The following is a 122,345-nucleotide window of genomic DNA, read 5'->3' as shown; positions in this document are numbered from 1 at the left end:
ATGCAGTCACTGAATTTGTTGTAGCGATTTCTGGCCATTTGGAATGCAGGTCATGTGCTACAACAAGGAAATGCTGGTGCTGTGGAGCTGCTTCAACTGGACCGAAGATATCCAACTGAAATTGTTGCCATGATCTTTGTGGCAATGGAATGGGCTTCATTGGCGCTGGTCGGATGTTTGTGGCCTTTTTGCTCAGACTGCATGCTTCGCAATGTGAGACAAGCTCCTCGATGTGAGTGTCAATTCCAGGCCACCATGCTGAATCGCGACATCTCTGCTTTATGCGGATAATGCAGGGTGTCCAACGTGTGCCGATGAGAGAATGCACTGTTGAATCAACTTGGGAATGATCGCTCTATCACTACAAGCTAGGCAGCCATCATTCCAAATGAAAAATTCATTGCGAAGTCTGTGGAATGTTTCAGCTCTTCGGAATTTGCTTAGGCCACTCAGTCTGGAGGAAGTGGCACACATGCTGGAGCGTAGCATCACTCTGTGATTTGGATTTGAGTTTGTCGCAGGAGACAAGGTTTCTGATGGACTTAGTGATGATTGACGTGACATATGTGTCGTCAGCTGTGAATAAGTCAGCACCAGAGTCCGAAGCAGGTGTCGAACGGCTGAGCATGTCAGCTACGTGGCTGCGACTGCCAGCGAAGTACTGTACATCAAAGTTATACTGATGCAGGCGATCTGACCATCGGTTGATTCGTAGTGATCTGTGCCCAGATCCAGTTGTATTGAGTAGCGTAGTTAGTGCTTGGTGATCCGTACGGAGGGTACATTTCCTGCCAGAGAGTTAGATGTGCCAGCGTTCAGACACGTAGATGCAAGTGAGTGCTTCGCATTCCCCTGTAGAGTATTTACGTTCTGCAGATGAGAGCGTGCGCGAGGCGAAGGCTACTGGGCGTTCTAGGCCATCAATCCATTGCGAGAGCACAGCACCCATGGTGGTGCCTGATGCATCCGTGGTGACGTACGTAGTGGCATTCGGATCAAAGTGCACGAGGATAGGAGGGATGCGATTTTCTCCTTAAGCGTGATGAATGCCTGAGCCTGGGAATCTGTCCATTCCCAAGGGACGTCCTTGCGCATCAACTTGCAAAATGGTTCGGCAATGTGCGCGTAGCACGGGACAAACTTCAGATAGAAGTTACAAGTGCCAAGGAATGATGAAAGTTCTTTGACGTTGGTAGCCTCCTGTATTCGCTGGATCGTGTCAATGTGGCTTGGCACCTTGTGCTGTGACTCTAGCCCAGAAAATTTATTTCTCCAGCAACGAATGTATACTTACCGGCATTAAATGTAATGTTATGTGTAGCAAGTCTAGCCATAACTGCGTGAAGTCGCTGGTCATGTTCTTCCATGGTCGACGATATCGTCAAACAGATTGAGGGCTCACTCTATGCCTGCTAGCATAGTAGTGACAATCTTCTGAAATGCACGGTGCAGAAGGTAGTCCGTAGAGCATGCGTCGATACTGATACAGATCATGCGTCGGCGGCAGTCGGGAGCAGCGTCGAGGAGGTGCGTGGAGAGGCCTATAAAAGGCACAGCACGGAGTCCGGGGCCCAGTGTCGGCGGCAGTCGGGAGCAGCGTCGAGGAGGTGCATGGAGAGGCCTATAAAAGGCACAGCAGGGAGTCCAGGGCCCAGTGTCGGCGGCAGTCGGGAGCAGCGTCGAGGAGGTGCGTGGAGAGGCCTATAAAAGGCACAGCAGGGAGTCCGGGGCCCAGCGTCGGCGGCAGTCGGGAGCAGCGTTGAGGAGGTGCGTGGAGCGGCCTATAAAAGGCACAGCAGGGAGTCCGGGGCCCAGCGTCGGTGGCAGTCGGGAGCAGCGTCGAGGAGGTGCGTGGAGCGGCCTATAAAAGGCACAGCAGGGAGTCCGGGGCCCAGAGTCGAGGAGGTGCGTGGAGAGGCCTATAAAAGGCATGACTTGTGCAGCTACAGGGAGAAGGCAAAAAAGAAGTAGAAAGAAATCAAAAGGTGACATCACAGCCAAGGGGGTAAGTGATTGGCTGGATTGGTGAATAGTTTTTCTTTTTTCTCTTCTATATCAGTGAGTAACTTTTAACATTGTTGTTGCCAATTTAAGTGTATCTAAGGGTTAAGTCATGGCAGGAGAGCTCGGTCGGGTGTTATGCTCCTCCTGTACCATGTGGGAACTCAGGGACGACACCAGTGTCCCTGACGACTATATCTGCAGGAAGTGTATCCACCTCAAGCTCCTGACGGTCCGCGTTGCGGAGTTGGAGCTGAGGGTGGATTCACTCTGGAGCATCCACGATGCTGAGAATGACGTGAGTATCACGTGTAGCGAGTTGGTCATACCGCAGGGAAAGGGTCCACAGCCAGATAGGAAATGGAAGACCAACAGGAAGAGCAGTGCAAGGAAGGTAGTGCAGGAGTCCCATGTGGTCATCCCCCTGCAAAACAGATACACTGCTTTGGGTACTGTTGAGGGGGATGACTCATCAGTGGAGGGCAGCAGCAGCCAAGTTCATGGCACCATGGCTGGCTCTGCTGCACAGGAGGGCAGGAAAAAGAGTGGGAGAGCAATAGTGATTGGGGATTCAATGGTGAGGGGAATAGATAGGCGTTTCTGCGGCCGCAACCGAGACTCCAGGATGGTATGTTGCCTCCCTGGTGCAAGGGTCAAGGATGTCTTGGAGCGGGTGCAGGACATTCTGAAAAGGGAGGGTGAACAGCCAGTTGTCGTGGTGCACATTGGTACCAACGACATAGGTAAAAAAAGGGATGAGGTCCTACGAAACGAATTTAAGGAGCTAGGAGCTAAATTAAAAAGTAGGACCTCAAAAGTAGTAATCTCGGGATTGCTACCAGTGCCACGTGATAGTCAGAGTAGGAATCGCAGGATAGCGCAGATGAATACGTGGCTTGAGCAGTGGTGCAGCAGGGAGGGATTCAAATTCCTGGGGCATTGGAACCGGTTCTGGGAGAGGTGGGACCAGTACAAACCGGACGGTCTGCAACTGGGCAGGACCGGAACCAATGTCCTAGGGGGAGTGTTTGCTAGTGCTGTTGGGGAGGATTTAAACTAATATGGCAGGGGGATGGGAACCAATGCAGGGAGACAGAGGGAAACAAAAAGGAGGCAAAAGCAAAAGACAGAAAGGAGATGAGGAAAAGTGGAGGGCAGAGAAACCCAAGGCAAAGAACAAAAAGGGCCACTGTACAGCAAAATTCTAAAAGGACAAAGGGTGTTAAAAAAACAAGCCTGAAGGCTTTGTGTCTTAATGCAAGGAGTATCCGCAATAAGGTGGATGAATTAACTGTGCAAATAGATGTTAACAAATATGATGTGATTGGGATTACGGAGACGTGGCTCCAGGATGATCAGGGCTGGGAACTCAACATCCAGGGGTATTCAACATTCAGGAAAGATAGAATAAAAGGAAAAGGAGGTGGGGTAGCATTGCTGGTTAAGGAGCAAATTAAGGCAATAGTTCGGAAGGACATTAGCTTGGATAATGTGGAATCTATATGGGTAGAGCTGCAGAATACCAAAGGGCAAAAAACGTTAGTGGGAGTTGTGTACAGACCTCCAAACAGTAGTAGTGATGTTGGGGAGGGCATCAAACATGAAATTAGGGGTGCGTGCAATAAAGGTGCGGCAGTTATAATGGGTGACTTTAATATGCACATAGATTGGGTTAACCAAACTGGAAGCAATACGGAGGAGGATTTCCTGGAGTGCATAAGGGATGGTTTTTTAGACCAATATGTCGAGGAACCAACTAGGGGGGAGGCCATCTTAGACTGGGTGTTGTGTAATGAGAGAGTATTAATTAGCAATCTCGTTGTGCGAGGCCCCTTGGGGAAGAGTGACCATAATATGGTTGAATTCTGCATTAGGATGGAGAATGAAACAGTTAATTCAGAGACCATGGTCCAGAACTTAAAGAAGGGTAACTTTGAAGGTATGAGGCGTGAATTGGCTAGGATAGATTGGCGAATGATACTGAAGGGGTTGACTGTGGATGGGCAATGGTAGACATTTAGAGACCGCATGGATGAACTACAACAATTGTACATTCCTGTCTGGCGTAAAAATAAAAAAGGGAAGGTGGCTCAACCGTGGCTATCAAAGGAAATCAGGGATAGCATTAAAGCCAAGGAAGTTTTTGAGGATGTTTCCAGTAGAGTGGACAAGGGAGAACCAGTTGATGTGGTATATTTGGACTTTCAGAAGGCTTTCGACAAGGTCCCACACAAGAGATTAATGTGCAAAGTTAAAGCACATGGGATTGGGGGTAGTGTGCTGACATGGATTGAGAACTGGTTGTCAGACAGGAAGCAAAGAGTAGGAGTAAATGGGGACTTTTCAGAATGGCAGGCAGTGACTAGTGGGGTACCGCAAGGTTCTGTGCTGGGGCCCCAGCTGTTTACACTGTACATTAATGATTTAGACGAGGGGATTAAATGTAGTATCTCCAAATTTGCGGATGACACTAAGTTGGGTGGCAGTGTGAGCTGCGAGGAGGATGCTATGAGGCTGCAGAGCGACTTGGATAGGTTAGGTGAGTGGGCAAATGCATGGCAGATGAAGTATAATGTGGATAAATGTGAGGTTATCCACTTTTGTCCTTCCTCAGGTTAGGAGACCAAAACTGTACACAATACTCCAGGTGTGGCCTCACCAAGGCCCTGTACAATTGTAGCAACACCTCCCTGCCCTTGTACTCAAATCCCCTCGCTATGAAGGCCAACATGCCATTTGCTTTCTTAACCGCCTGCTGTACCTGCATGCCAACCTTCAATGACTGATGTACCATGACACCCAGGTCTCTTTGCACCTGCCCTTTTCCTAATCTGTCACCATTCAGATAATAGTCTGTCTCTCTGTTTTTACCACCAAAGTGGATAACCTCACATTTATCCACATTATACTTCATCTGCCATGCATTTGCCCACTCACCTAACCTATCCAAGTCGCTCTGCAGCCTCATAGCATCCTCCTTGCAGCTCACACTGCCACCCAACTTAGTGTCATCCGCAAATTTGGAGATACTACATTTAATCCCCTCGTCTAAATCATTAATGTACAGTGTAAACAGCTGGGGCCCCAGCACAGAACCTTGCGGTACCCCACTAGTCACTGCCTGCCATTCTGAAAAGCCCAACCAACTCAACCTTTCTTTATAAATCAACGCCCTCATCCTCGGAATCAACATCGTGAACCTTCTCTGAACTGCCTCCAAAGCAAGTATATCCTTTCATAAATATAGAAACCAAAACTGCACGCAGTGCTCCAGGTGTGGTCTTCCAATACCTTGTATAGCTGTAGCAAGACTTCCCTGCTTTTATACTCCATCCTCTTTGCAATAAAGGCCAAGATACTATTGACCTTTCGGATCACTTGCTATACCTGCATACCACGTATTTATTGACTGCAGACTGCAAAACTGAAATATGTTTTCCTGCACTTTGCAGAATTGTTAGTAGAAAAGAATATGTCTGTCCACTGTGGCCAACAATAAAGAAACAAATTTAATAAGAGTAGGAGTTGTTTATACAAGACAACAGTTCTGCAGATTACACATAGTCGTGACGAGTTTGGGTAGGCAGTTGTTGCTTTGAAGGTTGCTGTTAGTCATCTGCTTGTTGTTTTGTTTCCACTCTGCTGTGCCCCTTTTCAAATGCCATGAATAATAAGGGTTTACTTAGTATCACTCCCAGAGTGAGGCAAGTCTAGGAAAAGCAAACCTGCATATGGTGAGTAATGAGTTGAAGATGAAACAGCAATCCGCTGTGAAATTTAACCTGTTAATGAGAACATAAAAACATAGAAAATAGTTGCAGGAGTAGGCTATTCGGCCCTTCGAGCCTGCACCACCATTCAATAAGATCATGGCTGATCATTCACCTCAGTACCCCTTTCCTGCTTTCTCTCCATACCCCTTGATCCCTTTAGCCGTAAGGGCCATATCTAACTCCCCCTTGAATATATTCAATGAACTGGCATCAACAACTCACTGCGGTAGGGAATTCCACAGGTTCACAACTCTCTGAGTGAAGACGTTTCTCCTCATCTCAGTCCTAAATGGCTTACCCCTTATCCTTAGACTATGTTCCCTGGTTCTGGACTTCCCCAACATCGGAAACATTCTTCCTGCATCTAACCTGTCCAGTCCCATCAGAATTTTATGTTTCTATGAGATCCCCTCTCACCCTTCTAAACTACAGTGAATACAGGCCCAGACGATCCAGTCTCTCCTCATATGTTAGTCCTGCCATCCCGGGAATCAGTCTGGTGAACCTTCGCTGCACTCCCTCAATAGCAAGAATGTCCTTCCTCAGATTAGGAGACCAAAACTGAACACAATATTCCAGGTGAGGCCTCACTAAGGCCCTGTACAACTGCAGTAAGACCTCCCTGCTCCTATACTCAAAATCCCCTTGCCATGAAGGCCAACATACCATTTGCCTTCTTCACTGCCTGCTGAACCTGCATGCCAACTTTCAATGACTGATTTACAATGACACCCAGGTCTCGCTGCACCTCCCCTTTTCCTAATCTGCCGCCATTCAGAAATATTCTGCCTTTGTGTTTTCTGCCACCAAAGTGGATAATCTCACATTTATCCACATTATACTGCATCTGCCATGCGTTTGCCCACTCACCTAATCTGTCTAAGTCACCCTGCAGTCTTTTAGCATCCTCCTCACAGCTCACACTGCCACCCAGCTTAGTGTCATCTGTAAACTTGGAGATATTACTCTCAATTCCCTCATGCAAATCATTAATGTATATTGTAAATAGCTGGGGTCCCAGCACTGAGCCCTGCGGTACCCCACTAGTCACTGCCTGCCATTCTGAAAAGGACCCGTTTACCCCAACTCTCTGCTTCCTGTCTGCCAACCAGTTCTCTACCCAGTCAGTACATTACCCCCAATACCATGTGCTTTAATTTTGCACACCAATCTCTTGTGTGGGACCTTGTCAAAAGCCTTTTGAAAGTCCAAATACACCACATCCACTCGTTCTCCCTTGTCCACTCTACTAGTTACATCCTCAAAAAATTCTAGAAGATTTGTCAAGCAGGATTTCCCTTTCATAAATCCATGCTGACTTGGGCCGATCCTGTCACTGCGTTCTAAATGTGCTGCTATTTCATCTTTAATAATTAATTCCAACATTTTCCCCACTATTGATGTCCGGCTAACCGGTCTATAATTACGCATTTTCTCTCTCCTTTCTTAAAAAGTGGTGTTACATTAGCTACCCTCCAGTCCTTAGGAACTGATCCAGAGTCGATAGACTGTTGGAAAATGATCAACAATGCATCCACTATTTCTAGGGCTGCTTCCTTAAGTACTCTGGGATGCAGACTATCAGGCCCCGAGGATTTATCGGCCTTCAACCCCATCAATTCCCTAACACCATTTCCCACCTAATAAGGATTTCCTTCAGTTCTTCCTTCTCACTAGATCCTCCGTCCCCTAGTATTTCCGGAAGGTTATTTGTGTCTTCCTTCGTGAAGACAGAACCAAAGTACTTGTTTAACTGGTCCGCCATTTCTTTGTTCCCCATTATAAATTCACCTGAATCTAACAGCAAGGGACCTACATTTGTTTTCACTAATCTTTTTCTTTTCACATATCTATAGAAGCTTTTGCAGTCAGTTTTTATGTTCCCAGCAAGCTTCCTCTCATATTCTATTTTCCCCTTCCTTATTAAACCCTTTATCCTCCTCTGCTGTATTACAAAATTCTCCCAGTCCTCAGGTTTGTTGCTTTTTCTGGCCAATTTATATGCCTCTTCCTTGGATTTAACACTATCCTTAATTTCCCTTGTTAGCCACAGTTGAGCCATCTTCCCCATTTTATTTTTACTCCCGAAAGGGATATACAATTGTTGAAGTTCATCCATGTGATCTTTAAATGTTTGCCATTGCCTATCCACTATCAACCCTTTAAGTATCACTCGCTAGTCTATTCTAGCCAATTCACGTCTCATACCATCGAAGTTACCTTTCCTTAAGTTCAGGACCCTAGTCAACTTCCAATGGAAATCTCAAGTTCAGCTCTTGTGTGTTTTTGGTTTCTGTTTATATTCATTATGCAAGATGTTTATTTTGACTGAAAGCAGTCAGTTTTTAAAGAGGTCGGGTTAGGATGGGTTTAATAATTTCAATAGATGTACAGTAATGTCAGTCTTGGCTCAGTGTTAGCACTCTCACCTGTGAGTCAGAAGGCTGGGATTCAGTGCCCACAGCAGAGACTTAAGCACATAGTCAATGCACACTTCAGTGCAATAGTTAAGGCTGACACTTCAGTGCAGAAATGCTGCACTGTCGAAGGTGTGGTCTTTTTGGATGAGATGTTCTGAAGCACTATCTGCCCTCTCTGCTGGACAGTAAAGATCACCTGGCACTTTTTGAAGAAGATAGTTCCCACAGCGTCCTGGCTAATATTTATCCCTCTACCAACAACACTAAAAAAAAAGTGGCCGGGTCATTTATCTCGTCTGTTTGTGAGAACCTAGATGTACAAAATTGGCTGCCACATTTGCCCACATTGCAACAGCAACTATACTTCAAAAGTACTTCAATGGCTGCAAAGTTTTTTGTAATGTTCTGAGGTTGTGGCCGGCACCATATAATTGAAAATTGTTTCTTTCTAATTGATAAACTGATACAGGCAAAAGTGCACTTAAGATCCGGAGAGACTCTCGAATCCACAACTTTCTGGCTTGGAGGACAAGAGCACTTCCACTGAACCAAGCAAATAATTGGATTTTTTTAAGACTGCTTTGACTCCCTCCATATGAAATTCAAGTGGTGAGAGACAATCTGGTTTAAGAGGTTTCCTGCTTCACTCTGCAGTCAGGTTGTGACTGGATTCTGGAATGATGGTGTCACTTTTCAGTTGTTGAATAAGGAATTGCTTTTTAGTAATGCTGAAGTTGCAGTGTAAATGTATCCATAGTGATGATATTACTGGGTAAAGTAAATCAGACCCCATTGCACTCCCCTCCTCATTCTCGCCACACAGGGACAAGTTTGGATATTAAATGCTAAAATACTATTCATTGGGGCTACCCTGATGCCTCAGCAAGTTGTTCACTTGAATAGCTAAGTAATACAGAGCAGAAAGGCCCCAGGTTTGATGCCTGGCCTACTGGCTGAGTTTCTTAATTGGCGGCATTGGTAGAGGGGCTGAAACTGGCCTTGGCATCTGTGGGTTAGACAAGGAAACATTTTACCAGGAATTCCTCTCCTAATTGCTATTCCGTGACCTCTGCTGATAGTGTATGTGGATAGCGAGAGAGGGCAGGATTTGGCTCACTTGAGATCCTCATTGTATGTTGGCAATGGCTCAGTTGGTGACACCCTCTGCCTCTGTGTCAGAAGGTTGGGAGGGGGGTTTAAGTCCCACTCCAGAGACTTGAGCATAAAGTCTAGGCTAACACTCCAGTGCAGTGCCTGAGGGAGCGCTGTACTGTCGGAGGTGTTGTCTTTCAAATGAGACGTTAAACCGAGGCCCCTTCTGTCCTCTCAGGTGGATGTAAAAGATCCAATGGCACTATTTTGAAGAGCAGGGGAGTTACCCCAGTGTCCTGGCCAATATTTATCCCTCAATCAACACTAAAACACATTATCTGGTCGTGATCACATTGCTGATGGTGGGAGCTTGCTGTGCACAAATTAGCTGCCACATTTCCTATATTACAACAGTGACTACTCTTCCAAAAGTACTTCACTGCCTGTAAAAAAAGCACTTTGGGACGCCAGGTGGTCATGAAAGGTGCTATATAAAGGCAAGTCTTCAACGCGGACGTTCACTGCGAAGTCTCACATGACAATTGGGTGAGGTACTGGAGGTTGAATGGCACATGTGAATCTGTACTGCAGCAAGTAATTGATGCATTCACAGGAACAGAGGAGGGAATTTGGCAGATAACTCAGTCAAAGGCAAAAATAAAGTTTATATTAATTTGTAACTTACACGATGAAATTGCTCAGTTTGCAGTATATTTTTTTAAAAAGTGAAGTTACAATACTGCACTAAAATACAAAACGGTGCAAAAAGGTAAGGATTTAAGTTGTGAAATTGAGATTGAAATTCGGGGGAAGGGGGTGAAGCAGGCACTTCTGTGCACCATCCAATATCCGAACAGCACTTTGAGGGCATTTTGGGGGTGATCCGGGGCTCCCCTTCTGGAATTCCGGCAGAAATGCCCCGCTAGGCCCCATGGGAAGTACATTTGCTCACGGTAAGTATATGTGCTGCTTTAGGCCGAGTAACAGTTCCAAGGGTGAACTGTAAATGGCAATCGATCAATTACCCCTGCCGAAGATAGCAGCCATTGCAAGTAGCACATTTAAAAAAAAAATTATGTTGACCCTTTTCTTCAGCCCGATCTGGTTCCTCCTATGGAAGGTATGGTTCCAGGATCTGCTGCCTCCAGGGATTAGCCTTCGTTTTGCGCCACAGAATCTGTATGTAAGTGTTGGCGTGCATGTGGATGTGTTTAGCTAAATAGTGCAGGGCCAAATGCTTTGTATTTCAAATGATTTGACATATTTTCTTTCCATCTCTATAATTTACATAAAATGTTGGAACCAATTTCTCCAAACTTTGGGATTAAACATGTAACTGTATAGGCCCAGAAATTCAGGAGGACCCATTGATGGATGCTCGGGGGTGGGGTGGGGGGGAGGGGTCGGTGACAGTAAATACTCTGCAGCAGAATAGTGAGGTTCGAAGCTCCCGAAATATTAGACCTTAGAGCTGGTGTGGCACAGCAGCATTCCAGCAAAGACCAGAGGAATTCTGAGAAAAAAAATCAGTCACTTTTTGTGGTATATATCAATGACTTGGGGCTAGGACCTCCACTTTTGTGGTTGTCGCCCAAAAATGGGCGCTATTTCCGGTGTGGGCAGTAAAAAAGGGTTCTCAGATCACCGGCTTCTCGCCCATTCTCAAGCCACCTAGTCTCCGCTTTTGAAAAGCGATATAAAATGGGTTACATTTTTTTGACCTTCTGCTGTAAAGTGTAGCCATCCTTAGCAACGACATGGCAATGTTTGATTCCTGCGATTCTGGAGGTCAAGGGTCACCATGACATGCGCAGAAGAGGAGACAGAGAGGGAGCTCAGAGGGACTGCAGGCATGTGTGGGTGTGGTATGGCTGCTTTGGGAGGAAGGAGGGAGATTTTAGAGCTTCACAGCAAATAGGCAAACAAAAAGTAGGTGTTACCAGTCACATATTTGACCGAATTTGGCCTATAATGGAGGGAGAGGAGGAGGCATCACAGCGCGCTGGAGAGAGCAGTGAACTGGGAGAGGAGCTCATTGGAGGACGCAAAAGAGCCAGGAGGTTCTCAGATGAGGTAAATGCCTCCCTCCTGCAGGAGGTCGAGTTACGCTTGAGTGATTTGACACAGCCCACCCCAAAGGCATACCAGAATATATGGACCGAGATAGCAGAGGTGGTCTCGTCGCTGACCAACAAGATGCATGAGGGCAACCAATGCCGCAAACGATGAAACGACCTTATGGGATCCGCAAGAGTATTACATTGATTTACATGTACGTATGCATTTATATTTGATTTGTAAGTCATGAGTAACTATCAGCAGATGTGAGGTTTTACCAGGAATGTTTTACTCAAAGCCTGCGGTCACGGTGTACGTCTTTAGGTAAAGAATGATAATTATCATAATAACCAACAGCTGTAATCATGACTATGTGTTGTATCAGCCTCTGATAGTACCTAGCAACGATATCATGCAATGATCTCATGCCATGTCGTCCTGTCACCTTTTACAGAAGAAGCTATCGACGATGAGGTCGGTGCAGAGGCGAACGGATGTGGGGGCCACCAGTCCCCAGCGACATCACTGACATGGAGGAGTGTGTGCTCACACTCGTGGCGAAGCACCCCTGGATAGTCACGGACACATCTGCAGACATTGAAGTGATGCCACGTGAATAAAGCTTACACCATTGCGTCATGTACAGTCTATAGATGCCACACCCACTTATATCCAAACAATCATATATGATAGATGATTTCTAAAATTGGCATAGAAATAATGCTGGCATAATAAAAATCATTGCAATGCACAATGTGTTGATAGTCATGAAATGTGATGTCTGTGATGATTTTGAGAGCAGTGGTGCTTTTGTGGTGTATATGCTGTGTGTAGAGCTGGACTCACTGTCACCCTAGCACCCCCTTCTCTAATAACCTCATTTGTGTCTTGCAGCTCAGCCAGCAGCGCGGCCCCAGGCAAGACCACAGAGGCCAGAAGGTGGGGGCGTGGGGCAGGAGTTGGCGGACGATCCCACTACATCTGGTGCTGAGGAGCTCCGATTCTCGCCCTTCAATCTGCTGGGTCTGTTCTCCACAGATGAGAGCGCGGACTTCGAAGAACCTGCATCACCACGCTCCAGAAGCCATTCCACCCTAAGGCCATCTAGTGGTCCTCCGATCATTCCCGCCTCTACTCTGCAGGTACCAGCCCCAAGCACTTCGCCACAGGGCACCCCATTTGTCCCCAGGACAGCGCCGACCCTGCGGAGGATTCGTGGATGCGGCAGATCTGTTCCACGAGCACGACATGAGAGCGGAGAGATGGTACAGTTGTCCAGGAGGACTGTATACATTGGTGACCAGCTCATCAAAGCATTGGGGGGCATATCCCGACACCTGGCCACCATGACCGAGTACATTCCGCGCATGGCGGAGGTCCTGGATGTGATAGACAGGAACACTGCTGCCGCAGGTCTCCCAGTGGTCCCCGAGCGTGGCACTCCACCCCCAGGTTCCGCACCACCATTGCGAACGACCGATGAGAGCAAGGACCAAGATCCTGCTTCTGCATCAGAGAATGTTGCCCCCTTGGCACCCCCCGCTCCCGTACACGTGCAACCACCGCATCTGGCTTCATCCCCCCCGCCCCCATGAGGCACCGCTAGAGGTGCTCCTCGGCCAGACGCCGTGGAGTGAGGAGGAGAAGGGGGAAGGAAAGTGAGGTGCATATCTGCAGGTGATGACTGTGTTATATCTCCATCTGGGTGTATGCAATTTGTTGCAATATTTGAGGGCTGGTGACCACGCTCCTGCTTTGCCTTTGTATTCTATGTTGCTGGACATGTTGAACATGTGATTTATGTCAATGGTGGAAAAAGTGGGGTGGGCAGGGATTGGGTGTTATTGGCTGTGATACTTATGATTTCAGACCAATGTTGGTATAAAATTTGTGTTATTGAACATAACCTTATTGCGCATTGTCTCAGATAGCTGGATTGTTATACACTGGTGATTCCTTACCATGAAAGGGTTAAATACAACTTAACATTAATCAACGTAAACCTTAACTGGCACCAAGATGATGGGCACCATTGATGTCTGAGCTGCACACACACACAGCAGTGTGTCAGCGTTGTCACTCACATCTGCGCTCTTTCAAGCAAATCTTTCAGGTATCAGCTCCTGACGTAAGAGTGGGATTTAACAAATGCCAGCCACACCGCTGGCGTTCGTCCCGGTTAGTTTCACTTTTTGCAGGCGTTTTTTTGAGCGAGCACTGTTCTGGGCGATATGTGTGCGAGGTGGTGAAATTGACGATGGACGATCTCCATGGCTGCTAGTTTGGGTAAATATGCTCTTTACAACAAAAAACAGCGGGTGGGCGTTCATACTGAATCTCGGTGTTAATTCCGTGTGGAAAGTAACGCTGGGCGATATTATGGGCATTGATTTCGCCCATTCTGCTGATTTCCCCCCTAAAAAAGTGGGCGGGTGGTAAGCCCATGGGGAAAATAACGCTCGCCGATAAGTTTCCTAAAAATGCTCGCCAGTTTCATTTTGTGCCAAAATGGGTGATATCTGGACATCATTTCAGCGGTAAAGTTGGCGTTAAGTGGGCGTTAAGCATCAAAAAAAGTGGAGGTTCTAGTCCTTGGACTTAAATGTTGGGGATATGATTAAGAAGTTTGCAGATGACACTAAAATAGGCGGTGTGATTGATAATGAAGAAGAAAGCTGTGGACTGCAGGAAATATCAATGTACTGGTCAGGTGGGCAGAACAGTGGCAAATGGAATTCAATCTGAAGTGTGAGGTAATGCATGTGTGGAGGTCTAACAATGCAAGGAAATACACATTAAATGGCATGAAACTGAAAAGTATAGAGGAACAAAGGGACCTTGGAGTGCAGCTCCACAGATCCCTGAAGGTAGCAGGCCAGGTAGATAAGGTGGTTTCAGAAGGCATATGGGATACTTGCCTTTATTAGTCAAGGCATGGAATTACAAGAGCAAGGAAGTTTTGCTTGAACTGTATAAAACACTGGTTAGGCCGCAGCTGGAGTACTATGTGCAGTTCTAGTCACCACATTACTGGAAAGGATGCAGAGGAGATTTGCAAGAATGTTGCCTGGACTGGAGAATTTTGGTTATGAGGAAAGATTGGAGATGTTGGGTCTGTTTTTTTTGGAACAGAGGAGGCTGAGGGGAGACCAGAATGAGGTATATAAAATTATGAGGGGCCTGGATAGAGTGGTAGGAAGGACCTGTTTCCCTTGGCAGAGGGGTCAACAACCAGGGGGCATAGATTTAAAGTAATTGAGGGGAGGTTTAGAGGAGATATGAAGGGAAATTTCTTCACCCAGAAGATGATGGGGGTCTGGAACTCATTGCCTGAAAGGGTGGTAGAGGCAGGAGCCATCAGCACATTTAAAACATACTTGGATGTACACTTAAAGTGCCGTAACCTACAGGGCTATGGACCAAGAGCTGGAAAGTGGGATTAGGTTGGATAGCTCTTGGTCGGCCGGCGTGGACACGATGGGCCAAAATGGCCTCCTTCCACGCTGTAAATTTCTATGATTCTGTGACATGCTAGCATGGCAGCAACCCTCTGGTGAATGGGGTCAGGCATCCTGACTATGCATGGCCGTGGATTGGGATCCTGGAGTCATGGGGAGAGATTGGGGGTTGGGAGAGGAGACCGACAGTCCGCAACTGGGGACCCAAGGCCTGGGATGAATGGTGGGGGGGGGGGCGGGGGAGGAAAGAGAAAGATGGAGATTATCAGGCAGGAGAGGAGATCGTGGGACCGTGATTAGGACCCAGGGTCAGACGGGAGGATCGGGGGTCGGGAGCAGTGATGATTGAGGACAGGAGCAGCGATTGGTTCCTTTAATGTGGAGTCGGGAGGTGGCCCCTCGTGGGCTGAATGGTCTCTGTGCAGATAAATTCTATGATTTCTAAAGTGCTGTGGCATAGGCAAATCAATTGGATTATACATTTTTTGACAAAAACCTGACTTGTCACATTTTCGAATAGGCAGAAACTGAATTAAGGCCAGTCAACTTGTATAGTTTCAGACAGTGTTTAATTCAGGATTTTAACTCTGTTGCCATTGGTACAAAGTGAAACAATAAAAGTATTTGTACATTACACAAACTTTTAAATCCGTAACACTGTATATTTAGCAGCTGTAAAGAGTCTGAAATATTGAACCGTAACACTATATTTAGCACCTTGTAAAGAATCTGAAATATTGATTATATCAGGCAAGTACTAAGTAAACCACAGACTTGATCATTAGAGTAAACTGGAGGCGGGCCATCATTTAAATGAGTAAAATGAGTGAAAAAGACATGAAAATAATTGCACAACTGAGGTGACCACATAGGCCATGAATAACAAAGTCTAAGTGCAATGCCTTACAATGAAAATAAAATATCAACCATTCCAATTTGCAATGTTTTATACTGCGTGTTACTTAATTTTAAAAAAATCATTAAATTCATTTCTATTTAGTGATAAAAGATGGAAGCCAAGAACAGAATAGGTGACATCACAATGATTATGCAGATAAAATGAAATGGTATATTTATGTAGGAATATAATATAGTCATCATCATAGGCAGTCCCTCAAAACGAGGATGACTTGTTTCCACGCCAAAAAAGGATGAGTTCACAGGTGTTTCAATGAAGGACCTAATATTCCAGGTCCTGAATTACATCCTGAAGGGTGGAAGATTTCCTAATACATTGCTTAGGATGAGTCAGAGGATATGATATGCTGGTTCGTTTAGTTGTGATCTACATTTTTTTATCAAATGCTTTATGGAGCAGGGGACATCAGATGGTGGGTAAAATATATGAGATTAAGGTAGTGTTGCAGGGAGGAGGGCAGTCTTGTGGTTTTTAGGTACTGGTGGGTTTCTGGGCTTTAGCAGGAAGAAGCTATTGTGGGGTTTGGGAGCACCAAGGGAGGGGTCCTGGGGTGTTTCTATACACGGGTGAAAGTTCTCTGGTTTAATAGTGATGTGGAACGGCTCCTGGAGTTTAAGGTTGGGAACAGTAGGGGATTGGGTTTGTGAGGTCTGGTAGCACTGGGGAGCAGTCCCTGGTATGTGGCAACACCTTAGGAGGTCCTAGGGTCTGACAGCAAGGGGGAAAATCTACCTGCCCCTGCTTTCTACTCCCATTCCTGTTGACATGTATTACTCATTGGTACCAGCAGTTCATCAGGCAGTGCGCAGCTGGCACTGATGAATGCTTCAGGAGGACAATGGGGAGGTTCGGGGCAGGTGGCTAGATGAGACAGCATGGAAGGAAAACTTGGGTTGTGCAGTATTTTAAGGGCACAGTGGTGGAAGATGATGGAAGCTGTGCGCATTCATTCTGGCTGTATCTCAAACTTGGTCCACATTTCACCCTGTGCCCTTACCCAACATCTGATTTTTATTGTGGGGCCTGGTTTAAAAAAAAGTTTAAAATCTAAAGGCTGTGAAAGTTTCAATCCCAAAGTTGAGCAACCAACATCACCATCTGCCTTGGAACAAAGGGAGAGTAATTGGGATGGATGGCATTTCTAACAAAGATATACATACATGTTCCCAAAAAGAGTGAGCCTCAGCAAAAGAGTTAACAAGAGATTACACTAAATTAATTATTTGCAGGCAATTATAAGTGTTTTTTTATAAAATATATATAATGTCCAGAACTATATATGACCAGAAAGAAAGCAAATTTCATTTGATGAATTCTGAGTTGGGTTGGTTGGGAAATCGTTAGCAGTGTGACTGGTTCTTTCCGATGCTTTTGAGATAAAAGCCGTTCGGAAATAAATAAAATTTAAATTTAAAAAAAATACTCAATAACCACATAAAATTGTTTCAACATTTTTCAATTGATTACTGGTAAGCGGGCCTCTAGTTCTCAGGACAGAAGTAACATAGAAACATAGAAAATAGGTGCAGGAGCAGGCTATTCGGCCCTTCGAGCCTGCACCACCATTCAATATGATCATGGCTGATCATGCAACTTCAGTACCCCACTCCCACCTTCTCTCCATACCCCCTGATCCCCTTAGCTGTAAGGGCCACATCTAACTCCCTCTTGAGGAGCGAGCTCGGGTTTTTTTACTTTGGAAAAGCATAGACTTCGAGTAGTTATGATTGCAGTCTTTAAGGTTATAAAAGGATTAGATTCTGTCCACGTGGATGGGCTATTTGAGCTTTTTAGTTAGGGATATCCAGTGGATCCGAGTACAAGTTGCGAAAGTGTACAACCAGGTTAGATGCCGGGGGTCACTTCTTTTCGCAGATAGATGTTGATCCCTGGAATAAGTTGCTTGTATTTGCAGTAACTGGAAGGGAGGTGGATGAGTTCCTACGAGTGTAACCATCTCTGCATATAGAAGGTAAGTGAGTCATTGGAGCTTAGTGTCAGCAGTCATTGCGATCTCTGGAGCTTGCTTAATTCTATGTAGGACTGCAGAGGGATCTGCCAGAGTTACTTTCTTAAATTGACCGAAGGCTTTCTGTTTTTTGCCTTTCCCAGGATATTGCGTGCGAGGGCGGGGGGTGGAAGGGGGGGCATTGTGTGGAGGGTGCGGTAGGGAAGTGTAGGATAATGGTGTCTAAGTTACAGCGACTTGAGGTGTCTACTGTACATGGTACATTATGCTGGGACACAACTCTTTCTAACTCTCAGAGACACAGCCTGCAGGACAAAGTTGGGAATGTGTCACATGGGGAAAACAACCAATCACAGGTAAGTACAAGTAGCAGGTTGGTTTAAAAAAAAACATTCACAAAGTGTTTTTATGACAACAACAAAACGTGACACCGAGGGAATGACTGATGAGCATGACACACTTAATGTGGCCTAAAAGCAAGACAAATATCATAACACACAGAAAGTAAGCATGACATAAAGAAAGTGTGTGCTAGATGCAAGAATTAATATGTTATACATATATCAGATTTATGATAAATATCCAAGACATGCAGTATAATTTCTGTTTGTTTGCATTTACAAGAGTTAGGTAAAAAGCATATTCATGTTTTCCAATGCAAACTTTAATCTTAAATTGTAATAAGAGTGCAGCTTTTACAGTGCACTTGCCTGATATTGCATTGGAGGTTTAAATGCTGCACACATCAGCCTTTTGAAAATCATTACAAATGAGCAAATAAAAAAACTCAAAACAAGTTGGTCTTGTCACTACTTGCATAATCTATACTTTTCTTTTCCTTGATTTAGAAACCAAAAGAGGTATATTTTCTTCCATTTGCTAATGTTAGTGAAAAGGTTGGCATGAATGTAAAGGGGACATTAACAAAGGAAAATATACCCCAATGTTGGCAATTTTTATAAACTCACAGTTCATTAAGTGACCCATACAGTAGAAAATTCTTGCTGACTTGCCTCTATATTCTGCATAATTTGATAAACATGAGAACATTCATGAATAATTAGAGCATTACAGTATTAACAGTCGGGTTTATAGCTTATACGTTGTATGCTACATAACAGTCAGTGTACTTCAAGGTAATTCATTGTGAAGTGTTCGGAAATGTTTCTGGGAGAGGTGATAAAGCGCTATATAATTGGAAATCTTTTTCTTTCTTGCTATATTAAATTATTTGAATTAATCAATCAGTTACTTTACATTTGATATTAATTAAGCAAGAACAGCCAAGCCAATGTCCCACTGTAACCGAGGACAAGCAGATTGACCAAAGGACGAGACTAAAGAACAATCAGTTCAGTCGCGTCACCTGCCTTAGTTAAACGGGTTATGTGACAGCACATTTATTTTTGCTATTGAACATGCTTTTAAAACATGCTCACATTTCTAGTTAAGAATTTAGTATTTCGCATTTATAACAAATACTACGCTGTTTAGAAGTCTCTACCCCTCTTTCCCCTCCATATACATGTGGAACTCAGTATGAAATTACAATCCATTATGAAAGCAATAAGTATTCCCAAAGTAGTTCAGCTATTCATCAGTCAAGAACAGATTTCAGTATTCACATGAGGTGTTATTGTATAATTGAGGTCCAGCACAGTTGTTTTTTGTTAACGGATATTAAGTATACAACAGCCATTTTTATACTTTATTTAAATACTGTGCATGAAACATTTCAGACATTCTGACATTTAAAAAAACATTCTAATGTGTAGTGCTTTGAAAGTGTTGAAAATATTGTTGCATTGCAAACCATGCAAGTTGTAATAATGACATTAAAAATAGGATGTTTATGGTTCTGTAGGAGGCATTATAGATCTTAAATAAAAATAAATACTGGGAATGTACAGTAGGTCAATCAGTATTTGAAAGAGAAAAGTAGATGAATTTACTGGGTGTATGACACCCACAATTTTATCTGTCTTTCTTTTCAGATGCTGATTTGACTAAGCATTGCCAGTATTTTCTGTTTTTAGTGACAGTGCATAATTATAGATTAACACATGTATAAAAATGCTCCATAATATAAAATCTAAGTATTCATTTTGTGAAATTTATGTATTTCACTATCAAGAATAAAAATGTTACATAGCACCTTTCTTTGTTATAACTACTTGTCATATCTACTCTCCTAGCGCACCAGTTGTCTCTTCATTTGCATTACATATGGCAGTGCTGATGATTGTAATAAAAGACATCCACAATACAGAACATTTTATTAGCTTATGAATTCTCAGTTTTAAATATCTTTGTAATTTAGTATTGCCAAAATAAGTGTTTTCAATGTGGGTAAATTGTTTGGCCCAGAATTTGCTGGGGTGGGGGATCTCGTGGTGAGCACTGTGAGTTGAATGGTTTTCCTTGCCCTTCAGCTCCAGTTATTTTTGAGCCGCAAATTGCTGGAAGTGCGAGTTGATAATGGCGTGTCGAGGTCAATGGGGCATCTGGGATCTTGGTGAATGGTGGGACCAACAGTATATCTCCTTAACCAATGCAGTTTAAGGATTTGAATGGTTAGCAAAGCTCTTAAGTGGCAGCTAGATCATCAGCTCATTAAAACAAGGTCTATCACCGAATTACATGCAAGAAAATGTATACTTCTAAGAATTGTTGCCTATGGAACATGATGCATATGAGCAAGACATCCTCCTGCCCAGGGTTCTGATTGTTTTTTTTTAATTTATATGAAATTTGGGAACTGAAGACAGCAGCTGTCTGCATGCGAAAGCTAGATATTTTATAGCAATTCAAGGTATTGTGTTACTTGTGGAATCTGCATGATGATTGTTAGCTACAATCAGTGGACCCACATACCTTGGGTTGTGGGGAGGGAAGGTAACTCTAAATACTGGAAAGCTGAAATGAAATGAATTTAGCACTGACTTTGTTCCCAGCTCAAGTCCACAACAAACCAATTTAATCAGTTAAACAAATCAGTTTAACTTGCAACTTGGTTGTGTGCTTTATGTGGCATGTTCAACACAATGATCATTTAATTGCTAACTAGTTTCACAGTGGAAGGCCATTGGAAACATAAATAACCCCATTAACGGGTTCCTTACGCCATTAAATAGCAGTCATAACTTTCTGCGGCGAGTTTAATTTGTTTTCACAGCGCAGATGCAGCAATTTCTTGATGCTCACGGGGAGGTTAAGGGCAAATCGCCCAGTAATTTGTGGTGATGTTTATCTCATGGCATATCTCTTTCTTGCCCCAAAGTGTTGGATTTATTTTTACACACTAATAATGGCATGCAACTTTAACTTGCCATTATGTTGCCAGCAAATTCTGGGCCTTTATCTGATGAACCGTTAACAATAAGGCTTACATGACTCAGTGAGTAATGATCCAGATTACCTGTAGGTTTACAATAGTTGATACTGTTGTAGAATTACGGAAAGTATGCTCGTATTCACATTGTGTTCTTAAAAATGATCTTGCTGTACCTTCACATTGGCAACGTTAGCCCAGATGTTTATGGTGGTGCTTTTTGTAGCCAACTGCATTATTAGAACTAGTTCCTGCAAAATGCAAATAGACATGTTACAAATTGGATATATTCAAGAGGGAGTTAAATATGGCCCTTGCAGCTAAAGGGATATGGAGAGAAAGCAGGAACGGGGTACTGAAGAAATGATCAGTCATGATCTTATTGAATGGTGGTGCAGGCTCGAAGGGCCGGATGGCCTACTCCTGCACCTATTTTCTTTGTTTCTATGTAATTGATTTTTAAATCATGTATTTGTCTAAATTAATTGGTGTTCACTACAGTGAAACTGATTTGCCTCATTCACATTCAGGCCTGGAGGTTGAGGAAAGATAACAGAGCATCAATAATGATACTCCTTCATTCCAGAGTGTAGTTGGTCACTTAAATAATGTTTCATAAACCTTAAATCTTAAAATGTTGGCAAAAGAGTGAAAAGATTCCCTTTTGAGAAAAAACACCTTTCGTGAGGATACCTTAATGTGTTTATAATTGATTATAGCCTAGTGCTAGTTTTAAGATTTTAAAATCACTAACACTCAATGTATAGCACTGATCTCACTACATGAAGTGGAAAGTATGGTGCTACACAAACTCCGTGATTAAATGGTGCATTGTTCGAGGAAAAGGGTAGTCCAGAAAATGTCAACCAGGAAACATGAATGTAATAAGAATCCACATACTGAACCCAGTGTCACTTTTCCATATATGTCATTGAAAATCAGTGCAGTCATTGTCCTGTTTTTGAGTGAGGTAAAACAGCAGATCACGGATTTAGTCTCGACCAATGAAATGGTATGTTTTGGCTTAGACCAATAACCCACCGAGTCTGGGTTTGGTATGGCTCAAAATTGGTAGAACCACGTCCTAGTCCTCAGTGAAACTTCTATACCGGAACAGACCGATCTGACAGCACCTTTACAACAGCAAGATAATGCGGATGCTGGAAATCTGAAATAACAGAAAATGCTGGAAACACTCAGGTGGTCAGGCAGCAACTGTGGAGAGAGAAACAGAGTCAACGTTTCAGTTCTGACGAAAGGTCATCGACCTGAAACGTTAACTCTGTCTCTCTCTCTCTCCACAGTTGCTGCCTGACCTCCTGAGTATTCCCAGCATTTTCTGTCTTTATTTCTGGCAGCACCTTGTTGTGCTTAGTGTTAAAGTGGAGCCACACCTTACAGCCTTTAATTTACACAACCAGGGTAACAAGCCACTCGAGTGCATTAGGCTTCCATCCAAAGAGATGCAGCACAACATTTTTAGCTCAGCAACTCTTGTTCCACGGTACCCGAGGCCTGGCCAAGGTGGCCATCCACAGATCCAGGTTAGACACGGACAGGGGATTTGTTCGCACTGGCCGCCTGACTCTCTTCCGCGGCTATGTCCGTGCCCGGGTGCCCCTGGAGAAAGAGCGCACGGGTCCGCCGGTATACTTGATGCCTCCCGCAACTGGTGGACTCCGGCAGGACTGGAGTGCATAGTTGACAGTTTAAATAACATAATGATATAATTTGATAAGTTTCCTTTCCTCTTGTAGGATTTGGATGTTTATTCTTTGTGCCCCTTTTGTTAGATTTTTGTTATATGGGTCGATGGCGATGGGGTGCTCTCCTATTTGTCCTTTAAGAGTAGATAGTACCTGATGACAAATATCTGCTCGCACTTCTCCCAACATGTGCACAACCATGCTAACAACCCCATTGTGCCACATACTCCCTCCCCTTGGGAGAATTGTGCAACAAAACCTAACTTGACTTTACAAAACATGTGCGTGTACTTTTGAGAACAAAAACCAAGTTGGAAAAGAAAATAGTAAGTCTGAGTTTACCGAGTTCATTAGCTCTTCAGTTTTCAGTACTAGCTGTCACCTCTTCACTAACCATTTTCAGGCATTACCAGGGAGAGCGGGCGGGGCAGATATAAATCAGCCAGGAACGATTTTTCAGACTTGCTGCCAGTCACCAATGCTTCCAGGATAGTCCTCCAGCACATGCTACGTTAATAAAGGAAATATGTTGTCTTCCTGGTGTCTAGCATTGTGTACCATGGGGGTAGGCAGCGATTAAATCTTAGAGGATTGTTTCAACTAAGGGAACAGCAATTGATTGTCTTAGTCATAGCTGTAAATTTGAATATACTAATCTGTCTTTAAAATTTTATTGTTGGGCACCATAGCAATTTCCCTCCCTCCCCCACTTGAGATGGACACTACAGTGGTGCCATAAGTAGCCCAGGCATCTTCCCTCTATATTTAAAACATCCGGACAGTAAATGGGCATGGGTCAACAGTGCAGGCAAGGAATGGGTGGATGTCTCACCGCACTAAAGCTCTACCACCATTGAAGAAGAAGAGGAAAGTCCAAGCCAGAAAATGCTCAGTCTTTTGAAATTCTAATAAAATGCAATTTCTTGCATTTGAGGAAAAATAAATCGTCCATAGCAAGTAATCAATGGACACTCGATTCACTTCATTTTGTAAAGTTCTTACCAAAATAATCCTTATAGTCCTTGTAAATTTTCGGTCTTAAGCTGCGCCCATCTGCAAACAGACATTTAGAGCAATTAGGAATAACTTTGAGGAGATACTGAAATAACCTGTAAAGCACTCAAGGTATTTTATGTCAAAATAGCTAACTGCTTTCGGAATTCTATTGGCCCACTTTGCTTCAAAAGATAAGAAAGTAATAGAGCACTTGGCTAGGATCATATGCCTTTTTATGCTAATTCAGGTAATAAGTGATAACTGGGTTGGAACATTGTGCTTACCTGTATGCCGACATTGTTTGGTTGGTTATCCAAAATCCCCAGAGCTGGGACCCCATTACATTGAACCTTCTAAATAAATTCAAGTTATTTTACTGAATTGTTTGATTAATTAGGGCAAACCAGAGGTGATTCTTCTCAATGAATAGGCCTTGAAACATTATAAAGGATTTCTTTTCAGTGAAAATAGGCTATAAATGTAATAATTTGAGGATTATGATAGTCATCAATTATGCATGAAGATCTATTCCTTAAAATAAATAAAAGAAATACTTGCATATATGTAGTGCTTTTCACGACATCAGGACGTCCCAAAGCACTTTACAGGCAATGACGTACTTTTGAAGTGCAGTCACTGTTGTAATGTAGGGAACACTGTAGCCAATTTGCACACAATAAGCTCCCACAAACAGGAATGAATTAATGACCAAATAATCTGTTGTTGGGAGAGGAGTAAATATTGGCCAGGACATCGGGGAGAACTCCCCTGCTCTTCTTTAAAAATGCCTTGGCAGCTTTTAAGTCCATCTGAGAGAGCAGCCAGGGCCCAGGTTTAACGTCATATCCGAAAGGATTACACGAGTGTCAGAACCCATAACTTTCTGACGCAGAGGGGAGAGTACTACTACTGAGCCATGGTTGACAAAATCCATAACAATTTTAATCACCTACTGTGGCTACAGGCTATCCCATCTGGTTGAGTTTTCCTATAATGAAGGAAGACAATAGCTTTGATTTTCTGATTAGATAGGTACTTGACCAGATATCAGGTACAATAGGAAGACCAGCTACCCTACCTTTAGTGTGCCCGGCCCACATGCATTTCTGAGGTCAGCCTCATTAACATTCTATAGGCAAGCTCCCAAAGTTGAATTTGTCCATGATTGACATCTCGCCATTAATGGCCAGGAAGTTTGGTGCTTCTGCAGCATTGAAAGGCTTAAGGAAGCAGGCATGGTGATTTGCAGCTTTGAAAGGGAATTCAGAAGAATAATCTTTACCCAAAGAGTGGTGAGAATGTGGAACTCACTACCAGAGGGAGTGATTGAAGTGAATAGTATAGATGCATTTAAGGGGAGGTTAGACAAGCATAAGAGGGAAAAGGGAATAGAAGGTTATGCTGATCAATGTAGATGAGGAAAGAAGGGAAGAGGCTCAAGTGGAACATAAACGCCGGCCTAGACTGGTTGGGCCGAATGGCCTGTGTCTGTGCCATGCCATATATCCTATGGAATAACAATATATGGAGTGGAAGAGGTCACAGAATAGCCTGTTTCTCAGATGAAGCCTTTGAAATTCTGCTGGTGAAAGTTTTGCAGAGAAAGGGGTTCCCTATCCTGCATTGAACATTACAGGGGGCTCCCCCCAAAAAGAAAAGCCAAAGGAGAATAGGAGGAACTGGCAACTAATGATAATTCCACCTCTACAATACAGCACACATGGAAATATTGCCGGAAGAAATGCAATGATCTTATCAGGTCAGCCAAAGTAGGAGAACCTATTATTTTCCATTAGTAACACAATGTACTATGCAAGTTATGGACAACTACCATCAGTTCAAGGTTTGTGGAAAACCCCCGCTTCCAGTTCTTATCCAATCATTTGCAACAAAGCTTATACTGAACCTATTTACCATTCTACTTCTACTGAAAATTATGCCAAGGCTATGTATAAGGGGACCAATGCAATCTGTCTTCCTTTTCTCTTCCCCTAACTGTTCCAGTGAAAACTTAGCCAGGCCCAACTGCATCCAGACACATCAGCACACCCCTATCCCTCTCAAGAATCAACCCAGATACATCATCCTGGAGTATTTAGAGACTTAGCTCAGGTGCCTGCTCACTCTATTCGCATATCCAGACATTGGGAATTCTGATAGGATTTGGGTCCAGTGGGCAGAAGTTCCTCTTCATTGTGGATACAGTGGCACAGTGAGATTGAGGATTTTCAGAGTCTCTCTCTGCAAATGTAACATTATTTTGTGGAAGCAAATGGAGTAGACTAAGGAGCTCCGATGGAATTTAGTGGAGAGATGGAAAACGGGCACACATAGGAGTAGGGGACTGAGAAATTATGGGAGACATGAGGAATATGAGAGGCACAGTGAGGGGAAAAAAAATTGAGCCTCTGCAATTTTGCATTATTTTTCTTACTCCCAGCTACTTCTCGGTTAGTTACTGTGCTACTTAAGGATCAATATACATCACGGGGTAATTTAGATCTTCACAACTTGGGCAGTTAACTGGCAGGGTGAATTGCCCACTTGTTAGAAATCATCCAGTTTATGAAGTTCAAACAAAACTAATACTGACTCGTGTAAAGGGTCATTGTTCAGTTTTGACACTATTCTGAGCCATTCCTGCCAAATAAACTTCAATCATCTCAGATTTAGGTTTGAGTTAATCTGTACCCCATCATCACAGGCAGTCCCTTGGGATAGAGGCAGACTTGCTTCCACTCTAAACATGAGTTCCGAGGTGGCTGAGCAGTCCAATATGAGAACCACAGTCTGTGTCACAGGTGGGACAGATAGTCGTTGAGGGAAGAGGTGGGTGGAACTGGTTTGCCGCACGCTCTTTCCGCTGCCTGCGCTTGGTTTTAGCATGCTCTCAGCGACAAGACTTGAGGTGCTCAGTGCCCTCCCGGATGCACTTCCTCCACTTAGGGCGGTCTTGGGCCAGGGACTCCCAGGTGGGTATGTTGCACTTTATCAGGGAGTTTTTGGAGGGTGTCCTTGTAACGTTTCCGCTGCCCTCCTTTGGCTAGTTTGCCGTGAAGGAGTTCCGAGTACAGCGCAAGTCTGTACCATTCAACTATTAACATTACACACACTTGTTCCCTAATTTATATGTAGTCACCACGGTATTAACAGTACGATGTGTGAAATATCAACTGACCACTGTTTCCTCGTTGCTTTATGCACTGCCCTCTATTTGGAATTCCTTCCGCTGGATTCCCGGGATTTATGATGTGACATTCGTAGCCAGTGGGACAATGCAGGGGTTCATCGCCATCCTCTGTAGTACTACAGGCTTCAGCTGCAAGAAAGACAATTAGCTAAACAAAACTGGCATGATCCAATCTTCTGATTATATTACAGCATCCATGACTAAAAGAATGAGAATTTGTGCAATTTAAATATAGATAGAGCACTTTCAATACAAACTTCAAATTGTTGTTAACTAGATTTTTTTTAAAAATCAGTAAATATACAAAATGGCTAAATGATTCTTGTCAGCTTGGCTCAGTTAGTAGCATTCTTTTCTTCTTGGAAGATTGTAGGCTCAAGTTCCACTTCTGGACTTGAGCACAAAATCTAGGCTAATACTTCTGTTAAATTGTGACCTTCCTGTATATTCATGTGGGTATAATAGATCCTGTAACACTTTTGAAAAAGAGCAGGGATTTCTCTTAGTTCCATGGCCAACATTCATCCTACAACTAATACATCATTAATCTCACTGCTGTTCATGGGACCCTATTGTGTATAAGTTGGCTGCCATATTTGCCCACAAAACTGCACTTCAAAAAAGTAGTTATCTAAAACGTAGGGGTGCCTTGAGGATGTGAATATATAAATGCAAGTTCTTATTTGAGTGACTTTTCATGTGCTTATTAATTGCTATGTACACCATTTCCAGTTTGAGGTTTAAAAAAAAAGTTAGATAGCGCTATGTCATTGTGTACTAAAACATCATGTTACACAGTAATAAAAACATAATGTATACTATCGGGGTTATTTTCTAACTTTGTGCTGTTGGTGAGGAGCCTCACGTGCTAATGGTACACATTGAGAAATCAGCTCTTAAATTGCTGCTGGGCCAGTGGGTGGAGCATTTTCTCTCAAATCTGAGGGCTTGCAGATATGGTTCACTCTGTTGTGCTTCCTAACACCCAGGTCAGGAGCTGAGAAGGTACAGGGGTAACAGCAGGTTTATTACCCCTGTGGTCGCAGAAGGTATTATAATGTACATGTGCGTGTGCGATGAAGTACGAGATTATGTTTGTGCAAGATGAAAATGTGAGCATATACAGTGTGCTAACATACATTATTGATTCACATGTTAATGTTTAAATCTGTAAATTAATGATAAAGGAATAACCTTTAAATCTTATTACTAAATACAGGTGACCGAGACCAAGACCATTCTGGATTTTGCGTTTTGCCGGATTTTGAAACGTCTTTCTGACATCATGAATCTGGAAATACCCGAGCCCAGGTTCAGGTATTTCCAGATTTCGGAACGTCAGAAAGGGGGTGGGGATGTTCGTCGATGAGCTGTTCGGGTCACCAGGTGGGGCCTTGCCGCCGAGGACCTGATCGGGCAGGGCCCGCCGCTGAGGAAGTGTTCGGGCGGGGCTCCGCCGCCGTGGAGGAGTTCCTTGTCTGGCCCGAGGTAGGTGGGGTCGGGCAGCCGAGGTAAAGGGGAGGGAGGGGGACTGGGGCGAGGTTGGGCCCCGCAAATTCAGGGCGAGCGAAGTCGGGCCAGGGAGAAGTCGGTTCGTCGAGGCGGGGGGAGTCTGCATATCGGAACATTTTCCAGTTTCCAGATGACCCCGCCACGGATCGGCCCGGTGTCCGGATTCTGGAACATTTTGGATTCCGGAAGTCAAACCTGTATCTCATTTTAAATAAAAACTGATGTTCGACCAAACTGGGTTTATATAATTTTCAAATTATCGGCTGTACAGGGGGCTTTAAAAATCAGATGTATTATTCACATCCAACATTCTGAAAATTAGAATGTTTCAAAATAAAAGAAATATCATGAAATCTCAAGCATTTTCTAATTTAAATTCAAATGACCAAAATTATTCAAATGTTGAATTACTGCATGAAAGTAAATAACCAAAATTACTGTTGGACCTATTTACACAGATTAGTGAACCGTTAACGGTGGCGATATGCTTAAGTAGCTTTTATTATTAACTTACTTTGTAACTTCTCATTCCTGTTATTAATAGATGATGCAAATAAAAGGGAACCACAAAAATGATCAACTCCACAAGCATTTTAAAAGGATTGATTGGCTTTGTAAGTTTCAGTTCAAATGCAGTAATATTCCCGAGTTAAAGGGCTGGTGTCATATTCTTTATATGTAGGCATTATTAAGTGAATGGCAACATGTAAAACAGCTGGCATTATAGATTTTTATTTTATTTTAAAAAATATAGAAAATACCCTGCGCATTGGACAGTTTGTGCTACAGCCCATGTGTTACTGGTCGTAGCAACAGAAACAGGTGACATTGGTCAATACATCATTCCTGGCAGTTCCAGGAACTTGGTCAATCCAAAAAAAACTTTCGAATGCGGGAACAAGAATCTTTTAAAAGACAGTTTGTTCCGTTTTTATGGAGGTACAACAACAAAATGCTTTACATAAACTTCTCTTAACCTTGGTTTCCTGCACTATGGCTCTTTACAGTTCTTGTCATCCCAATCACATTCATAACAAGAAAGAAAGACTTGCATTTAGACAGCGCTTTTCACCAACACCAAATGTCCCAAAGCGCTTTACAGCCAATGAAGTATTTTTGAAGTGTGTAATGTAGGAAATGCGGCAGCCAATTTGCGCATAGCAAGTCCCACAAACAGCAATGCGGTATAATCTGTTTTTAGTTATGTTGATTGAGGGATAATGATTGGCCAGGACACTGGGGAGAACTCCCCTGCTCTTCAAAATCATGCCATGGGAACTTTTACGTCTACCAGAGAGCAGATGGAGCCTCAGTTTAAAGTCTCATCTGAAAGGCGGCACCTCCGACAGTACAGCACTCCCTCAGTACTGCACTGGAGTGTCAGCTAGATTTTTGTGCTCAAGTCCCTGGAGTGGGACTTGAATCCACAACCTTCTGACTCAGAGGCGAGGGTGCGAGCAACTGAGCCACAGCTCATGCCCTATTGGTTCAGTGGCATTGGCCAGAGATGCCCTTTCTTGGAAGGATGCCCTAAGAGTCTAAAAAGAATAGCACAGTGCCTTCCCTGTAGCAAACAATTTTCCTGTTCAAAAAAGTAATGTCAAAGGGGCAACCGGTGCTTCATTGTAAAGAGTGTGCCGACTCACTGAATCACAGAATGGTAAGATTTGGGTTTGTGTGTCTCTTTCAGCTGGTCACCAGATTTTGAGTACAAGTGAGTGTTAAATGTGAGTTCTCGGGTGACTGTACAGTCCAATGTGGGAATTACAGTCTCTAACAGGTGGGACAGACAGTGGTTGAAGGAAAGGGTGGGTGCGGGAGTCGGGTTTGCCGCACGCTCCTTCAGCTGCCTGCGCTTGGTTTCTGCATGCTCTCAGCGACGAGACTCGAGGTGCCTCCTGGATGCTCTTCCTCCACTTTGGGCGGTCTCGGGCCAGGGATTCTCAGGTGCTGGTGGGGATGTTACATCTCATCAAGGAGGCTTTGACGGTGTCCTTGAAGCGTTTCCTCTGTCCACCTGGGGCTCGCTTGCCGTGTAGGAGTTCCGAGTAGAGCATTTGCTTCGGGTAGCATAGGCAGAGGCCTGGGACCAGCTCCCAACCTACACTCTGTTCCAGAGAAGCGTTGGTGGTTCATGGTCAGCGATGGAAGACAAAAGGTGGAAAAACAGTTGGTATGGGGAATAAAAATCAAAACAAAGCTGGCAGGCTATTATTGTTTTATTCATTGTCGGGATGTGGGCATCGCTGGTAAGGCCAGCATTTATTGCCCGTCCCTACATACAACTGAGTGGCTTACTAGGCCACTTCAGAGGGCCGTTAAGTGTCAACCATGTTGGTGTAGGACTTGAGTCATATATAGGCGAGCTTCCTTCCCTAAAGGAAATTGTGTTTGTCCTTCGACAAGAGCAGGATTTGAAAAGATCATAAAGTTTTAAAGCAAATTGCACCATAAATTCCTATTTATTTTTCTTCAGGTGGTTAATCAGCAGAATGATTTTATCTCACATTTGCTTGAAAAAAATTGTCAAAATCCCAAATGCTTTTCTATCTAAAATGAAGTTCATTCAGGCATTTGTGTCATCAGCAAGCATACTGTATGTGCCATCCACAGCGCAGCCAGCGTCGGAGCAGGGAATGATAGACCGTAACTTCAGAATTTCCATGTTGGGCTGCGCTAAATCCTGAAGTTGCGGTCAGTTTCAAAGGCAAAATGAGGGCAAATACTACTAGTTTGCAGTCATCGGGACCGCAAATTCTCGGTCAATATATGCACCTCTGGACCCAATGTTCTGCATAAAAGAAACGGAGGCCCAACTTTGCTGTAGAAAGAAAACAGGGACACAGATCCTCTTTGCCCTAAAGTATTGCGGAGGTTGGTGACAAGGCCAAGAGCAAAAAATTTAATTAGAGTACAATTTGTTTATCGTACAGTACTCGTTCCCTTTAGGGATTTTTCATGTTAATACAAGTCCTTTCTGTTGAATCAGACAAGAACACAATGTTTAAGTCCATTATATGCTTTAGGGGATATTTGGATCAGTGTAAAAGGTGGGTGTGGCTGAACTATGCAAAAAACCTACAGTATGCCATTTAGCTTAACTTTTACATTTTTAAAAAGTCCCGTGATCGTATTCTTGAGTGTTTACCGATGCTCCAAATAAAAAGGGATTTTTACTGGTTTTCTCTCAATTTACCCAGGCTTTTTGGCATCAAGTTTGTTTCCCCGATTTTTGTTGCTAATAATAGAATTTGACTAAAACAATGAAAATCCAGCAGTAAAACTAGGTTTTGAGTATTCAGCTATCTTGAGGAAAGAGCCATCAAAATCCTGATCAGCCATGATTTCATTGAATGGCAGAACTGGCTCGAAGGGTTACATGGACTACTCCTGTTCCTACGTCCCACTCCAGAGACTTGAGCACAAAGATCTAGGCTGACACTCCAGTGCTGTACTGAGGGAGTGTTACACTGTCGGAGGTACCGTCTTTCAGATGAGACAATAAACCAAGGTCCCGTCTGCGCTCTCAGGTGGACGTAAAAGATCCCATGGCACTATTTTGAAGAAGAGCAGGGGAGTTATCCCCGGTGTCCTGGCCAATATTTATCCCTCAACCAACATCACAAAAACAGATTTTCTGGCCATGATCACATTGCTGTTTGCTGTGCACAAATTGGCTGCCACGTTTCCCACATTACAACAGTGACTACACTTCAAAAGTACTTCATTGGCTGTAAAGAACTTTGGGACGTCCGGTGGTCATGAAAGGCACTGTATTGCAAGTCTTTCGCCTTTCTTTCTATTCCTATAAAAATAAAATAATGAATTAATTGGCACATGTATAGTCGCTCACTTACAATGATTCAAGCTAAGAATGTTAAAGAAACAACACCTTGAAGTACTTCTTCTGGTCCATCTAGTAGCCATCCATTGCCCCCAAGCCATCTGGGCTTTGGCTGCACCAACCAATCTAGAACTGAAAATGAACATTAATTGAACAAGCCAGCAAAATGACAAGCACATATTGCACAGCTTTTTGTTGTGGTTGAAGGATAAAAGCTTTAAATCCCAATATGCCTGAAATGCAATCAATGCCACAAAGTATTCTTCCCTATAGCAATAGTGTAATTATGTAAATTCTATAGAACAGTATATTTTTTGTGTAATATAATTGAAGGTGTGCATGCATGTGCACACACATGCGTGTGTGAGAGTCCAACGTACTCCCTGCATCTATTTTCAGTGTGTGGAGCAAATTTCAGTAACTTGTTGTAATTGTTTGGTTTTCTAGTAAAAACATTAAAGTGTTCTCATGTCATCCCAAATCTGGTGGTGTTTTTCCCCTTCAGAGGCTGAAGATGGCTACTGTGATCTGCATCAATAATAAATGTACTTCCTGTGAAAGATGTAAACAAAATTCCCAGATAGAAAACACTTAAGATTACATGGAAATCAAGTTTATTGGTTGAAGCAACCATCTTTGAAATAGAGAAGGCCGCAAAATACTTAGTTATTCTTATTTTCACCTTTTTCCTCCTCACATTCGCATACTTAAGTCTCTTCACATACCTGAAGAAATCCCAGATGATGTACTCCAGAACAAGTACTTTATAGAAACTACATTCTACTTGTTTAATGTCTGGAGGCAAAAACCTTTATTTATGTATCATGGGTTCTATTCTGTATTTGTGATTCAAGAATAATGAGCACATTGTTGATTTGCATTTAGTTATTCATGATTTCCACATGGTGAATTCCAAATCTTGGCTGAGTATTGAGGGAAATAAGGCAAGCATAAGTTTCCCTATTAAAATGAAGGAAATATGAACAGTCAAATCAAGCTTTCACCAGATTGCCAGACCTATCAACAACTTGCTATATAGAGTGGTAGAAACAGAAGCTTGGGAGCATGGTCCCTGCTCAACTGCTCAGCCAAGAAATTTGACAAGGCAAGATATGAAAATGAAAACGAGTTCTAGCCCTCAGCAATTCTCAATGGATTTAAGAGGCTTTGAATTCCATTGTGCTTTATTCATACTTGTTACATTATGTCATACCATGTTACATTAATACAGCAAAGGTGGTTCACAAAATCTTGCAAGGATGAAGTGTACCTGGTGGTGGTTGTACAGATTCCAAGCAAGCATAAATACAACCATTGTAACAGCAGCGTTTGTGTCTTTCACATTCAGAGTCCGACCTGCAGCTGGGCACTTCACAAGCCCTGTCTGGCAATGCCTGTGGAGGAGGCGGGCATCGATCGTTCTTCTGGTATTGTGATGAATGTGAAACCAGCTGGTACTCATAGTCCTGCGTAAAAATATGTTTTTTTTTTAAAAACATTAAAAATGTTAGTCAATGTAGCAGCAAAACAACCTATTAACTGATTCAAAAGTATTTCTGTCTAAATCATTGCACTAGTTGGAAATTTCTCTGCCATTTTGTTTACAGTCAGAACTAGTATCTACACAGAGTTGCCTCTTCTTGCAACTCTGAGCCTTGCAAATGTAGTAGTATCAAAATAAATGAATCCCTCTGATTCTACTCAATGTAGCTTTTCCTGCCGCAAATGTGGATACATTAAGCTAAATTTGCAGTGGGTTAAAACTAGCTGCCAACCTCCCTGTTTTTCGTGCTCCCCACACCCCCCCATTTACAACCAGCTTTTCTCCCTTGTAAGAATTTTACCAGCAATTATTTGGCCCCGATTTCTATTACAGCCAAATCAAATGTAAACTTACACACCTCGGGTGCAAACTCAACGGCCTGCAAACCACGTGGAACGTGATGAGCAAGAGAGCCATGCAGAATTGATCCTGTTGCATCATCAGGACCTGACTGGCATGCTGGAGATGTCAGTTGCACCCCAAGAGGCAGTAGTTGCGAAGAAGATGAATATTAATCTGCGGGTACCCCGACACGGGACCTACCATGAGTCTGGGGGAAGAGCGGGGAGGAAGTCGAAAAGAGGGAGGGTTTGGGGTGCGAGCTATGATCGGCAGCGAGCCGCAGTTTTAATGCAGAGTCGGGAGGAGCACTCTTGTTGCTGCTTCTGGCTCCACATTCAGGTAAGTGAAAACGTTATGGTGGCAGCCTCCAGCAGTCCCTTTAATGATCACTGGTTTGGCTGCTGTGAATCGGAGAAAACTGACCACAACATCCACGGCGCAAGCTGCGGTCACTCGCCAACCAAATTTGGAAAGGGGCCTGAAAAGGAACGCTAGGTATCCCATTTGCATAAACAATGGGCCTAATGCTGTTTTCAGACAGGCACCCTAACTAATATGGCGTGTGGCGTATACCCAGCGTGGAAGGAGCGCACACACGCTGCACGCCATGTTGGACCTTTCTGCCCCCATTTTTGCCTGAAAAACAGTTGCTGCCTGACAACATAACAAAAACAGATTATCTGGTCATTATCACATTGCTGTTTGTGGGAGCTTGCTGTGCGCAAATTGGCTGTAGCGTTTTCCATATTACAACAGTGACTACACTCCAAAAGTACTTCATTGGCTGTAAAGCTATTTGAGATGTCTGGCGGTCGTGAAAGGCGATATATAAATGTAGATCTTGCTTTTTTGCTTTTGATCCAATTTCATGGCCACATTTTCATGTTTTGATTCACACTCCAAGTGCATGCACGCAGCATTCGGATGTGCCTTTTCAGGTTCAAGTCTCCTGGCGTGACAGGAGCAGAAGTGGCAGAAGAGGCAGCTCACGCTACTGTTGGCAATATAGCTTTGAGAAAGGCAGACCAGCTTGCTGGATCATGGACTGTAGACAAGACAGCAGGGGGAGCCATGCTTCTTGCCACTGCAATCTACTGTCAAGTGAAATGCCTTTACATTGCAAACAAGGCAGACAGTCGCTTGGAGCATTTAAACACAAATTAATCTCTAACTAGGAGTATAAAGAAGGGGTGAAAGCACATTGTTGGATGTTACAAATGGACCTTTACTGTGTGTACTATAGTATGGGTCAGAGGGGTTCAATCTTGTGACTTTGTGGTTTGAGTGTGGTACTCTCTGATCACAGTTAACTTTATATTTTGTGTTGAATATTTTCCTGCCATTACACTAGTGCAAATGCACTTGTGGGGGAAATGACAAAATTGAGGTCTGAAGGGCCAACTTCCAAAATTTATATCTATATATAATGTATATTTATTTACTTCCTTTTGCCTTGCACCATCCTTTTAGTAATTTAATCACTTCTGCCCTCCACCCTATTACAGAACTTTCCCTTTTGGTCTTTCCTTGTCCCTTTTTCCCTTGCTTAAAAGCTGTTCATCTCAAATATCTACCAGTTCTGACAAAGGGTCATTTGACCTGAAACGTTAACTCTGTTTCTCCCTCCACAGATGCTGCCTGACTTGGAGAGTTTTCTATCAATTCATGTTTTTATTCAGATTTCCGGCATCTGCATATTTTACTTTTGCTTTATTGTAAAATTTAAAACATGATCCTATTAACTTGCATATCTCAAGTTGCTAATAGAGCTTGGTAGTCTGATTTAAGATTTATCAACCATTCAGGCAGCAGATTTTAAACAGTCCTTCGCAAACCTCTAAACTCACAAAATTCAAACAGGTTAAACCAACAAATAAGAAATACAAGCCCAAACAGGGATGAATTGCTTGGTCCTGTGTGTTAGAAACCACAGATATGTGTGTTTTGGGAATACTTCATGCTGCCACTAAGTGGAAAAAAATGGAAAAGCATTCATAAGAACATAAGAAATAGGAGCAGGAGCAGGCCATTCAGCCCATCGAGCCTGCTCCATCATTCTATTGATACCCATCTTGAATATACACAACGACTGAGCATCCACAGCCCTCTGGGGTAGAGAATTCCAAAGATGCATAACCCTTTGAGTGAAGAAATTTCTCCTCATCTCAGTCCTAAATAGTCAACCCCTTATTCGGAGACTGTTCTTTTGAATTTCTATCCCATTCATTTGTGCACTATTAAGAAATATTTTGCGCGCATTTTAATGGGAAAATGGTAAACTTAAAAAATATATTATTGCTCGTCTTTGAACCCAAAGAACAGTTTGAGCTAGTCTGGGCTAGAAATAGTTAAAAGGACGGTTCCTCTTTCCATGTAATGCGCAATGGTTTGAAGTGGAGTTTATTTGTGCCGCAAAAAAGCACTTTTAGTGCAGTAGCTTTCTTATTCCTGCAGGTGGCACCAGTTAATAAGTGAAATGGCAGCCAAACTGCACTCATCTTTAGGCAACAGCCAACACTGCTATTATAATCACAGGGATTCCTGTTATTTCACAAATTAAACTTCTCTGACTTTGGACATAAAAAGAAAAGCTACTGCACCAACTGGGTGCTGCTCTCTCACTTTGAGCTGTATACACCGTCAAAACGTCAGTCGAAGGAAGTGATTGTCCACAGGGTTCTCCCCGTTGGAATTTTGGTGGAAGAACCACAGAAACCCCGGATAAACGGTGTAATTGCCGATTGTGCTGTTTTTCCTGGAGGTTTCCGCAGCTCACTGAAGTTACAGCGGAGAAGTGGGTAGAACCTTCGTGGAAATCCATCCCGAAGTGTTTCGATGTTGCATTTCTTTTTTAAAGCAAGATACCATAGCAATTTTTGTTTACCCTCCTGGTGCATTTGCGCTAGTGGAATGGCAGGAAAATAATCAACACATACAAGGAGCTAACTGTGATCAGCTAACAACAGAAAAAATATTGAGGCAGAATGATGCACAAATGCAAGATTTTAGTGATAACAGACGATAGGAACATAGGAATTGCTAAGTGAGGAAAAGACCAAGGTCCATCTGGTTCGCCATCAACCATCCTGGTCGTCACATGATACAACGATAATGGAGATGTTGACTAAGGCGATCAATTTGTCTAGAACAGACTCAAACATGAGGTGAGGAAAATCCCAGTGGTGGAGAGCTTTGGGAATCATAGGCTCAAAGTCACCTTTTCCCTCCTAAGCAGGCTACACTTACCAAATGTCATTATGGAGGATAGTGATAGTCTTCAAGAGGACATAGACAGGCTGGTGAGATGGGTGAACATGTGGCAGATGAAATTTAATGCAGAAAGCTGCGAAGTGATACATTTTGGTAGGACGAATGAGGAGAGGCAGTATAAACTAAAGGGTACAATTCTAGAGGGGGTGCATGAACCGAGAGACCTGGGGGATATGTGCACAAATTGTTGAAGGTGGCAGGGCGGATTGAGAAAGCAGTTAAAAAACCATACAGGATCCTGGGCTTCATAAATAGAAGCATAGAATACAAAAGCAAGGAAGTTATGATGAACCTGGTTCGGTCTGAACTGAAGAATTGTGTCCAATTCTGGGCACCACACTTTAGGAAGGATGTGAAGGCCTGAAGGAAAAGAAAGTTGCAGGGCTGCGAGAAAAGGGCGGGGGAGTGGGAGTAGCTGAAGTGTTTTTGCAGAGAGCTGGCCGATTGGCCTCCTCCTGTGTTGTAACCATTCTATGATTCTGTTTACAATCCTCCTTGTATGTGAAGGCATCTGAATTGCCTTGATATATTTTATAGCCTTTCTTAATATCTTGGGCCCCAATATTGGTGGCGCTGCCGCTGACTCCCGGCCGCTGAGCTGCCAGATTGGTGCGGGCGGGAGTCGCTGCTTGGAGGCTGTTCTAACACCGACGGTAAACATAGAAACATAGAAAGCGAGGGAATGGAAGACCAGCAGGAAGAGTAGTGCAAGGAAGGTAGTGCAGGGGTCCCCTGTGGTCATCCCCCTGCAAAACAGATACACCGCTTTGAGTACTGTTGAGGGGGATGACTCATCAGGGGAGGGCAGCAGCAGCCAAGTTCATGGCACCATGGCTGGCTCTGTTGCACAGGAGGGCAGGAAAAAGAGTGGAAGAGCGATAGTGATAGGGGATTCAATTGTAAGGGGAATAGATAGGCGTTTCTGCGGCCGCAACCGAGACTCCAGGATGGTATGTTGCCTCCCTGGTGCAAGGGTCAAGGATGTCTCGGAGCGGGTGGAGGACATTCTAAAAAGGGAGGGAGAACAGCCAGTTGTCGTGGTGCACGTTGGTACCAATGACATAGGTAAAAAAAGGGATGAGTTCCTACGAAATGAATTTAAGGAGCTAGGAGCTAAATTAAAAAGTAGGACCTCAAAAGTAGTAATCTCGGGATTGCTACCAGTGCCACGTGCTAGTCAGAGTAGGAATCGCAGGATAGCTCAGATGAATACGTGGCTTGAGCAATGGTGCAGCAGGGAGGGATTCAAATTCCTGGGGCATTGGAACCGGTTCTGGGGGAGGTGGGACCAGTACAATCCGGACGGTCTGCACCTGGGCAGAATCGGAACCAATGTCCTCGGGGGAGTGTTTGCTAGTGCTGTTGGGGAGGAGTTAAACTAATATGGCAGGGGGATGGGAACCAATGCAGGGAGATAGAGGGAAACAAAAAGGAGGCAAAAACAAAAGACAGAAAGGAGATGAGGAAAAGTGGAGGGCAGAGAAACCCAAGGCAAAGAACAAAAAGGGCCATTGTACAGCAAAATTCTAAAAGGACAGAGGGTGTTAAAAAAACAAGCCTAAAGGCTTTGTGTCTTAATGCAAGGAGTATCCGCAATAAGGTGGATGAATTAACTGTGCAAATAGATGTTAACAAATATGATGTGATTGGGATTACGGAGACGTGGCTCCAGGATGAGCAGGGCTGGGAACTCAACATCCAGGGGTATTCAACATTCAGGAAGGATAGAATAAAAGGAAAAGGAGGTGGGGTAGCATTGCTGGTTAAGGAGGAGATTAAGGCAATAGTTAGGAAGGACATTAGCTTGGATGATGTGGAATCTATATGGGTAGAGCTGCAGAACACCAAAGGGCAAAAAACGTTAGTGGGAGTTGTGTACAGACCTCCAAACAGTAGTAGTGATGTTGGGGAGGGCATCAAACAGGAAATTAGGGGTGCGTGCAATAAAGGTGCAGCAGTTATAATGGGTGACTTTAATATGCACATAGATTGGGCTAACCAAACTGGAAGCAATACGGTGGAGGAGGATTTTCTGGAGTGCATAAGGGATGGTTTTTTAGACCAATATGTCGAGGAACCAACTAGGGGGGAGGCCATCTTAGACTGGGTGTTATGTAATGAGAAAGGATTAATTAGCAATCTCGTTGTGCGAGGCCCCTTGGGGAAGAGTGACCATAATATGGTGGAATTCTGCATTAGGATGGAGAATGAAACAGTTAATTCAGAGACCATGGTCCAGAACTTAAAGAAGGCTAACTTTGAAGGTATGAGGCGTGAATTGGCTGAGATGGATTGGCGAATGATACTTAAGGGGTTGACTGTGGATGGGCAATGGCAGACATTTAGAGACCGCATGGATGAACTACAACAATTGTACATTCCTGTCTGGCATAGAAATAAAAAAGGGAAGGTGGCTCAACCGTGGCTATCAAGGGAAATCAGGGATAGTATTAAAGCCAAGGAAGTGGCATACAAATTGGCCAGAAATAGCAGCGAACCTGGGGACTGGGAGAAATTTAGAACTCAGCAGAGGAGGACAAAGGGTTTGATTAGGGCAGGGAAAATGGAGTATGAGAAGAAGCTTGCAGGGAACATTAAGACGGATTGCAAAAGTTTCTATAGATATGTAAAGAGAAAAAGGTTAGTAAAGACAAACGTAGGTCCCCTGCAGTCAGAATCAGGGGAAGTCATAACGGGGAACAAAGAAATGGCGGACCAATTGAACAAGTACTTTGGTTCGGTATTCACGAAGGAGGACACGAACAACCTTCCGGTTATAAAAGGGTCGGGGGGTCTAGTAAGGAGGAGGAACTGAGGGAAATCCTTATTAGCCGGGAAATTGTGTTGGGGAAATTGATGGGATTGAAAGCCGATAAATCCCCAGGGCCTGATGGACTGCATCCCAGAGTACTTAAGGAGGTGGCCTTGGAAATAGTGGATGCGTTGACAGTCATTTTCCAACATTCCATTGACTCTGGATCAGTTCCTATGGAGTGGAGGGTAGCCAATGTAACCCCACTTTTTAAAAAAGGAGGGAGAGAGAAAACAGGGAATTATAGACCGGTCAGCCTGACATCGGTAGTGGGTAAAATGATGGAATCAATTATTAAGGATGTCATAGCAGTGCATTTGGAAAGAGGTGACATGATAGGTCCAAGTCAGCATGGATTTGTGAAAGGGAAATCATGCTTGACAAATCTTCTGGAATTTTTTGAGGATGTTTCCAGTAGAGTGGATAAGGGAGAACCAGTTGATGTGGTATATTTGGACTTTCAGAAGGCGTTCGACAAGGTCCCACACAAGAGATTGATGTGCAAAGTTAGAGCACATGGGATTGGGGGTAGTGTACTGACATGGATTGAGAACTGGTTGTCAGACAGGAAGCAAAGAGTAGGAGTAAATGGGTACTTTTCAGAATGGCAGGCAGTGACTAGTGGGGTACCGCAAGGTTCTGTGCTGGGGCCCCAGCTGTTTACACTGTACATTAATGATTTAGATGAGGGGATTAAATGTAGTATCTCCAAATTTGCGGATGACACTAAGTTGGGTGGCAGTGTGAGCTGCGAGGAGGATGCTGTGAGGCTGCAGAGCGACTTGGATAGGTTAGGTGAGTGGGCAAATGCATGGCAGATGAAGTATAATGTGGATAAATGTGAGGTTATCCACTTTGGTGGTAAAAACAGAGAGACAGACTATTATCTGAATGGTGACAGATTAGGAAAAGGGGAGGTGCAAAGAGACCTGGGTGTCATGGTACATCAGTCATTGAAGGTTGGCATGCAGGTGCAGCAGGCGGTTAAGAAAGCAAATGGCATGTTGGCCTTCATAGCAAGGGGATTTGAGTACAGGGGCAGGGAGGTGTTGCTACAGTTGTACAGGGCATTGGTGAGGCCACACCTGGAGTATTGTGTACAGTTTTGGTCTCCTAACCTGAGGAAGGACATTCTTGCTATTGAGGGAGTGCAGCGAAGGTTCACCAGACTGATTCCCGGGATGGCGGGACTGACCTATCAAGAAAGACTGGATCAACTGGGCTTGTATTCACTGGAGTTCAGAAGAACGAGAGGGGACCTCATAGAAACATATAAAATTCTGACGGGGTTAGACAGGTTAGATGCAGGAAGAATGTTCCCAATGTTGGGGAAGTCCAGAACCAGGGGTCACAGTCTAAGGATAAGGGGTAAGCCATTTAGGACCGAGATGCGGAGGAACTTCTTCACCCAGAGAGTGGTGAACCTGTGGAATTCTCTACCACAGAAAGTTGTTGAGGCCAATTCACTAAATATATTCAAAAAGGAGTTAGATGAGGTCCTTACTGCTAGGGGGATCAAGGGGTATGGCGAGAAAGCAGGAATGGGGTACTGAAGTTGAATGTTCAGCCATGAACTCATTGAATGGCGGTGCAGGCTAGAAGGGCCGAATGGCCTACTCCTGCACCTATTTTCTATGTTTCTATGTTTCTATGGAGGTATTCAGAAACTAAATTATAAAAAAATATCTATTGGCCAATGAAGCTGAAGGCTCAGTGATTAAATAAGATGCCTGCTCCAGAGCTCCAGAATCAGTAAAGTTTCATTAAATGTGTGTTCTGCTGAAGTTTGCTTATCTCAGCCCAGACTGTAGTACTACGATAGGTATTTGCATTGTTGGCCTAGTAAGAGGGGAAAAAGTATCAGCTAAAGTTCCTGCTCCTGAATGCGATCCAGTAATCAATGTTGCAAATGTGAATCTGGGTGTCAGGCAAGGACACGGTAGGTTTGACTATGATGGTCCCACAATCATTTAGCCCGCCAACGCTTATGGAACGGGTTCAGGCATAAAGAACAGCCACTTAAATAAAGTAAAAGCAAAATACTGTGGATGCTGGAAATAGAAAATGCTGGAAATATTCAGCAGGTCAGGCAGCATCTGTGGAGCAACAGAGTTAACGTTTCAGGTTGATGACCCTCCGCCAGGACTGGGAAAAGTTAGAGATGGAACAAGTCTTTAAGCAAGTTTTGGGGAGGAGGGGAGGAATGAACAACAGGGAAGGTTTGTGATAGGGTGAAGGCAGAGTGATTTAAATGAGAAAGGATGATGGTGCAAGGCGAAAGCGCATGGTATTGAGGGTAATGTACTGATGTGGATAGAGAACTCATTGGCAGACAGGACGCAGAGAGTCGGGATAAACGGGTCCTTTTCAGAATGGCAGGCAGTGACTAGTGGGGTGCCGCAGGGCTCAGTGCTGGGACCCCAGCTATTTACAATATACATTAATGATTTAGATGAAGGAATTGAGTGTAATATCTACAAGTTTGCAGATGATACTAAACTGGGTGGCGGTGTGAGCTGTGAGGAGGACGCTAAGAAGCTGCAGGGTGACTTGGACAGGTTAGGTGAGTGGGTAAATGCATGGCAGATGCAGTACAATGTGGATAAATGTGAGGTTATCCACTTTGGGGGCAAAAACACAAAGGCAGAATATTATCATAATGGCGGCAGATTAGGAAAAGGGGAGGTGCAACGAGACCTGGGTGTCATGGTACATCAGTCATTGAAAGTTGGTATGCAGGTACAGCAGGCAGTGAAGGCGGCAAATGGTATGTTGGCCTTCATAGCTATGGGATTTGAGTATAGGAGCAGGGAGGTCTTACTGCAGTTGTACAGGGCCTTGTTGAGACCTCACCTGGAATATTGTGTACAGTTTTGGTCTCCTAATCTGAGGAAGGCCGTTCTTGCTATTGAGGGAGTGCAGCGAAGGTTCACCAGACTGATTCCCGGGATGGCTGGACTGACATATGAGGAGAGACTGGATCGACTGGGCCTTTATACACTGGAGTTTAGAAGGATGAGAGGGGAGATCTCATGGAAACATATAAAATTCTGACGGGACTGGACAGGTTAGATGCAGGAAGAATGTTCCCGATGTTGGGAAGTCCAGAACAGTCTAAGGGGACACAGTCTAAGGATAAGGGGTAGGCCATTTAGGACTGCGATGAGGAGAAACTTCTTCACTCAGGGAGTTGTTAACCTGTGGAATTCCCTGCCACAGAGAGTTGTTGATGCCAGTTCATTGGATATATTCAAGAGGGAGTTAGATATGGCCCTCACGGCTAAAGGGATCATGGGGTATGGAGAGAAAGCAGGAAAGGGGTACTGAGGTGAATGATCAGCCATGATCTTATTGAATGGTGGTGCAGGCTCGAAGGGCCAAATGGCCTACTCCTGCACCTATTTTCTATGTTTCTATGTAATGGGACAAGTAAAGAAACAAAAAGAGGAGTCTAGATAGGGTGTAAATTGAAATGGCAGAATCATTAACAGCTATCTTGTACCATCATCCGTTGTCATTTATATCACACTGCCTTCCACCCTATCATAGACCTTCCCTTTTGTTCTTTCCTTCCCCCGCCCCCTTTCCCTGCCTCTACACTTGGTTAAAAACCTCTTACATCTCTAACTTTTTCCAGTTCTGACAAAGGGTCATCGACCTGAAACGTTAACTCTGTTTCTCTCTCTCTACAGATGTTGCCTGACCTGCTGAGTATTTTCAGCGTTTTCTGTTTTGATTTCATTTAAATAAGGTCTGCAAAAGTAGTGTTGCTAAATGTTCGCTATTCTCAAATTATGGGTTCTAAGAATTTTCGTACAACAGACATTCAGGAGTAGGGATTTGTTTGGGAGGGAGGGGCTGATGTGCTAATATGGTCTCAGTCATTACATAGATTTATTGAGAGATCACGGGTGGTACACACAGTGTATATGACAAGGCTATTCAGCAGCTTGTTACACCAAAAGTACCCGATTCCACATGATGAATTAAAATTTTATATAAACTACATATAACTGGTACAAACAACTTATTTGGACTGCTACACTTTACAGGTCATAAGACTTTGGCCAACTTTAAAACCACAGTAGCCCCCTTGAAATTTTCAGGCTGGAGAGGTATCACTTGGGCAATAAGGCCAATCTTACAGATGCAGATTTCCAGCGAGGTGTCGGATATATTTATCTTTAATCACTGTTCCATGAAATGAATGAGCTCAGATCAAAAAGTCTTTGGTTTATTGGATTTAATATAGCCAGATTCTAATTTGTAAATGGAATTGAATTTGAATTGAGGATGATGTGCAGAATATTTCATGCTTGATTCATTAGGGAAAACTTTCCCAGATGTCGCATTGCGCATTGATGCTTAAGTGTCTCAGTGGCAGTGGAACCAATCAGAGTTCTGACTTGGGAACGCTGATGTACACTCACCACTTGACCTCCAGAGATATATATTTTTTTAATTAGGAACATTTCAAAGGTGTTTTTGAGACATTTAAAGAGATGATTGGCTGACACCCACTCAGTGAGAGGCTCTCATAACTCAAGCGTATCACATGAGAAATACAAAATGGACCCTGACTGTCCTTAATGGAATTTGTCCATTCAGTGTTCAGCCAATCAGAATATTTTATAGTTTCACACATTATGTTTGGGCATTTGATATTTTCTTCATTGCAAAAATGTTAATTATTTTGACTAGTTCTATCATCACAACCATTTCAAGGGGCATAATATAACGGTGAAGTAATTTCTATTGTGTTTCTGTTATATTTCATGGAGGCTGACTACATTGCTAGCATTTCATGTGGATTGACTTGGACTTATGCATATTTAGTGATTTATGTTACATGGTATTGAGGTTTGTGAAGGAATTATTCCATGTATTCTGAAATTAGGGTTTTCTGGTTTCTATTTTAGCTGTGGTTTTGTGTGTTTCAGTTTTCAGCAACTGTAGGATAACCCATAACTATTATGCTGTTTGAGGATTCAGTGTAACAAGAACAGTGGGCCCATGTTTCCACAACAAAAAAAAAACGGGCGCCCCTCCGAGCTGGGCGCCCGTTTTCGCGCCTAAAAAAATCCTCGGTATTCTCCACCTCCCTGCAGGTCCTCTGGCCCTCGGCGCAGCCAGCACGAGCTGTGGGGAGGGGGGGGGGGGGCGGAGCCAGGTCCCGGCGCTGAAAACAGTGCCGGGACCTCTGCACATGCGCGCTACAGTCGGCACGCAAGTGCAGTAGCTCCAGGCGCCGAACTGTGTGGGAGGGGCCCGAAGCCCCTAGCTGAATGGCCTCACTGGGGCTGCGTGAATAAGGCTCCTCCCACGGCCAGCTCCTGCTCCCCGCCCCCGACAAGACCCGACACCCGCTCCCCCCCCCGCCAACCAGACCCGACCCGACACCCTCTTCCCCCCGCCCCCACCGACCAGACACCCGCTCCCCGCCACCCCCCGCCGACCAGACCCGACCCGACACCCACTCCGCCCCCCCGCCCCGGGACCCGCGTCCCCCCCCGCCCCGATCCCCTCTCCCTCTCCCTGCGACACGAACGGCTTTCTCCCCCCCCCCCCCCCCTCCCGCTCAGCGGCACCAACGGCTGCAGAATTCTCCCTGGCTGAAGCACTTTCACACAGGTAGGAAGATGGTTTATTCTTGGCTTATAAATGTTTATTCAGGTTGGATTTATTTGTATAATATTTGTAGAAGTATAAATAAGGATTTCTTGTCGAATTTAATGAGTTCCCTTCCCACCCCCTCGTTCTGGACGCCTAATTTGTAACCTGCGCCTGATTTTTTTAATGTGTAGAACAGGTTTTTTCAGTTCTACAAAAATCTTCACTGGCTCCATTCTACTTTAGTTTGGAGTACATTTTCACTGTGGAAACTTTCAAATCAGGAGTCAGTGGCCGGACACGCCTCCTTTTGAAGAAAAAATTCTGTTCTAAACTAGAACTGTTCTACCTGACTAGAACTGCAGAAAAAAAAATGTGGAGAATTGCGATTTCTAAAATAGTCCGTTCTCCACCAGTTGCTCCTAAAAATCAGGCGCGAATCATGTGGAAACTTGGGCCCATTGAATCAACATCAACATCGTTTCCCTCTATGTCTGCATGGATTTGAAGAGAGTTCTTAGAGACATCTAAAAAGACTAGCATTTATATAGTGCATTTTCACAACTTCAGTCACTGTTGTAATGTAGGAAACACAGCAGCCATTTGTGTACAGCAAACTCCCACAAACAGCTATGTGATAATGACCTGATAATCTGTTTTTAGTGCTGTTGATTGAGGGATAAATATTGGCCAGGACACCAGGGACAACTCCCCTGTTTTTCTTCGAAATAGTGTCACATTAGAGAGCAAATAGGGCCTCGGTTTAAATCGAAAGAAGGCACTTCTGACAGTGCAGCACTCCCTCTGACAGTATTGCACTGGCATGTCAGCCTAGCTTTTTGTGCTCATAGGTCTGCATGGAGAGTTCTTAGAGACATCTGAGCTATAAATACTAGACTTACAGCACACAAATTTGTTGCTTAAACATTGACCATTTACCGCTGCATGTTCAAACAAAGACAAGATACTTCTCCATTTAATTTCTTTCCTCATTCTTTCTGCAGATTGAGAAGTCAAATTCCGATCAAATAAAAGATGAACATGACAAATAAACACAAACAGTGCAAAGACCCAACTGAGCTGATAACAGTTCCAGCCTCACAGCTTTAGGAATAAAGTCCACATGAGGAACAATATTTGCAACATCTAGATTATTAAAACCTTTAAATAAGATTTTTTTTCTTGGTATCTAATTGACCTGTTTTACCTCCTAAAGATATGGTTGGCCCTTGGGAATCATGTGAGCAATATCTCCATTCATCTTATGACGAGTTAGAATCATGCACTGTTAAGAGTATAACAAGCCATTTAGTCCATCTCCACATGAGCCACATAGGCACACTGGTTTTCCTGGGTCAACCCAGGCCAGAATGGAGTCCAGTCCAATCTGGGACAAGATAATGCTGCACTAGGTCTTTCCCACAGCTGTAGGCCTGCTGTAGGAGTATAATGTTGGAAAGTGTGAGGTTATGCACTGGCAGAAAAAAATCAAAGAGCAAGTTATTATCTAAATGTAGAAAAATTGCAAAGTGCTGCAGTACAGCGGGACCTGGGGGTACTTGTGCATGAAACACAAAAGGTTAGTATGCAGGTACAGCAAGTGATCAGGAAGGCCAATGGAATCTTGGCCTTTATTGCAAAGGGGTTGGAGTATAAAAGCAGAGAAGTCTTGCTGCAGTTATACAGGGTATTGGTGAGGCCACACCTGGAATACCGTGTGCAGTTTTGGTTTCCATATTTACGAAAGGATATACTTACTTTGGAGGCAGTTCAAAGAAGGTTCACCATGTTGTTTCCGGAGATGAGGGGGTTGACTTATGAGGAAAGGTTGAATAGGTTGGGCCTCAACTCATTGGAATTCAGAAGAATGAGAGGTGATCTTATCGAAATGCATAAGAGTATGAGGGGGCTTGACAAGGTGGATGCAGAGAGGATGTTTCCACTGATAGGGGAGCCTAGAACTAGAGGGCATAATCTTAGAATAAGAGGCCACCCATTTAAAACTGAGATGAGGAGGAATTTCTTCTCAGAGTTATAAATTTGTGGAATTCGCTGTCTCAGAGAGTTGTGGAAGCTGGAACATTGAATAAATTTAAGACAGAGATCGACAGTTTCTTAACCGATAAGGAATTAAGGGGTTATGGGGAGCGGGCAGGGAAGTGGAGCCGAGTCCATGATCGGATCAACCATGATTGTATTAAATGGTCCAGCAGGCTCGAGGGGCCGTATGGCCTACTCCTGTTCCTATTTCTTATGTTCTTATGTTCCCGGCCCCGGGTGTTAGCAGCTCACAAAGAGTCTGGCGGAGAATTTTACACACAACTTAAATCTCAATTGCTTCCAGACTGACTCCACGGTCAGTTAATGTTAAACGAGAACTGGTGCTTGAAATTGGGGCAGTTGTGCTGGAATTTGAGACAAGGGCCAGTTCTACCAGGCCACATCGGCAAATTCCATCAGAAGTGGGTGCAGGTGCTTTTTGCCCCCATCCCCATAGACTCATCACCGGAAGAGGAGGAACTGCCAGGATCACATCATTCAGCAGAAATCCTGTCTGTTTCATCTCCAATGCCCCCAACACTAAATACACCTGCACCTTGCAGGGATTATAGAATGCCAGAACCCAATGCTGGTGGAAATGGTGCCGCAAAAGCTAGTTTCCCAGCAGGAAAGCGGCAATTTTGAGTTAGTTAAAAATGTTTTACATGTTTTAGCACCTTCCGGAGAAGTTGGCCTCTTAACATCACGGCAAAGTCATTCTCTGAAATTCCAGATCCTCATGAGTAGACACTGCAAAATCTGCAAATGGCGTGGGTGCCTGCCCCTCCAATGCCAATTACCCTGACCCTGGGACTTGGGCTGAGGTAAGGGCAAGCAAACTAGTGACCAGAAAACTTGCCGCACTGCATGTTCAGAATCTCCTGAAATACCAGGTGAGTAGGCCATATCTTTTCTAGTGCACACCCGATCAGCAGATGTGTTCATTGCTCACCCCTGTGGCAGTGCCATCGCAAATATTGTGCGCGTGGGGCAGGGGGGGGGGCGTCATGTTACGAGTCTATGCTGCTGTTGGGATCCTGACCCATCAGTAGTTCAAATGCCAAATCTGCCCATCATATTCCGAACATCCAATTTAATCATTGGAGAAATGTGAACAGTGCACGGCCATATTTCTGATTTGTACTGGTTGTAGGCAAATCTCACTGGCAACGGGAACTCAAAATTTTCACTATAGGGTCAAGTTTCAGTTGATACAAAGTGTGACCTTGCCTATGGAAGCTGTGTTGGGAAGTAGCCCTAACTGTAACAGAAACATGTCAAAGGACTTCACAAAATGAATTATTCTTGGGAGTACGGCGACTGTTATATAGAAGTATGTGACTGAAAGTTACAATACAAGAGCTCTGTGTGTTCTCCCTGACCGATTAAGAAATAAAGTTATTGGTTGTTTTGAGGTGGTGACTCCCTTGGCTCTGAACTAGGAGCTTTGTGGTTCAACCCTTCTTCCGTTGAAAACTTCTGAATTGAAGAGTTACATTTTCGGAACCAAGTAAGGCACCACAGGAAGGAACACAGGAAACTGAACGCTTGAGTGACTGTGATTATAACATTTCCTTTGCAGTAAGGATGAATGAGACCAGCATGTTGCAGCTTTTCAGGACTTCCTAAGATAATGGCCCAGCATTTCAGCAGAATGCTGTAGACATCAAAAAGAAGCTCTTTTCAGGAATAAAGGATATTTTCCAACTAGAGTCATTGTGATCTACTATATACATTACCAAAGAAATGCCTATTATGCCAGTCTTTGAATTGGATGTTATTTTAAGGTCAGTGGGGGGAGAGAGAACCTTAATCCAACAAGCTTTTAAAGGAAGAGACAAAATGGATGTGTTTCCATTCATTCAGAGAGAGCTAATCTATGATGCATATAATTATAAAAGTTCTGCGTCTAGCATGCCCATCATATCTTAAGTGTCTCTATGTAAATTTTATGTCATATTTGCATCTGATTCACACAAATACCATCTTCATAAAATAACCACAAAGCACATTGAAAGACAAATATTCAATGGGCCAGATTTTGCTGTCAAAATAACTGACGCCAATGGCGCTCTCGGTTATTTATGTGTAAATGGTATAGCAACTTCAGGCGAGGAGTAGACGTGCAGTAATATCCAAACTTTGCTGTCTGAGTTGTTGCCGATCCATCGTTAGCTTTGTGAAAACGACATTTTGCTGTCGGCCTCACCATCGACATGCATTGAATGTTGTGTAGTTGCTGTATTTGCGCAGTAGATACAAACTAAACTCACCACAGAGAGTTAGTCATTTCAAGCGCAAGTATCCTTTTAACGATATAATAATTGTTAATTACTGCCAATCAACTTGGCACCGAAAATTAACTATTACAAATATGGGGTCTCATTCCTTCAGGTAGAAATCGCTGTTGGAGATTTTTAAAATATTGAATTTGAAATGTTTACATTTAAAAAATGTTTTTTTCCTTTCTCTTAATCCAATCTTTCTTTCCCTCTATTTCTCTTTCTGTACCTGATTTGAAATTGAATTCACCCATTCTAATTTACACTTCCTTCTCTGTCCTTCCGCTGTTTATTTCTCAATCCTTCAATCTGACTGGTTAAGGAGATACTCTGTTGGTTGCCATGTTCACTCAGGTCCCAGATGCCGTGTTTCCCTCACTGCGCTGTTATCAGGTCACATTTTCAGTAACTTAGTGGGCAAAAATGTTTTTAGCTGAAGGGAGCAGGGGCAAGTCTAACAGCAGACACCATCAGATGCCCCGCTACAGCAAAATCTGGCCCAATATCAACATAAACTCCAAGACCAGCGGCAGCTCTTTGAACTTCTGCACGGCCATAAAACGGGTGACATCAATGGAAAGGAAAATTGGTCAGGGAGTATAATGAGCGGCCATTCCAATATTGCTCATTTCAACCCCCGCTGAAGTTGAAAGTTCCACCCAAGGAGACATGGATTCAATTTTAAAAAAGATATAAATTCTTCATGCTGAGTGTAGTGAATATGTGGAATAGTGTATCCAGGAAGGAAACAGAAGTGTAGGATCTTATAAATTTTATGAGGTGATCGATACATTTTTGGCAGATGGGATTATTAAAGCATATGAAAGATAAAGTGGAGTGTGACATATGTGATTGTTTCTATCCATTGGGCCAATCTTTTTTTAATCCTGTTCCTTTCTAAAGGCATTAAACATGTTGGTGTGGGTTAAGTAAATGTATCTAGTATGTTGGGCAACTATGGTCTCCTAGAGTTTGCTTAAGTCTATCCACTAGCTTACCACGAGCAACACCACAGGAAACCCATTTTTGGCTAATACCAGACATAAAATTGTTCATTAAACTAGTCTATATTAGAAAAACTTAAAAATGGACAGATGTTGCTTTACAGCCATTACTAGCCCAAGTACAGGCTAGTATAGAAGTAAAAATTTTCAAAATTCATTAGAATATGTGCTAAGGATTGCAGGCACATTTTTACACTTCTGTTTAACGAAGGAGGAAGTCCAGATAATTAACAAGTTAACATTTTTGCCAGTTGTAGGGAAATTACCACAGGAAATAATGAGATAATATAGATACTTAGAAAGCCATAGATGGATCAGAGATCAACATGAACTTGTAATTTGACTAACCTGGCAGACGTTTTGGAGAGAATAATGGAAACTACAGACAGGGCTTCTGCTGCCGATATAATTTATGTGGACTTCCAGAAAGAATTTCATAAAATACCATATAACAAATTGGTTGAGAAAAGAAGACCCCATGGCATGAAAGGGAGAGTGTCAGTTGGTATAAGAGAGCAAATGATTGCAGTAAATGAATGTTTCTCAGACGGACAGCCGGTCTATGGAATTAGATATAAATGGGTGAATATTAAACTCTGCAGAATATTCTAAACTTGGAAGAGTAGGAAACTGCCAAGTAGAACAGGTACATCTTTGGCATGCTTGGAATTATACCTGCCACAAAGATGCGCTACTGTACCTGGTCGATTTTCTGGCCTCAGGGTCGTTGAAATCATTTTGGTTGGCTCCCCCATCTGTATCATGGTGTTCAAATGGGTGGGGGTGGGAGCAGTCCAGGGATTGGGTAGCAGCATCTTTGTTGCTGGTTGAAGTTTTTAAAAATAAAATGTCATTCAAATTTACATCTATTCCGGTGCAATTGATCACTGCCCTCTCTTTCTCCACCACCAAAGCAATACTGGACATCAGGAGCAAACAGGTGTCCTGGTTCTCAATGCTACCATGACATAAATAACAGAAAATAGGTAGCATGATGTAATTGCGTCACTTAAATATCATTACAATACATGCGGCCACATATGTATTTTACATCACCTGTCATGGGTGGAAAATTCTGGTTGGTGTTTTACTTCTAGAAGTGTTGCATATGGTCATTTTTCTAATATTTATTGAGTGTGCTTCTGCAACATCAATCAGAAGGACCCCTGGGTCGTGTCTACCGCCACATAATTAATCTCAGTCTCTTTGATCTGTTTTCATGCTGATCGCAAGTTGCCTATGTTTTTGGTGCCTTTTTAAACCCAATTGCACTGGTTATTACATGTGGAGGAGAAGCTGCAGAAATCACCAAGTAAATTAGATAAATAGAAAATTGCTACACAGAACACATCTAAGAATGGGTAGTTTACATTTAGAGTAATCACTCATGGTTTGTCTTCTTTGACCTTAGCCTTTCCTAGTAGATCTACTTTCAATGGAAGATTGTGACGGTCATGGTTTTAAAGGATACAAGTGGTACTTTCAAATTAAATTGTTACGGAACTATCCATTGTACTTATATATACACAGTAGAATATTTTAAGTGCAGGTTGTCATTACTTATTCTGAAAATGCAATTCAAGCAACTGTCGGCTTCACAATGACATAAATGATACAGAATAGTCCTATTCCTGGAAGGGAAATGAACCAGACAAATTACACCTCTGAAAGACTCCATGTTTTGATCTAAAGGTGCAGCTCTCTATTATTCAGTCCATTAAGAACTCTATAAAAATGTCTCTCCCTTTTAATATGCATCAAATTGGAACTCAATTTGACAATTTGCAGCTCATATTAAAAATTTTAACTATGGGTCTTCTGACTTTCACTTTCATGACCTCGACTTCCATGACTCCACCTATATGTTTCAGAGTAGCTTTACAAGGGATTAGAACAAATTGTAATCCTGTTTCTATCAATATATTTTATCATAGGGACTAATCAAGAACATTTTTGGTTTATTTTTCAGGTCCTCACCAGTTACTACAATGAGACTGGCATGCAAGTTCCCTGTTCTGTGGAATAGATGCCCCACCCACGGCATACTCCCTGACCAGTGCCCTTCAGCATAACTACTCTGTTGTCTGCATTCAAAAGTACAAACTGTTTGGATAAATAGTAATGTTTTTCAGTTGCCTTCCTTTTAAGGCTATTTATCAGCTGCAATTTATAGTGTGTGTATGTGGATAGTTGTAGCTAAGGAGACATCTTCCCTCCCACACCCAGTGCCTGCAGCTAAAATTGGCACAAGGCTCATCTGAATCCTTGTCTTATCGGCCCAGATTTCAAGTACACGCTGACAGCAAGAAGTCTCGCCCGCTACAAGTGCACATCGAAAACTGGCAGGCACACCGCCCAAGATTTTCCAATATGTGTTGGCAGTGGGCGAGACTCCTCAATTATTAGCGTTATTCCTCCTCAGCAGCAAGGCATTAAAATCTGCCACCAATGGCAGTAAAACAGTGAGGGGAGGAAGATCATCATTTTTTAATGCCACACAGTGTGTTAAACATGTTTAACCAGTATTGCTATTGAGAGTATAGATTGTTGGCAAGAGATTTATGGGAGCTTTCATGGTCATGGAAATGACGACAAGAGCTGTCAAGATTTTCAGACTAGCTCAGTATTAACCAACTCAAAAATTGCGTGTTAGTGCTTGGGTTGATCTTACAGTTTAAAATCCTTTGAGTCGGAGTTGCTTCCGCTGAAATGTGGTGATAAATTATTATTTTTTTTTTTAAATGATCTTCACTCCATCTCACATTAAGAACTGTTTAGCTGAAGAGACACAGTTCTGTGTTTTCACTCAGAGTGTGGTGAACCTGTGGAATTCTCTACCACAGAAGGCTGTGGAGGCCAAATCACTGAATATATTTAAGAGGGAGATAGATAGATTTCTAGAAACAAAAGACATCAAGGGGTATGGTGAAAAAGCAAGAATATGGTGTTGAGATAGAGGATCAGCCATGATCATACTGAATGGCGGTGCAGACTCGAAGGGTCGAATGGCCTACTACTGCTCCTATTTTCTATGTTTCTATGGCCTGCAATAGAAATCGCTTTTCTCACAAATTTCCTCCTCTCCTTTCGAAGGATTTGATTCCTTGAAATGGCTCAGAACAGAGGCCCCCTTCTAGTTATTCAACCAAGCAGCTATTATTCATCTGCAAGCCTCAAGGCTGAGCAGGTTGTTGTTGGGTGATCCAACCATAAAGATCATAAAAAAAACCAGGATAAATCTAACCCGCTCAATTACCATCCTATCAGCCTCCTCCCAATTAGTAGTTGTGGAAGCAGTCACCAATAGTGCCATCGGATGACACTGACCCACCAATAAGCTGCTCATCAATGCTCAGGTTCTGCCAGAAGCACTTGACAACAGACTTCATCACGGTGTTGATCAAGCCATGGACCCAAAAGTTGAATGTCAGAGGAGAAGTGAGAGTAACTGGCCTCAACATCAAGCCAGCATTCGACTACAGCACCAAGGAACCCCAGAAAAACTGGAATCAATGGGGCTCAACAGGAAAATCCTCAAATACAAAAACAGATGGTTGTGGTTGTCAGAGAACAGTCATTACAGCCCCAGAACTTCACTGCAGAAGTTCCACAGAGCAGTGTCCTTGGCCCAACCATTTTCTGCTGCTTGATCAATGATATTCCCTCTGTCATAAGGTCAGCAATTAGGCTGTTATATAACAATTCCAGTCTTCAGCTCCATAGAAACATAGAAAATAGGAGTAGTAGTAGGCCATTCAGCCCTTCGAGCCTGCACCACCATTCAATAAGATCATGGCTGATCATTCGCTCAGTACCTCAGTACTGTCTTTGTGTCTAGAAATCTATCCATCTCCCTCTTAAAGAAATTCAGTGATTTGGCCTCCACAGCCTTCTTTGGTGGAGACGTCCACAAGTTCACCACCCTCTGAGTGAAAAAATTTCTCCTCATTTCGGTCCTAAATTTCCTACCCCGTATCCTGAGACTGTGACCCCCTGTTCTAGACTTCCCAGCCAGGGGAAACATCCTCTCCACATCCAGTCTATCCAACCCAGTCAGAATTTTATACGTTTCAATGAGATCCCCTCTCATTCTTCTAAACTCTAGTGAATACAGGCCTAGTCGACCCAATCTCTCCTCAATACGACAGTCCTGCCATCCCAGGAATCAGTCTGGTGAACCTTCGCTGCACTCCCTCTTTGGCAAGTATATCCTTTCTTAGGTAAGGAGACCAAAACTTCACACAATATTCCAGGTGCGGTCTCACCAAGGCCCTGTATAACTGTAGTAAGCCATCCTTGCTCCTGTACTCAAATCCTCTTGCAATGAAGGTCAACATACCATTTGCCTTCCTAACTACTTGCTCCACCTGCACGTTTGCTTTCAATGACTAGTGTACAAGGACACCCAGGTCCCTCTGTACGTCGACACTTCCCAATCCATCACCATTTAAATAATACTTTGTCCTTATGTTTTTCTTACTAAAGTGGATAAATTCACATTTATCCATGTTATACTGCATCTGCCATGTGTTTGCCCACCCACTCAACCTATCTAAATCGCCTTGCAGCGTCTTTGCATCATCCTCACAACTCACAATCCCAACTAATTTTGTGTAGTCAGCAAACTTGGAAATATTACATTTGGTTTCCTCATCCAAATCATTTATATATACATACACACAGGAAACTCTCATTTACCCGGATATGGATTTAACGGAAAACCTGCCGTAACGGAATTTTAAATATTGCGTCGCCACTTCTCACCGGCTGGCGGCCCTGCTCGTAACACTTCGACATATATCATATTCAGATCCTTCTGTTGCAAAATCGCTAACAATTGCACAATGTGACACTCACCATGAGCAAGGACTCAGAAAAACTACCGTAAAAATCTAAAAACTGAATACACTAGTTCACCCTCCTTGGCCCTTGCTTTGCTGGTGTGCGCGCGCGTGCTGCTGCAGCCGCTGTCTCTCGCGGCCGCCGCTGACATTGGGAACCACTCAGAACTCTTCTTGCAATTAGTTACTTCAGATGCAGCGACTATTAACTAGGCGATCACTAACATACCCGTGGGAATTTCGATTTCCAATGAGTTGTTAAATATACAAATATTAACTTTAAAATGTAACCTTGCCCTATCGGAAAACTTGTTTACCCAGAATTGCCAAATCCCCGAGCGATCCGGATAAACGAGAGTTTCCTGTATATTGTGAATAGCTGGGGCCCAAGCACTGACCCCTGTGGTCCCCCACTAGTCACTGCCCGCCACCCCGAAAAAGACCCATTTATTCCTACTCTCTGTTTCCTTTCAGTTAACCAATTTTCAATCCATGCTAGTACATTACCCCCAGTCCTATGTGCTTTAATTTTGCACACTAACCTCTTATGTGGGACTTTATCAAAGGCCTTCTGAAAACATTATATCCACTGGTTCTCTCTTATCTATTCTATCCGTTACATCCTCAAAAAACTCCAGTAGGTTTGTCAAACATGATTTTCCTTTCATAAATCCATGTTGACTCTGACTAATCCCATTGATATTATCAAAGTATGCCGTTATCACATCCTTTATAATAGACTCTAGCATTTTCCCTGCTACTGATGTTAGGCTAACCGGTCTGTAGTTCTCTGATTTCTCTCTCCCTCCTTTTTTAAATATTTGGATTACATTTGCCACCCTCCAATCTGTAGGAACTGTTCCATACTCTATAGAATTTTGGAAGATGACAGCTCTCTCTACATGGCTACCTCTTTTAGTACTCTGGGATACTCAGGCCCTGGGGATTTATCGTCCTTCAGTCCCATTAGTTTCTCCAACACTATTTTCTTACTAATAATCATTGCCTTTAATTCCTCTTGCTCACTAGACCCTTGGTTCCCTAACATTTCTGGGACGGTATTTGTGTCCTCTTCCGTGAAGACAGAAACAAAGTATTTATTTAATTGTTCTGCCATTTCCTTGTTCCCCATTATAAATGCTCCCGTTTTGGTCTGTAAAGGACCTACATTTGTCTTCACTAATCTTTTTCTTTTTACATACTTGTAGAAACTTTTGTAGTTGGGTTTTATGTTCCTTGCAAGTTTACTCTCATACTCTATTTTTCCCTTCTTAAATCAATCTCTTGGTCCTTTTTTTGCTGAATTCTAAACTGCTCCCAATCCTCAGGCTTGCTACTTTTTCTGGAAACTTTGTATAACTCCTCTTTGAATCTAATACTATCCTTAATTTCTTTTGTTAGCCATAGTTGAGCCACTATTACTTTAGTGTTTTTATGCCAGAAAGGAATGTATAACTGTTGCAATTCATGCATTCGTTCCTTAAATGTTAGCCATTGCCTATCCACCGTCATGCCTTTTAATGAATCTTCCCAATCTTTCATAGCCAATTCATTCCTCATACCTTCGCAGTTTCCTTTGTTTAGATTTAGGACCCTAGTTTCGGATTAGACTACTTCACTTTCCACCTTAATAAAGAATTCATTCATGTTATGGTCACTCTTCCCTAAAGGACCTCGCATAACAAGACTGTTAATTAACCCCTTCTCATTACACAACATCCAATCTAGGATAGCCTGTTCCCTAGTAGGCTCCTCAACATACTGATCTAAAAAACCATCTCGTACACACTCCAAGAATTAATCTTCCACAGTATCATCACTAATTTGGTTTGGCGAGTCTATATGTAGATTACTATAGTACCCTTTTTACATGCATCTCTAATTTCCTGTTTGATGCTATCCCCTACACTACCACTACTGTTTGGAGGCCTACAAGCAACTCCCAGCAATATTTTCTGCCCCTTGCTGCTCCTTAGCTCCACAGACTAATTCTACATCTTGATTTCCTGAGCCAATATCCTCTCTCACTTTTGCTCTGATTTCATCCTTTACTAACAACGCCACACCACCCCCTCTTCCTTTTTGCCTGTCCTTCCTTAATATTGCATTCACAACTCCTCCAAAAATTAGATGGCTCATGTCAGCTAACAACTGGATAATATCTAGGCTTGGCTGACAGGTAACTGCAATGATTCAAGGAGAAGACTCACCACCACCTTCTTGGATGGATAATAAATACAGTCTTGCTAGCGTTGCCCACATCCCAGAACCAATTTTTTAAAAACTCAGCCCAATCCTGTCCTCACCCATACACTTTTAGCAGAGTTTCCTAGATATTCAACAGAAACAGGAACCCTGGCCAATTTCCTCTACTGAACCTAGGGGCATCGAAGCAATCTGTACCATCCCTACCACCCTCTGAATGAGATTAACTAACTCAGCACAATCAAGAGACCAGATCTGGGACTTTCTTGTTGTATATGGCCCAAATACACACTATGTACTTCTGCTGAGTGACAAGAATTACTGTGGGAGAATCTTGAGGTTATTCACTAGAAAATTCCATCAATAAACATTATGAAATTGTAATATGACTGTATACAAAGAACATTCAGGGCAAATGCTAGTTCCCAGTCCAGACAGTAGACCGTTTCCATTTTTGGAAGGGAAGAATATCTTCGGTACTGGAGGTTGAACATGATTTTTAGACTTTGTTTATGCCTCTTAACTGTGAATTATATCACTATCATTTATTCACGGCATTAAGTACATTAAAATGCTACCGGACACAGAGGCAGTGGCCGCCACATAGATGGAGATTGGGGCAATAGACTTGAAAGTGATTGTGAACATAGAGGTCATAGTGAAGGAAAAGGCATCCAAAGCAAGGAGACGGATAATGATGGGACACTGCAAATGCCCCTGGACCAGGCCAGGTGGTAAAGAGGACAATGGAGATTGTAGGTACAGATCAAATCAGGCAGTAGTACAGGTCATCAGACAGCAGTGGATCAGATCAGACCAGGCCAAGAAGTGAAGTGCAAAAAAAGTAGGTGAAGTACATGCAGCCAGCTAACTTTTGCAAAGAGGATGGAATTTTGTTTGTGGGCTTAGATATTTTATGCATCAGCGTTAATGAGTAACAGCACACACAGTGTTGGCAACATTCACAAATCCTGTTGTTTTTGGGTGTACTTTGCTCAAATGCTAGTGTATCACATGGGACTTTTAAAAGTTAATTGTTTAAGTTTCTCATGTAAATCATGATTGCTAATACTAAATCCAACAATCACAGGATTTGTCTGCAATGTAGTTATTGTGAATGTTTATGCAAATGTTTCATCTTTAAATGTGGAAACATTTTGTTAGAGAAGCGATTTTATTATACATGGTGCATAATCAGGATCCTGTTTGATCCTATAGTATCTTGATAAAATCTGACCCATTCACTGGTTCTGGCAGGTTGATCTGGTCCTCTGCTCCAAAAAGGTTTTTTTTCCTCTTCATTCTTGGGATATGGGTGTCACTGGCAAGGCCAGCATATATTGCCCATCCCTAGTCACTAGTTTTGATACAACTGATTATCTTCTAGCAAAACAGTTTACAAGTCAAACACATTGGTATGGCACTGGAGTTACATATGATTCAGACTAGGCAAAGGACATTCATGAGCCAGTTGGGTTTTTACAACAATCTGACAGTTTATGGTCACTTTTAGCTAAAGTATTATACAACTATAACTTGCATTTATATAGTGCCTTTAATGTAGTAAAACTTTCCAATGTGTTTCCAGAAGCGTTACCAAACAATATTTGACAGTCAAAAAACGAGGCACTGGGTCAGGTGACCAATAGCTTGCCAGTGAGATTATAATTCACACAAATTAAAAACACAAAGAATCACAAACATAAATGACATTATAATTCACACAAATTAAAAACACAAAGAATCACAAACATAAGTGACATACCACAACACTATAACAGGCTGCCTCGCATGCTACGGTTAGTTTTCCAAAGGGGAATAAAGAAAATACCTCATGAGTGACAGTGAGTTCCAAGTGTTTTATAACAAGCATGAAAGGCCATTATCATCCACCGCTGGGATGTGGTTCGTTACAGAACACTGGTCATTAATGAGTTGTCCTCTATTTAGTCATTAAACTGTGAAGTGGGCTTCAGTGAAGATTGTGGAGGTATGCTTCACAAAGCATCTGATCTGATAATGCAGAGTTAAGATGTCATTAGCCCCTCAGTAATGGCCATGTTAGAAATGTCCCATTCCAAACATTGCTGGCACTAAAGGCGCTGTAAAGTTTTATTCCCTAATCAGTAATGATGTGTGCACATTCCTCAGGAACTGAAGCTAGTTAGACGGCTTGACTGAAGGACAGAGCCTTCATAATCTTGCTCTTCGACCGCTCCCCCTGCCCTCAATTCCCTGTTACTAGTGCGCGTGAAGGTCTCCTGTTCATCGTCATTTTGAAAACGTGCGGAAATTCTATTCTTTCTGCGCAGAAATCCTTTAAATTGATCCAACAGCTCCATTCGTATTCCTACCTTAAATCCCAAGTAATGCAATCCTTAACACCCGTTTGCCATGTGACTGTTGCCTCAATCCGTGCCCAGATTATTTGAAAGCGAGTTTGAAAGCACTGCTGCCTTACCAATCAGAAAACAGCTTACTTAAGTTTTGAGCACATTTAAATTGAGCATGTCAAGTGTTAACTGGGATGGTGGCTGCCAGCGAATGGCAAGCCTTCAGACCTTGGGCTGGGCATGGATTGTCCATGTGTGTCCTTTCAACCATGGTACAAAGGAAGAAAACAACCAATTGTACTATTTTTAGTAAGTTTCCCCCTCCCCACCAACGCCACACAACGTCTAACACCCCCCTGTCCGCTCATGTATATATCTGCTAAAATTACTCTTCTTACTTTTAAAAGTCTCTCAAAGTGAAGGCGTTGCGTTTTGCAGGTCGCTTAATCCGGTTCAAAATGACGGATTTACATTTATACCACCAGCTCGCATGAATCCGCCAGCAATTTCTCCTGTGAACATTTGCATCAGTCTTCCAGATTCCGTTTGTGAAGAGCATGTGCACGTCTAGTATTGCAGCTAACGCCCTGTGTAAGGAACGCACCCGTGTGCTGCTTTTCATCCACTCTTAATTTATGACTGAAAACATCAGCAACAAGTCACCTCCTGACTCAAGAGCCCAGCCACATGTGCTACGGATTAAAATCGCCTCGCTACCCCTTTACTGCAAAACGCTCACTGAATCGGCTGTGCCTTTTTCTTTTTAAAGTATTTCCCAACTCCCTTTAAATCGAAAAAAATACATATACTCACATCGTTTTTATCTCCGACTTTCACCCGAAGGCTCTTGCCAACTCCAGGCTGGGGCTGCAACGCTAAGAAACAGAGAAGAGCAGCCGCCAGTGCTCTCAGCAAACTTTCCTGCAAAGTTCGACGATGAACCATCGTTGGGTTTATGCACCCCTCTCCTGCACGTCCAGGCCGGCGGTATATGCAGAGAGAATAGAGGTATAGCAGCGAATGCAGTGTTGCTGGCTGCAGCGAGTTCAGCCAGAGACACGCTGCCGAGCAGATTGAGTTGGTGAAGGCTGTGCTTTTTGATCAGATATTCACGCCTCCCCTGCACGCTACCAGCTGCCCGCACCCTAATATTAGCCAGATATGTTTTAAGACGTCTGCAGGCGTGCTCACATCTGGCATCTCGTCCACACGCACCGACCGACTGCCTCTAGGATTACAGCTTGAGAGCGATCAGATAAACCTGTCCCATCTGAGCGCCTGGCAGCCCTCGCTCGAACCCCATCTCACCCACAGCTGTTTAGAATAAGCAGCTGACCCGTGTTCATAAAAAGTCCCAATAAAGCAGCTGGCATTTGGGAATAACAAAACAAAGTTGCTGTAAATTTCAAGCCGAAATAAGGCACCGAATGTTTATATTCCAATAGGATTAAACATGCATTTACTAAAACAAATTTCGGAGGGAAAATGACACGGATTGGGGGGAAGAATTCAAGTATAACAAAGATTTTTAAAAAATGAGATCAGAGACTGAAGACTGTTGAATAGGAAACCAAAAGCACCCAGCATTGTTGTATGCAAGCGCAAGACTTCTATCGAACAGCCCCTTGAAACTGTCCCGTCCCCAGTCAAATTGTACATTTGTCTTAATCAAACGACAATGATTAATTGTAAATGTTGTTAAGTAAGTCAAGTGAATTCATGGGCCGGTTGTACTGCAGTTTTTACATTGCCAGGACATGGTATAACTCAAGTTTTAAATTCCTAATCGGAGGCTGTCATGAATTTTGGCAAGTAGTGTATCCTTGAACAACCTTGAAAAGTACAAATGTAACCCATGCAAAGCCACTTTCTAAAACTGTACTTGTAAAGATTGCAAGTAGTTGTTGAACTGGTCGTTTTACCTCAATAAAAACCCGACAGGATAATACTGTAGATTTTACCGGCTTGTTAATGGTGAGGGGGAATTCTGCTCTGTTTAATGTAGCCTCACACTGCTATATCCCAGGACTTCATTCCAAAGTTACATTGCTGCTTTTGTGTCAATGCAAATTAGAAATCATGAATCAATGAACATGGCCGTAAAACGGTCACCCTTTGCCTGAAAACAAATCCATGAATCTGGTGTCCTAGTTACTTCATAATAAAGAAAGACAATCAGCATTTGTGAAGGAGGAAAGCCGAACATCATTTTGACATGATATGTGTTAGCAATATGATGATTGTTTTAAGTTTCTTCTCGAGATGTGGGTGACGCTGCAAAGGCTGCATTTATTGCCCATACCTAGTTGCAGGCTGGGAGACACTGTCGAAATAACTTCAGCGAGTTCCTGCACTGCATCCTGTAGTTTCTACATACTGTAGCACAGTATACTGCTGATGGAGGGTTGGGCATTGATCCAGTGGTAGGTGTACCAATCAACTGAATTGCTTTATCCTGGATGGCAGTGAGTTATTTGAATGTTGTAACCATCCAAGTAATCAGTGAGTATTCCATCACACTCTTGACTTGAGTCTTGTGGATGGTGGAAAGTCTGGTGACCGGGGAGATGTCCCTCTCTTGGCACAGGGCAGTCATTGTCCTGCTGCCTATGAAGGACAATCTTCACCTACTTAAGAACTGGTGCCAGGTCTCCCTCCTCAGCACGGATTACAAAATCTTTGCCATGTCTGCTCGCCTTGGCACCATTCCTACATGGTACCAGGCGGACTATCCACAACAACATCCATCTGGTCCGGGACCTCATCCATCATTCCCAGGAGGCTGGTCTGTCGGTCGCCTTCCTATCTCTCGACCAAGAGAAGGCGTTCGACAGGGTGGATCATGACTATCTGTTCGGAACTCTGCGCGCTTTCGGGTTCGGGACGCATTTCGTCGCCCGGATCCGACTTTTGTACGCCGCCACGGAATGTCTGATTAAGGTTAACGGGTCCTTGACGATGCCCCTTCGCTTTAGGAGAGGGGTGCGCCAGGGATGTCCCATGTCCGGCCAGTTATAGCCTTTCCTGCGTCTCCTGCGGACAAGGTTGACGGGACTGGCTCTGCAAGGGGCGGGCGTGGAGGTCGTCCTCTCGGCTTACGTCGATGTCGTGCTCCTCATGGTAGAGGATCCCGCTGACCTGCGTAGGATGCGTGAGTGCCAGGAGATTTACTCGGCCGCATCCTCCGCCAGGATCAACTGGGAGAAATATTCCGGACTCCTGGTGGGTCAGTGGCGGGTGGACTCCCAGCCGGAGGAGCTCAGGCCTTTTGCCTGGAGCACGACCCATCTCCTCTATCTGGGAGTCTACCTTAGCCCCGACGAGGAAGCCTGGCCGGCGAACTGGCAAGAGCTGGAGGCCAAGGTCGCCGCTCGCCTAGGGCGCTGGACAGGACTGCTCCGAGTGCTGTCCTACAGGGGTCGAGCGCTAGTCATAAACCAGCTGGTGGCCACTATGCTGTAGTATCGGCTGGTCACTTTGACCCCTCCCCCTGCGTTTGTCGCCAGGATACAGAAGAAGCTGGTGGACTTCTTCTGGAACAACAGGAAGCACTGGGTCTCTGCCGCGGTCTTGAGTCTCCCGCTTAGGGAGGGCGGTCAGTCGTTGGTGTGCATCAGCGCCCAGCTCGCGACTTTCCGTCTTCAGACCCTGCAGAGATACCTTTACGTCGAGCCCCCTCCTAGGTGGCGTGCGCTGGCGACGTATTTCTTCCGCCAGCAGCACGGCCTCAACTATGACACGCTGCTCCTGTTTGTGAGCTTGGGGGGCGTCAGGACCGCCGTCCAGAGCTGTCTGTCTTTTACAAGGAACTCACCAGGGTCTGGAACAAAGTCTCCACCAAGCGCAACTCTCCACCGGCTGGAGTGGCGGCTGTCCTGCAGGAGCCGCTGCTCGGGAATCCGTACCTCCACGACCGAGGTTTTAGGTGGCAGTCGGACGAGAGGGCTGTGGCTGGTGAGGTGACCAGGGTCAGGGACCTGCTCGATGGTGGAGGAGCGGGCTGGATGGCGCCAGACACGCTGGCGCGGCGCCTAAATTCGGCCGACGTCCGCCGCGCGGCCGATGCCATCGAGTCGCTAAAAACAGCTCTGGGCCCTGACTCCATTAGGTGTGTCGAGGAGGCTCAAGCACGTGGGGAGATCCCTTCCGAACTGACCCCCGTCCGGACGGAATTCCTCATCGGCGCCAAACCCCGGAACCTCCCTCGGGAGCCGGCGCCTCACAACTTGAGCCGCCTCGGGGAAATCCCCTCCGTGCCTTTCAGTTCTGCACGGAGGGTTTCCTGTACGGGCTGCTCCTGCACACTCTCAACTTTGCCATCCTCGTCTGCCGTCCGGACACGCCATGGCGTACCATCTTGCCGTCCGGAGGAGGCGGGGGTCCCCGATGGAGGGCACTCTATGCGGGAGTCCTCCCACGATTTATCGGGGACTTGGCCTGGAGGGTGGTGCACGGAGCAGTGCCGTGCAACAAATTTTTAAGCCGGTTCACTGACTCCCAGGCCGCCTGCAATTTCTGCCGTCTGGAAGAGTCCATGTTCCATGTTTTTATGGAGTGTGCGAGGTTGCAGCACCTGTTTCATTATTTAAAGGGGCTGCTCCTCAATTTCTGGCTGCACTTCAGTCCCACACTACTGACCTTTGGGCACCCTGTGCAGAGGGGAGCGGGTAGGTCCGAGGGCCTCCTCGTAGAACTGCTCCTGGGCACCGCCAAGGGTGCCATCAGCCGGTCCAGGCAGCGGGCGGTCGAGGGGGTCGTTCAGCCTGACTGCCTGCCTCTCTTCCGCGCGTACATCCATGCCAGGGTGTCCTTGGAGATGGAGCACGCGGTGTCCACCGGTACGCTCGCGGCCTTCCGCGAGAGGTGGGCGCCGGAGGGACTGGAGTGCATCATCACCCCCGGCAACCAAATTTTAATTTGATTTTATGTTTTAAAGTTTAATTTGTTTTAATTGCTGGTGTTTTTAGTGTCCCCCTTCCCTTTTATAGGGGGCACTTGGAAAAAAAATTGATATTAGTGCCCAAAAAAACCCCCAAAAAACAAAAAAATACAAAAACCCCCCCCCCAAAAAAACACAAAAAAAGGGCCTTGAAAATTTTTGGTGTGTCCCCCAGATCGGGGGGCACGATTTAATGGTTTTCTCCCAAAAGAGTTGTGGTGGAAAGTCTGGCGACCGGGGAGATGTCCCTCTCTTGGCATAGGGCAGTCATTGTCCTGCTGCCTAAGAAGGACAATCTTCACCTACTTAAGAACTGGTGCCAGGTCTCCCTCCTCAGCACGGATTACAAAAGCTTTGCCATGTCTGCTCGCCTTGGCACCATGCTGGATCCATCCCAACCATTCCTACATGGTTCCAGGCAGACTATCCACAACAACATCCATCTGGTCCGGGACCTGGTCCACCATTTCAAAGGGCTGGACTGTCGGTCACCTTCCCTTCCCTAGACCAGGAGAAGGCGTTCGACAGGGTGGACGACGAATATCTCTTCAGGACTCTGCACGCATTCGCGTTTGGCACGCATTTTGTCACCCGGATCCAACTTCTGTACGCCACTGTGGAGTGTCTGATTAAGGTTAATGCCGCCCCTTCGCTTTGCCGAGGGTGCGTTAGGGATGTCCCATGTCTGGCCAGTTATATGCCATCTACATGGAGCATTTCCTGCGTCTCTTGTGGAAGAGGGTGACGGGACTGGCTTCGCAAGGGCCGGGCGTGGATGTCGTCCTCTCGGCTTATGCAGATGATGGTTCCTCATGGTCATGGATCCCGTTGAATTGCAGAGGCTGCATGAGTACCAGCAGGTCTCCTCCGCAAACATCAAATGGGAGAAATATTCTGGACTCCTGGTGGATCAGTGGCAGGTGGACTCCCTGCCGGAAGAGTTAAGGCCTTTTGCCTGGAGCATCACTCATCTCCTATATCTGGGAGTCTACCTTAGCCCTGCCGAGGAATCCTGGCTGTCCTTCGGGAGCTGCTGGTCAGCAAGGGGAGATGAACAGCCAGTTGTCATGGTGCATATAGGTACCAACGATATAGGTAAAAAACGGGACGAGATGAATTTAGGGAGCTAGGAGCTAAATTAAAAAGTAGGACCTCAAAGGTAGTAATCTCAGGATTGCTACCAGTGCCACGTGCTAGTCAGAGTAGGAATAGCAGGATAGCTCAGATGAATATGTGGCTTGAGGAGTGGTGCAGAGGGGAGGGATTCAAATTCCTGGGATATTGGAACTCGTTCTGGGGGAGGTGGGACCAGTACAAACCGGATGGTCTGCTCCTGGGCAGGACTGGAACCAATGTCCTGGGGGGAGTGTTTGCTAGTGCTGTTGGGGAGGGGTTAAACTAATATGGCAGGGGGATGGGAACCTATGCAGGGAGACAGAGGGAAGTAGAATGGGGGCAGAAGCAAAAGCTAGAAAGAAGAAAAGTAAAAGTGGAGGGCAGAGAAACCTAAGGCAAAAAGCAAAAAGAGCCACATTAGAGGAAAATTCTAAAGGGGCAAAGTGTATTAAAAAGACAAGACTGAAGGTTCTATGCCTCAATGCGAGGAGTATTCGTAATAAGATGGACGAATTAACTGCGCAGGCAGCAAGTAATGAATATGATATAATTGGCATCACAGAGACATGGCACCAGGGTGACCAAGGCTGGGAACTCAACATCCAAGGGTATTCAACATTCAGGAAGGATGACAGGAAGGAAAAGGAGGTGGGGTGGCATTGCTGGTTAAAGAGGAAATTAACGCAATAGTAAGAAAAGACATTAACTTGAATGATGTGGAATCGGTATGGGTGGAGCTATGGAATACCAATGGCAGAAATCGCTAGTGGGAGTTGTGTACAGGCCACCAAACAGTAATAGTGAGGTTGGGGACAGCATCAAACAAGAAATTAGAGATGCGTGCAATAAAGGTACAGCAGTTATCATGGGTGACTTTAATCTACATATTGATTGGGCTAACCAAACTGGTAGCAATGCGATGGAGGAGGATTTCCTGGAGTGTATTAGGGATGGTTTTCTAGACCAATATTTTGAGGAACCAAGTAGAGGGCTGGCCATCCTAGACTGGGTGATGTGTAATGAGAAAATACTAATTAGCAATCCTGTTGTGCGAGGCCCCTTGGGGAAGAGTGACCATAATATAGTAGAATTCCTTATTAAGATAGAGAGTGACACAGTTAATTCAGATACTAGAATCCTGAACTTAAGGAAAGATAACTTCGATGGTATGAGACATGAATTGGCTGGAATAGATTGCCGAATGATACTTAAAGGGTTGATGGTGGATAGGCAATGGCAAACATTTAAAGATCACATGGATGAACTTCAACAATTGTACATCCCTGTCTGGAGTAAAAATAAAATGGGGAAGGTCGCTCAACTGTGGCTAACAAGGGAAATTAAGGATACTGTTAAATCCAAGGAAGAGGCATATGAATTGGCCAGAAAAAGCAGCAAACCTGAGGACTGGGAGAATTTTTATAATTCAGCAGAGGAGGACAAAGCGTTAAATTAGGAGGGAGAAAATAGGGTATGAGAGGAAGCTTGCTGGGAACATAAAAACTGACTGCAAAAGCTTCTATAGATATGTGAAGAGAAAAAGATTAGTGAAGACAAACGTAAGTCCCTTGCAGTCAGATTCAGGTGAATTTATAATGAGGAACAAAGAAATGGCAGACCAGTCGAACAAATACTTTGGTTCTGTCTTCACGAAGGAAGACACAAATAACCTTCCAGAAATACTAGGGGACCGAGGGTCTAGTGAGAAGGAGGAACTGAAGGAAATCCTTATTAGGCAGGAAATTGTTTATGGGAAATTGATGCGATTGAAGGACGATAAATCCCCGGGGCCTGATAGTCTGCATCCCAGAGCACTTAAGGAAGTGGCCCTAGAAATAGTGGATGCATTGGTGATCATTTTCCAACAGTCTATCGACTCTGGATCAGTTCCTATGGACTGGAGGGTAGCTAATGTAACACCACTTTTTAAGAAAGGAGGGAGAGAGAAAATGGGTAATTATTGATCGGTTAGCCTGACAACAGTAGTGGGGAAAATGTTGGAATCAATTATTAAAGATGAAATAGCAGCGCATTTGGAAAGTAGTGACAGGATTGGTCCAAGTCAGCATGGATTTATGAAAGGGAAATCATGCTTGACAATCTTCTAGAATTTTTTGAGGATGTAACTAGTAGAGTAGATAAGGGAGAACCAGTGGATATGGTGTATTTGGACTTTCAAAAGGCTTTTGACAAGGTCGCACATAAGAGAATGGTGTGCAAAATTAAGGCATATGGTATTGGTGGTAATGTACTGACTTGCATAGAGAACTGGTTGCAGACAGGAAGCAGAGAGTTGGGATAAACGAGTTCTTTTCAGAATGGCAGGCAGTGTCTCGTGGGGTGCCGCAGGGCTCAGTGCTGGGACCCCAGCTATTTACAATATACATTAATGATTTAGATGAAGGAATTGAATGTAATATCTCCAAGTTTGCAGATGGCACTAAACTGGGTGGCGGTGTGAGCGTGAGGAGGATGCTAAGAGGCTGCAGGGTGACTTGGACAGGTTAGGTGAGTGGGAAAAAGCATGGCAGATGCAGTATAATGTGGATAAATGTGAGGTTATCCACTTTGGTGGCAAAAACACAAAGGCAGAATATTATCATAATGGTGGCAGATTAGGAAAAGGGGAGGTGCAACGAGACCTGGGTGTCATGGTACATCAGTTATTGAAAGTTGGCATGCAGGTACAGCAGGGGGTGAAGAAGGCAAATGGTATGTTGGCCTTCATAGCTAGGGGATCTGAGTATAGGAGCAAGGCCTTGGAGAGGCCTCACCTGGAATATTGTGTTCAGTTTTGGTCTCCTAATCTGAGGAAGGACGTTCTTGCTATTGAGGGAGTGCAGCGAAGGTTCACCAGGCTGATTCCTGGGATGGCAGGACTGACATATGAGGAGAGACTGGATCGACTGGGCCTGTATTCATTAGAGTTTAGAAGGATGAGAGGGGATCTCATAGAAACATATAAAATTCTGACTGGATTGGACAGGTTAGATGCAGGAAGAATGTTTCCGATGTTGGGGAAGTTCAGAACCAGGGGACATAGTCTAAGGATAAAGGGTAAGCCATGTAGGACTGAGATGAGGAGAAACCTCTTCACTCAGAGACTTGTTAACCTGTGGAATTCCCTACCGCAAAGAGTTGTTGATGCCAGTTCATTTGATATATTCAAGAGAGAGCTCGAAATGGCCCTTACGGCTAAAGGGATCAAGGGATATGGAGAGAAAGCAGGAAAGGGGTACTGAGGTGAACGATCAACCATGATCTTACTGAATGGTGGTGCAGGCTCGAAGGGCCGAATTGCCTACTCCTGTACCTATTTTCTATGTTTCTATGTTTCTAATCCGCACATCCACCTACCACCATGGTTTTAGGTGGCAGGTGAAGGGCAGGGCTGTATCTGGCAAGGTGACCAGAGTCAGGGACCTACTGGATGGTGGAGGGATGGGTTGGATGGTGCAGCGCCGGTCCTGGGCCGACGTCTGGCTCGCGGTCAAAGTCATCGAGTCGCTAAAAGTGCTCTGACTCCACTAGGTGCATTGAGGAGGCTCAAGCACATGAGGCGATCCTGTCTGAACTGACCCCCTGTCTGGATGGAATTCCTCATTGGCGCCAAGCCCCGGATAAATGGGTAATTTTCTGGTTGGCAAACAGTAGTGGGATGCCGCAGGGATCAGTGCTGGGTCGTCAACTATTTACAATCTATATTAATGACTTGGATGAAGGGACCGAGTGTAATGTAGCCATGTTTGCAGATGATACAAAGATGGGTGGGAAAGCAAATTGTGAGGAGGACACAAAAAATCTGCAAAGGGATATAGACAGGCTAAGTGAGTGGACAAAAATGTGGCAGATGGAGTATAATGTGGGAAAATGTGAGGTTATCCACTTTGGCAGAAAAAATAGAAAAGCAAATTATAATTTAAATGGAGAAAAATTGCAAAGTGCTGCAGTACAGAGGGACCTGGGGGTCCTTGTGCATGAAACACAAAAAAGTGAGTATGCAGATACAGCAAGTAATCAGGAAGGCAAATGGAATGTTGGTCTTTATTGCAAGGGGGATAGAATATAAAAGCAGAGAAGTTCTGCTACAACTGTACAGGGTATTGGTGAGGCCACACCTAGAGTACTGCGTACAGTTTGGTCTCCGTATTTAAGGAAGGATATACTTGCATTGGAAGCTGTTCCGAGAAGGTTCACCAAGTTGATTCCGGAGATGAGAGGGTTGACTTATGAAGATAGGTTGAGTAGGTTGGGACAATACACATTGGAGTTTAAAAGAATGAGAGGTGATCTTATCAAAACATATAAGATAATAAGGGGGCTCAACAAGGTGGATGCAGTGAAGATATTTCCACTCATAGGGGAAACTAAAACTAGGCGACATAGTCTAAGAATAAGGGGCCGCCCATTTAAAACTGAAATGAGGAGGAATTTCTTCTCTCAGAGGGTTGTAAATCTGTGGAATTCTCCTCCCCAGAGAGCTGTGGAGGCTGGGTCATTGAATATATTTGAGGCGGAGATGGACAGATTTTTGAGCGATAAGGGAATAAGGGGTTATGGGGAGTGGGCAGGGAAGTGGAGCTGAGTTCATGATCAGATCAGCCATGATCTTATTAAATGGCGGAGCAGACTCGAGGGGCCAGGTGGCCTACTCCTGTTCTTATTTCCTATGTTTTTATGTTCTTATGAACCTTCATTGGGAGCTGACGCCTCACAACTAGAGCCACCTGCGGGAATTCCCATCTGTGCCTTTCCATTCTGCACGGAAGCGATTCTTGTATGGGCTGCCCTTGCACATCCTCCATTTTGCCATCCTTGTCTGCCATCGGGACACACCATGGCGCACCATCTTGCCATCCGGAGGAGGTGCGGGCCCCAATGGAGGGCTCTGTTGGCGGGAGTCCTACCTTTATCTATTGGGGACTTGGCCTGGAGCCCCGTGCAATAAGTTTTTAGTCGGTTCATGGACTCCCAGGCTGTAGCATGGAGGTATCCGTGTTTCATGTTTTTATAGAATGTGTGAGCTTGCAGCCCCTCTTCCATTATTTGAAGGGGCTGCTCTTCAATTTCTGGCTGTACTTCAGTCCCACGCTCCTGATCTTTGGGCACCCGGTGTGGAAGGGAGTTTGCAGGTCGGAGGGCCTACTCGTGGGATTGCTCCTGTGCCTGGCGAAGGTGGCCATTAACAGGTCCAGGCAGCGGGCAGTCGAGGGTGTAATTCGTCCTGATTACCTGCCTCTCTTCCGTGGCTACGTTCATGCCAGGGTGTCCCTGGAGATGGAGCACGCATGTCTACCGGTACACTCGAGGCTGCAACAGATGGGCACTGGAGGGACTGAAGTGCATCATCACCCCCGGAAATCAAATTTTGATTTGATTTATTCGGTTTTCTTAAACATTTTTGGTTAGTTTGCAATTTCTAGTTGTTGTGCCCCTTTGCCAAGAGGCCACTTGGTTTAATTGTATAATTTAAAAGATTTGTGGATGGTAGAGTGGCATTGAGGGGATCAGGAGCTTAGCTTGTTGTTGCAGAATACCAAGCCTCTGCCCTACACTTATGGCCATGGTGTTCCTATGGCTGCTTCAGTTAAGCTTATGATCAATGCTGATCCCCAGGACGTTCATAGTGGTGAATTCATTGATGGCAGTGGCATATAAGGTCAGGGTAAAATGGCTGGGCTTTTTCTGGTTTAAGAAGGTCACTCCTGCCACTTATGTGGTTCAACTGCTGCTTGCCGCCTAACAGACCCAGTCTGGATGTTATCCAGGTCCTGCTGTAGGCTGACATTGGCTGCTTCAGTATTGGAGGAATAGTGAATGGAACTGAATCATCAGCAAACAGGTGTACTTCTGATCATATGACAGAGTGGAGGTCATTGATAGAACAATTGAACAAGTTCACTTCCCTGAGAAACTCCAGCAGCGATGTCCTGGAGCTGTAATGAATGGCCTGCGAGAACCATACCCATTTACCTTTGTGTCAGTTAGGACTCCAGCCACTGGAGGAATTTCCTTTAACATCCAATGACTTTAATTTTGCTTGGATCCGTCCCTTGGTACCTTATTCGATCAGAAGCTACCTTAATGCTGAGGACAGCTAGTCTTACATCCCCTCTGAGGCTTTTGGCGTTAAAACAACACAAATTAAAGGGTGATATGATACGCGTTTGAAATTATGAAAGGATGGGAGAAGGTAGATAGAAGCATGCTTGTATCCATCAGTTGAAGGATCTACAATGGAGTGGGGGCAATAGATACAAGATTAGGACAAAGAGCAGGAGGAAGTTCTTCACACAGAGAGTTGTGAGGCTGTGGAATTCACTTCCAGTGTTTGTGATTAAGGCAGAAACTATGTCAACATTAAAGGTTCGATTGGATAGATGGATGAATGAAAAGGTGATGAAGAGATATGGTAATAGGATGGGTAAATGTGATTAGAACTACTTGCTCACATGGAGGGTAAATGGCAACCTGTACTTGTTTGGCCTCAATTACCTGTTTCTGTGTTGTGATTTCTATATGGTTCTATGTACGGTTTCAGATCTTGCATTCATGGACCAAGACTGACAAGGTGCGGAGCCGAGTAGTTCTGCCAGAACCAGAACAGATCACTTGGTGAGCAGGCAATTTGTGAGATGGTGTCACTTGATGGCACTGTTGATGATTGGAAGGCTGATAGAATTGAAATTTGCTGGGCTAGATTAATCCTGTTTTCAGTGGATACAACGTACCTTAGCCACCTTACACATTGTTGGGTAGTTGTCATTATCTTAATCGTATTGGAACAGCTTGGCTGCAGACTGGTTAGTTTTGATATACAGCATACTGACCCAGTAACGGTGAAGATAGAGCAATATTTGTCCATATTTCTTTGTGTTCGGCAAACAAATAGAAATTGAGCTGCCAGATGCTTTTCTATGGCAACAGTGCCTCTTTAAACAAGCCCGTTCCCCTGACAAACTGGTGAAAGACATTTAACCCTTTGAACACGGGTAGCTGTTACAAGTTTACAGTCTGGCCTTAGATATTCTCTTGGGTACAGTGATGCTAATCACTCCCATAAGCTAGCTAAGTGTCTTACATTTAATAGTGCATTCAGACTCTCCAATATCTAACTGAATGAAACCCAAGGTTTTCAAAATTATCATCCTTCAAAAGACTCGATTTCAAAATTTTCATTCTGTTTACAAATCCTCCATGGCATCGCCCCTCCCTATGTCTGTAATTTCCTTCAGCCTCACAACCCCACCGAGATGTCTGCGTTCCTCAAATTCTGCCCTTTTGAGCATCGCTGATTATAACAGCTCAACCATCGGTAGCCGTGCCTTCTATTGCCTAGGCCCCAAGCTCTGGAACTCTCTCCCTAAACCTCTCCGCCTCTCTACCTCTCTTTCCTCCTTTAAGACGCTCCTTAAAACCTACCTCTTTGACCTAGCTTTTGGTCATCTGCCATAATTTCTTCTTATGTGACTCAGTGTCAAATTTATTTATTTTGTCTTAAAACACTCCTGTGAAACACCTTGGGACGTTTTATTATGTTAAAGGGGCTATATAAATACAAGTTATTGTAACAATAATATTCTCTTGTGATCTGATTTAGATATTCATAGTTTTGCAAGTGTGCTTCAATCTCTTCAAAAGCGGATTGAGAAAACACTTGAGATGAGGCCAAATATGAAATTATTATTTACTTTATTTCACAAACATGTAGAGCAAGTTAAGATCAGAGTCACTTCGTCCAATCAGTACAACTTGTCTTCACGTGAATGTGTTATGCTTTCCAACATCAGTAGCTTGTTTTACTTGACTTAAGCGAAATAACTCCTAATTAACTTCCTGCAATTAGATTTCTGAGCCTGATCAAAGCTTTCCCTCGCAGCTTTCTATTTTCAAAACCTGCCTGACTTTTTAGCCTTTGATCGATCTGACTCTTTTTGTCGTCCTGTCTTCAGAGGCAATAGGGGCCAGAGCCTTCCCAGTGTCATGGGTGTGAGGTGTTTATCGATTGCCAAAATGTGAATTTCAACATCAGATGCAAAGCTATGTCTGAAGCAGAAAGTAATGCTGTTTGGTTTGACTTCAAATATTCCGTATGATTAACTGCAAACAATTTAAAGCAGGTATAAGTGATTTTACTGCGAATCTGTGATTTATGGGGAAAAGTTGGACTGCAACAAACATATGAAGCAGGAGATTTGACTGTCTTGCCATGAACTGCCTGAAGATTTGCATCCAACACTTGCAACGTATTTGATCACAACCTCAAAGAAATGTCTGCAGTTGCTAGACTAAAAGTAAGTGAACCATACAGACTCAACAATAAAAGGCCCAATGGAACCGCAAATCTTTTTGAAATATGATCATGTATATTCTTAATGAGGGAATACTCTTAAATGTTCCCTGGGGTCGGTTCTAGGACCACTGCTGTTCTTGATATATATTCATGACTTGGATGTGGGTGTACAGGGCACAATATTTGCAGATGACACAAAACTTGGAAGTATAGTGAATAGTGGGGAGGATGGTGATAGACTTCAAAAAGACATAGAAAGGCTGGTGGAATGGGCAGACACGTGGCAGATGAAATTTAATGCAGTAAAGTGTGAAATGATACATTTTGGTAGAAGGAATGAGGAGAGGAAATATCAACTAAAGGGTACCATTCTAAAGTGGGTGCATGAACAGAGAGACCTTGGAGTATATATGCATAAATCGTTGAAGGTGGCAGGGCAGGTTGAGAAAGCAGAGAAAGGGATCCTGGGCTTCATAAATAGAGATATAGAGTTCAAAAGTGTAGAAATTATGATGAACCTGTTTCTGGCAACTGGAGTATTGTGTTCAATTCTGGTCATCGCACTTTAGGAAGGATGTGAAGGCCTTAGAGAAGGTGCAGCTTGGCCCTCCCTTTTAATGGAGGGGAGGGCCCCTTCTACGCTTCAGCGCTACGTATCCCAGAGCGTAGCGCTGTGCCCCTCCCTGTGCTTTCACCCTGTTGTGTATCTGTAAAGCATGCACTCCCATGTTCCGCCACCAGGGAGCTCATCCCCTGAAGTCCCAAGGGATCCCAGCATCCCTTGGGAGCACTGTATATAAGCTGGCCCCTAAGGCCTGTTCCTCACTCTGGAGTGTCTTAATAAAGACGGAGGTCACTGTTACTTTAACTTCTCTGTGTGCAGCCTCATCTGTGTTAGGAACACAATAACTGGCGATGAGAATACGAATCCAACGCAAAGATTCTGCAAACTGTGGGCATCCTGGAGAAGTTCTCAGAGGGTGACGACTGGGAAGCTTATGTCGAACGGCTAGACCAGTACTTTGTAGCCAACGAGCTGGACGGAGAAGGAAGCGCTGCAAAAAGGAGAGCGGTCCTCCTCACAGTCTGCGGGTCACTGACCTACAGCCCCATGAAGAATCTTCTGGCTCCAGTGAAACCCACAGATAAGTCATATGAGGAGCTGTGTACACTGGTTCGGGAGCATCGTAACCCGAGGGAGTGCGTGCTGATGGCGAGGTATCGGTTCTACATGTGCCAGCGATCTGAAGGTCAGGAAGGGATGAGCTATATTGTCGAGCTAAGGCGACTTGCAGGACAATGTGAGTTTGATGGCTACCTGGAGCAAATGCTCAGAGACTTTTTTGCACTGGGCATTGGCCACGAGACCATCCCACGAAAACTTTTGACAGTAGAGACACCGACCCTCAGTAAGGCCATTGCGACAGCACAGGCGTTTATGTCCACCAGTGATAATACCAAACAAATCTCTCAGCACACAAGTGCTAGCAATGTTCACAAATTAATTGGAACTGTGTTTGCGAGCAGAAATGTACAGGGCAAAACCCACGAGTCTGCAACTGCCAGCAGACCTCAGGTGACCCAGATGACTCAGAGTCCCCAACAAAGAATGAATGCAAGGCAATTCACACTTTGTTGGCGTTGTGGAGGCTTCCATTCAGCCTATTCATGCCGCTTCAAAGGGTATGCTTGCAATTGCTGTGGAACAATGGGACACCTCCAACGAGCTTGCAAACGAGCTGCAAGCTCTGCAAAACCTGCTAACCACCACGTGGCAGAGGAAGATCGGTTCATGGTGGATCAAAGCAATTTCGAGCCTCAGGGAGAGGAGGCAGATGCTGAAGTACAAGGGGTGCACACATTTTCGACGAAATGTCCATCTATAATGCTAAATGTAAAATTGAATGGCTTACCCGTAGCCATGGAACTGGACACTGGCGCTAGCCAATCCATCATCAGTAAAAAGATATTTGAGAGACTGTGGTGCAACAAGGCACTCAGACCAGCCCTGAGCCTAATCCACATGAAACTGAGAACGTACACCAGAAAGCTTATCACTGTCCTGGGCAACGCCATGGTCAATGTCACCTACCAGGGCACGGTGCACAAACTGCCACTCTGGATTGTCCCGGGCGATGGCCCCACACTGCTTGGAAGGAGCTGGCTGGGCAAAATCCACTGGAACTGGAATGACATCCGAGCGCTATCACATGTTGATGAGGCCTCATGTATCCAGGTTCTGAACAAATTTCCTTTCCTTTTTGAGCCAGGCATTGGAAACTTTTCCGGGGTGAAGGTGCAGATCCACTTGGTCCCAGAGGCATGACCCACTCACCACAAGGCGCAAGCAGTACCCCACATGATGAGAGAGAGAGAGTGGAAATTGAGCTGGACAGGCTGCAATGCGAGGGCATCATCTCCCCAGTGGAATTCAACGAGTGGGCCAGCCCGATTGGTCCAGTACTCAAAAGCGATGGCACGGTCAGGATTTGCAGCGATTATAAAGTAACTATTAATCGTTTCTTGCTACAGGACCAATACCCGCTACCTAAGGTAGACGACCTATTTGCGACGCTGGCAGGAGGCAAGACGTTCACCAAGCTCGACCTGACTTCGGCCTACACGAAGCAGGAGCTGGAGGAGTCTTCGAAGGGCCTCACCTGCATCAACACGCACAAGGGACTGTTCATCTACAACAGATGCCCGTTTGGAATTCGGTCGACTGCAGCGATCTTCCAGAGAAATATGGAACGCCTACTCAAGTCGGTACCACACATGGTGGTCTTTCAGGACGACATATTGGTCATGAGTCGGGACACCGCCTAGCACCTACAAAACCTGGAGGAGGTCCTCCAGCGACTGGATCGCGTAGGGTTGCGGCTGAAGAGATCAAAATGCGTCTTCACGGCAACAGAAGTGGAGTTTTTGGGGAGAAAGATCGCGGCGGACGGCATTCGGCCCACAGACGCCAAGACAGAGGCTATCAGGAACGCGCCCAGGCCACAGAACATCTTGGTAACTTCCTACCGGGGTTAAGCACCCTCTTAGAGCCCCTACATGTGTTATTGCGCAAAGGTGAGAACTGGGTATGGGGCAAAAAACAAGTAATTGCTTTTGAGAAAGCCAGAAACATTTTATGCTCCAACAAGCTGCTTGTATTGTATAACCCGTGTAAAAGACTTGTGCTAGCATGTGACGCGTCTTCGTGCAGAGTCGGGTGTCTATTACAACAAGCTAACGTTGGGGAAAGTTGTAACCTGTCGCCTATGCTTCCAGGAGCTTGTCTAAGACCGAGAGGGCCTACAGCATGATTGAGAAAGAGGCATTAGCATGTGTGTTCGGGGTAAAGAAAATACATCAGTATCTGTTTGGCCTCAAATTTGAGCTGGAAACCGATCATAAGCACCTCACACCCCTGTTCGCTGAAAACAAGGGGATAAATACTAATGCCTCAGCCCGCATACAAAGGTGGGCACTCGCGCTATCTGCTTATAGCTATACCATCCGCCACAGGCCAGGCACCGAGAACTGTGCGGATGCTCTCAGTCGGCTACCATTGCCCACCACGGGGGTGGAAATGGCACAGCCTGCAAACTTGTTGATGGTGGCGCAGCCCACAGACTTGTTGATGATCATGGAAGCGTTTGAAAATGATAAATCACTTGTCACGGCCCGCCAGATTAGGACTTGGACCAGCCAAGATCCTCTGCTGTCCCTAGTAAAAAAACTGTGTACTGCATGGGAGTTGGACCAGCATCCCTGTTGAAATGCAAGAGCAAATCAAGCCATCCCAGGGGCGAAAGGACGAGCTGTCCATTCAGGTAGACTGCCTGTTCTGGGGTAACTGCATAGTGCTACCAAAAAAGGGCAGGGAGACGTTCATCTCAGGTCTCCACAGCACACACCCGGGTATAGTAATGATGAAAGCGATAGCCAGATCCTACGTGTGGTGGCCCGGTATCGACTCTGACTTAGAGTCCTGTGTACAGCAATGCAGCGTATGTGCTCAGCTGAGCAATGTGCCCAGAGAGGCACAACTAAGTTTGTGGTCCTGGCCCTCCAGACCATGGTCGAGGATCCATGTCGACTATGTGGGCCCGTTTCTCGGTAAAATTTTCCTGGTGATGGTGGATGCTTTTTCAAAATGGATTGAATGTGAAATAATGTCGGGAAGCACCGCCACGCCACCATTGAAAGCCTGAGGGCCATGTTTGCCACCCACGGCCAGCCTGACATACTGGTCAGTGACAACGGGCCATGTTTCACCAGTGCCGAATTTAAAGAATTCATGACCCGCAATGGGATCAAATATGTCAACTCGGGCCCGTTTAAACCAGCCTCCAATGGGCAGGCAGAGCGGGCAGTACCAACCATCAAACAGAGCCTTAAACGAGTCACAGAAGGCTCACTCCAAATTCGCCTGTCCCGTGTACTGCTCAGCTACCGCACGAGACCCCACTCGCTCACAGGGGTGCCCCCGGCTGAGCTACTCATGAAAAGGACACTTAAAACCAGACTCTTGCTGGTTCACCCCAACCTGCATGATCAGGTAGAGAGCAAGCGGCAGCAACAAAATGTAAATGATGGTCGCGCCACTGTGTCACGGGAAATTGATCTGAATGACTCTGTGTATGTGCTAAACTATGGACATGGTCCCAAGTAGATAGTGGGCACGGTGATAGCTAAAGAAGGGAGTAGGGTGTTTGTAGTCAAACTAGACAATGGACAAACTTGCAGAAAGCACCTGGACCAAACGAGGCTGCGGTTCACAGACTGCCCTGAACAACCCATAGCAGACACCACCTTTTTCGAGCCCACAACACATGCCCAAAGGATCAACGATACCACACCGGACCAGGAAATCGAACCCATTGCTCACCTAGCAGCCCTGCAGGGCCAACAACACGCCAGCCCAGCGAGGGCACAGCCAACACACCAGAACAGACATTTGTACCGAGGCGGTCCACCAGGGAAAGAAAGGCTCCCGACCGCCTCACCTTGTAAATAGTTTTCACTTTGACTTTGGGGGGCGAGTGATGTTTTGTATCTGCAAAGCATGCACTTCCATGTTCCGCCACCAGGGAGCTCATCCCCTGAAGGCACAAGGAATCCCAGCGAACCTTGGGAGCACTGTATATAAGCCGGCCCCTAAGGCCTGTTCCTCACTTGGAGTGTCTTATTAAAGACTGAGGTCACTGTTACTTTAACCTCCCTGTGTGCAGCCTCATCTGTGTTAGGAACACAATATGCCCCACTCGTGCCCCACAGAGGATGTGAAGTGCGTTATTTTGTGCTCCACTTCCTCTCGAGGGTGGTAACCCCAATATTGCGAGCGGGGTGGGACTTGCGCGCCTAACACAAGAACTCCCACAGGAACTCCTGCCTCGCGGCTGTTACCAACCCCAAACGGGCACTATGCAATTTCCCCCCCCAAATGTCTTACAGTTTTCTAAAGTATGACATGGCTATATGTGTTTCACATTAGCAATGTTTTATTTTCACATTGTACGTCTCTTGCAATTGGTGGATAAAAATATCTTTCTCCTTTTTTATAATGGCAATAAAAAGCACACTGACAGTGGTTTGAGGGGTTTTAAAATAAGTTTTGAGGTACTGTCGTTCATAGGTTTATGTGAGAGTACACTATAACATGCACCTAAAGCTATTAAAGGAGGTCATCTACCTACCACTTTAATTTTCCATTGCTGATTAGAATATTTAAATAACTAGCCTCCAAATTGTTGGTTTTTGCAAATGTCTAGCCCAGAAACATTTCTGGCAGTAACAAGAAATGTGTTGGAGTGCTTAAAGAAGTGAAAGTCACCTCCTGAGCATGAGATAACACCCTCGCTTAAGAAAGGGTTTTAAAAAAATTTGCCATTGTGGAGTCAAACCCAAAGTAAAAATGAAGTAATTCTATGGTGCTGATGCCCTTATTATAGCCTTTGACCATTGACTGTCAGATAGAAATGTCTCAAACTGTACACCCAGTACAAAATTTCTGAAGTCCAACAGAATGGCTGTGGCTGTTGCTGTATTAACCTTGTGTAAAAATGGCTTTGAAAGCAATTTAACTGAACAAAAGAAAAACTAGAGTCTTATCGCTAAATACATATCTTTGAAGGTTGGAGTCTCAGACCAAACATTGCGTTCAGTGTTGAGGTGGGGGCTAGAGAGATGCCCGCAGGTATAGGAAGGAATTTTCAAGCCTATTAAAATACCTATTGATCAGTGCCTTAATGTTTTGTCTCCCACCTGGTCTACTGCATGCTTTGTGCTTAACAAGGCTTGTGCCTTTCATCAGCAGCACTGGTGTTTTGGTCTTTGTTCCTTAAGTGTTTTTTTATTCCTCCCTTGATGATGCACCATGGAGCCTTGTGTAATTATATACTCCAGCAGGATAATTCCCCAGCATTTTATAATTGAATAGCTCTTTAATTATCTGGGCCACTTTAAAAAAAAATGCAAACCAGAAAACCAGACTGGATTTTTTCTACTTTTATTGAAATTGTACTAATTTTCTTTTGTGAAGTACAGTGTTTGGCCTAATAGGGCTATGTTTTCACGCCCATCACACTAGGGTTTCCATTCAGCTTCCTGATGAATCTTGCAGGATGGGGGCCAGATATGTGTGCAAGGACATGCTCCACTAGGTCACCGCTCCACTCTTTTTCCAGAGGCTGGGTTCGACAGCATAAAATGTGCCCATCCATCTGTGAGCGGGTGCATGGAAATTGAATTATACAGAGGGAGGCATAGGCTTTGCTGTGTTTGCCATACTATGAATATCGGAACCTTAGGAACAGGAGGAGGCCATTCAGCCCCTCGAGCTAGTTCCACTATTCAATTAGATCATGGCTTATCTACACCAACTTTATTCCATATCCCTTGACACCCTTGCCTAACAAAAATCTATCTAGCTCAGTCTTGAAAGCTCCAATTGTCATAGCATCCACAACCTTTTGGGGGAGAGAGATCCAGATTTCTACCGCCCTTTGATCACTGGACACCTGGGCCACCTCTTGGGCCTTGTCATCCAATGCCAAACTTCAGGGGTTTGACCATTTAGGGTTGAGATGAGGAGAAATTTCGACACTCAGAAGGTGGTGAATCTTTGAAATTCTCTACCCCAGAGGGCTGTGGAGGCTCAGTCATTTAGCATATTCAAGACAGAGATCAATAGATTTTTGGATATTAAGGGAATCAAAGGATATGGGGATAGTGCAGGAAAGTGAAGTTGAGGTAGAAGATCAGCCATCATCTTATTGAATGGTGGAGCAGTCTTGAGGGGCCGAATGGCCTACTCTGTATGTTCTTATCAGTTGAGGGGGCCTTAGAGTTATTTTTTTCCAGAAAGAGCCTGTCCAACCATTCTCAAAGCATTACCATGCACAGGCTCCAGGAACAGATTTTAAAATATTGATGAAAAATTTCTCAGACAGTTTGACAGCTATCTTTAGCCATCTAGCTGCAGGTGGCCCCCAGCCTTAACCCCCCGTTAGAGGATCGGGGCTTGCCTCCTGCGTCAAAATAACCCTGGGACCAGGGCAAGACGGGCTTCGCCATGGCTCGCAGAAGTCTCACCCCACAAAGATGGCCACAATCAGAAACGTTAGGCCATAATTTAACATAGTTAAAAATTTAAATTGGTTTCCAAATGAAGATGGTTCAAATTCCTCTCACTTCAGTGCCAATTCCGTATGCCGGAAAGCTACCTACCTCTACATGGACTATGCTTAGATTGAGATTATCTGAATGCTATAGAGGCCAATTTGCAAAATGACTAGTCATGAGTTGTAAAATTTATTCTGGTCAATGAATTTTGTTCAGTACAAGTTGCAGCAAAAGTATCTTTGCTCAGTAGTTTGCAATCCAAATCTATTTTCTTCTGTGATACACTGGGAAACCCCCAGGATTTTATTTTAGATGTACACCTTCCAAACAAACTGTGCTTCACATTATTCCAAGCAGGAGATAAATATTTATCAAAAACAACTATATATTAAATATACATATAAATATGTGTGTATTTATATTAATTTAATATGTAGAAACATGAAAATCAAACATATACCTCATCCCATAAGGCAGGTGCCCATCGCACAGATATGGGAGCTTCCCAGAAGTTAATTTAAATATTCTTTTTATAATATTCCTCAATGTCAAACAATACTTGATTCATCTTGAGTAAAACTGAGAAACCGTGAAGCAGTGGAAACAAAGATACTATGATTTAATATTTAGAAACATGAAAATGACAGCGTACGCAGTCGTAAGTGCCCTGCAAGTTCCGGGTTTCCATGCGCGAAAACCTGGAACTTGCGATCTATTATGCTTGGCAGATCATCCGCATGTGCAGGAAATGGACATTCGCTGGTGGAGAGTTGAGCTATTTGTCTAACTACTGTCGAGTGAATACCAACAAAACCTTTACACCTGATAAAAGCAGGCATAGGGCCTTCTTTTACCAGCATACGGGTGAAAATATATATTTTTTAAATCATTTAAAAATCGTTAAAAATAGTTGAGGTTATTTTTGGCACCTTTAAAAATGTTTACATTTATTTTCCAAAAATTTAAATTCAAACTTCAAATGTTTAACTAAATTGTATTTTTAAAATTTTAAACATGTGGTGATTTATTTTTTATTTAAGTTGTGTGAAAGTGTGTTTTTTATGTGATTCCTTATATGCTTATGGGGATTCCGTATGTAAATGGAATTCCATAAGCATAATGGGAATCCTTCTTTGTGATTGGTTGGGCCGGTCCACATGATCCCAGGGTTGCTTGTGAACTGCATGCACTCCTGGGATACGTGGGCCATCACCCAGGCGTATGCCTGCAGGCCCAGGACTGCAAGAGTCCGAAGATACAGAGACACCAGGTAGGTGTATTATTTTCTTGCAGATCGGAGGCATTTGCCCGCAGGTAGTCTCTGACCGCAATTTAAATTCCAATAAAATTTAGTCTATAAAGCGTTATGGGGAGCGGGCAGGGAAGTGGAGCTGTGTCCATGATCAGATCAGCTATGATCTTATTGAATGGCGGAGCAGGCTCGAGGGGCCCAATGGCCTACTCCTGCTCCGATTTCTTATGTTCTTATGTTTTTAAATCCCTGCTATTTGAAAGAGCTGCAGTGCATGTTTTATTACCACATGAACTTCGTCAAGTAGAACTGATTATCTGCAGATATATGAGCATGAATACAAACCTGGAGTGCACTGTTATTTGGGGTGGATAGACAGGAAGGGAGGGAAGGGTGAAATATGCTGAATGCATTGGAATCGGGAATAATTTAACCAAATCAGTATGAACTTTGATAGTCAAGCTGGACTTGACTTAACATTTTCCAAAATTCCAAGTGCATCTGCACAGAATCTTGGCCACACACATTTATATTCTTTTGGGATGATGAATTTGGAGCATTTTCAAATTCAAAGCTGTCCAATTGGTGATTGTCCACAAATGTCTACTCATATTTTCTTTGGACAACTTGAGTTCAAGTTTGGCTGAACAGGAAGCCATAAAGTTGAACTAAACTGAACTCTTGAACTTTAGCCTTCTCCTGACACATGCATAATTGTATACTTGTCATAAAATTCGGCTGCAATACTCTGCTCACTTGACTTTTGAATGTGAGCGTCTTTGATTGATGAATGGTAAATGTACTGTGCAGAATGCTAATAACGCATTTTGACCAGGCAAGTAGCAAATTCAATTCCTGTAGTGTATTAATTCAGTTAGGAATTTATCCCTGGCATCTCATTTTCAACGTGCAGAGGAATATAAAATTGCTTGCCCATTCAGCAGAGCAGATTGACAGAAGGTCTGGTCATTCACAGGTCATGTCATGAAAACCTATTTGTAAGCCCACCAATATTTATTAATACACCAATAGGCCAATATTTATTCCTCAATCAACATAACAAATAAACAGATTATCTGGTCATTATCACATTGCTGTTGTGGGAGCTTGTTTGTGCGCAAATTAGCTGCCGCGTTTCCCACATTACAACAGTGGCTACACTCCAAAAGTATTTTATTGGCTGTAAAGCACTTTGAGACATCTGGTGGTTGTGAAAGGCGCTATATAAATACAGGTCTTTCTTTAGTACAGTCCCCACTACTTATACTGTCCATACTTATCATGCACAACTGTCTATATCGGGTGAATAGCGTTAACCATTTACCACTTATTTTTTATTCGTTCATGGGTTGTGGGCGTCATTGGTGGGCATTCCAAATTACCCTTGAGAAGGTGGAGGTGAGTTGCCTTCTTTAACCACTGCAGTCTGTGTAGTGAAGGTATTCCCACAGTGTTGACTTTGTTGTAGCAGTTTGATACAACCAAGTGGCTTGTGAGGCCATTTCAGAGGGCAGTTAAGAGTCAATCACATTGCTGTGGGTCTGGAATCACATATAGGCCAGACCGGGTAAGGATAGCAGATTTCCTTCCCTGAAGGACATTAGTGAATCAGATGGGTTTTTCCGACAATCTGGTAGTTTCATGGTTCTGATGCTAGCATTTTTTTTAAGTTTGAGATTTATTTAATTAACTGAATTTAAATTCCCCCAGCTCTTGTGATTTGAGCTGGGATTTGAACTCACGTCTCCGGATTATTAGTCCAGGCTTCTAGATTACTAGTGCCAGTAACATAACCATTATGCTACCGTACCCCTACTATAAGAGTCATGTACAAAGGCTGCTCTATAACATGCTAAGCTCACTGGATATTTCGGGCAGTGACTGTGTCTGTTTGCTGACAGTCGCAGTTCATTCTGTGTCTATGACTATTCAAAAATCATAGATTAGAGAAGAAGATGCTCTTTGATCAAGGAGTAACCGTGGGGACGGAATTGGAATCCAGTCAGCCATTTATTTCCTTCTCTGTTCCCGTTTTCTCTCGCACTGTTTCAGAGAGACGATACACTGTTTGGATCAAGAACCAAGTTCAGGTTGACCCTGTGGTAGATAGACTAGAAGCCGTCACTGAATCACTGAGACACAGGTGATGTTAATTCTACCCCAGGGACTCTTTCATGAGTAGTGAGGAGGCTTCATAAACAGCGGGCACTGCTCTTGGTAATACAGTATTTTCAACCAACCTATTCTGGTTTTACCATCCAAAGCTTATAGCGAGCTAATCGTGTTAACACCAATATAAACGTTGGGAAACATAATGGACTCAGTAGCCTTAACTGTATTTTGGGAATGGTCATCCATCAGAGAGACCTGCGTAATGACACTAGTGCATGAGATGAGTTGTAGTGCACTAGTGTGATATGGACAAACTAACACAGATTTATTGTGGGAGCCTGAATATTGGTTGAGGCTCTTAATTCAGGCAAAGCGCAGATACAAACTGCAGATGAATAATAGCGTATAGCTCAAACATCTGAGAGAATGAGAGCGAGAGACTAGCTTGTGCGGAGGAACTCCTTGAAGGTATTTCTTATTTATAATGACTGACTTATTTGCACGTTTAAGGTTTTTATCTGGATTTTTTAATTTTTTAGCTTGTGAGGAAGCAAGATTGCTACTCAAAGAAATTTAGTTCAGGCATTTGAATGTTTAGTTTTGTGGTAACTACTAGTTCTTGGTTTGGAATGGTAACTATCTGGTGACGTACACACATATTTAGTCAGTCGGCTAACTGCGCAGATAGTGCTTATTTATGATAGTTTTTAAAGTGTGTTGAAAGATTGATAATGTTACAGACACATTTAAGACGTAACATAGGCTCGATTCAAGACTTTTATTGACACAGTTGAATGAACTGCCTTGCTACAGTGTTGCTGTGCTGCTTACTGTTTCATGGCATTCTTACATTTGAGTTAGAGGTCCTAAGAGAACCACACTCAAACATACATGCATGTCCTCTGTGCACTTTTCCCTTCCTTTTTTTTATCTTTCCTCTGTAACTGTTCCAAAGCTCATGATGCATAAAAATCCAGTTCTGAACTTTTAAATTTAAGCAGAGACCTGACAGTAGCTCTAGAGAAGCCAGCTTTATATTGCAGGATGAAATATGCCTGGCAGTCACTTCACACTGTTATGATCAAGGTCGGAGTCCCAGCACGTGAATCAACGAAACTCTTGTTCTCCTGCCCTATAACAATCACAGTACTTCAAAGCAAATCATTGTATATAGAATCATAGAATAGAATCAGAGAGTGGTTATACCACGGAAGAAGACCATTTGGCCCGTCGAGCCCGTGCCGACTCTCAGCTAGTCTCACTCCCACATGCTCGTTCCTCGTAGCCCTGCAAAAAAAAATTCTTCAAATACTTGTCCAACTCCCTTTAGAAAGATAAGATTGAGTCTGCCAGGCAGTGAATTCCAGATTCTAACCACTCACTGCGTAAAAAAGATTTTTCTTACATCGCTTTTGGTTCTTTTGCCAATCACCTTAAATGTGTGTCCTCTGGTTCTCGACCTCTCTGCCAATGGGAACAGTTTCTCTCTATCTACTCTGTCCAGATCTCTCATGATTTTGAACACTTCTATCAAATCTCCTCTCAATCTTCTCTGCTGTAAAGAGAACAATCCCAGCTTCTCCAGTCTATCCACTTAACTGAAGTCCCTCATCCCTGGAATAATTCTCGTAAATCTTTTCTGCGCCTTCTCTAAGACCTTCACATCCTTCCTAAAGTGCGGTGCCCAGAATTGGACACAATATTCCAGTTGAGGCCGAACCAGTGTTTTATACAGGTTCATCATAATTTCCACACTTTTGTACTCTATACCTCTATTTATGAAACCCAGGATCCCATAAGCCTTTTTAACTGCTTTATCAACCTGCCCTGCCACCTTCAACGATTTGTGCACATACACCCCAGGTCTCTCTGTTCGTGAACCCCCTTTGGGATTGTACCATTTAGTTTATATTTCCTCTCCTCATTCCTTCTACCAAAATGTATCACTTCACACTTTTCTGCGTTAAATTTAATTTGCCACGTGTCCGCCCATTTCACCAGCCTGTCTATTGCTTCTTGAAATCCATCACTCTCCTCCTCACTGTTCACAATGCTTCCAAGTTTTGTAACATCTGCAAATTTTAAAATTGTGCCCTGTACACCCACTTCCAAGTCATTAATATTAAACAAGAAAAGCAGTGGTCTTAGAACCACTGCTTTTCTCATGGACAAGGGAGAACCAGTGGATGTGGTGTATTTGGATTTCAAAAAACTTTTGATAAGGTCCCACACATGAGATTAATTTGAAAAATTAAAGCACATGGTATTGAGGGAAATGTACTGATGTGGATAGAGAACTGGTTGGCAGACAGGAAGCAGAGAGTCAGAATAAACGAGTCCTTTTCAGAATGGCTGGCAGTGACCAGTGGGGTGCCGCAGGGTTCAGTGCTGGGACCCCAGCTATTTACACTATACATCAATGATTTAGATGAAGAAATTGAATGTAATATCTCCAAGTTTGCAGATGACACTAAGCTGGCTGGTGGTGTGAGCTGTGAGGAGGATGCAGAGTGACTTGGACAGGTTAGGTGAATGGGCAATGCATAGCAGATGCAGTATAATGTGGATAAATGTGAGGTTATCCACTTTGGGGGCAAAAACACGAAGGCAGAATATTATCTGAATGGTGACAGATTAGGAAACGGGGAGGTGCAACGAGATCTGGGTGTCATGGTACATCAGTCATTGAAGTTTGGCATGCAGGTACAGCAGGCGGTGAAGAAGGCAAATGGCATGTTGGCCTTCATAGCTAGGGGATTTGAGTATAGGAGCAGGGAGGTCTTACTGCAGTTGTACAGGGCCTTGGTGAGGCCACACCTGGAATATTGTGTTCAGTTTTGGTCTCCTAATCTGAGGAAGGATGTTCTTGCTATTGATGGAGTACAGCGAAGGTTCACCAGATTGATTCCCGGGATGGCAGGGCTGACATATGAGGAGAGACTGGATCAACTGGGCTTGCATCCACTGGAGTTTAGAAGAATGAGAGGGGATCTCATAGAAACATATAAAGTTCTGACGGGATTGGACAGGTTAGAAGCAGGAAGAATGTTCCCGTAGCTGGGGAGTTCCTGAACCAGGGGTCACAGTCTATAAATAAGAGGTAAACCATTTAGGACCGAGATGAGGAGAAATTTCTTCACTCAGAGAGTGGTTAACCTGTGGAATTCTCTGCCGCAGAAAGTTGTTGAGGCCAGTTCGTTAGATATATTCAAAAGAGAGTTAGATGTGGTCCTTATGGCCAAAGGGACCAAGGGGTATGGAGAGAAAGCAGGAAAGGGGTACTGGGGTTGAATGATCAGCCATGATCTTATTGAATGGCGATGCAGGCTTGAAGGGCTGAATGGCCTACTCCTGTACCTAATTTCTATGTTTCTATGTTTCTAACCGACCCCTGGGGAACCCCACTGTGTACCTGCCTCCAGTGCGAAAAACAACCGTTCACCACTACTCTCTGTTAGCCAATTCCATATCCATGCTGCCACTGTCCCTTTCATTCCATGGGCTTCAACTTTGTTGGCAAGCCTATTATGTGCCACTTTGTCGAACACCTTTTGGAAATCCATGTACACCACATCAACCGCATTGCTCTCATCAACCCTCTCTGTTACTTCATCAAAAAACTTGATCAAGTTGGTTAAACACGATTTGCCTTTAACGAATCTGTGCTGGCTTTCCTTAATTAATCCACACCTATCCAAGTGACTGTTAATTTTGTCGCTGATCACTTTTTCTAAAAGCTTCCCCACTAACGTGGTTAAACTGACTGACCTGTAGTTGCTGGGTTTATCTTCACACCCTTTTTTTGAACAATGGTGTAACATTTACAATTCTCCAGTGTTCTGGCACCACCCCCGTATCCATGGAGGATTAGAATATTATGGCCAGTACCTTCATGATTTCTGCCCTCAATTCCCTCAGCATTCTAGGATGCATCCCATCTGGTCCTAATGATTTATCTACTTTAAGTGCAGCCAGCCTTTCTAATAGCTCTTCTTTATCAATTTTTATCCTATCAAGTGTCTCCATTACCTCCTCCTTCACTATGTCTATGGCAGCATCCTCTTCCTAACAGATGTGATAAGGTTAGGTTTGCCAACTCTGGTTGAACGTATTTCTGGAGGTTTGATCACGTGATGTTTGATCATATGATGTTTCATTGTGTGCCATTTGGGATATAGAATAAGAGTGAGAGGCCAACTCTTATGATTTAGAATTTGGGAGAGGAAAGCAATCAATACTGGATTAAGAACAGAAACCTGAAAATCACTGATATTTCAAAAGTTTCAAGAATAGAGAGTACTATTCTGTACCAGGACACACCTCCTCCACTCCCCTGTCAGACAATGAGCCTCTGCAATGCCTGAGCAATGCACTCCTCTAATTGGGCTTATTCTGCTGCGCAGTGCAGCCTGGGTAGGACACACCTCCACTGAAATGGGAAAGTGCAGAACAAAAAATGTTTTTTGTGATCGGGTTCACACTAGGGGAATGTAGAGAAGCGCATCTGGATGAAGGAGGGTGGGCCCAGTGATAATATATAAGTAAAAGATTTAATAAGCTTAAGAAAGTTAACAAAGAAATAGTGATTTGGGTGCTGCTGTATTTTAAATATAACTGAAAAATTGGATTTCTAATAATGAACTGAAATGTTGAGCAAAGCTTCCGTGTGGTTGGGGTAGTCAAATCTCTTATTTATACATATCTGAGAAACAGGAACAGAAATATTTAACTTAAAGAGAGAGAAATCCTAGAAAAACTATGGGGCAGAAATCCCGGCCTCCGTACGGAGTGTGTACGGACCCGGGAACACATCGCAAAAGCCAGTTTTCGGTGCACAATGCGCATGCGCTGAAAATCAGCTTTTCCAATTTGTGAAGCTCCAACTTGACAGATCCTCCGCATCCCCACAGCCAGGACATTCGCATGGACAAGATTGTAGTATTTACCCATCTCTTGCCCAATGAATGTCAGGAAAACTCTTGCGTCTCGTAAAGCAGGCGCATAGCCTACTTTTACCAGCGTAAGAGTTTTAAAACATACAAAAACAGATAAAAATAAAATTTTCAAACATGTTTTAATGTTAAAAACCCTGCCCAGTAAGGTAAGTTTATTTTAAACCATAATTAAAAAACTTCTTAAAAAATCGGAAAAATATGTATTTTTTCTAAGACATTTATTAACTTTAATGTAGATCATAAATATATGATGTATTTTTTCTATTTTTTAATTTGTATTTGGGGGGTGTTTCTCAATCATAATAATTAGAACTTCTACTTACGGAGTTCCCATTATTATGAATGAGAAAATACTGTACCTTGATTGGCTGCCCAGTGCCATGTGACTCCAGCTCCAGCATACGTCCGTCCAGACATGCACACGCTCCGATGCGCAGGGAGAGGAGGCCTCAGGACCGGGATCACTGGTGGGCGCAGCAGGAAAAGGTAGGTGCGCATCTTTTTTTACCTTTTCTGTCGAGCGCCCGCGGGATGCAGTGGAGCAGGAATTTAGGGGCAATATTACTGTTTGAGTAAGTAGGGGAGGTTTAGATAAAATGTCCACAACTTAGATCTGCTGTATAAGCAGGAATGCTTTGCTAAGAAAATAACTATTGCAGTAATGTTTGGTGAAGAAAGAAATATGCAAATTATAGAATCTTCTTGAGTTTTGTGTTTTGAGTCCTTACCATAAAACCCCACCCTCTACCCTAATGAAGCAGTCTATCTATTAAATATTTGTCAATAAAGGATGGATTGATTTCCCTCTCTCTGAAATGTATTATAATTTGTGTTAATTTTGATTGGAATTTTGTATTCTGTACCTCTAGCCATATTTGAAAATTAAGAGGAATTGTAAGGCAGATTTTTAGTTTCTTGAGAAAATGTTTATTTTCTAATATTCTGTTTATCTGATACTTGTAGTGTGGCCCAATTCAGATGCTTCAGTGGTTAATAAAAGTTATTTCTTAAGCACACTGACTGACAAACTAACTCTAGTGTCCAATTGAAAGAGAGATAGAGAGACTGTAGAGAAAAGAAAGGTAACAAAAGAAACAGAATATTCAGTATACAAAATTTCTATGGAAGTCAAAGGGCTTATTCCTCTTGTGAAATGATTAGGAGCTAGAACCTTGCACTATTATTTTTTTCCCTCAATGGCCTTGAGTTGCTGGAGTCAACTGTAATATTCTCATATACATCCCTCCTGAGATTATCTAATTCCTCACAGAAAACACAAAACATTAGTATGCAGGTACAGCAAGCAATCAGGAAGGCAAATCGAATGTTGGCCTTTATTGCAAGGGGGATAGAGTATAAAAGCAGAGAAGTCCTGCTACAACTGTACAGGGTATTGGTGAGGCCACACTTAGAGTACTGCGTACAGTTTTGGTTTCTGTATTTAAGGAAGGATATACTTGCGCTGGAGGCTGTTCAGAAAAGGTTCACTAGGTTGATTCTGGAGACGAAGGAGTTGACTTATGAGGATAGGTTGAGTAGGTTGGGCCTATACTCATTGGAGTTCAGAAGAATGAGAGGTGATCTTATCGAAACATATAAGATAACTTTTGGTCAACTGCGCTAATTTCTACTTACGCGGCTCCGTGTCCAATTTTTAAAATCTCATAATGCTCCTGTGAAGTGCCTTGGGACATTTCACTACATTAAAGGCACTATATAAATACAAGGTGTTGTTGTTATAATAATGCTTTTAAGAAACAAGAAACAAACTTACAGATATCAGTGTGTGCCTGCTTCACACTGTAGAGTCTGATCACCTTGTCCCGTCCCCAAAGTTTGGGAACCTCCATGTTCTGGGATTAAATGTTTTGTAGTTTAAAATTGAATGTGGTTTAGCTGCAATTTGTATATTAATGATTTAATAAGTGAAATGAAAGAGTGGATATTCTGTGAAATTACGGCGTTACACAGGAGCACAGAAAGAATCTGCAATCTGTGAATGAAGCTGCTCTCACTTCACATCAGCACTTTCAGTCTGTGGGCCTCACATGTTCTGTTCTTCCCTATAGTTGTTCAAACAATGTCCTGAGCTTTGGGGAGCTCCACATTCCCTCTGCGCAATTGTTGGTTAAATAAGTTTCCTTATACAAGATTATTGGACTGAACGTGTTTAACTGAACCTGTTTGTTCACTGACTGTGATGAATGTCAGTCTCCATTGATTCTGAACTGTCTCACTTGAGGATTGCTCTCTGCTATAAATAAGGGAACGCTTCCCCGTCTTATCTCAGTGTCAGTTGAAGCATTGACTCCCACACAAACTGGGATCACCGGTTCTCAGCGACACCGAACTAATGGAAATATATTCAACAATAGAACAAAAGACACAATACGCACTTTATTCTATAGAAAAGATTTACTATCCCCTCCTCGCTGCTATTAGTGTTCCTGGCAAGTCTCTCTATCAAGCTATGAATTCAACAAACCTTTTGTAACTGTTATCCTTGTTATGTGCATGCTGCTATCCAATGATCAATCATCAGTGGTGTTCAGTGCATTCCCTACACCTCTGATAATGCAGCAGAGATCTCAGCTGACTTATCTCCTCGCTAGCTCATTATTTTGCTGACCCCCGGGAAATCTCTACGGACCCAAGTTTGAGAAGCACTGGACTAGGACACCTCCACAATTCTTCTATAGGAATATTTACCTCCACCTGAGAGGACAGACCAGGCCTCGGTTTGACATCTCATCGTAAAGACTATACCTCCAACAGTGCAGCATCCTCTCAGCACTGCCTAGATTATGTACTCAAGGCTCTGGAATGGGGCTTGAACCCACCACCTCTGACTCAGATGCAAGAGGGCTACCACTGCATCAAGGCTGACACCAATCACTTTCTGTTAGGCATTATTCTGAATATAAACCATCTGAACCCCTTTATTAGATCATAGCCTTCTAATCAGTTCTTGAGTTAGTTTACCGTGCCAGTTATGTATAGTTCTTGCTATTGTTAGGTCAGTTGTAACTAGAAAGGCACCAAAAATCTCTGAGCTTTGCTCTGGGCTGGGAGTGGAGAGTACATAAGAAATAGAAAATAGGAGCAGGCCATTTGAACCCGTGAGCCTGTTTCTTTTTGTAACTCTGCACTTCTCACAATAAATTCACTAAATAAATACTTAAATATCTTCCGAACAAATTTCAGTCATTGCAGTGGTCATCTTTCTCATGTGTTGCTACATTTACAGAGATGGCTAACGGACAGAAAGCAGAGAGTAGCAGTGAACGATTGTTTTTCAGACTGGAGGGAAGTGTGCAGTGATGCCCCTCAAGTGTCAGTATTAGGAACACTTCTCTTTTTGATGTATGTTAATGACCTGGACTTGGGTATACAGGGCATCATTTCAAAGTTTGCAGATAATACTAAACTCGGAAATGTAGTAAACAATGAGGCGGTTAGTAACAAAATTCAGAAGGACATAGACAGGATAATAAAATGGGCAGACTCATGGCAGATGAAATTTAATGCAGAGAAGAATGAGGAGAGACAATATTATCTAAATTATACAATTTTAAAGAAGCTGCGGTAATAGAGAGACCTAGGGGTGTATGTACACAAATCTTTGAAGGTAACAGGAGAAGTTGAGAAGGTTGTGAAAAAAGTATATGGGATCTTTGGCTTTATTAATAGAGGCATAACGTACAAAAGAGGAAGTTATGCTAAATCTTTATGAAACATTGGTTAGGCCTCAGCTGGAGTATTGTATTCAATTCTGCGCACCACAATTTAGGAAGGATGTTAAGGCCTGAGAGAGGGTGTGGAAAAGATTTACTAGAATGGTACCGGGGATGAGGGACTTGAGTTATGTGGAGAAAGTTGGGGTTGTTCTCCTTAGAGTGGTGATCAGTTCCATTCACAACTCCTCAGATAGTGAAGCAGTCCATACCTGCATCCAGCAAGACCTGGATGACATTCCCAGGCTTGGGCTGATAAGTGGCAAACAACATTCACACCACACAAGTGGAAGGCAATGATTATCTCCAACAAGCGAGAGTCTAACCACCGCCCCGTGACATTCAATGGCACTACTATCGCCGAATGCCCCACAATTAACATTCTGGGGGTTACCATTGACCAGAAACTTAACTGGACCAGCCACATAAACACTTCTGCAACAAGAGCAGATCAGAGGCTGGGTATTCTGCGGCGAGTGTCTCCTGACTCCCCAAAGCCTTTCCACCATTTACAAGGCACAAGTCAAGAGTGTGATTGAACACTCTCCACTTGCCTGTATGAGTGCAGCTCCAACAACACTCAATAAGCTCGACACCATCCAGGACAAAGCAGTCCGCTTGATCGGCATCCCATCCACCACATTAAACATTCACTCCCTCCACCACTGGCGCACACTGGCTGCAGTGTGTACCATCTACAAGATGCACTGCAGCAACTCGCCAAGGCTTCTTCAACAGCATCTCATAAACCCGTGACCTCTACCATCTAGAAGGACAAGGGCAGCAGTCACATGGGAACACCATCACTCCAAGTTCCCCTCCAAGTCACACGCCATCCTGACTTGGAAATATATCGCTGTTCCTTCATCGTCGCTGGGTCAAAATCGTGGAGCTCCCACCATAACAGCACTGTGGGAGCTCCTTCACCACAAGGACTGTAGCAGTTCAAGAAGGTGGCTCACCACCTCCTTCTGGAGGGCAATTAGGGATGGACAATAAATACTGATCTTCCAGCAATGCCAACATCCCAGGAAGATTAAAAAAAAGAGAAGGTTTGGAGGAGATTTGATAGAATTGTTCAAAATCAAGGAGAGTTTTGGTAGAGTTAATAGAGATAAACTATTTGTAGTGACAGAAGGGTATGTAACCAGAGGACATAGATTTAAGGTGATAGGCAATAGAACTAGAGGCAACGCAAGGACATTTTTTTACACATCGAACTGCTGTGATCTGGAACACACTGCCTGAAAGGAAGCAGATTCAACAGTAACTTTCAAAAGGGAATTTGCTAAATACTTGAGGGGTAAAAAAAATTGCATGGGAAAGAGGAAGCGACTGGGACTAATTGGATAGCTCTACCAAAGGGCCAGCACAGGCAGGATGGGCTGAATGGCCTCCTTCTGTGCTATATGATTCTGTGTTTTCACTTACCGAAATTGGTAAATCATTAAAGCTACATTTTATTCCAATGGCTCAATGCAGTTTTTTATAGTTAACAGTTTTCCTAAAAAAATGTCACACGTGATAGTTTGCTCAGTAGAGATATTTACAAAGGTTTTTTTTTTAAATCTGACTGGTTTTGCTACACCTATCACACAACTAAATGTAAACAGGCTTTCTCTTTAAAATGCAATTTCTTATCTGACAGTACTTTGCTGTGTTGGCAATATCAGTGGGCATAGAGAAATGAAAGTGCATGTTAAATCAAAGTACCTCATTAGTGGAAATGATAGAGCACTTGCCATCTAAACCAAGCCATGGATTCAAGTCACGAGCATACCCAGCTCGATGGCGTCTTATTGATTGGAGAAACATGTAGAATGAGATTCTTGAAAGGAACATTAGAATGAATAAACTGCTGACAAATATAAAAGTATATAGTAAAAAGCAAACTAAGGAATCTAATTTTGATGGAATGTCAGAATGGACAGAAACTACGCCATTACGCCCAATCCTGGCCTAGTGGCAAACTCTCCAAATTGGCCTTGTGGGCCCAGAGCCAGAGTAAAGTCGGCATGAGCACGCCTTATTAGACCAGCCATACTTCTTTGTCCACCAGAATATATGGGATCATCTGGGAGTCCAGGTCAGGATTGAGGTTGTCATGTATGTACATGCTGTTTGTAGCCACCAGATGGTGGCATTGCTGGAGGCCACTGAGCAGCACGCACATGGTGCTGCTCTGGTATAAAAGACCAGTCATTTTGTGAGTCAGACACTTTGGGCCTGAATAAAGCAGAAGCAAGGTTGCACCTTGCTTAGTTAAACAGTAGTCAGTTTGAACATACAGAACATTTGGCGACGAGAATACAAGAACCTTTGTTTGTACAATGAGCACGATTGGATTTTTAGAGCAATTTGTGGAAGGAGAAGATTGGGCAGACTTTGTGAGCCGTTTGAACCAGTACTTCCTGGACAACAAAATGAAGGGGATCGACGATGCAGATCGGCGCCAGGCTGGTTCCTCACTGTGTGCGGTTCAAAGATCTATGGTCTGATAAAGAATCATGCCTAGTGATCCAACAGATAAACGTACGAGGAGTTGTGTACATTGGTACAGGAGCACCTCAAGCCAGACGACGGCATCATCATCTCAAGATACAGATTTTCTACACACATTCGATCGGAGGGCCAGAGCATGGTGGAATTTGTTGCCGACCTGAGATGTCTAGCGGGATCGTGCAAGTTCGGGACGGTGTTAGCAGATATGCGGTGGGACTTCTTTGTTATCGGTATCAACCACGAGGTGATCCTACACAAACTTCTGGCGGTGGAGGAGTTGCATTTAAAAAGGGCCAACCAGATCGCTCAATCATGTATGACGATGGACAGGAGCCTAAAGCAAATAGCGGTGAAGAACCGAACCTCGGCAAGTACTGTAAATGCGATCGGCATTTGGCAGAGTGGCACATGGCTGACATTAACTGCCTATGATTATGTCATTCGCCTCAGACCTGGCACAGAGAATTGTGCCGAGGCTTTGAGCTGGTTGCCGTTGCCCACACCGGAGATGGAAACGCCACAACCCGCAGATTTAATGTTAATCATGGATGCTTTTGAGAGTGAAGGTAACCCTGTCACGGCTCAACAAGTTAAGACCTGGACCAGTCAGGACCCGATATTATCGGTGGTAAAGGGTTGCATCCTCAAAGGGGATTGGTCTACCACACCTAAACAAATGTGCGAGGAGGCCAAACCGTACATTCGTCACAAGGACGAACTGTCTATTCAAGCAGATTGCATATTGTGGGGCAATCGAGTTGTAATGCCTAAGAAAGGGAGAGTGAAGTTTGTGCGTGGGTTACACAGCACACATCCTGGTATAGTGATGATGAAGGCCATCGCCAGGTCCCACGATTGGTAGCTGGAAGCATGCGTGCATCAGTGCAACAGCTGCATGCAGCTCAGCAAAGCACCAGCGGAATTGCCGCTGAGTCTGTGGTCATGGCCATCCAAACCTTGGTCCAGGATCCATGTAGATTTTGCAGGTCCCTTCCTGGTCAAGATGTCTTTAGTGGTGGTTGGCGCTTATTTGAAGTGGATAGAATGCATAATCATGTCATCCAGTACATCCACAGCAACCATAGAGAATCTCAATTTCATGTTCGCGACATATGGTCTGCCTGACATAGTGGCGAGCGACAATGGGTGGTGCTTCACCAGTCAGGAGTTTCAGGCGTTTGTAAAACGTAACGGCATAAAACATATAAGGTCAGCACCATTCAAGCCTGCATCCAACGGGCAAGCAGAACGTGCAGTACAAATGATCAAGCAAAGCATGAGGAGAGTAACCCAAGGGTCACCGCAGATCCACTTGTCTTGCATACTGCTGAGTTACAAGACAAGACCCCACACACTCATAGGTGTCTCGCCTCGAACTTATGATGAAAAGAGGTCTTAAGACCAAGTTATCTCTTGTACACCCGGATTTAAGTAATCATGTAGAAGACATAGAAGACATAGTCAAAAGGATACCACGATCGCGCAACTGTGTCACGCAAGATTTCTGTTAATGATCCTGTATATGTGTTGAATTATGGTCAGGGTCCCAAATGGATCGCTGGTACAGTCAAGGCCAAGGAGGGCAACAGAGTATTTGTTATTAAGCTCAAGAATGGGCAAGCTTGCAGGAAACACATGGATCAAACAAAGCTGAGGCAAACAGATGAACCGGAGCAGTCGGACGAAGAAACCGTCGACAAACAACCAACCTACCAGCAGCCTTCAGTGGACTCAAGGGTCATCAGTGAACCCGGAATTTCCATCACGGACCTGTTCAATAAAAATGGACTTGGAATTCCTGACATGGTCACTGCCACCCCCAACAAGTCAGCCATCCAGCCACCAGCCACAATAGACTCTGCACATTCACCCAAGGCAGGAATCGAACTGAGACGGTCAACCCGGGAGCGTAAAACACCGGACCGTCTCAACCTGTGAAAGATCCTGATAAGATCTCAGCGGAGGATATTGTCATGTGTGTACATGCTGTTTGTAGCCACCAGATGGTGTCATTGTTGGAGGCCACTGAGCAGCTCGCACATGGTAATGCTCTGATATAAATGGCCAGCCATTTTGTGAGTCAGACACTTTGGGCCTGAATAAAGCAGAAGCAAGGTTGCACCTTGCTTAGTTAAACAGTACTCAGTTTGAACCTTTATTGCATACATAACAGAGGTCTTGACTCCCAAACATTTGGCAATCCTTTTCTTTTAAAGAGGCCCCTTTTGTAAGGTGTTTGTGGCGGTTTAGTCCAAAGGGAACCTGGGAAATCAGCCCACCCTCCCCCAGCCCGAGACTTTTTGACTGGACTTTCCAGCTGTTTCAGAGTGGGGTACTCCAGATGTGTCCCTAGCCCACGAAAGATACTTAAATTGTAGGACCTCCCCCTGATCCCACAAACTATGGAGGGTCAGCGACACACGTTCAGGGTGGAAGTAGCTCTGCATTTATACTGAAATGCAACACCCCTGTGTGCAACACCATGGGACATCAACTAGTGCCTTTAAAAAAAAATGATAGTAACTAGTCAGATGAATGGAATATCCAGTTCCTGATTGTTTCTTGCAGTGGAGTTCTGATACCTGATGATCTAGATATAGGCATTTTCATTTGTTTCCCCAGGCGTTCGGGCTAACAATTTTGTGGATGGGAGAGGGAGAATCCAATTACTGATCCTTTGTAGTTTCTTGATGTCTGTTGCTTCATTGCATTGGAAAAGAGTTCATCAGTTGATGGAAGAGACATCTGCACATCATCACTAGCATCTGTATCTTGGCAGTCCAAAGGGAGAGAAGGGGGTTATTATCATACTTCCTTGGTGCTTATTAATAACTATGCATCTCTATTCAATGACAAACTAGTGGTAGTGAAGGAAAATGTCTGTGCTCACTGGCAGACTAATGAGACTTCCAGACAAGCTTCTTTTGTGAGAATGAGAGCTACTGCTTTGTCTACCCAAATCCTAGGGAATCTTTACCTGAAGCCAAAACTATGCTCTGATATCAGGTGACATAAACGCTTAATTTCAATCCAAGCGTGCTTGCTTTCCCTAAACTATTGATCCCGCTTTAGTCGCTGCATTTCTCAGAACACCTGTATTTGAAGGTTTATATAATTACAGAGGGAAAACCCTTTCAAAATAAAAGAAAGCATCTGTAACCAGCATGAGCTGTTACCCTTACACTGCCATACGCCAACTGGGACAACTGCCATGGAATGATGTAAGTGAAGCAGTTCTGGGCGCACCATTCAACTTACATAATATTCTTGGGAAGCTGAAGGACCACTCCTGTTCCTTCTGGCCACAATAAGCAAGATTATCCTCGGGACGTGGCAGTGAGTATTTAATTAGTCAGCCATTAACTATTTGCAGCCGTAGTTTGCTGGCATTGTTATTACTTTCTTGTTTTAAATGGGAAAACTTGGTGTTCTTTCTGTAACTTGTCCCCACTAAAAGGATCAGTATTGCAGCACTTGGTACTGAAATATACTACCTGTATTTTACATCAGTTAAAATCGCGAAACAGATGGCCGTCTGGAGATTGTAATTGGCTAGAAAGACAGATGAAGGTGGGGTTTTCAGATTTGAAGCCTGTAATTAGTGAGGAAGAGCACAATTTCCCATTTTACAATCATGCACGCATTCTGCACAGGACATACGCCGCCCGCCATACTGGATCGTGTGCCTTCACAGGCGTCCAGCAGAGCTGCAGTTTCTAGGGTGAGATAGAAATGACAACACCTTCAGATCATGGCAGAAGATCAAAGGGAGTGAAGGTAGTTTACATAAGTTTAGCAAGGACTCATACCACTTTGTTTATAGACTCTGCTTGCAGTTACATCAATTGTGATAAGAACATCAGAGAGGACAGAACGAGATAACGTCATTCAAACCACCAAAGCTACATACCATGTACAATTTTTTTCTATCATGGCTTCAGCCCAAGTCACTCAGATTGCTGAGGTAGGCAACCAATCTCTGAAAAACCTTTAAGGGAATAAAGCTCTTTGAAATTTGTGGTATTTCTGATGTGGATAGCTGATAATGTGGACATGACCGGAAACTGCCTTTTTTTGTTACGATGACATTCTCTCTTCTTTAATGTTATTCCTTCCGAATAATCTGGTCCTGGATTCACACTGATTTCAATATAAATATGGCACCAAATTAAGAGCATAACCACAGTGTGCACCTATTCTTTCTGAGTTGATTTGCTTCATGTCACATCCTAAAAGCAAACACCTGACAATACTTTGCACTTTCTTCTGTCAGCTTCAACACAACAAATAGAATCCACATAAAACAAATGACGTTCAGTCAGCTTCATTACGGGAATGGATGTGACCTTAATCTCACCTCGCAGCTGGTAGATTGCCGTTGGTAACAAAACTCAAAGCACCGTTGCCCATAGACACATGTGCCTGAGCATGCACAGTGGTTCGTGTAATGTATTTGCCTCACGGGTTCTTTGCTTAAGAATTCATAGCAACACATTGCTATTAAGAACTAGTTTGCTTATTAACAAAGGTTTCACAATCACACTACACATTACTAGTTCATCCACTGGGCTCACAACTGCATACCTCATCGTGGATGAGTTAGACCCCACTGACTAGGATTTTATTGAGTCTTGCGAATATCACATGACTGGCTAAGCCACTCACACAATGCAACAGCTCTACAACTATTTTAGTTGCACCTGTAAATCAAATGCCCCCTTATTAAAGGGGCACCAAAACTGACAAATGAACAAAGTAAACTTTAGACATTAAACAGATCAAATTAAAATTTGGTTGCCGGGGGTGATGATGCACTCCAGTCCCTCCGGTGCCCACCTCTCGCGGATGGCCATGAGCGTACCGGTGGACAACAGCTCTACAAACCTGTGAGCATACTCACAAGTGCATACATTACAGTACGCCAACTTACAGGTGAGACTCCACACGCTCCAGATATCCTCAGCTGGATATGTGTGCAGAAATCTTATTTAATTGGTCTCTGAAACACCAGAGGGTTGACTTTTAACTTGGCCCACCTGATGGTAGCAGAGTTAAAATTACTGTACAACACTTAACACTTTGCTGGCATATTTACTGGGGCCTTCTGCTAGGTAGCCTGGGTGTGTTCCCAAATCAGCTGGGATGTTCATTACTGTATGAAAATTGGGGGGTCAGGATCCCAATGAAATTGTGAGGGACAATTGTGTGGAATAAGCTCTGTGCGCACTCTTCGCAGTCAAGCCAGGCAGTGAAGAGGACGAATTCCAAAAATGTAAATACTATTTTTCTGAGGCTAGGAGGAGCAGGAGTGCTCCTTCGGTTCCACAAGAATAAGATGGGTCGCTCCCACCCTCCATGCTCTGCACCCCACCCCGTCACCTGATATTACGATGGCCCAGAGCCGGCAAGCTGCAGCAGGGCGCCCAGTTCCCTTCTTACGTCTATCTCACCCGACACGTTCTGTAGTTCACCGGCGGCATGGTAATTAAACCCAGCCCTTGAAATGAACCGGGCCTTTTGTTTAGCAGGAACAAGCGGGCATTCTGATAAAATCTAACCCCTGCTTTCAGCTGCCCTTGTACTAAAACAGCAGCAGTAGGCATTTTCTGTCTCTTTTCCACTAGTTATGTGGAGAGATTAGAGAAGTTCTGATTGTACTCCTTAGAACAGAGAAGGTTAGAGGGAGACCTAATAGAGGTATTCAAATTAACTGTAATGGGTTTTCATTGGGCAAGTAGAGAGAAACTCTTTCCTTTGGCAAGTGGGTCGATAACCAGAGGTCATAGATTTCATAGAATCATAGAATTTACAGCTCAGAAGGAGGCCATTCGACCCATTGTGTCTGTGCCAATAATTGACAAAAGAACTAGAGGGGAAATTAGGAGAATTTGGTTTTACACAGAGAGGGATGTTAAGATCTGGAACACACTACCTAAAGAGGTGGTGGAATCAGATTCCATAGGAACTTTCAAAAGGCAATTGGACATGTATGTAAAGAGACTAATTTGCAGGGTTATGGGGAAAAAGCTGGGATGTGGAACTAAATTGGACAGCTCTTTCAAAGGGCCAGCACAGGCACGACAGGTTGAATGGCCTCCTTCAGTGCCGTACAATTCTATGAGGACGAAATTGCCTCTTTCCGAAACGCTCATCAGCGCCTTTGGGAGGCGATAAGGATTTTCGCCCGGGGGTGGGGGGGGGGGGGGAAGGTGGCGGAAGCGACCCGCCTGTAATTTCCGCTGGGGTGATGGCAGTTAAAACGATTTTGCGCTGCGTTCCTGACTTTTTGGCCCGGGTGGCAGCGCACAAAGCAATGATGTCATTACCGTGCGCGCCGACCCCTTTACGCACCCTGGGGGAAATTGCCCCACAGGAGCGAGGTTGGCGTGGGGCGTTGCCACCGACAGCTTTGCACGTTGCAAAATTGAAGTGTCTGGGGTGTCCCGCCCGCCCTTAAACGGGAGAGCCATTCACCGTGGCCGGCATCTTTTTTGTTTGTCGGCTGACTTTGCAGTTGTAATGACAATGGCGGCCGCTGGTCGGGCCGGGGCAGCAACAGGCAGCCCGGCACTCCCTCTTGGGTGCCGGGTCACTGGCGCGGCCAAAACCTTCCCTGCTGGCCCTGTGGGCGCCACGCGACACAGTCCACATCGCGCTGATGCATCCACCCCTCCCTCGCCCCGCTACCGTCCTGCAGAGGCGCAGAGCACCACCCGACAATTTTTCTCAGTTAAAGACCCGAATTCCGGGTCATTAACCTTTTCTTCCTGCCGCACGATAAACTTTTATATATTCAAATTATGCGCCTCAAGCTGGGCACAGGGTAATTTCGCCCCCTATGATTCTAAGCTCTTGCATCCCCACAGCAGCATGTCTGAGATCAGAAGCTCATTATATGCAGGCACTTCATTGAACAATACTTTGAAGCTCCAACACCTGCTGTCGTTGAGACAACCTAGAAATACCGCTGTTTAAAATTAAAATACAAAATCAGTTTCAACTTGTCATTAGTCTTTTAAACTTAAAATACATTATAACAGAAATGCATTATATAACAAGCACTGATTCACATAATATTTAACTACTAAAGGTACTCGTCATACTTGCAAGGCTCAACTCATTTCACATAGAGTGACAGATTGCAGATACATCGTGGTGACTAGAGCTGAGATGAATTTTAGGCAGTCACAATTTACAGCTTCCTTAAGTAAAATTTAAATTACAAAAAGTAGCAAAAAATTAATAAATTCAGTAGTCTTGCAGGTATTTAATAGTACATACAAATAGCAGGATTCTGAGACGATTTTCATCCTAGGGGCACTGAGTCCATTTGTAGGGCCGCTACTGTGGGCTCAAGTCCCACTCCAGAGACTTGGGCACAAAAATCTAGGCAGACTCTCCAGTGAAGTGCTGAGGGAGTGCTGCACTGTCGGTGGTGCCGTTTTTCAGATGAGATATTAAACCGAGGCCCCGTCTACTCTCACGCTGGACGTAAAAGTTCCCAGGGCACTACTCTGAAGAAGAGCAGGGGAGTTATCCCCGGTGTCCTGGCCAATATTTATCCCTCAATCAACATAACAAAACCAAAGTATTTGGTCATTATCACATTGCTGTTTGTGGGAGCTTGCTGTGCGTAAACTGGCTGCCGTGTTTCCTACATTACAACAGTGACTACACTCCAAAAGTACTTCATTGGCTGTAAAGCGCTTTTGGACGTCCGTTGGTTGTGAAAGGCGCTATATAAATGTAAGTCTTTCTCTTTCTTTAGGTCAGCTATCTTGCCACAGACTAGGAATCAAATTTGGCACAATCTATACAGCTCAATACCACAGCATACAGTGTAGTCATTAAGTGTACCATCATGGAGACAATTTATCCCACATCGTCAAGCATTATATTCAATAAAATTATAATTGCACAAATTATCAAAGAGAATGAAAATAACAAACTGAGCAGAAGGTCAGTTTTCTTTTGAAAAGTATCCATTGAAGTTTAGTGTAGGATTTGGACAGCAGGAAAACCAGCTCTGAGCCCAAAGGCAATTAGCAAACACTTCAGAATTAATCACCTTCACTTGTTCGGCTTGGCAGCATGATCCACTGGGTGTTGGAGTTTAGAATTTAATTGTTTTCACATTAACTGCTGACCTTCCATCTGCGAGCCTCTCCTTCATCCTTCTTTTATTTCCCACCTTCACTGTATGGTCACTGAAGCAGCATTTGATTGTTGAGGGCTGTATATAGATGTGTGCATTCGCGCAATGGAGGCTCCCTTTCATGTCACAGTTACAGCTGCATGTCCGGGACACACACTTGTGCACTCATTGCTGAGGCCTCATGACACTGCTACTCAGCAAGCATTCTTTGTTTTGCAGGCCAAGGTTGCTCTCAAGGCATGGAGCAAAGGAGGACTGGTGGTGGCGAGGCTGACATACAACTCCTCACACCATTGGAAGAGAGGATCCAGGCACTAGTGGGCAGACATGCTGCCTTCCCTGTGGCCTCCAGTACTGCCGATCTTGCTGTGGGCAGCATAGGTAAGTGAAGGCCTTCCTTTGATGCTATCTCTCCCTGAAAGCGCCAGTGCCTACTGTGCATTTCCTTCTGAAAGTGTGCAAGTTGCGGCCTCCATGCATCAATTTGCTACCCCCCCTACGGCAGCCCTTGTGCCATTTATGCTTGCAGATGAGAGGCTGAGTGTCCTAGTGCTGGTGCGAGTGGGAGGGCAAGACAGGATGACAGCCTTGAGGGCAGTGGCAACCGAGGCCAGGGAGAGGCTGATGTGGACAATGAGAGGCAAGGCCTGGAGGACAGCCAAGAGGGCAATGACAGCCATGGCCGTCCTGACACCCTGGAGGACATTGGGGGTGCGAGCCTGAATGACATCCTGGAGCCCAATCCATCTGTTGGTGCCCGATGAGGCGGAGGAAGAGGGGGACACTGCTGGCAGCACCGCGTCACTGTTTCCTATAGCCACATGCGCCTGCTCAGATACTGAGAGTATGCAGTCGGATCTATTAGACAAAGCACAGGGGTCTGCACTGGGTGTTGCACCGGGGCCTAGTGGGCTGCAGCATGATGACGGGCAAAGGGAACCTCGAGTGCCATCTCTCCGGGGGGGGGGCGCGAGTGCGCACGCAAGTTCTGCTGAAGAAGACCCAGACGAGCCCATCGAAGCAGGGTGGAGGCCATGCATTCCCAGATGTTGGGGGCAGTAGCAAGGGTGCCGGAGAGCCTGTCCCAACTGGTCAGGAGTGAGGAGGAGTCTGCCTCCTGCATTGTGGACAGATCTGTGCGCACCATGGAGCCCATCATTGCCAGTGTGCAGACGATGGTGAACTCCCAGAGAGACCATGTGGATCCAGCTGTGATGCCGTGACTCGTTGGCGATGTGGCAGCTGCCATGACAGCACAGGCGCAAGTGAACGAACGTCTGAGTGCTGCTTTGGAGACGATGGCCACGGCCTTGGAAGCTTAGAATGCTCTTATGCACTCTGGGCAACAGGCCACGGAGCGTCTTACTGCTGTCCTCTCTGGTGGTATCAAGACTGTGTCTGCTCTCATGCAGTCTCACTGGATGCCACGCGACACCTCGGTGTTGCCTTCGCGGGTGGGTCCACCACAGGCCATGGGGTACCTTCCGGTGTGGCGTCACAGCACCGACCTGAGCTCCCTCAGATTGGTGGCGATGGTGAGGTGCTGCCCCCGGGGAGTGGCACAGGCTCCTCGGACCAGGATGATGATGATGTGCTCTCTCAGGATCACAGCAATCCTGACCCCAGACCTGTCACTCTGCCATTGCCTCCAAGCATGGACTCGCCCGAGCTAAGGCCGACTGAACCCTCCGAGGAGGGTGCTGCCCAGTCTGCAGCCGGCCCTTCCGGGGCCAGAGCTGGTCGAGGGCGTCCTAGAAGGACATCTGTAACTTCTACACCTGAAAGACAGCAGCCTTCCCAGACCCATCAGGCAGCCACAGGAGAGATATTGCAGCATAGTAGCAGAATAGGCTTGCGTACGAGGGATTATAAGGAAATGCATAAGGGTGAGAAATGATTATTTGTATGTTGTTTGCACCTTTCTTTATTCTGTAATAAATCTTTATTTTGTGTTCCTATATCTGTGCAGGTGCATCATTTGACCGTGGCAATGATGTGTGAAAGGGCTCATTGGGATGGCCATGGAAATGCAAAGATGAAAGGTGATGTGGGCATTAACTCATTGGAAAAGAACAGCAATGAGATGGGTCTGCACGTTCCTTACAAGGTTGGGATGGTGACGACGCCTCCTAGGTGGCTGACAACGTGTGCCCTTATCCTCCTTCCCTTCTTCCTCCTCCTGCTGCTGTGCCTCCTCCTGAGGTGCTCCTGCTGGATCGACCTCCAGTGGCTGCCCCTCATGATTGCCAGGTTGTGAAGCAGGCAGCAGACGACTACGAATAGGGAGACACCCTCAGGCAAGTACTGAAACACTCCACTGGAATGGTCCAGGCAATGGAATCTCTGCTTAAGGATCCCTGTGCAGTGCTCAATTATGCTCTGGTGGCTCAATGAGAGTCGTTGTAGGCATGTTGCCAACAGTCCTGGGGTTGCGAAGGGGAGTCAGCAGCCAAGTGCACAGTGGGTAGCTCTTGTCACCAAGCAGCCAGGCACAATGTTGGTTTGGGCCCGAGAACACGACGGGCACACTGCTCTGGCGCAGGATGAAGGCATCGTGGCTGCTGCCTGGATACCGGGCATCAACTGCCATGATCCTGCTCTGGTAGTCGCACACCAGCTGGTCGTTGAGGGAGTGGAATCCCTTTCGGTTCATGAACATCTCCGCATGGGTTTGTGGCGCCCTCAATGTGACGTGTGTGTAGTCAATGGCGCCCTGCACCCTGGGGAACCCCATAATATGCACACAAATCCCGAATGCCGCTCCACTTGCTTCTCTCTGCACATTGGGAAAGAAATGTATTCCAGCCTTCTCTTGTAGAGAGCATCTGTCACTTGATGGATGGAGCGATGGGTGGAGAACTGAGAAATGTTAGAGCTGTCTGCAGTTGCAGATTGGAAAGGGCCAGATGCATAGAAGTTTAGTGTAATGGTCATCTAGGTTTTCACGCTCAGAGCTGTCCTCCGCCTTGTCTGAGGCTGCAGATCTGGGCGCAGGAGATTGCACAGCTCCCTCAGGGTGTCTTTCCTGAATCGGAGACATTGGTCATCTATGAGCTCCATGAAGGAAAAGTGGTGCCTGTAGACCCTTACATGATAGGGTCTTCTTCTCCTAACTCTATACTGGGCCCCTCCTATGGCCTCTTCATGCTCCTTGGCCTCTGCAGGCTGCTATTGGCAAGTACCTGTCTCGTCTGCATCCTGCCTTCTTTGGATCTCGGCCATGATCTGGTGCGGGGTCAACATACCTGATCCTCCTCCTCACGTCATCTCCTTCCTGGCCAATTTGTCTGCCTTGAGGTCTGTTGCCATTTCCAGGCCCTTCTCCATGTTGGGCAGCCATGTCTGGTGCCTCCCTTGCCCGCTGCCTCTGGAGCAGTTGCTGACGGCACCGCCTTCTACTGCATGCCTCCCTGCCGCGCACAATGTCCACAAGGTGTTCCCCTGCTGGCATTGAGCCCATTGCGTCGGCAGTCTCAATCTTCACGATGAAGCCTCTGGAGTACAGATTGAGGCCCCCAGGCCACTAGTATTCAATACCGATCAGAAAAGGGCGACTAAGAAAGTTTTCAGAAGTCCAAAGAAGTTTTGACAGATAAAATGGCAATTCACGCAACACTCCTTTCACCTCCGTTGGCGGTCTTGAGTCAGCTAGCACAGTGCACCAACACAAATAGCTGTCTGGGGCACCGTCAGTTAGCAAGTTGATTTTTTATAATGAATTTAGCTTCCGGGAACCGGAGAGGCAGCGGAGCGCACTCTGATAACGATGTTAAGGCCGCATCCACAAGACCGCGGTGGGAGTGGGGGGAGCGGGGCAGAAGCTAACACTGCTGCAGAAACCCCTGAGGAGAATATCGCTGGCAGCAGCCATTGGACTGCAAATCGGCGGCCACTCGACTCTGCCGCTTGGCTGCCGCTTTCCGGTGGTAAGCGGCCTTTTCGGGAGGCTGAATTTCGGCCCCATTGTGTTGTATTATCAGTGCTATACCATGATCCCGTGAACCAGAACCACAGTAAAATGTATCCTCATCACAATCAGCAGACAAAGTGGGGCAATTTTAACCTAACCCACCTGTCGGGAAACAGCTGGGTTCAGGTGCAATGCTGGTTTGAAACCCCACCCGATTTTGCGCTCTATGTAAGTCACGGGAGAGCAATACAACAACAACTTACATTTATAGAGCATCTTTAATGTAGGAAAATGTCTCAAGATGCTTCACAGGGGCGTTATCAAACACAATTTGAAACGGAGCTACATATTAGGAAGGTTCCCAAAGCTTAGTCAAAGAGTTAGGTTTTAAGGAGCATTTGAAAGGAGGAGAAATTATAGAGCAGTTTAGGGGGGTAATTCCAGAGCCTAGGGCCCAGGCAGCTAAAGGCACAGCCGACAATTGTGGAGCGATGAAAATCGGAGATGCGCAAGAGGCCAGTATTGAAGAAGCGCAGAGATGGCGGAGGGTTGTAGGGCTTGAAGGTGGTAGGGAAGGGCGAGGCTATCGAGGGATTTGAAAACATGGACCAGAATTTTTAAATCGAGGCGTTGCCGGACTGGGAGCCAATGTAGATTAGCAAGCACAAGGGGGGATGGGGATTCAGCAGCAGATGAGCAGAGGCAGGGACGTCGATGGGTGATATATAGGAGATAGAAGTAGGCGGTCTTGGTGATGAAGAGGATAGGGGGTCAGAAACTGATTTCAGGGTCAAATAGAATGCTATGGTTGTGAACCACCTGGTTAGGCCTCAGACAGTGACCAGGGAGAGGGATAGGGACGGATTGAGCAGGGTGTAAAATGGCATTCCACCCGATCCCGTGGTTTTCCCACTCGGGAAGTTAGGTTAAATTTACTCCCGATTATCATCATCAACCTAGAAAAATAAAACGTTTGAGTCAAATTACTCAATGATATGAGACTCAAAGTGTTAAATTAAGAATCAAAATCGAAAGTTTTATTAATCAAGATGTGTTGTTTATACATCTTTTGCCTCCCCAGTCCGATTAGTCCCTCAGTAAAGCATGTAAATAGAGATGTTGGCAGTCAGGTTGATACTGATACTTTCCTCAAAGAGTGGGAAGTTCTTTCATAAAGGATATCAGTCTCTGTTGTTTCCTGTATGTGTTGGTAGGCATGCCACGGGGAATACAAGTAAGCAGGCTGGGGGGGCGACGAAAGGGGAATAGGCCTAAACTAGATTCAAAGCTGGAAAAAAAATAAACTGACAAAGCAGTTAGCAAGTGCAGGAGGAGCGAGCTGAATGTTTCTTCAGATAATACCAAACTACTTTATTCTTTGATGGCTGTCAGGTAAATCTTTAGGTTTAACAATAATTAAGTACTTTCCACAGCTGTGTCCTTTTTGAAATTTGAGAGATTAAGTCAGTTTGCCACTAAAGCAACACACAATTGAAGCTACCTCGATTTCTCATCTCACCACAAAATATAAGCCTGTAATTTTTCTTTGTGCCTAGTGAGAGAGCCAGGCTTCAAAGCAGTTCCATTTGGTTCTCTTCATTCTTACACTTGACAATTGCATAAAATTTTATGATTCGATCTTGCCTAAATTGAGATTATTGCTCTTTTGGCCTTGGGATGAATGTACAATACAGTTTGTGCTTAGGATAATATTTGGAAAGCAGACTTGGGTTCTTTAGTGTTCTGAATAAAAGTACTGATAATAAATTCAATTCAGATTATTATCATGCATGTTAACTGTCAACTGCTTAAATTAAAGGTCAGCATTCAACCCCTATGTCAACTTGTGTCAGATGCACAAGTAAATTCATTGTTTTTCATTGGTTAATATTGAGCATCTCTAATCCCAATCAGTTCACATCATACCAATCAGAGAACAAACAAATAAGTAAATAAAAAAGATCAAATATAGAAAGAAAAAGACTTGCATTTAGATAGCGCCTTTCATAACCACCGGACATCCCAAAGCTCTTTACAGCCAATGAAGTCCTTTTTGAAGCGTAGTCACTGTTGTAATGTAGGAAACGTGGCTGCCAATTTGCGTACAGCAATCTCGCACAAACAGCAATGACTAGATAATCTGTTTTAGTGATGTTGATTGAGGGATAAATATTGGCCAAGACACCGGGGATAACTCCCCTGCTCTTCTTCAGAGTAGTGCCATGGGACTTTTTATGTCAACCTGAGAGAGCAGGTGGAGCCTCGGTTTAACGTCTCATCTGAAAGACGGCACCTCTGACAGCGCAGCACTCCCTCAGTACTGCTCTGAAGTGTCAGCCTAGATTTTTATGCTCAAGTCTCTGGAGTGGGACTCGAACCCATAAGCCTCTGACTCAGATGTGAGGGTGCTAGCAACTGAGCCTAGGCTGACAAATATTGGTTATACCTGCAGCCTAATTTATGACAAATCTGTATTCACTACATTTTCAATCTAACTCCTTGGCATCATGTGTCAAAGGATATATTTTCAGGTCTCTTTTTGAGCTGTCAGATTTTTTAGGGCTCTTGTCAGCTTTGTGGATGCTGTTCCTACTGCTAGTTTTCTAGATTGGCACCTATACATTATGCAGAATCCAGCTGGACTTTATAACTAGCCACTATGGGATATGCGCTTTCTCGAGTTGAATTTGTTCCAACATATTTGTGGAAACATATAGGACACATTACTAATCTGACCAAGACATTCTCAAAGAAAGAAGAAAAATAGATGAACATAGAAATTATTCAGAGTTAACGTTTTTCTCTTTATAATCACCTCATTCCTTTTGCTCACAGTGGGTTATATTTACAGTTGGTTGTACATTGCTACATGATTGTATCATGGCCGTATTCAAAGAACTCGTAGATGCGCAGTGTTTAATGCTCATACAGATCACTGGCTATTGCGAGGAGATGGCTTTTAAAGGTGACATGCATGGCTCAGCCAATTCATGCCAATTGAGCAGCTGTGTGATCTTCTCTCAATGCATAAATGACTGCAGGCATTACCTTTGAAATAGTTAACCAACAGGGACTCCTGTTCCTGATGTGTGTACATCAGGGACCACACAGGCTGTATTTCCGAGGAATGATCCAAACATCCTTCCCTCCTTTTTCAGGAGCTGTATTTACATTTTATTCCCTCAGAATGAAAGTATTTCCTGCACACGTGGGCAGGAAAAAGAGGGGGAGAGCGATAGTGATAGGGGATTCGATTGTAAGGGGAATAGATAGGCGTTTCTGCGGCCGCAACCGAGACTCCAGGATAGTATGTTGCCTCCCTGGTGCAAGGGTCAAGGATGTCTCGGAGCGGGTGCAGGACATTCTGAAAAGGGAGGGTGAACAGCCAGTTGTCGTGGTGCACATTGGTACCAACGATACAGGTAAAAAAAGGGATGAGGTCCTACGAGATGAATTTAACGAGCTAGGAGCTAAATTAAAACGTAGGACCTCAAAAGTAGTAATCTCAGGATTGCTACCAGTTCCACGAGCTAGTCAGAGTAGGAATCGCAGGATAGCTCAGATGAATACATGGCTTGAGCAGTGGTGCAGCAGGGAGGGATTCAAATTCCTGGGGCATTGGAACCGGTTCTGGGGGAGGTGGGACCAGTACAAACCGGACGGTCTGCACCTAGGCAGGACCGGAACCAAAGTCTGAGGGGGAGTGTTTGCTAGTGCTGTTGGGGAGGAGTTAAACTAATATGGCAGGGGGATGGGAACCAATGCAGGGAGACAGAGGGAAACAAAAAGAAGACAAAAGCAAAAGACAGAAAGGAGATGAGTAAAAGTGGAGGGCAGAGAAACCCAAGGCAAAAAACAAAAAGGGCCACTGAATGGAAAGGGGCAGCAGGAGGGGTCAAAACTAAAAATCATGGTTTAAAAACTAGTATTAAAACACTCTACCTAAACGCACGCAGCATTCGAAATAAAGTAAGTGAGTTGACGGCACAAATCATTACAAATGGGTATGATTTGGTGACCTTTACAGAAATGTGGTTGCAGGGTGGCCAAGACTGGGAATTAAACATACAGGGGTATCTGATGATTCGGAAAGATAGACAAGAAGGGAAAGGAGGTGGGGTAGCTCTGTTAATAAAGGATGATATCAGGGCAGTTGTGAGAGACAATATTGGCTCTAATGAACAAAATGTTGAATCATTGTGGGTGGAGATTAGAGATAGTAAGGGGAAAAAGTCACTGGTGGGCGTAGTTTATAGGCCCCCAAATAATAACTTCATGGTGCGACGGGCAATAATCAAGGGAAAAATGGAGGCATGTGAAAAAGGAACGGCAGTAATCATGGGGAATTTTAACTTACATATCGATTGGTCGAATCAAATCGCATGGGGTAGCCTGGAGGAGGAATTCATAGAATGCATACGGGATTGTTTCTTAGAACCGTATGTTACAGAACCGACAAGGGAGCAAGCTATCTTAGATCTGGTCCTGTGTAATGAGACCGGAATAATAAACGATCTCCGAGTAAAAGATCCTCTCGGAATGAGTGATCACAGTATGGTTGAATTTGTAATACAGATTGAGGGTGAGGAAGTAGTGTCTCAAACGAGCGTACTATACTTAAACAAAGAGGACTACAGTGGGATGAGGGCAGAGTTGGCTAAAGTAAACTGGAAACACAGACTAAATGGTGGCACAATTGAGGAACAGTGGAGGACTTTTAAGGAGCTCTTTCATAGTGCTCAACAAAAATATATTCCAATGAAAAAGAAGGGCGGTAAGAGAAGTGATAACCAGCCGTGGATAACCAAGGAAATTAAGGAGAGTATCAAATTAAAAACCAATGCGTATAAGGTGGTCAAGGTTAGTGGGAAACTAGAAGATTGGGAACATTTTAAACGACAGCAAAGAATGACTAAGAAAGCAATAAAGAAAGGAAAGATAGATTACGAAGGTAAACTTGCGCAAAACATAAAAACGGATAGTAAAAGCTTTTACAGATATATAAAACGGAAAAGAGTGACTAAAGTAAATGTTGGTCCCTTAGAAGATGAGAAGGGGGATTTAATAATGGGAAATGTGGAAATGGCTGAGACCTTAAACAATTATTTTGCTTCGGTCTTCACAGTGGAAGACACAGAAACCATGCCAGAAATTGCTGGTCACAGGAATGTGGGAAGGGAGGACCTTGAGACAATCACTATCACTAGGGGGGTAGTGCTAGACAGGCTAATGGGACTCAAGGTGGACAAGTCTCCTGGTCCTGATGAAATGCATTCAAGGGTATTAAAAGAGATGGCAGAAGTTACAGCAGATGCATTCGTTATAATCTACCAAAATTCTCTGGACTCTGGGAAGGTACCAGCGGATTGGAAAGCAGCTAATGTAACGCCTCTGTTTAAAAAAGGGGGCAGACAAAAGGCAGGTAACTATAGGCCGGTTAGTTTAACATCTGTAGTGGGGAAAATGTTTGAAGCTATCATTAAGGAAGAAATAGCGGGACCTCTAGATAGGAATAGTGCAATCAAGCAGACGCAGCATGGATTCATGAAGGGGAAATCATGTTTAACTAATTTACTGGAATTCTTTGAGAATATAACGAGCATGGTGGATAGAGGTGTACCGATGGATGTGGTGTATTTAGATTTTCAAAAGGCATTCGATAAGGTGCCACACAAAAGGTTACTGCAGAAGATAAAGATACGCGGAGTCAGAGGAAATATATTAGCATGGATAGAGAATTGGCTGGCTGACAGAAAGTAGAGAGTCGGAATAAATGGGTTCTTTTCGGGTTGGAAATCAGTGGTTAGTGGTGTGCCACAGGGAGCTGCTGGGACCACAACTGTTTACAATATACATAGATGACCTGGAAGAGGGGACAGAGTGTAGTGTAACAAAATTTGCAGATGGCACAAAGATTAGTGGGAAAGCGGGTTGTGTAGAGGACACAGAGAGGCTGCAAAGAGATTTAGATGGGTTAAGCGAATGGGCTAAGGTTTGGCAGATGGAATACAATGTCGGAAAGTGTGAGGTCATCTACCTTGGGAAAAAAAACAGAAAAAGTGAATATTATTTGAATGGGGAGAAATTACAACATGCTGCGGTGCAGAGGGACCTGGGGGTCCTTGTGCATGAAACTCTTTTTTTTTGGAGTTCACCTGCAAAAACATAAAACATTAAACGGTGCCACCCGACCAGGGTGACACTCCAGACATTTGCAAGGCCCTTTTTTTTCCCACCCACTTTTTTTTTGTTTTTTTTTGTGTTTTTCTTTTTTTGGTTTTTTTTTTGGGCACTAAAATCACAATTTTCCCCAGTGCCCCCTATAAAAGGGAAGGGGGACACTAAAAGCACCGGCAATTAAAACAAATTAAACTTAAAAACGTAAAATCAAATTAAAATTTGGTTGCCGGGCGTGATGATGCACTCCAATCCCTCCGGTGCCCACCTCTCGCGGAAGGCCGCAAGCGTACCGGTGGACACCGCGTGCTCCATCTCCAAGGACACCCTGGACCGGATGTAAGAGCGGAAGAGAGGCAGGCAGTCAGGTTGAACGACCCCCTCGACCGCCCGCTGCCTGGACCGGCTGATGGCACCCTTGGCCGTGCCCAGGAGCAGTCCTACGAGGAGGCCCTCGGACCTACCCGCTCCCCTCCGCACAGGGTGCCCAAAGATCAGGAGAGTGGGACTGAAGTGCAGCCAGAATTTCAGGAGCAGCCCCTTCAAATAATGGAACAGGGGCTGCAACCTTGTGCACTCAATAAAAACATGGAACACGGACTCCTCCAGACCGCAGAAATTGCAGGCGGCCTGGGAGTCCGTGAACCGGCTTAAAAATTTGTTGCACGGCACTGCTCCGTGCACCACCCTCCAGGCCAAGTCCCCGATGAATAGTGGGAGGACCCCTGCGTAGAGTGCCCTCCATCGGGGACCCCCGCCTCCTCCGGACGGCAAGATGGTACGCCATGGCGTGTCCGGACGGCCGGCGAGGATGGCAAAGTTGAGGGTGTGCAGGAGCAGCCCGTACAGGAAACCCCTCCGCGCGGAACTGAAAGGCACGGAGGGGATTTCCCCGAGGCGGCTCAAGTTGTGAGGCGCCGGCCCCCGAGGGAGGTTCCGGGGTTTGGCGCCGATGAGGAATTCCGTCCGGACGGGGGTCAGTTCGGACGGGATCTCCCCACGTGCTTGAGCCTCCTCGATGCACCTAACGGAGTCAGGGCCCAGAGCTGTTTTTAGCGACTCGATGGCATCGGCCGCGTGGCGGACGTTGGCAGAATTTAGGCGCCGCGCCAGCGTGTCTGGCGCCATCCAGCCCGCTCCTCCGCCATCGAGCAGGTCCCTGACCCTGGTCACCTCACCAGCCACAGCCCTCTCTTCCGACCGCCACATAAAACCTCGGCCGTGGAGGTACGGATTCCCGAGCAGCGGTTCCTGCAGGACGGCCGCCACTCCAGCCGGCGGAGAGCTGCGCTTGGTGGAGACTTTGTTCCAGACCCTGATGAGTTCCCTGTAAAAGACAGGCAGCTCCCGGAGGGCGGTCCTGGCACCCCCCAAGTTCACAAACAGGAGCTGCGTGTCATAATTGAGGTCGCGCTGCTGGCGGAAGAAATACCTCGCCAGAGCACACCACCTAGGAGGGGGCTCGACGTAAAGGTATCTCTGCAGGGTCTGAAGACGGAAAGTCGCGAGCTGGGTGCTGACGCACACCAACGACTGACCACCCTCCTCAAGCGGGAGACTCAAGACCGCAGCAGAGACCCAGTGCTTCCTGTTGTTCCAGAAGAAGTCCACCAGCTTCTTCTGTATCTTGGCGACAAACGCAGGGGGAGGGGTCAAAGTGACCAGCCGGTACCACAGCATTGCGGCCACCAGCTGGTTTATGACTAGCGCTCGACCCCTGTAGGACAGCACTCGGAGCAGTCCTGTCCAGCGCCCTAGGCGAGCGGCGACCTTGGCCTCCAGCTCCTGCCAGTTCGCCGGCCAGGCTCCCTCGTCGGGGCTAAAGTAGACTCCCAGATAGAGGAGATGGGTCGTGCTCCAGGCAAAAGGCCTGAGCTCCTCCGGCAGGGAGTGCACCCGCCACTGACCCACCAGGAGTCCGGAACATTTCTCCCAGTTGATCCTGGCGGAGGACGCGGCCGAGTAAATCTCCTGGCACTCACGCATCCTCCGCAGGTCAGCGGGATCCTCTACCGCGAGGAGCACGTCATCGGTGTAAGCCGAGAAGACGACCTCCACGCCCGGCCCTTGCAGAGCCAGTCCCGTCAACCTCGTCCGCAAGAGGCGCAGGAAAGGCTCCACGCAAACGGCGTATAACTGGCCGGACATGGGGCATCCCTGGCGCACCCCTCTCCTAAAGCGAAGGGGCGCCGTCAAGGACCCGTTAACCTTAATCAGACACTCCGCGGCGGCGTACAAAAGTCGGATCCGGGCGACGAAATGCGTCCCGAACCCGAAAGCGCGCAGAGTTCCGAGCAGATAGTCGTGATCCACCCTGTCGAACGCCTTCTCTTGGTCGAGGGATAGGAAGGCGACCGACAGACCAGCCTCCTGGGAACAATGGATGAGGTCCCGGACCAGATGGATGTTATCGTGGATTGTCCGGCCCGGGACCGTGTAGGACTGGTCGGGGTGGATCATGTGGTCCAGCACGGCATCAAGGCGAGCAGACATCGCCCTGGCGAAGATTTTGTAGTCCGTGCTGAGGAGGGAGACCGGGCGCCAGTTCTTAAGGAGGCGGAGATCGCCCTTCTTAGGCAGCAGGACGATGACTGCCCTGCGCCAAGAGAGGGGCATCTCCCCGGTCGCCAGACTTTTCCCCAGGACCCGCGCGTAGTCACTCCCCAGGACGTCCCAGAACGCCCTGTGGAACTCCACGGTCAGCCCGTCCAGCCCCGGGGATTTTCCCCTCGAGAGCCGGGCGAGGGCACCGGTCAGCTCCGCCAGGCTTAGCGGAGCTTCCAGATTTTCGGCGCCCTCCGGGCTGACCTTCGGCAGGTCCTCCCACAAAACTCTACGCGCTTCCTCGCTGGACGGATCCGGAGAGAACAGAGCCCCGTAATATTCACGGGCCCTGTTGTTGACGCCCTCCGGATCCGAGACGAGAGAGCCGTCGTCGGCCAGCAGCGTCAAGAGCTGCTTACGGACACTCTGCCTTTTTTCCAGCGAGTAGAAGAAGGGGGAGCCGCGGTCCAGATCCCGCAGGAACCGAATCCCCGACCTCACGAACGCACCTCGGGACCCGACGAGCTGCAGGTCCTTCAGCGCGGCCTTCTTCGCTTCGTACACCGTCCGCAGGGCCGGGTCCTGGACGACTTGACCGAGACGTGCTTCCAGGTCGAGCACCTCTTTTTCTAGGCGCCCGACTCTGGCCGCCCGCCTCTTGGTCGACCCCCTCGCGTACTCTTGACAGAAGACGCGGACGTGAGCCTTGCCCACGTCCCACCATAGCCTCAAGGAGGGGAAGCCCCCCTGCTTCCTTCTCCAGTCGGACCAGAATCGACGGAACGAGTCCTGGAACCGCACGTCCTCCAGCAGCCGGTTGTTAAAGTGCCAGTACGCGGACCCCGTCCTCGCGCGGAGCGAAGCGAGCTCCGCCCACACCAGGTGGTGGTCCGAACACGGCACCGGCCGCATGGAGGCCGCCGGGACGCAGGAAACGTATGCCCGAGACACGTAAAGGCGGTCGACTCTAGACCATCCAACTCCAGGCCTCACCCAAGTAAAGGCGCTGGAGTCGGGGTGGAGATTTCGCCAGACGTCCACCAAGTCGAAGGACCCGACCAGGTCCCTCAACTTCTCCATCGCCGTCATGCACTGCGGGGCACCGGAGCGGTCCCTCGCCTCGAGGGTGCAGGTAAAATCCCCCCCGAGGACAATGCAGTCGCCGACGTCGACGGAGCCAAGAAGAGCGGACACCTCTTCAAAGAAGCGCGTTTGCTGTGGGCCAGGCTGAGGGGCGTACACGTTCACGAGATGGAGCGGCACGTCCCCCAGGCGAACCGTTACGTGCAGCAAGCGGCCTGGCACGGGCTCCTCGACCCCCAAGATCTCCGGCTGAAAATGCGGGCCCAGCAAGATGGCCACCCCACTAGAAATGGCGGTGAGGTGGCTCATGCGGACCTCTCCTTGCCATTCCAGGAGCCACGTGGCTTCGTCTCCCGGAACGGTGTGGGTTTCTTGCAGGAAGCACACCGCATATTTCCCCTCCCGCAGGAGCGAAAAATTGTCAAATCTACGGCGTGCCCCTCTGCCGCCGTTGATGTTGAGGCTGGCTATGGTTATCTTCATGGCAAAAGCATAGTGCAACCTCTACCTTAACCTATTGTGGGGGAGGGAGCGGAGTTTTTTGTTGAACTCCGCTCCCTCCGCAGCCCAGCGAGGAGTCCCTCGAGCTCGCGCAGCTCAAGGTGTTGCGCCTTTGTCAAGGGCCCGCCCGCGGCCAAGGTTTTAACGGCGGCGCGGACGGACCCCTTGATCAGCTCTGGCTCGGACCATTTTTCCAGGGCCAGTCGGGCTTGGTTGCAGCGACCCCGGCTCTGGGCCAAAAAGTCCCGGAGTTCCTTTGCAGGAATGAGGATGGTCTCGGCGGCGGCCGCGAGCAGATCCACCGCCTCGCTGGCGGTGGTCTCTAGGTCTTCACCCGCGTCCCCCACCGAGTCCCCGTCCTCCTCCGGGAGGTGGCCGCCAGCAGCCGGCCCATCGACCGCACAAGGTACGGCAAATGAACCGGCCGCTCCAACCGGCCCTGGCTCTGCCCCGATCCCACCCCAAGGATCGTCGGCAGAGGAGTCCCCACTGGGCTCTTTTAAAAATGGTGCTGGGTCGGGAAATGACAGCGGAAGGGGTTCCCCCTCCGCCCCAGGAACCGGGGAACAAGGAGAGACCCGGCCATAGGAAATCCCCAGGCTCTCCAAGTGCTCCAGCTCCACAGCAAGAGGCGAGGGTGGGTGTTCCTCCCCCTCCCCGCTGCCACCCACCGGCCCAGCATCTACAGTTTCATTAAAATCACTCATTTGTGTTTCTGCCGGGTCGAGCGACTCCCGGGGGCAGTTGATTAATAGCTGGGCGGGCTCAGGTTCGGCCTTTTCGGCCCCGCCCGCCTCAGTCCCCGGGATGCCCGGCCCGGCGGCAATGCATTCTTCCGCTGGCCCCACGCCCCCCACGACAGGCAGATCTTCCACTCCATCCCCAGGAGGCAGCGGCTGGGCAGCCTCGACTGCCTCACCCTCCCCGGAGACAGACTCCTCGCGCCTGCAGCGCAATTTGGGGGCGCTGGTGGGGGACGCGGGACACGCGGCGGGCACCGCCTCCTCCGCGGAGGGATGTTGTTCCCCCTCCGCCTCATTGGGGCGGTGCCTCTTTTTGTTCCTGGGGGCGCGCGAAGGCAGGGAGACCTCCATGTCTGCCGAGGCCTCCCGCTCCACCCCCCGCCTTTTCCTTTTCTTGCCCTCGCCCGAGCCCCTCTGCGGTATTGGTCAAGGGCTCAGGCACGGGCTCAGGGCACCCCGCGCTCGCCGGTGACGGGGTTGGGCTGAGCGCGGTGGTCAAATTTTCTGGCGCACTGAGGGGATCCGCCTCTGGGTGTTTTGCCTTCTTCCGCGCCTTCTTACCGGTCGGACGCTCTCCCTCCCCCCCCCCCAGAGGCCGTGAAAACAAAGGCCCCCGACGATGCCCGCGCACCCATGGCTCCCGGCACGCGGACGCAACTAGGGGGAGGGGTGGCAGTGGCGCCAGCCTTGGCCGCCTTCGGTGGTTTGGCGGCCTTGGAGGCGGGGCAGTTCTTGCGAACGTGCCCCACCTCCCTACAGGCATGGCACCGCACGCCGTCCGACGTCCAGAAGACGCGGTAGGCAGTCCCCTCGTGCACCACATTAAAGTAACCCTCGGTCGTCTCCTCCCGCGCCAGCCGGACAAAGAGCTGGCGGCGGAAGGAGAACACGTGGCGCAGGCTGTTCTCCCGGAGGCCAAGCGGTATGGGGTTGATCCCCGACCTTACCTCCCCCAGTTGGTGTAGGTGAGGGAGGAGGAGCTCAGCGGGAACAAAGGGCGGGACGTTCGATACGATGACCCTCTGCGCGGTGGCCTCGAGAGGATCCACCGGCAGGAACGTCCCGCCCACCGTGAGCCCCTTTTCGAGGGCCAGGGACACCGCCCGCTCCGACCCCAGGAAGAACACGGCCTTCCCAGACATCTTGGAGGCTGCGACATTGGCCGAGGGGCCGACTACCCCAGCCATCGCCCGCACGCACTCCTCAATGCTCATTGTGGGGTGAGTGTAGCTCTTGACCCCGTGTTTTTTTGTAATTAGTCTGAATGGTGGCAGGGCAGCGGGTGGCGCAGGAGGTGCCGTGGAAGCGGTTGCCACCTGCGCATATGTCTTCGCTGGCCCTGCCACCGGCGTGGATGGGGTCGCCATCACGGGGTCCCTTTAAGGGCCACACCCACCCCAAAGTCACAGGCCTTAATGGTCTTTATTAGCCTCGTTGGTGTTTGAACAGAGGGAGCTCTGAAAGAGGCACACCTCTCCCCTTGTTAATGATTGGGGAGGGGCCTTGTTCCCTCTGCTCAGTGTCTTAATTGTTTTTTTTTTAAATTAGGAGAAAGGGGCCTCAGAGAGAGAGGGGAGAAACAGAGTAACAGAGAAAGAGAGAGGGGGGTGGGAAGGGGGGGGGAACTGCGAGGGCAGGTCTCCCCTCGCAGCTGTGGGTGGGTGCAATCCCCAGATGGCACAACACAAAGTCTTTGGGGTGGTCTTCAGGTGAGGGGAGAAGATGTCTTCACCTGGGGCAGCTCGAGCCGCCAGGCACACACTCCTAATGATGTTTAATAGGGTATTTAAGGAAAAGAAATCTTCAGCCTGGTAGCTCCAGCTATCCCAGGCTTGGCAATTGGGGGGGGGGGGGTTCAATTGTGGGGGGGGGCCTAGTTGTAAGCAAGGCCCCCACACACACTTTCCACACACACACACCCCCCGCGATTTTCCGGCCCTCAGTGGTCTTCTTTCCTCCCCCCACCGATTCAACAAAGTCTTTTTGGGACTGCACCAACACCCACCTGTAGAATGGTAGAGTCTCCCTCCTTCCACACTGGATGTTGTTGTTGTTGGTCTTTTCCCCTTCTCTCCAACTCCTTGCAGAAATGGTAAAGAGTTGTTAAAAGTTTTCTTTTCTCCTCCTCTCCCTCTGGGTGAAAGTTGGTGGTGAAGCCCCTTCC

At 45.2% G+C, this 122,345-nt stretch overlaps 1 protein-coding gene across 2 annotated transcripts; it reads right to left on the bottom strand.

Annotated features, from left to right (window-relative positions):
* Positions 1-17,193: 17,193 nt before the first annotated feature.
* Positions 17,194-61,749, bottom strand: wfdc1 (WAP four-disulfide core domain 1). 2 transcript variants are annotated; one of them, XM_070898245.1, is made up of 6 exons: positions 61,365-61,749; positions 33,540-33,735; positions 32,318-32,401; positions 26,902-27,042; positions 23,730-23,780; positions 17,194-21,272 (listed from the first exon to the last, which is right to left on the bottom strand). In XM_070898245.1, the coding sequence occupies exons 1-6, from the start codon at positions 61,494-61,496 to the stop codon at positions 21,214-21,216; spliced, it is 663 nt and encodes a 220-aa protein (XP_070754346.1). In that variant the 5' UTR covers positions 61,497-61,749; the 3' UTR covers positions 17,194-21,213. The 2 variants fall into 2 exon arrangements, with proteins under 2 accessions (XP_070754346.1, XP_070754347.1); XM_070898246.1 differs by lacking the exon at positions 61,365-61,749 and adding an exon at positions 60,050-60,100.
* Between the last annotated feature and the right edge of the window lie 60,596 nt (positions 61,750-122,345).

This window comes from Pristiophorus japonicus, chromosome 13 (genome assembly GCF_044704955.1).
Source record: "Pristiophorus japonicus isolate sPriJap1 chromosome 13, sPriJap1.hap1, whole genome shotgun sequence".
NCBI lineage: Eukaryota > Metazoa > Chordata > Chondrichthyes > Pristiophoridae > Pristiophorus > Pristiophorus japonicus.
This window is presented reverse-complemented; position numbering and strand designations above follow the sequence as displayed.

What these genes read in the sequence shown, in the direction of transcription:
- wfdc1 (XM_070898245.1), bottom strand. Translation starts at nt 61,496, where the DNA reads ATGGTTCATCGTCGAACTTTGCAGGAAAGTTTGCTGAGAGCACTGGCG. An exon ending in AAAGCAACGAGGAAACAGTG is followed by an intron (nt 23,781 to 26,901) that starts GTCAGTTGATAT and finishes GTCTGTTTGCAG; the next exon opens with ATGGGCGCAGCTTAAGACCG. An exon ending in GGACTATAAGGATTATTTTG is followed by an intron (nt 21,273 to 23,729) that starts GTAAGAACTTTA and finishes TGCATTTTGCAG; the next exon opens with GAACTAGTTCTAATAATGCA.